This window comes from Acomys russatus, chromosome 12 (assembly GCF_903995435.1).
Source record: "Acomys russatus chromosome 12, mAcoRus1.1, whole genome shotgun sequence".
Classification (NCBI taxonomy): domain Eukaryota; kingdom Metazoa; phylum Chordata; class Mammalia; order Rodentia; family Muridae; genus Acomys; species Acomys russatus.
In genome coordinates this window covers 14,562,088-14,706,266 of record NC_067148.1, presented here as the reverse complement: position 1 = coordinate 14,706,266, position 144,179 = coordinate 14,562,088, and the positions used below count along the sequence as shown (strand labels likewise).

Genomic DNA, 144,179 nt, shown 5'->3' with positions numbered 1-144,179 from the left:
TGCTAGCTTCAGTTTAACCACCTATGGCACACCCAAGTCAGCCCAGCCTCTCTCTCTCTCTCTCTCTCTCTCTCTCTCTCTCTCTCTCTCTCTCTCTCTCTCTCTAGGTTAAATAAAACAGCCACGCCTTGAGAATAAATAGTGCTCTTTCCAGATCCTCTAAGCCAGCCTGCTTCCGTCCAGAAAGCGACCCAGGGAAAATCATCCCTCTTAAGAGACATTCAAAGACACATGGACAATATTTTCGTAACAGAGATTAAAAACGAAGCTATAATACAGGCACAAAGAGAAAAAAATTTCTTGCTGCGTTCCAAAGGAGGTGCTAATCCAAACGCAGCATTTTTAAAAAGACTCGGCTGAAAATGGGTTCTATAAATCTCTGAAACACCTAACTTGCATTTAAGATTGAAAGGGGCTAAGAGGAAGGAGGGAGAAAGAGGGCTTGGGAGAGGGTTTCTTGGGAAGAAATTGTGTGATATCCAAAGAAATGAGGTGTCTCCCTGCACCTCCAGCCTCAGGAAGAGGACTCAAAAGAGTCATTTCGTAAGCTTGGGAGGACAGATGAAGCAGGTGGACTGAGGGCGGACCCCGGGTCCTAACTCGAGTTTAAGAAACCGTTTGTGGCTGGCAGCAGCCGAGAGGGAAGTACAACAGTGGGTCAAGCATACACGCCGTAAACCATACGCAGAAACCCGGGAGGTCTGCCTTCCTGGGCCCTGTTTCCGGGGATTATATATGTCATACCACACGGTGGAACGATGACGCCAGCAGAGAAAGTCTATATGGAGTGGATGGCTACTGACAAGGAGCTGTGAGTGCAGCCTGCAAAGGGCGCCAGCAAAGTGCAGCCTGCCTTCCCAATGCCCCAGGTAAGAAGCTCCCTGACCTCTCGCCTACCCCTCCCCGGGCTCCGGCTCCTTATTGAGGAGAGGAAGGAGTCATCAGCAAGAAGCTGACTACAACATGCAGGCCTGTGGGGGTATGGAAGGGACTCACCTTTAAAATCAAACAAAAGCAAGCGCGCGCGCGCGCGCACACACACACACACACACACACACACACACACACACACACACACACACACTTAAAAGTGGCTTTTTATTCTGGATTGGACATTGTCACTTCTGAATGATGCTCATGGGACTTCAAGTAACTTTGTAACCACAAAAGCTATGGCATAATGGGCCAGTGGGTAAGAGCACCTCCTGCCAAGCCTGGCTTCCTGAGTGCAATACCCAGAAGCTGTGATCGGTGGGAAGAGAGACGCGACCCCTGCCTCCTGTTCTCTGTCCTCCGTATGTACGGCCTGGTAGAAGCACACAACACGCAGAGATAGATAAATAAGTGGGGTTTGGGGTTTTTTGTTGTCGTTGTTGCTGTTGTTGTTGTTGTTGTTTTGTTTTTTAAGATAAGAAAGTCATGAAGCCATCCAAATTATTTTTAGAATCTGGAGAATACTTTGGATACAAAATTGTAAGTCAAAAATTTGAGAGACAAAACTGCTTTTTGGCCATACCCTGTGAGCCTAATTTATCAAATATGCTGTTTATACATTCTTTTTTATAATGGAGAAAATTGGGAATAATCTAAGTATCAACATATAGCAAAACAATTTATAATAAATTGTTTTAAATAAACAATAACTTTATCAGTTTATAGCAAAACAATTAGAAATAAATAATATATTTTGTTTATGGTTTGTTTGTTCATTTGTTTGGTTTTGTTTTTTGTTTTTTTGAGACAGGGTTTCTCTGTGTATCCTGGATGTCCTGGAACTCTCTTTGTAGACCAGGCTGTCCTCGAACTCACAGAGAGTGAGTTCACCTGCCTCTGCCTCCCGAATGCTGGGATTAAAGGTGTACACCACCACATCCAGCTTTGTTTATGTTTTAAAGTTTGCATATAAACATTAAACATCAAATGTAGAATGTCAAATGATACATATAATATGGTTACAATTAACTAGAATGTGTAAGGAACTTTTATTTTCTTGTGTGTCCCCTTGTATGTTTTTCAGCTCTGTCTCCCTTCCGTTTCTTGTCCTCTCCAACCGTGACAGTAGGGGGCTGTTGACAGCATTGTTTAACCACTGGTAGTAAAGCTTTTCTACAGTAGGTATGAGTTCACTCTTCAGTGCTTTGTACACTGCATCCTGTAGACCATTAATTCCAGGGCACGCAGTGTACACTAGTGCATCCAAAACACAGAATGGCCTTATAGAAAAGAAATGTCTTGAAATTTGTTTAATGCAGGACTTAATTATCACATCTTTTAAAAAAAAAAACCCATACACAATGGTTAAAACAAAACAAAGCTGAACAACACTTTGAACAGTCTAAAGTAACTAGAGTTTGGGAAACCCCGTCTGGGAAGTGCTACCCTCAACTGTTATTCACTAAGGCAGTGGAAGGTGGTTGCTAAGGAACTGGGTGGCTTTGGAACGTCATTCCATTCTTTTCAGTGAGTCTTCATGACACAAATCGTTTTTCTGCCCATTAATAGAAAACAGGAGAAGTTGCCTACCACTCACTCTCCAAACAGCCTCGCCCTGCCCCTTTCAGCCAAAGAAATCTAGCATGGAGCAAAACTGGCCTGTGACTGATGAGGAACTCAGAGGATTTAACACTGAAGCCGCAGCTTAGAGAGTTTTCCTGGACTGTGTTACTTTACACCTGGGTGCTCTATCATATGGCAAATGAGGAATCCACTGTGCGGCTAGTAAACGCCACCATGTATCTGGTTGGAAATTGGATTGCCTTAAGTGAAGCCTGTAGCTGTTAGAACCCTAGCACCTCAGGGAGGAAGGCCAGACTGCAAAATATAATAATTAAAATTTTAATTTTAAAAGACAGATAATATTTATCTGGCTCTATAAATTCAAACACAGGTATCTGTATCTCTTGTCTGAAATGCTGGATCTTTAACTCCTTTCCTGATTGGAAGTACCCGAGAATCCTTATCCTTGGCTGGGACTTGTAGCAGCATGCAAAGCCTTCAGAGCCACTAAGGCAGAGGGAGGTGGTACAGTTTACAGTCTCCATGGTAACAAACTGGGTTTTTTCTCCTTGACAATATCTTACAGGTTACACCCACCACCCTGACATCCTCTACAGAGACTTGTCTCTTGTGACCTCAACACAGACATCTACTTTACCCTTCGGCATGCCAGACTCCATTCTTCCTGGTTACAAAGATGCAGAACCTTATATTCCCAGGCAAATTGGTTAACCTTTGTGTGTTGATGGGTACTACTTCACCGTATAGTGTTTAAAGGGTGGTGCCTACCGTTAGTCCCAGCACTCGGGAGGCAGAGAGGGACAGATCTCTGTGAGTTGGACGCATAGTGTCTGGTCTACATAGTGAGTTCTACGCTAGGGATACCTAACAAGACCCTATCTCAAAAAAGGAAAGAAAAACCTTTCTTCCTGTAGAAAAATGATTATTTACTTCATCTATTTTATGTTTCTCAAATACAAGTCTCTTAAAACATTGACTTTAGTCTCCACATTCCACTTTTGAAACTGAACAAGGAAAGCCCCCAGCGATAAGCACTAGTAGACAAGCGCTTACATCTACAGGGAATCGGAGACACTTTAGAGAGCAGCTGGGAGCTATCTCATAAATGTGTGGGAAGTGTTCTCTCTTATAATCTATATTGCACTTAGGCCCGCGTGACTGATAGTGGCAAGAAGTTTGTGGTTAAAACATAGTAAATGAGCAATCCAATACTGTGGCCAGAAGAGGAAAAAGAGATTTTGCTAGAGAAAAATGCACCAAAGACATAAATAATATAGCAAGGAGGTCACTAAGTATGAGCTACTAAGTCTCCAGGAGTTATTAAAATCCTTTGTTATTTATGGACCCATTTTTACAAGCCGTCATTCTTTCTTCCTTCCAAATGCCTTCCGTGTGAATGACAGAAAGCCTATGTTCCTCCAATGCCACTCTGGTTAAGTCAGAGGCTTGGTAATTTTCCTAATGGAAAAAACTCAAATTCAAAAAGAAAGAAAGAAAGAAAAATGTTCATGGACTCCCTGGCAGAGAGCCTGAGACCATAGTCAAGATGCGATACAGCACATTTATTTGATTGCTTTCTTTTTCAACACACACTGGAGCTCTCCAAAATTGGTTTGCCTCCATTCCAAACTCTTGGCACAGCTCTCTCCTAGGTCCTTGGATGGAGTGAAAGCATTTATTGTTGGTGTCTTAGCCAAGAAAACAGACGCATATACTGGTGAAAACATGCTAGTGAGAAACATCAAATGCAAATGAGATAATCTGCATAGCATGTTGAAATTGACCTTAATGTAAAGGTAGAAAACCCTGGAAAGTGCATATGCTCAAGTCTCATTGTTTAGTGACTCAATTTAAAATACACCCTGAGAAGCCAAGAGGAGAGGGTGGCTAAGTGAACACAGTTATCGTAGGACAGGAGGAAGACGACACTCTCAGAAGCCTGGGGTAGGCAGTCTTCATACTTCCTCTTTCTCTCCCATGATAGCCTTCCCCACTGATGACATGGTAATACGGACCTGAAATAAATCGGTGGGATTGCAGCAAGCAGAGCCAGAAAGAAGATACCAAGGCCAATGACACACATTTGCTCTATCAGAGAAAGACTAGGACCGGTACAACCAGCCTCATCTGTAGCTTCCCCATTAGCCTACAGACAGCCCTGTGTACCGTTTCAACAGTGAACACGTGCAACCGGAATGGGCATTATTAATGGATGGCCAATTTAGAGATGGTACAGCTGCCAGCCCAGGGGTGGAACGATCAAGACTGGAATGTTCCATCCCTTTTGGTCTGGAAATAAGTCTTTGTCTGTCACTTATTTTATTTATTCCATTTTTCTTTAGCATGTTTTACAGATTAGCATCTTCCAATTTATATTCACTTTCCACAGAGCTTACAAATCCTACTTTTTTCATGAGCTATTTCCTCACTCATTATCTAAACTTGACATCGTAGGAGTTTTGTATGTGCTTCATAAGCTGCTGGTTCATTTTTTCTGTGCACTAAAAACGTCCCTGATTCTTTGCTTCCTTCCACAGCATAAGGGAATGCATATTGAATTTTTTATTTGTGCCTATCAGCAGAATCCACAAAGATCCTCTCAAGAGGCTGTGAACCCCCACATGCTCTTCGGGCTCTCTCTTTGGGTTTACAAACATTGATTCCTTTCTTGAGAATATAAATAATGATGTAAGGTTATTTTGAGTTAGATGTCTTGAGATCTTGAAGGGTGGTGGTGGTGGTAACTACTGTCGTATAAAATCTCCAGGACATGAGTTATTTCCTTTTCAATTTTGGGTTATTCAGCAGAGCATATAAAAATAAAACTACACAGTGCCCTAGTGTCTTCATAAAATATTCACTTTGAGTAAATCAGCAATAAGGAAAAAAATTGACCTACAAGTATAAGCCACTAGAACAAGGTACTAACTGACACGTACTAACAGAACCTGGCTAAGCTTTGTGTCTGGGTGACGACGTTATTCAAGAAGCCCTTTAAAGGGGAGTCAAGAATGAGCTCTTCCCACCAGCACTTTGTTGTGAGACTAGTCTAGGCATCCACTGCCATTCCTACATGTGTATGGCCCTATGCATAAAGAAAAGCAGGTAAATCTACAGAAAGGAAAAGCTTCGTGGCTACCTTACAAGGGTCTCCCCAAAGCCTAGCTTTCTCCATGGTAACAGAGAGGGCAAGTCCATGCCCAGTATCTGCAGACATGTGGAACTACAGTTAAACCCTAACTCTTAATACCTACCATTTATGTGATCCTTAGAGGCCATTTGGTCTCTCTGAACCAAGGCCTTGTCACTTACAAGTTGATATTAGTAATACCCATCTTGAAGGGCCACAGCTAAAAATTAAAAGAAGTTATTTATAGGAATGACAGTGCACGGTATGCCTAGCTCACGCTGCTCCGAGAGTCAGCGCATCCATCCTTATTTTTGGTCACCCTTGTTGTTACTGTTGATATGATTAGCAAGACCAACATCAGAGTAATCATTATGTTATTTCAGGAGCACCATTTCCCAAATGTCTCTTTACATTTCACTAGCCATAATACCCCAAATATTTTCAATAAAACAGAGCCTTTTATTTTAGTGCTGGCAAAGGATCTTAAAATAAGACTCTCCACCTGGAATGCAACACATTAATTTAAATTCATGCACAGTTAAATGTCTATTCCTTCTCTGGGTGGAAGTTTTGGAAATAGTTGGGTATTATCACTTTCCAAGCAAACAGAACCAAGATAGATTAGATGATAGATAGATGATAGATAGATAGATAGATAGATAGATAGATAGATAGATAGATAGAAAAGAGATTTATTGCAGAAGCCCACAGTATGCTGTCTGTAAGTTGGAGAACCAGGAACATGAATGATGCCATTCAGTCTGGGCCCAAAGGCCTAAGAACAGGAGCTTTGATTCATCCATCTGAGGGCAGAAGAAGATGGAAGACCCAACTCTAGAAGAAGATGAACAGGATCACAGCTGCCTAATTCTTCAATGAATCTTCCAATCAAAGCGCTAATCTCCTCAGCAAACACCTTCACAGAAGCATCTGGACATCCCTCATTTCCACTCCAATTGACACAGAAAAAGAATCATCATTAGTAAAAATAAGAAATAGGAATGTGCTGGCTAGTTTTATGACAACTTGACACAAGCTAGAGTTATCTGAAAGGAGGGCATCTAGATTGAGAAGATGCCTCCATAAGATCCAGCTATAAGGCAGTTTCTTAATTGGTGACTGATGAGGAAGAGCCCAGCAGCACCCTTCCCTGGCCTCTGCACCAGCTCCTGCCTCCAGGTTCCTGTCCTGTTTGAGTTCCTGTGCTGGACCCGCTTTGATGATGAACAATTTTGTGGAAGTGCAAGCCAAACAATCCTTTCCCTACCCGAGTTGTTTTGGCCGTGATGTTTCCTCACAGCAAGAGTCACCCTAACTAAGACGTAGAGTATGCCTGAAAAGGGACATCAGAGAGGGAAGACTGCAAACTGACAAGCAAGTGCAATCTTTGGAACCAGAGGAGGTGTTCTGGTCCCGCCTCCATCACTGTCGTTGTGACCCTTTTTAAGCTCTCTGACTCTCAGCATCCTCATTCATAAAATGGGGGTAGTTATGGAAGCACTCTGATAAGGGCTCAAGCATGCTCACTGTACAAAGCACACCGATTGATGCCCAAAAGGGCACGTGGGAAGTTAGTTTCTCTTCCTGTGCACGTCCAGCGCTGCCTGAACTGATCCTGGTTCTCTCTACTTTGTATTCTCCTTTGTGAGTACCAATGGCTTTTCTACAGAATGTAAGCAGAAAGATGCAGAGATTTTTTTTTAAGATTTAATTTCTGTATGAATTAAAGGAAAAGAAAGGGCAGCCACACATTGAAGCATTTAGTGGAGAGAGTCTCAGCACCACCAGTCTGCTGCACCATTAGGAAGAAGTCTTTAAGCCTGGAAGAAATCTCAGGCCACAAGTCTGTACTTTTATGAATACAGCTGTGGGGTCTTAGAATTTGGCTTCTCTGAGCTTCAATTTTTACCAAAAGTCAGGCTAGTTGGAAAATGGACGGGTGTTTCGCTCCGTGTAGTCAGGGGCCCTCCCCTGAGCCTCTCTGGGTCTGCATCAAGAATCAGGGCTAAACTGAGGCACTGACATTCACCGGGCTCCCAAGATCCATGAGGCCATCCCTGAGTTCTCATGACCAAACTGAGAAAGATGTAGGGGATCGACCAACAGGAGCGACAGGGACTCTTCTGGGGCTTGTTTTCTGGTTCTGTCATTTAAGAACCTATGACAACATACCCTAAGAGAGAGGGGACTGTATATCATGAGCTTGAGGGATTGAGGCATTTCCAGCAAATCATAGTGTGTGTGTGTGTGTGTGTGTGTGTGTGTGTGTGTGTGTGTGTGTGTGTAGTCTGTTTGTCTGTCTGTGCTTCTGTGTAGTGTATATGGTATGTGTTTGGAATGTATATGCAAGCAAGTTTTTGAGCCCATGGCTAGGAGTATGCGGAGGCAGAATAGGGTGCCGAATGGCCTGCTCTACCATTTTCACCTTTACTCCCCTGAAGCAGAATATCTCACTGAACCGGAAGCGAGGCTGCTGGCTAACAATTTTTCCCAATCCTTCTGCATCCACCCATCACAGCACCAGAGTTACTGGCAGCCATGCCCCCTACACTGTGGGGGGTGGGGTGGGGGGCTGGGGGGCCTGGGGGTGGGGGGGAGGCGTTCAAAAATGGCATCTCCTTCTTGCACAGCAAGAATTCGTTCCCACTGAGTAATCTCTTCCCTGACCTCCTCTAGCAACTCCAAAGAAAGGGTCAGATGTGCAGTCTGCGGATGCTAATGGTGAAGGTGAGGAGTGGGAGAAGGACCTAGCAGCAAAGTTCTAAGTTACAAACTAAGGAAAAAAATGTAAATATCTCCCCCCTTTAAAACAAACAAACAAACAAACTAGCACTTAATGTGTGTTTGCTGTGCGCCTGGCAGTGTTTTAAAGGCCCTGCCTCACTTTATCCTCACAAGAACCAGGTAGCCGGTAAGTAGTCGCCGCCACAGGTGAGACTTGAGAAGAACCAGAGGTTAAGTAACTTCCTAGAAGTTGCCCAGACAGCAGGCAGAAAGCCAGGATCCAGAGAGAGAGAGAGAACCTGTTTTACGTGGATCCCTCATTTAATCCTTACAGTGACCCCTGCTTCATGGATAAACTAACTGGATATAGTAACTAATTCTACTTGAGTAAAAGACCGCTTTGTGGCCTGGGGAAGATGGCTCTGTGGTTAAGAGCACTGACTGCTCTTCCAAGGGACCTGGGTTCAATTCCAAGCACCGACATGACAGCTCACAACTGTCTGTAACCCCAACATCTGACACCCTCACACAGACATCCATGCAGGCAAAGCAGCAATGCACATAAAATAAATAAGAATAAATCTTTTTTTTTTTTTTTTTTTTTTTAAAGAAAAGAACCCTCTGCCATTTCATGCCAAAACCAAATGTTTTGAGGTGTTGCTGATGACCAAACATGAGGTCGTTTTCGCAACACCTACTTCAGGGGACCATTCTCTGCGTTGTTTTTAGCTATTGGGGTGTGTTCAAACAGACAAACAGAAAGGACTATTGGAGGCCACGGGTTTCCTGCTCTGTTTTGCTAACTGTTCAGCAAAAAAATCCCATCTGTTTACACCACATCACACTGTGAGTTCAGTTGTGTTGCTTCTGCCCAGATGTGAAAGACATTTAGCTAATGAGGTCTGTGCTCCCAGCAAGCCAGGGACATGCTCGACTGTTCCTTAGGAGGGTCCATCAGCAGCTCTGTGATTCCTGTAACCATCTGAGGCCCATCTGCCATGACAGGTCTATCTGTGGCAAACGGATCCAGTTTTCTTACCACCTAAGGCAATTCTTTTTTTTTTTTTTTTTTTTTTTTTTTTTTTTTTTTTAATGTTTTTGTCTGTCTGTTTGGTTTGGTTTGGTTTTGGTTTTTTCGAGAGAGGCTTTCTCTGTGTAGCCTTGATTGTCCTGGAATCGCTTTGTAGACCAGGCTGCCTCTGCCTCCTGAGTGCTGGGATCAAAGGCATGTGCTCAAAAGGCAAGTCTTAAACTTCCATGCTTTGGGTATTTTTCCCCCTTCTTTTCTCTTTCTGCAACCAAGCACAGGCTGCAGTGGGTTCTCAGAAGGATTCGGTTCCTCCACAGCTTCCTCAGAAGTGATGAGTTAATGGTATTTGGGGCTTGGGGTTTGAGGTAGGGGAAGTTTGGGGAAGGAAGCCATGAGGCAGCCTGGGATCGCTTCTTAAGTCACATACACACTTTACATTGACTCCAAAATGAGAGAAATGACATGGAAGGAGGTGAGGCAGGAGCCTCATGTGAGGCCACCAGAAATGTGTGCAGAAGTCGAGGCAACACCACCGTTCTGAAAAGTGAACAGGGAAGATGTTTAGGGTGGCAAAAGGCTTTCTTGGGAGTTGCCTTCAACAAGATCCAGCACAATGCATCCGGTTGCTTCTCTTTTGGACTCCAAATCCATGTGGACCCGTGCACGGATCCCTCAGTCATTCGCACCCGGTGCCGGCAACCAGCAGGACCCAAACATTGTGAACAGAATTGAACCCCCGACCCCACCCTAACTTTTCCTTCAATAAAAGGAAAACTATCAGCTCAGGACCCCCAAGACCAAGATCTCAGCACAAAGGAGATTTATTTGCCCCAGATGGACAGAGGACAGGGATGAAGGACAAAGACAGGAGATAGAGGAAGAAGAGGGAGAAGAGGAAGGCAACAGGGGAGGGGGGATAAAGGAAGCAAGGAAGAGGGGTAAGAAGTATTTGTCCCAGAGCAGGAAGAACAGGATTGGGCAAGGATTGCTTCTGGACAGAGGACATAGATGTGACCCAAAGACAAATGGCAGTTTATAAAGGTAAAGGGGAGACCCAGTGTTAGGATGAAGTGTTTAATTTTAATTGAGAGTCTTCACTGGGTGAGCCAATGGGGGAGGGTTTGACTGCTGGACTTCAATATTTTGCTGGCTGGACCTCAGTGGTCAGCCTCAGGAGGAGGAATCAGCCAAATAAGGGAACAGACCTTGGGGCTGGCAAGGCAGAAGGAATGGGGGAGAAGGACAAGGCCTGTGTGAGCCTCAAGAGCCTCGCTCGAGGCTGGTTACCTCCCTCCCTTTGCTTAGCATTCTGGGGGGAGGACCAGAGATGAGCAGGATCTGACATGAGGAATCAGTCTGTCATACGTGCAAGGGCAGCAAGGAAGGCAGAGTCTGGAGCTATGTGCTTTCTGAGTCTTTTTTTTTTTTTTTAAGATTTGTTTATTTATTATGTATACAGTGCTCTGCCTGCATGTACACCTGCAGCCAGAGGAAGGCATCAGATCACATTATAGATGGTTGTGAGCCACCATGTGGTTGCTGGGAATTGAACTCAGGACCTCTGGAAGAGCAGTCAGTGCTCTTAACCGCTGAGCCATCTCTCCAGCCCCTTTCTGAGTCTTTTGCATGCACGTTTCCCCCCAGGCCTTTTCCCTTCTCTCTGCTTTGCGCCCACCTTCTCTGTGCTTTACCTCCTGAGAAAGCACTCCCTCCTGTTCTGTATCTCAGTGGCCCGACAAGCGGGTGGGGAAACCAAGGCACATTTAGAGTGCCATGCAAACTATATTAGTCCACTTAGTATTTTGCAGGAATCTGAAAAGGCCGATTGGCATGGAGAAAAGAACATGGGACAGTGTAGTAACAACTCTGGAGTTTTGGTTTCTTACACACACACACACACACACACACACACACACACACACACACACACCACAGAAATATTATAAGAATGTGCTTTCGTTTTAATCCCAGGTGTGGGCATGTGGGCCAGCTTCAGACTGTCCGCACCAGCTGACTTTGGTTTGCCTCGTGCTCAGGCAGAAGCATGCATGGTTTCACCAGCTGCGGGTAGTTTCTGCTATTGTGTGATGTTTGGAATTCTGGGAACTTTTCAGACAGTCTATAAACGCTAGGGCCTCAAGAGGTGGGGTTGGCTGGTTGTTGGCGATTTGTTGGTAGCCGTGCTCAAAGAAGAATCATAAAGGAAAGAAATTAGATTCAGGGATCCCCCTCCATCCCTCCCCCCCCCCCCATTCTTCTTTCTCTCCTATCTATTGATGGAGGGTGAAAAGGGGTGGGGGTGGGGCTAAAGGGCTTGGGGGGCAGGGCAGACAAAGTAGCAAAGACCAGTGATAGGCCAGCTCTCAGCCACACACAATCCCTTGAGCAAGGAGCACAAAATGTATGGCCATGCGGGGCAACCCTGGGGGTAATGATTAAAATAGTCAGATCAATGTAACACACGGCAAATGGGCATAGAGCTTAGACACTCTTGGTCAGAGGAGAAAGATGAGGAAGATCACTCTGTACAGAGAGGGTGACCTCTGGACCAGTGGAGGTAACAGGAAGGATGGGGAGGGCATTACATAGGAGAAAACGAGATGAGCAGAGGTGGAAAGGTAAGAGGAAGTGAAACATCCAGCCCTGTGCTCCTTCAAGCTGCTGCTTTCTCCCTTCTGTCTGTCTGCGCCTTCCTTTAAGCTACTTCCTCCTCCCGCCTCTTAGTTTCATTCACTCATCCCTCAGGTCTTTGTGTACATGAGGAAGGCCGCTCTGGTTCTGTCAGTGTTAAAGCCTTCTCAGCAGTAAGCGTATCCCATCGGTCTCCATAGTTACTAATTTCAGTCGCACCATGAGCTTCAGAGACACAGTGAAAATGGAGACACGCGAGGCTGCACAAACATCAGATTTTGTGAACCTCTGAGGATATTCGGCCTTAGCCTTCAGCCCAGGCAGCTGATTTTTCCATTGCTATCTCTTCGTCTCTCTGTGTTGTTTTAAAAGATGTGGTAGGCATGTAAAAAACATTAAACCAGCACACTAGACCCGTGGATACATGGCTGACGCAATATGTCAGTGAGTCATTTATCTCTTGCCCCTCCAAATAATTTTTTTTTCAAAGCGAAAGTGTGTTTTCAGAACCCAGCTCTAGGCAGCAAACTGACAAGTTAGAAGAGCATCTTGCCAACATATTTTGGGTTGTTTTCCTTTCTCACCTAAACCAAATAAGGCACTGGTTAGAGAGGCAAAGAAAATTGTCTGAAGTCTTCTATAGAGGAGTCTTTTCTAAGCTATACCAAGCATCTAATTTCCCCTTGAAAAGTACCATTGACAGAGTTCATGATGGGGAAGGGATGAGGGACAGGACTCCCCGCCTGCTGTTAGAGAGAGCATATTGGTTTGTTTTGTTTTGAGACAGGATTTTACTCTGTTGCCCAGATTGGTCTGAAGTCATGATCCTCCTGCCTCAGATTCCCCAGTGCTGAGACTCTAAGGATGTGCCACCACACTTGGTTTTTACTTTGTGTGTGTGTGTGTGTGTGTGTGTGTGTGTGTGTGTGTGTGTTTACATTGAATTTATTGTATTCTGCCTTAAGTTCAATCATTGGCCCCAGGTTCATCTTCCGCAGAGCAAAGCATGTCTCCTGTAATTGAACTGTGAGGCCTGTATTCTAGTCCCAGCATCCCCTTTTAACTACCTGCAACACTGAACAAAGTGAAGTTAGCTTCGTTGAGCTTCGGTTCCCTCATTTAAAAGATGGTAACAATGTCTTCCTGGTTTCCCTCCCGGTCAAAATAAATTTAACAGTATGAGTAAATTAAACAGTTTGAAAACTGTTTAGGCCCTCTATCAAATTTTCCTTTATTCCTATGTAAAGCTTCCAAATAGCTGAAGACATCTGGCCAACCCTTTGGTCTTTGCAAATATGGTAGTTCTTGATTTATTTTTTAAAATCTGGGACAACTATCCTAATAGAAAGCTTCCCACTCGTCAATTTTTCTTTTAAGATGAGTGCTCAAGGATGGGCAGTGATGGCACATGCCTTTAATCCCAGCCCTTGGGAGGCAGAGGCAGGCAATCGCTGTGAGTTGGAGGCCAGCCTGGTCTACAAAAGCAAGTCAAGGACAGTCAAAGCTACACAGAAAAACCTTGTCTTGAAAAACCAAAAAGAAGAAGAAGAAGAAGGAGGAGGAGGAGGAGGAGAAGAAGAAGATGATGATGATGATTAGTACTCAAAGTAACGCCCCAGAGATGGTACAACTGGCAGAGGATGAAGGATCTGATTTGTGGTCTTCTCTACTCACCCTAACTCCAAGCTGCTTACAGGTCACTTCTATTTCTGCTGCCTTGGGTTGCACCAGGGCTTTTAATGGCTTTTTTTATATGGTAAGTTATGGTCAAGTATGACTCACTTTTTAAAAAGCAATAGAGTTTTTAAGAACAAGTTTTGGTTGGTGGTAAACTAGCATGGTGGGGACAAAGATTTCCCATATACTCCCTGCCCCTATCACATTTCTAAGACTTGGGTTTGTTTGGGTTTTTTTTCCCCCTTAACATGAATTGCTATCAAAGCTGACCCAGCATTTCCTGAGGTCATCTAATGTTAGAGTGCACTTCCACAAACAATTCTATGCTTTTGCCAAATGAATTCATCTCTGTTGAATTTCATCTTGTTGCTATCAGCTCGATGTCAAGGAAAAAGAGGCTGTCATATTATCCTGCAGCTGCCTTGACCTTGTGTATAGAATGTGCCTTTGGGCAGTGGTATGACTTCTGCGAAGTTTCAAAATGTTCAGTAAACAAAACTACTTGGAGGAGGATCTGTTTTCTAGAGGAGGAAATCTCCCTAACCAAGGTCCATAGCTATCATTCCTGTGGTAAGAAAAGCTTGTTTTAATAAGATTAAAATGATTGATCTATCAAAGTATTTTTAGCATTAATAGATGTTTTTGTTTCTAGAGAGCTACAAACATAATTATGCTTCCAGAGTTTGAAAACATCTTTCTGTATTCTGAGCATTTTACATGCCTTTTTTTTTTAATTATTAAAATACGTGCTCAGTAGCTGGGCGGAGTGGCACACACTTGTAATCCCAGCACTTGGAGAGGCAGAGGTAAGCAGGTATCTGTGAGTTCAAGGCCAGCCTAGTCTACAAAACGAGTGCAGACCAGCCAAGGCTACCCAAAGAAACCCTGTCTCAAAAAAAAAAAAAAAAAAAAAAAGAGGAGAGATAAACCTGTTTTTGTTATGATCCTAAGTGTGGGATGGGGAACGGACTGAGAGAACAAGTAATGTTAATCCACTAGAAAACAAACCACCTTCTGCAGGAGCTTGGTTGTTGTGAGCTGAAAAGATCCGTGAACAGACTCTGAGAGGAGATATATAAATGAGCCCAAAACTGGAGGCGGGGCCTTTGGAGACTTGGGATAGTTTTGGCTGTTCATCGCTCCACTTCGAGACACCCCTAGAGAGAACCGCTTGAGGGAAGGCTTTGGAGCTCGGGCTCCTGCTGAGGTTCCTGGTTCTGGTTACTCCAGGTTCCAGCAAAAGAAATCCTGCTGATAAGGCCAGGAGAATCGTTCCTCGGAACTGATATCCTTACAGTTTTGTTATTGTATTCTTTAACCCTCTTCTCATATTGTTTTGGTTGGTCCGGTTATAAGGGATGTACTCTTGGTTAATAAGTTCATAACAAAATGTATTTGCTAAGAAAATTGAGCCTACACAAAAACAAAGACAAACAAAAAAAAACTTGCTCAGTAAAACACTACCTATAGATTCACATTCTCCATCATGTAAGACCAGAGTGATAAGGCCCCAGCAAAAGAACAGGTAGTTATTATTGATGAGGGGAAAAGCAGAAAGGCTTTCTCTTCTAACTCTTTCCTGAGACGAGGCCAATGAGACATGGTACTCTTATCCACAAGAGCCAAGGATGAAATTCGAAATCCTTTGCATGCAGGTTACAAACCCGTTCTTGAAACTTAAGAGCACAAGTAAGTGAGCGAGACAGGGGGAGCAGAATTTACTGGTTTGTGTGCAATTAGACCACTCAGAGACTGGTGAGGTAGTTTGACATGTGTATTAGCCAGGATTACACACACACACACACACACACACACACACACACACACACACACACACACGGGTGTGCCTTTGATACGTTGACTTACTTCGTGTGGTCCAGACAGTACAACAATAGCTGTCTCATGACAGAAAGGCCTAGAAGTTGTTCCACCCATGAGGCCGTTTGCCTCTGGCTGTTCCAGTCCAGTGCTGGAGTCCTGAAACATCCCTGGAGTCTTTCTTTGCTTTAGAAGAACTCAAAACCAGAGCTGGGGAGATGACCTGTTGGTTAAGAGCCCTGGCTGCTCTTCCAGAAGACCTGGGTTCGATTCCCAGCACCCACAAGGCAGCTGATAACTAACTACCTGTGACTCCAGCCCTAGGAGATTTAACACTGTCTCCTGGCCTCCAAGGGCACTTGGCATGCAGGCGGTGCACAGACATACATGCAGATAAAACACCTATACATGTTTTTAAAAATTATTTTAGGAAGTGCACTCAATCCTTCAAAGAACAAACAGCTTTCTTTTCTTTCAGCTAGGTGTTAGTCTAGCAAGGACCACTGATTTCCCCTCCCCCCCTTAGCTCTGTTTAGATAATAAATCCCTCATACAGATAACATTCTTGGAAATGCTCTCTACAGGATACTTTTACTGTTCACCACATCCACCTGTACTAATTTTATATGCTGTGATGAACTGGATGATGAAAGCCAATGAAGGAAGGGTGAGTTTATGTCAGCTCGCGGTCTGAAGATAGAGCTCATCACATTGAGGACAGCAGGGTGGCAGAAGCATGGGACAGCTGGTCGCGTTATTTCCATAGTCAAGAAGCAAAGAGAGAAATGTCCCCCATAGGCTCAGGTGTTTATGTGCCGGGTGGTGCTGTTTGGGACGTACAACTCCTAGGAGGAGGTGCATCACTGAAAGCACTGAGAGTTTATAGTGTCACCTCACTTCCGGTTTGCCCTCTGCTCCCTGATGAGATCTCTCAGCTTCTGGTTCTTGCTGCCCTGGTTGCCATTGGCTGCCATGATGGGTTCTTATCCCTCCTGCATTGTAAGTCAAGATAAATTTCTCCCTAAGTCATTTTGGGCACCACGTTTTCTCACAGAAGCAGAAAAGTAACTAAAGGAGAAATTAATTCTGGAACTCAGCTCACGTTCTCGCTTTTATTCAGTCCAGGATCCCATGGGATGGTGTGGCCAGCATTTTAAGATGAGTCTTCTCTCTTCAATTCAGCCTTCCTGAAAAGACCACTCTGAGGGGTGGCTCCATCGAGTCTCATGCCTGGGCAGAGAGAAGGTGCCATACTCTCTGCTCACAAACGTCAAAGGACAGAGGTCAACTTCCCACAAGATCACAGACAAATACGTGCATGAATATTCACAGCCACAATCTTTACACCAGTCCTGTGTTAATCAGCCTCCTGCTACTATAACAAAATGCCTAAGATAATTGATTTAGACAAGACACAATTTTTTATTTATTTTTTATTTATTTATTTATTTATTGTTGGTTTTTCGAGACAGGGTTTCTCTGGTAGAGCCCTAGCTGTCGTGGAACTCACTCTGTAGACCAGGCTGGTTTTGAACTCACAGAGATTCGCCTGCTTCTGCCTCCCAGGTGCTGGAATTAAAAGCCATGTGCCACGATGCCCGGTAAGAAACAGTTTTCTTAGCTCATGTGTTTTGAGATCTCTAGTCCATGGTCAGGTGTTTCCAATGCCTGGGAACTCTGAAAGCACTGTCAGGAGAGAGACTAATGGAGCAAAACCTCCTTACCATGCACCAGGAAAACAGCAAAGAGAAAAAGGAAGAGACTGGGACCTCACAATCCCCTTCAAAAACATGTCTCCAGTGACCTCAGCAGAAGGAGCTACAGCTCAGGCCACAGCTCCTAAAGGATCCAACACCTCCCAGAAGTGATCCCCTCAGGACCTTTTGGGACAGCAAGATGGCCCAGCAGATAAAAAACACTTGCTGAGCAAGCCTGATGACCTAGGTTCAATCCCTGGGAGCCGTTGTAAAAAAGCCAGATGCAACAAGCCTGAAAGTCAAAACAACCCTATTCACAACAGCAGATGAATAGGTTAGCAAAATAGGAAGCACAGCCGTACAATGAATAATTTCAGCTATAAAATGGGCTGAGGTACCAATAGATGCTGCACTGGTGAGCTTTGAAAATGCCATTCTAACTATAAGACACCAGACACAAAAAGCCACATACGGAATGATTCCATTCAGCTGAACTATCTAATATAGGCAAATCCATGGAGAGACAGAAATCAGACTGATACTTACTAGGGACCAGGACGAGAGAGAGGGAGTGAGTGCTAGACTGCTAATGACAGTATTTTTTTTAAGAGATAATAAATATATTCTAAAATTAGCACAACCTCATGAATACACTCAAAACCACTGACTGCTTTGAAAGTGAAACTTGGGGTGAAACAATTACTCTGTTAGTAGCAGGTGCAAGCCTTATAAGTACAAGCACCTGAGCTTGATACACACACACACAACATACACACACACACACCACACACATGCACATGCACACACACATGCACACACACACATGCACACGCATATGCACACACACATATGCACACACACACACACACACTGAACACAGTGGCACACACTTGTAATGCCAGTACTGGAGAGGCTGAGAAGGGCTCCGCCTTACTTGCCAGACTGTCTATATGCCTATTTGGAGAGAATAATGGGAGGCCCTGTCTCCAGAAAAACATTATCAGAGACTGGGCAATGACATCTGGTGTCGCCCTTTGGCCTCCAATAATAGCTGTGCATGCACACACACGCGTGCGTGCACACACACACACACACACACACACACACACACACACACACACACACACACGTGAAATCAGTGGAAAATTGTTGTGGGACCACAGGTTATAGAAACAGTCTGGGCGCCTCCTAGCTAGCCCTGGTGTTGGTCTAGCTCTTCTCCGTCAAATGTAGGATGATTACCCTCTGCTGGGCCGTTTCAGAGCCTCCATCTGAATACACAGGAAAGTCCCATCTGGCAACTCTACCCTCGCTTCTATTTCCAGGTCCTTACTAAAAGTAACCATGGCGCTTGTGATGGCCTCACCACCCTCCGTATGGAACAGTCACCTTTCAAAACCTCTAGCAGAGGTATGACTCCCTCTCCACATGGCTACAGAGACTCCCACTGTCTATTCAAAAGCCAAGGACACTACAGTGCTTTGTGATCTCAAAAACACAGGAAACAGAGTCACTAAATAGCATCAGGTAAGTCAACCACACTCTGGTGGGTGGCCCTATACCCAGGAGAATATGAGCACAGCACAGAATGGCTTCTATGGATTATTTTTAAAAGAAAAAAAAAAGTCAGAAGTTGGGAAGGGAGATGGGGTTAGTCTGGGAGGAGTTAGGGGAAGGAGTGGAGGTCAACATGATCAAAATGCACTTTATGAAGTTCTCAAATAATAAAAATATTACAGTAAATGGTAAAAAAAAAAATCTAAACACAATACTGAATGTGTTATACAGAGCCTTGGTAGCTTAATCTCACACTAGAGGTCATTTCTTATTTTACCGTGTGGCATTTATTTCCACCGTTGACAACTACAATCACTGTTATAGTTGGTGGGGGGGGCATGTTTTACTTACTCACAACCTGAGTGCATGCCTACTATTGTACACATATGACTCCTTATTCGCAGAAAGCTTATTTCAGCTCAGGTATCAATCATATTTTGGGCTGGAGTTGAGTTCTTGCCTAGCATGCACGAGACCCTGGCCTCAAATCCAAAAGAATCACATGATGCTGCCTTAGGTCCATCAGCGGTTGCTGCTGATCAAGGAAAGAGACTGGGGGCAGGGGGTGTAGGTTAGTGGTAAAGAATATGCACAGCATACAAGCAAGTCCTGCGTTTGATCCCAACCACATGACAAAGGAGAGAGAGAGAGAGAGGCAGAGACAGAGATTGGCTTTAGATAGTCATCAGAAAAAAACTGACCTACGCATGTGTGGACAGACCACAGACACACACACACACACACACACACACACACGCAACACACAAGTGCACACGCACGCGCGCATACACACACACACACACACACCACCGTGTAAGCCCTAGAATCCAAATTCTTCTAGAGCTTGAGTTGAAAACATATACTGTCATGATACCACTCAGTAGAAGGAAGAAAAGGATTCCCCCTTTCTAAAATGTTTACAGCAAGAGTTAGGTAAATATTAATAAATTCATTGGTTTTTTTTTTTCCCAAAGGCTATTTTACAATTTCAGTTTGTAGAAGTAGTTAGGAATTTTTTTTTTTTAAACCAACAGATAGCAAAGCTGCCATTGGTGTCCAGTTTGTCTCTCCTCTAAAAGAAGATGTTTTCCAACTTCCTCCTGACTTGCAAACCCTGCAGGCCTTCACTCAACTGGAATTTGCCACCTCACTATAACTGGAATGACTAACCCTCACACCCTTCCAAGAATATGTCCAGTTCCTGGGCCTCTCAGTCCAGGCCTGGACTAGACAGACTTCAGCCTTACTGTAGGATTGCTTGGCCTCCACTGGCCTCCATTGGCCTCCACTCCTGCTTCAAAGGAGCACTTGGAGTAGAAGTTGGGGACAGGGATATGGGCAAGAGTGAAAGTACACATGAAGGGGTGTGTGTGTGTGTGTGTGTGTGTGTGTGTGTGTGTGTGTGTTCCAATTCCACATCTTTCAGAGGTTGAGTAGAGAAAGTAAACATGAATATGATGTTTAAAGGAACATCACACACGTTTAGGAAGAAAATCTAAATCTAAACAGAGGTCCCTCCCTTTTCAGATGAAAAGTGACGTGTCCACAGAGGTTAAGGAACTGATAGAGACGCACACAGCTGGTAAGTAGCCAACACTGAGCTGTAAGTGCTGGGCTTGCAGCCCGCCTCCAACACTGGCCCTACTCAGATCCCGTACATCCTTCCTTGGATGTACAGACATTATTTCCATGTCTGTAACCTAACAGTGCTAACAGTTCTGCCCCTCCCTTGGAGCTGCTGTGAACACTGAGATGGCATGTACAAATGTGCATTAAAACCCTTGCAAATGTCAGATGCTATTTAAAGTGAAAATTATTCCAATCAAGAAACAATTGCGTACCATGAAACACGGACGAGAAAACAATTCATAAATGAGAAACACTCTACAAATGACTTGCAGCGCTTATAATTAAGTTTTCAATTACATCTAAGTACCAAATAGAACTGAAGGGGAAATAAGATTGTCTTCCAAAAGAAATCAACGTGTGCCTAATGGAGATTACACAACTACATGGGGCTGAATGAAAACTAGCTTGTGCCACTAAAAGCAGGGCCTTTTTCTGTGCCCTTTTCCCTTCCGCTACTGACTTCCTTTGATGACACCCTCATCAGTGGTGAAGCTTTGAAGTCATCACCATAATGGAGATGCCAGAGTTTTCTTATTCAAGAAGAAAGTGAGTGCCCAGGTCCCATGGAAGTGAGTCCAAGGAGAGAGACATTATTTGGAATGCTATTTAAATTATAGTCAAGTTTTAGAAAATTCTAAGAAGCATTATTAGGAATGGTAGAAGCCAAGGGGCAACCATAGGTTTCTAAAACACTTAGTGTGCATGAAAACACTGAGAGTAAAAAACATGCAGAAAAACAGAAGTGAAAAACAAGAAGCACATCAGGATGACTTCACTAGATGCAGTAAGCAATATGCCTGACTGGACAGGGAAAGCCAGTTATTTGGAAAGATAAATTAAGAAAGAAATTTTCTTTTTTTTAAAAAAAAAATTTTATTGTTTTTAGGTTACAAATAAAGTGCTGGGTTCTGTCCTGGCATTTTTGTACATATTTGTCGTTATACTATGTTCTGATTTGTCCTAGTTCTTTTCCTTCCTAGATAGTCTAACCTTATTTCTTATTACATATATCCATTACCCTCTCCACCTCCTACCTCCCTCGGGATCTCTTCCTTCTCTCTCATGATTTCCTTTCCAGTTTTATCACACATACATGCGTGCACATGGACACACAGGCACACACACACATACATGCATACACATATACCTGTATATAATTCCAAGCCTAGGATCTGCGTAGAAGAAAAAAAAAAAAAACATGTAGTATTTTCATCCAAATCTGATTTATTTTACTTAGCACAATGATTTCCAGCTCTACGCATACTCCTAAAAATAATGTTATTTTATTATATATGGATGCACAAAATTCCATCATGTGTATACGACATTTTCTTTATCTGGTTTTCTGTTGATAGACATCTAGGCTGGTTTCCTGGCCATTGTAAATAGCAAGGCAATAAACATGCTTATACAAGTATCTCTGTGAGATGGTGACTTAGAGGCCTTTTGGTACATGCCAGGCGTGGAGAGCTGGACTTACGAAGAAGTTTTTCTTGACTTGAGCACTCCTCCCACTTCATGTAGCAAACTTTATTTAGTAACTTCCTCCTCAGCACAGCTATTTATCACTGCTGCCTCCTGATACACACACCGGAAATTCCTAAACAGGTCGGCTAAACTAGATCACTCTATTATCAGGACAGGAATGTCTGACTCAGCCCTTCTCGCTTACTTCCTCCTTCTGTCAGCAGGGAAAACTAAATGGTAGTAGAACAAGTCATAATCTAGTTAAGACCAGACACTAAACACCTTCCAGGGAGGGGAGTGGGCAATTAGAAAAGACTGGCAAGGTAGGTAGGGGCCTGGTGTCAGGAGAGTGAAAATAGCATACAGGTAGGTGGCAGAACAGGTGGAAAAGTACAGAGGTATAGAATCCAAGAGTAAGTCCTATATAGAAATCCAGATGGCAAGAAGGTCTGAGGACTGGCAGGCTGGTGGCTGGAAAACTGGTAGACAAGGACAGCTTGGCAACATCAAGGCAAGACTTTTACACCAGAAGAACTAAAGACTTGGCCAGAAATAGAGGCGGAGACTAAGGGTTGGAAAATAGGCAGCGGCCCAGGTACTGCTATAGAAACACAGGTGGGAGTCTGGGTAAGAGGCTTATTGCTGGGATGAGGTGCAGAATTAGAATGGGCTAGCCTGCACTAACACTGCACTGGTGCTGAACAGCCAAACTCTGCCTGGGCTCCCTTACTTTATATCTTCTTAAGTTGAAAGACGTCCCCAAATCTGGAACAAAGCTAAATGGATGCAAAACTTTAATCTTTGCTGATAGGACTATGTGTTACTATAATACCCTGTGATATCTCTGTTATTATATTCACTTACTCATTAATTTAACCAATATATCATGCCTAGCACTTACTGTTTCAGGTGTTGTACGTATCCCTAAATATTCATGCCTACAATGATCCCATGAGGTTGGCACAAAGACAATCACCGTCCTACAAATAAGTACACAAGGTACAGAGCAGCTAAATAACTTGTCAGGTCACACAGCTGGCAAGTGATGAGCCAGAACACGGGGTCTAAACATTCAGACTCCAAGGCCCACACCATGTTGCTACCTTTGTCCTGCAGCATCTGTATTTCTGTTCCCCTCTAAAGTCTAAGATGCCATTCCTGCTGCTTGAGTCATCTCCGAACCCCAGTTCCTACAGCAATGCCCAGCATGTAGAGAGCCTTAATGTAGTAAATGCCTAACATATGAGTGCCTGCCGTAAGGAATGCTCAACTAGCCAGGGCTACAGGGTCTATGACAACAAAGAAATACTGGATTTGGGTAGCATGACCTACTTGACAGACAGAACAACAGAAGGCATTCAATACCCAAAGCAAGGAGCCTATGTGGTGATTTGAATAAGAATGGCCCCCATAGACTCATATATCTAAATGCTGAGGGAGTGACACTATTTGAAAGGATTAAGAGGTGTGGCCTTGTTGGAGTAGGTGTGGCCTTATTGGAGGAAGTGTGTCATTGGGCAAGGGGTTTGAGGTTTTAGAAGCCCAAGCCAGGCCCAGAGGCTCTCTCTCTTCTTGCTGCCTGTGGATTCAGGTGTAGAACTCTCAGCCTGTATACCACCATGCTACTTGCCATTGGGGACAATGGACTAAACCTCTGAAACTGTAAGCCAGCCTCCAGTTTAATGCTTTCCTTTATAAGAGTTGCCCATGGTCATGGTGTCCCTTCACAGCAATAGAACACCAACTAAGACAGCCTGGTAGAGCTGGAAAGGGAGGTTCCGGAGTACGGCTCACAGCAGAAGCTGTGGGTGGGTGACTTTAAAAAAGTAGCTGAAGTCAGAGGAGTCTGAGACACCCGGAAATATTTGTAGAAGGAATGCTCTGCGACTTATACATGCCCATCCCCCACCTCCCACTTGCTCTATGGTATTTTATGCCCTGCCTCTCAGCTGAGAGAATATATAGACTTAGTAGACCATAGTTTGCACATGGTAAATGGCTGTTCCCCAGATCATTGTCAACCATCCTATACGATTGGCACATAAGCATCTCGGGATAAGAGGCAGCTATAATAAGCACAGTTTGTGTTCAAAGCATCCAAAGGACAGAGTGGGAGCAAGCACAGAACTGATCTTCCTGGTAGCATGCAGCCAGAAAGGTCACCTCTGAGAAAAGCTTTCATAAGCATTTGAGCACTTTATGCTCTCTTTGTTGTATTGTGTACCAACATGGAGGAACCTTGGAGCTGAAGTGGACGGATCACACATCACACAAGTAGGAAGCACACTGTCTTGTAAGTCTTTCTCCAGCACTAAGTTTGGTAGGCAGGTGGCACCACTTGTAATTTCAAGAGAAGGAGAAGAAGATGGCTAATACATATTGAACATGTACTTGGCAGTGAATCTTATCCTAAGGGCCTTGTACCCCTTCCCTTATTGATCATCACAACGGCCTCTGTTTTACAGAAGCAGAAAACGTAATGAACTTTGGCAATTTGTCCAAGGTCATTGGCCAAATAATTAGTCGAGGCTGAATTCAAAGTCAAACCAGTTCGTCCCCGAGCCTGAGCTTAGAACTGCAACACTAAAGGGATCATCAGCTCTTGAGTATAGCAAACACTAGAGTGGCTAGAATGCAAAACTAACTTTGGAAGCCACACCAGCTCACTACAGACACTCACTCAAAACCCATGCTCTGTATGCCTGCTCCAGACTGGGTGAAATCACCCACAATATTTGCCTTTTCCTTGTTATAAACAAAAAGGAATCTAAAACTCTCAAAGAGGTTCCACAGAAGCACAATAGTCTCCCGATAGAGCCATCTCTAATCAGAGATGTGTGAAAATAGAATCTAAGTCATAGTCTAACCAAGGTGACCATGAACTCTGCTCCATGCTAGTGTCGGTGCAAACAATATATATTTTTTAAGCTATGACTAATGAGCCTGCTGCTCCTGCACACTTTCTTTAGGCCAAACTTATAACTGAAGAATGCCTCAACAGAACCAGGGTGCCTTTGGCATCCAATTTCTACTTTGGCAAGAGCCCAGCCCAAGAAGGCACTCTCTGGCTCATACGGACCAAGCCCATCCAAAGCAAACAGTTCCCATCACTGTTTACCACAGAACACTTCTTCCTTTAAACAGGGCGAATGTGGAAAATCACTCCGCCAGACGTTGCTTGTTATTTCAGCTTCTGGAGAGGAGCCCCACCCAGCCAAGAGATCTAGTGCTCCTCCAATGAGAAAGGCATGGGTTGGGAAACACACAGAGCATCCTATCAGTGCCTCTGAAGCAGTAATGGTTTCTCTAAAAACACATCGTTGTCTTAACGACTTAACCAATCTCCACCCAATCTTGGTCCAACTTGAAAATTCTTCCCAGTTTCTTGACACTACCCAGAAGGATTGCATAATTTGTCTGTGTTCCTCTGGACTGGCATTAGCAAGACCAGAGAAAGAGCTTAGTAAGTTGCCTCCCCATCGTTAACTCTCACTGCTGCATCATTACAGACTCCTAATTAAAAATAAATACTATCACATTATCATTGAAATGTGTGTAGACAATCAATAGTGCATGCTAAGTTTCAAAAAAAAACCATGGGTAGAGAGATGGCTCAGGTGTTAAGAGCACTAGCTGCTCTTGCAGAGGATCAGGGGTGGGGGGGGGTTCAATTTCCAGCACCCACATGGCAACTCATAACCATCTGTAACTCCAGTTCCAGGGGATCCAACACCCACTACTGGCTTCTGTGGGCATCCATGTGTATACATGGACTGCATTTACACAGGAGAGAGAGACAGACGACAGACAAACAGAGACACACAGAGACAAAGAGACACATAACAGAGACAGAGAGACACACAGACAGACACACAAACAGACAGACTGACAGAGAGGTGAGACAAGACTTCACAGACTCATGTCTGAAATTCAGTGAGTCACAGTAAGTCCTCTGGATGACAAGCCCATGAGTTGGCAGCTGTATGAAACCGGAGAAGGCAGGTGTAAGAGAAAAGGCACACATGATTTGGATGAAGCCCTGTGGATCTTAGCTGTTCTCTACGTCCTCCGTTTCTAGTTCTCGAGTGCCAGGCAGCTCTGGCTGAAGCTTAACAGAGTATTCACTGCTTTACAGTCTGAAATGACTAGGCCAACTAAAATAGCAGTGTCAAGTGTACTGGGAATAGCAGTACTTACTTATGTGGACGCTGTTCTAGAAATGGAAACAGTACAGAGAGAGAGAGAGAACTCATGTCAATTATCCCCGTTCCTACACTACTAGAGGGAGAGGTGGGCCACAGGGTGGAGAAGCTAGCTTAAGAGCACCCTTTCTGTTTAGAATACAGGTGAGGAGCCGCACATGGCGCACAGGGGTTCATCCTGCCGGCTGAGGGTTACGGGCACTCCCGGCTCTGCCTCTCATGCTTACAATGGAGGAGCAGAAGGGTCTCTGACAGCATCAGCTTCTCTTTACCCTGAACTGAAAGGCAGATAGATGTCAGCTCTACTGCCAGACTGCTAGTGTGCTGCCTCTGGAGACCAGCTTTTATACTCCTAATCCCAGGAATCTGTGTGCTCTGCATAAAATGACATCCTCTGCCCTATCAGCCCAGGATGTAAACAGCTCCAACACCAGGCACCAGAGCTATCAGTCTGTTTATCATTTCTGAAAGCATAAAGACAACAAACATTGACATGTATGTGTCCTCCTTTTTTTATAAGAATTGCTTGAAATGTGAAAAATGTATTTAAACTCATTAGGTCTTTTTTTTTTAATGGGAAAGATAAATTTAAAGAGACAGAGTTTTTTTTTTTTTTTTCCTTTTCTGTTTGTTTTTGTTTTGTTTTGCTTTGGTTTTTCAAGACAGTGTTTCTCTGTGTAGCCTTGACTGTCTTGGACTTGCTTTTGTAGGCCAGGCTGGCCTCGAAAATTTAATTAAGAAAAAAAAAAAGAATTTTAGTTTTGAAGGAGGGGAGGTGATAGGATGATTTCAAAACTAATACTAGATTGTTTTAAAAAACAGACTTTAAACATATATGTTTTAAGTATCTAGTACACTAATTGCTATTGCTGGGCAGGTTTTTATTTTGTTCTATTAAAATACTTAATGCCCACCCCAATTCATTTTTGATGCCCTTGAATTAAGCATGTCTACCATATCAGACCACTGCCACAAACTTCACTTTGAGTCCGTCGCGTTTACCTCCTGTTTATTTATAAACCCCACCTCCTGCCAGAGAGGACTTGAAGTTGCCGTTACAGTTGGTCACACAAGTTCTTCAACTCCGAGACTTGGTGAAAACCAGTATTTCTGGTTCCTTACCGCTGGTGGAACCTTACAAGTACTGATTCATAGCAACCGGAGACCTGTGCAGACTGGCGCCAATAACCCTCAGTAGCACTCAGTGGTGACCACGCACTTCACCAAGAGTGGAGTGAGCTCACGTTTTGAATCCTGTACCTTATTTATTTGTTTGTTTGTTTGTTTGTTTATTTATTTTTTAATCAATGCAGGGAAGACAGTCACTCCCACTACCCCTAAGGTAGTACCAGGCAAAAACATACACCAACTTCAGATCAGATGTCTCAAAGGCACCACGTCCTTGGCTCTGATTGTCAGCTGTCAACACAGTCAACGTTATCTGACTTCTGCCAGCTCTCAGACATTGTCTGGGTCATGTCATCGCTGCACTTGCTTCTCACTGAGACAGCTTTCCAGATGTAGGCTTCTCACTCACATGTCTCTCCTGCTTATTAGGAGGCAGGGATTTTCCCGGAAATCCCTGCTAAAGGGCTGCACAGGTGATCAGGGTTTTGATAACCCAGAGACACAATGTTCCTTTGAGTTATGAACCTGTTATTCCCTCACCTAACTGCAAACAATTCTTATGCAAGAGCTTTCAGAGCCCTTCTGGTTCAGCAGAAACTGGGGTTTGTGGTCCAAGGTACAATTTTTCCCTTTCAAGTTTCACTTGAATTAATACCATTTTAAGCATAGCCCTCCAGGCCTGGCTTTTTTTTTTTTTAACTGTATCATTGTTTACTAAAAAACTATGAAAGGTATCGTAATTTGTTCTGTTTTGTTTTGTTTTGTTTGTTTTTCGAAACAGGGTTTCTCTGTGTAGTCTTAGCTGTCCTGGACTCACTTTGTAGACCTCAAACTCACAGCAATCCACCTGCCTCTGCCTCCCGAGTGCTGGGATTAAAGGCATGCTCTACCATGCCTGGCATCGTAATTCGTTCTTAAACATTCTTATGGTTTCTTTGTTTTGCTTTGCTTATTCAAGACAGGGCTTCTCTGTGTCACCTTGCCCGTCCTGGAACTTGCTCTGTTGCCCAGGTTGGCCTTGAACTCAGAGATCTGCCTGCCTCTGCCTGCCCCAAGAGCTTAAAGGATTAAAGGTATGCGCCATCCCCTGCCTGGCTATGGTTTCTAATTAAAAGCTGCCCTGCGCCTTCTCTGACCCTCTTCTAAAAGTCCTATGGGTGTAGAGTGAGAATGAGGATCCGCATGCGAACTTTCCCAGCCCCTTTCTCCAGCCAGCCTCTCTTCCCTCCACCTGTCACTACCCCTGATGAGGAGAGAAGTAGCCCGTGATAGCTCACCCCTCATTACTCTTCAGGAATCTCACTCTGGGACCCCTTTGTCTCTGCACGTCTTCAGCTCTGACTGGGAGCAAGCTTCTCCCTCGGCAGCAGAGTGCTTCCAAGACTTAACATGGAAAGCTTTTCCTCTCAGAGAGTGTTTTTCCTCTTCCTGTATCAGAGAGCCCTTCAGCACAGCAACTCCACCCCTCCACACCCAGCACCTGATCTAACATACACCACCAGTAGCTGCGAGGTGAACAGCTGGGTGAGAAAATGTATGAATGAGTGATTTTTGTTCTTTTCCCTTCTCCTCTTTTAACTCTGATCTCCTGGGTACTCTTTTATTTGCTCTAAATTGTTAATCCACTCAGCGGGACTTTCTCAGAAAGCTTGTCAAGCAGAAAGGAAGAAGACTTTCCACTGTGCAAATCAGGACGCCCTATCCTAAGCCTCAGAGCCTTGGCATTGATTGGTAACCTGGCACGTTTTCACCCCACCTAGGGTAAAGCCTCCAGGCACATCTGCAACGGGCTGTCTATTTTAAAATAATTTAGGAAGACCTATCTTGCCTATTGCAAGTACCAAGCCCATGAGCTGGGGTCCTGGGCTAATAAGTGGAAGAAAGCAAGGCAAGTCCTAACATTCATCTCCCCTGACTCCCAACTGTGGGGCAATATGGCCAGCCACCCCATGCTCCTGTGACGGTGCTGTCCCACCATGTAGCCTGAAAATGTAAGCCAGAAGAAACTTAGGGAACTAAGTGGCCTTCACCAGGTATTTTGTTTTAACAGGACACAAAACTAGCATAGCGTTAACTCCACATGCAACATTACTCTCAGCGAGTGTGGGTTTCCACTGTTCATTCTTTTTTTCAGTGTCAGGACTAGTCACGGGTATCAGGGACTTTGAATTGTGTAGTCTTTATCAGCACACAGGACTTAAGAAAAAGAGGAGAAAGAAAGGAAAACAAAAGAAAATAATTTTTTTTAAAAAAAAGGAATGGTAGTCTCACTGCATATATAAACCACACTTAATGGCAGGCCCCGTGCCTAGCAGTAAATGGCCAACACGAAATGAACTCAATGGTATTTTTTGCAGACTTTTGGTCTCATATTGCTTTGTGTGGGCATTTATTTATTTATTTATTTATTTATTTACTGGCCTTCTGATTTTGTGTTTTTATGGATGTAGGTTTGTTTCTTGTGCTTTTTGTTATTTTCTTATTGTTTGTTTCTGTTTGCACACTTATTTTCTAAAGGGAGAGATAAGGTGTACCGTTGGGTAGGTGAAGAGGTGAGGAAGATATGAGAGGAATTAAAAGAGGAAAACTGATTAAGATACTTTGTATGAAAGTATACTTCATCTTCCTAAAGAAGATGAAACAAGAGAATTGGGGATTCAAATCAAGGCTGGGCTACACCGAGGAATCTTGTCTCATTTTTTTTTTTTTTAAAGAGATGACATAAAGATACAGTTACTTAATGTCTTTATTTTACCAACAAGGAAAGCATTGCTTGAAAAAGAAGATAGCATTTACTGGGAAAAATTTATAACTAAATCACACATTCTTTCTGCTTCTTTATTCCTACCCAAAAGACCTCTGCTCATCCATGCCATCTGAGAGCAAATGGGAGCACGCTAGCAAATGGGTTTTTACAGAAGTAGAAGACAATAAAGGAATAAAAGATGTAGTCACTGAAATCTCTTTATTTCCATAATTATCACCTGCTAATCTTACTAAAGAAATCAAACCGAGGTGTTTGCCATGGTCTCTGCTAGCCTTCTGCCCATTACTTCACTTTCAACCACTCAAGACGCTACTGGCGGAAAAATCCGGGGTCCAAAAAGAAGTGCACAAGTCAGGAGGAGTAATCAGACAGACGAAACACCAACTGGAGTAGTTTCACGTGCTCAGCCCTGGGAACTAGAAGCTTCTGAGCTGTCACTCGAGACCGAGTCTAGACATCAGCCTCTTCTGTACCAGTGATAGCAGCTTCTATTCACGGCATTGACACGTGTGGATAACAAGTGTGAAGACGAGGCTCTCCATTATCTCGAGGGTAGGTTTACGTAATTAGGCGTGAGAGCGCCTCAGACAGCCTTGCCAAGTGGTGATAGAGAGAGTCAGTGCCCCGGCATTAAGGGGCCCAGAGATTGACCTAACGTGAAAATGTCTGATCTTTGTGTTGCTTGTCTTATGCATGTCAGTGAGTTTTAAATAATCAGTTTGGCTTTTACATCTACAAAAGAGCTCCATCACCCACCACCTTCTAGTCACTAAACTGTACTTTATTCTTTCGTCTTCGTCCTCTCAGAGCCTTTAGTTAGAATCCTCGGGAGCTCAACTTCTTTCCGAAACCCCATCTAGAGCACTTCATACCGTGCACTCCAGGCTTCTCCATCATATGTAGACCATTCCCTCAGGGCCTTAACTTCACTTCCTCTACTCTGTCCTGTCCTCTAAAACTGTTGTTCCAAAAAGGTCTCAACGCTCTCCTTTTCTCTCTGCGTCATTAGGTGGGTTCTGTTTGGGGGGGGGGGGGTGTCTGTGTGTGTATATGTGTGTGTGTGTGTGTGTGTGTATGTATGTGTATGTGTGTCTGTGTGCGTGTCTGTGTGTGTCTCTGTGTCTGTGTATGCATGTGTGTGTGTCTGTGTGTGTGTGTGTGTGTGTGTGTGTGTGTGTGTGAATACAGGCATGTCTGTAGAGGTCAGGACAACCTCAGGTGTTAGCCTGTTCCCTGAACTTGGTTTGAAACAGGGTCTCTCTTTTGTTGCGTGCATACTTCAGGCTGCCTGGCTCACCAGCTTCCCGCAGCTCTCCTGTCTCAGCCTCCCATCTCCCTTAGGGACACATGTACAACTACATGCAGCCTTTACGTAGATCCTGACGTTCCTAACTAAGGTCACTGAGGTCATCACTCCTCCAGGAAGCACTCCACACAGAGAGCTGCCTCCCTAGCCCTGCTCTGTAGTTTTTCTTGGTCCCCAACTTCTGCTATGACACCTGCATGTCCAGCCACACCACTAGTCTCAAATTTTCTCCAGACAGGTCTCCATCTACCTCCTGGGTACCATATCCATCATAGCTAATTTGTTTCCCAAATAGCATATTTCCAAACAAACTTCCTATTCCTCCTGACTTTGAAATGTCCACTGATGGGGTCATCATTTTCCCAGCACCCCAAATCCTGAAGATCTGACCCTAATTCTTCCATTCTACTTTTCATGGATAGCTTTCTGTCGGAAGCCACCATCTTGTCTCGTATGTAAACATTGGTATACGGTACCCTCTTATAAGCTAGTCTAATATACATGTGGTGTGTGTTCCTTGCTAGATCTAAGCCCCTTGAGAAAAATAAACCTGTTTTACTCACTGTAGGGCACCTGGAAGACCCAGCATAGCAGCTGGTGCAAAGTAAGGAATATTAGCCAGGCATGGTTGATACGTGCCTGTTATCCCGGCACTCGGACTGCCAAGGTGATGGATAGATGGGTGGTGAGTTTAAAGTCATCTACGTAGTAAAACCCTGTCTCGAAGCACAATGAACAAACAAAAAGGAATAATTAGAAAAGGGAGAATGAGCATTCTCAGATACATTTTATTTATATGTCCCACTGTCCTCTGTCATCCACCGTCAGTGACACTGAGCCAAAACTGTGTTCAATCTTACTGCTCAAAGGAAAACTACCGAAGAGATGTTCTAAGTGACGCCATAGCACGCAGAGTCCCTGCTGCATGTGATTTATTATGTGTGTGGCCAACATTTTCAGTCATCAGTAACCACATGAAAACAAAATCTATATTTGGAAGAGACAGTGAAATGTGTGGGGAATGAAATTCGTGTCTTCCGTCAGAGCTATTCCCTTGGTTTGTTCCCTCGAGTGGTGGAATCCCATCTCCAGTTCCCTGTAATTTGTTAGTCCTGTTATTACTCCCACACGTGGTTATGAGAGCTCTGTCTTGCTAGCAGCTATACTCAGAACACTGCAGCTCTGACTTAGTGAAAACACATACCTCTGAGAATGACTCAGGGTTGCGACAGTGCCCCGGATTCCTGCCCTTGCTCACCGTCTCTGCCAGCTCAGGTTTGGTGCTGCCTGGAGTTAAGCACAGACAACAATTCTTAGGCTCGGGGTTTGCTTGTTTAGTTTCACTTGATAACAAAGTCAGCACCAACTTAAAGGTAGTGTGACCAGCCATCATAGATTCCTAGACAGACGCATGGATTTAATCTAGTGACAGGAGGAAAACAAGTGTGGAGCTTCTCTTAACCTGGAGTGCTCAGACAAAGCTTGCACCAACCTGCACAATGCCACAGACAGCCTTCAGAAAATTTGTACAAATCACGCCATTGGTCTCCTCTTATCATAGGGACTTTAAACAGGCCAATCAGGCATTTTTAAGAGCAGTTCATGCAACTCAACAATTTTTACTAATGTCTGGGTAGTGGGCAGTAAAAAGCTAACACATGTATACCAAGGTAAGCCCTCTATGAAAAGTCTAATTCACTAAGTCAGTCAGAATGCTATAGCTGGTAGTTAATTCTGAGAGAATTAACAATACATTTACAAAGCAAGTCTGATTGCTATTTAATGGTCAGCAACCCAAGCTGCTATGAGGGAAGACATCGGCACTCTGCTTAACACAGAGCTCTCACTGAGATGGCATTTCCACATTTATGTCCCCGGAAGCAAAGCTCGGGTAGTGTCTTCAGTCTTCTGCTCCTTTCTTCTCACTTCCTATAGCCTCAGTCTCTTCGGCTGTTCCTGCTTTATTCCCCTCCTCTGTCACACTCCCAAATGCGGGACAACTGAACAGCCACCTCACTCTGTCCCCTCATGGGACTTCTGCTTCTCCTTATTTCAGTGTGACACGCCAGCTCACTGATCTCCCCTCAGGTCTGAGTTCAAACCTCAATTCCCCATGAGTCTCCTTCAGACCAGATATTCGCTTCAATTGTATTCAGCAAATAATTGTCACTGCTTCCTGCTTTGCATTTGGTTTTTGTTATTTCTGCCTACCTTGATTCCTTCTACCTAACATGTACATTCCCTTTGGGTCAATTTTTTTTTTTGTATACTTACAGCATATGCCAATTTTTTGCATTTAGTAATCCATTAAGACAGCTTGGCATCCAAGTACAGATGTTTCCAACATTATGAATGGAAATGGAAAGTTTTGGTGGCTTGGCTGTGCTCGCAGGTCACTCATCTCTCAGCCTTCCCTCTGGGCTAGTGGTCACTGCTAGGATTAGTGTGGCCTCTCGTGATGGTCCTCCCATTCCATATTCGCTCTGTGATGAGCTTCTCCACCATCAGGTGCAGCTCCTCCCTGTGTTGTAGATTCAGAACACTCTCTTTCCATGGCTGTGTCAGAAGCAAGCGTGAGGCATGTGTTTTAATTGCCACAAAAAAAAAAAAAAAAAAGGCAGTAAGTAGAGGTTTCATTTCTCCTAGATCAATGCCAGCGATCCCGAAGCAGCCAGGCCAGAGTCGACAGTGCCTTTCCACGTCTCCTTCTGTTATCATCACCACTGACATCAAAGGTATCACCGTTGTCTATAACTTATTCCGTTGCCAGAAAACGCCTGGCATCATACTAAACCCCTTGAACAAAACTGTACTTTAATGGTGGAGAGTCCAGTGCCTGAGTTCCTGGAATTTCCTTCTGAGTCAAGTCACGTTAGTGCAAAGCATCACTAAGAAGTTACAAGGCTGAATTTTCACAAATAAATCACAAGTTAAATTTTTTGTATTAATTTATTCTTGTTACATCTCAATGGTTATCCCATCCCTTGTATCCTCCCATTCTTCCCTCCCTCCCATTTTCCCCTTATTCCCCTCCCCTATGACTGTGACTGAGGGGGATTGCCTCCCCCAAGTTAAAATTTTTAAGGCAGACACCTTGGAACAGAATGCAATTCTAATGATGCTGGTGGTGTCTGGGGTTATTATCAAATTCCTCTTTTGATTGGTTTTTAAAGTCAGTTTACATGCCATATGTATAATAACCTCTTAACCAAGTTTTATGTTTATCAGATTTTGTTTTGCTTTGGCCTCGAGTGGAAGCATTCGGTCTGATTGCGCAGGCTCATCTCTAAATGTCCATTGGTAATTTCTAAAAATCACTTCCATCTTCAAACGCTGGAAACTTTCCCTAGCTGAGGATATTTCAGAGAGATGCCAGGAGCCCTGAAGGCTATTCTATGAATATCTTGAACAATAACAGTATTATTTGAGTATACGTATAATCTTATTAGGAAAGAAAGAACACTTAAAAGTGGTTGTGTTTGGATATGCCTACTTTATAGTTGTACTTCATATGTTTCCAGAAAACTACAAAAGCAGACAGAAAAATCATTTAGGGATTCTTTTTCATATATGTAGTATTATCTTTTTTCCAGATTTAGTTGACAAATAAAAACGGTACATAAGTAATGTTGGGTTTTTGTTTGTTTGTTTGTTTTTTCTTGTTGGTTTTTTTTTTTTTTCAAGACAGCATTTTTCTGTGTAGCCTTGGCTGTCCTGGAATCACTTTGTAGACCAGGTTGGCCTCGAACTCACAGAGATCTGCCTACCTCTGCCTCCCTGAGTTCTAGGATTACAGGTGTGTGCCACCATGTCCAGCTAAGTAGTGTACTTTTATTCGTGTGTACATTGAGAAATGATTACCAGAATCAAGCTAGTGAACCTACACATTACTCACATAGCAACCCTTTTTTTTTTTTTTTATGTATATACTGAGAATATATATATGTTCTGGTTTAATTTTCATTGCTATGACAAAATACTCTGACTAAAAGGTTTGTTTTAGCTTACAAAAACAGATAACGCTGAGCAAAGTCAAGGCAGGAACTTACAGTGGCAGCTTGAAGGGCAGCCAGCCTTCTTGCTCTCCCACACAGCATTACCTCTAACCAAGGGACTCACTTTGCAGCCATAGAGGTGCATCAGGAACTCTGGAGAATGGTGCTTTACTTGCTAGCTCACTTAGGGCTGCTTCTACTCAGCTAGCTTTCTTACATACTTCAGGACCACCTGTGTTGGGCTGGGCTCTCCTACATCAATTAACAGTCAAGACAATCCCCCACAGACATACCAACAGCCAATCTGATCTAGGCAATTCCTTAGTTGAGGCTCTCCCCTCAGATGACTCTAGGCTGAGTCAAGTTGACAGTTAAAGCTACAGGTCTGAATATTTAAGCTCTACTGTCTTAGCAAATTTCAAATACCTTGCTATTACTGTCGTAATAATGTCTTTAAGTCTCCGTAGATTATTCGCCTTAAAAATTGAAAGTTTTGACAAAGTGTGTGCACCAGCATTTAGAGAAAATATTTAAGGCTTCAGATGTTTTTATATAATGCAAATACCATTTGGCTTCTTCGCTCCTCAGTTAATGGGTTGATGTGGCATTTAATAAATCTTCTTCGATTAGTGATACATGGCCATCTAACATGCTCAAGGCACTTCATTAGGTCTCCAGCACTGAAGAATGTTAAGGTAATAAGAATTCATTCTTCTACTGAAGATTAACTTCTGAGAGAACCAATAGAATGATCCATAACTTTCTACTGTTTCTTGGGATTAGCTTAATTTTGTCTTCATACTGATAGGTTGCCACCCATTTTTCTAAGTCATTACAAAAGGTTTAGTGAACTGTGTTTCCTATCACTTGTGTGCCTGCTCCACAGGCACCAACACAACCTTGGCTCCATTGGAATGCTGGACAGTATGGCAGCAGGATCCATGGACAGCGCCTTGCCCTCGAGACAGCACAGCTGAGTCACACCAGTTAATCCACGTTACGCTGTCCAACCAGAGGGGAAAGGAGCAAAGCTAATGGTAGAAAAGCAGAGTCCTTGTGCGGTGAGTACAGGGCAGGTGTTCCATGTGACGCTGATACCTGTTGACTTACCCACTCTGCTAATCAGACGGTATGTAAGGAACCTCCCTACAACAATCAAAACAACCTAAGCCGTGAAGATGCCAAAGAAAAGGCCTTCGAGTAAAATACTGCTATGGGAAATGTACTGAATTAGTATAAACATACATCTGTGCACGCCCCCCCCCAAAATCACTTGAGAAAACACCTTCAGTATTATAAATGAATTATGTATAAAGTCCAAACAGTAATGTTTCTATTTACTGAGCACCTAATATGTACGTACTTAAAAGTTCTGTTCTTACTTGACTGACAGAGAAAATGAACCTCAGAGGCACACAGCTAGGAAACGGACAAGGTCTGTGTTGTGTGATTAGAAGGCAAATAAAAGGTTTCTTGGGAGCCTAATTTCCCTGTAAATTCATCTCAGTTCTCATGGCTAATTTAGGTGGCAATGAGGAAAAGGACAGAAAGGAAGAGATGAAGATGAGTAAGAGAGAAAGGGGGAAGAGGAAGAAGGGAAAAGGGAGATTGCAACACAGTATCCATTGTCAAAAATTGTGTTCACAGTTCCAATTAGTCCACCTGCAAAGCCACAACCCCTCTACAACGTATTAGTTCTCAGGTTGTTTTTTTGGAGGACAGAGCATTTTGTCAAAGAAATGGTAGTTGGTGCTAACCACTTTAACCCCATTTATTATAGTACCATCTTCCTGGGGTTTGTATCCCGGAAGACAGTATTTTCTCACAGGTAGGTCCCCAGCATTTCGTACCGCGCCCATGGCAAATTGGGCCCAATCAATATGTGTTGCTGAAAGGTATACAGAACGAAGTGTTTCAGAGGGAATCTGGGTGGGTTTAGGGAAACAGCTGCCGGACATGACTAAGGAGCAACAGAAACTGTCCCCTGCTCAAATGAACCTCCCAGTGACATTCTACCGTTTGAGGACCACTTGTGCTGATGTGTCCCTGATGAAGTAAGCAAAGCAGCTGTTCACACCTTGGTGTCAATGCTTTTATTAGGTATCTGTGACTAGGAGAAAAGAGAAAAGAGGGCTGGGAAGCACAGCTAGATTTCATTCATCATCATAGCCTGATACCCTTGAACCCAGAACTCCTTCCCCGCTGTTTCACTCTCAACCTTTTAATGAGTCTCTTCTTGGACCAACGGTTCTTTATTAAATATGACTCAAAAGCATCTAATACTGCCATCAGCGCTACACTGTGAAGATGCCTCTGTTTACACTACCTAATGGCCAACATCTGCCATTTCTATTCACAGTCACAAACGTGCGTCTCTCTCACCTAAGTTTTCTAATAAGCTATCATTCATTGCTGGGTCTCTTTAACTTTGGCTTTATCTATGGAAAGCAACCATGTCTACAACTGAGTTTCTCCTGTATTGTGTACGCAAATACACAATACATAGACATAGGAGAGTTGTATGTAAATAAAAAACAGCAATAAATAAATCAATAATCTGTGTATTTTTAAGAAGAGGGATTGGTTTGCTCTCCAGCTTCATGGAAAACCTGCTAAACTAAGTCTCATAAATCTTCACGTCCTAGCCCACGACTATAAATATTTCACAGCTTCCTTATAACAATGCGCATCCCATAGAGCTCTTAGGAATGTGAAAAATAATAACATAGGGCCAAGTACATTGTGAAGTATGGAATGCTATGGTTTTTTTTTTTTTTTTAAAGAAATGGACTTGGGCTGGGGAGATGGCTCGGTCTTTAACGTTCCTAAGCACTGAGTTAAGATCCCTAGAATACATGTAAAATCTGGACGCAGTGGTGCACACCTGTAACCCCAGGAGAGGTCTAGGAGCAGAGACTGGGGGATCCCTGCAGCCCATTGGCCAACCAGACTAACCAAAGTGATGAGATTCCGTTTAATGGGAGAGGCTATCTCAAAAGATAATGTAGATGAAGATGAAGGTCACCTGACATCAGCCGCTAGCTTGTACACACAAATGCACACACAGACAGACAGACAGACAGACAGACAGACAGACAGTGGGAAATAGGCAAACATGGATTCCTATCCTGGTTCCATTGTGTCTGAGCTGTGTTACCTTAAGCAATTATAAATTCCAAATTTCAGATTCTTCATTTTAAAGTGGGGACAATAATGCCTTGCAGATGCGTTTTGAGGACAAAGCAAGAAAATGTTTTGGGCTCTCTGCCTGGAACACAGTGGGTATTCACTGAGTGCCCTGATCTCCTGAAACAGGAAGAACTTCCACCACTTTCTATTGCACAGTAATGCACAAGATAGATAGTGACAAGCGGTGAAACAACACAGCAGTAAATCAGTGATAAGACATAAATCGTGGCATTTTCCTGTCTAACAGTGATCTCTCACTGTACTGAAACTGTCAACAGAAAATTACACCAAACACCAAATAAACAGCAAAGGCAGCAGCATGAGGCAAGCATGGCAAGGTGGAAAGCTCCCAGAACACTGAGGGACAATACGGAAGAACCCTGTGTGCACCCAAAAGCATCCATACAAATTGCTCAGACAAACGAGGTATATTCAAAAAGACTCAGAACATTTTACCAGAGAAATATTTTTTTGCTCCCTAAGATCTCGGGGCACTTTGGGTTCACGCCACACAAGCGGTTGCACAGTGTATTGGGGACCACTTCTCACCCACAAACAATAAAAAAAATGCATGATGTCACACATACTGCCTCTCAGCCCCACAGTATCTTATTGCCTAATTAAGGCTGCAGACAGCCTGCGCAGCGATGACAATTGATGTGTGCTGCACGCCTTCCTGAAGAGCAAGGTGAGAGTGAACATTAGCTCCAGCCCACAGGAGAAATGTGGTAATTGCTATCGCTTGCTGCACGGCAAAGCACATCTTCCTGGAATTACAGAAGAGGCACTTAAGAGTGGAGAATCAGACCATGTAAAAAATTGGAGTTCTGCTCATCTTGAGGGAATATCCTATGAGGCCTTCTACTCAACCAGTTCTAGGATATAAAATTAATGACAGTGTAATTTTTTTTATCAGTTCAGTTCAGTTGGGGGTGTTGGAACACTAATCACACTAGTTCAGTTTTGGGGTTTTAAAAAATCTTCTGAAGTGAACCACCTTCACTTACTTTTGAGTGTATGCATACTCATACATGCATGTACACAGACATGCAATGGAACATGCATGTGGAGGTCAGAGGGAGTCGGTTCCCTCTGTCTACCATGTGGAATTGGCAGTAAGAACCTTTAACCTCAGAGTCATCTTGTCGGTCCATCACTTGCGTTAGGTTTACGTTTAGAACTTATGGTTTCTCAGATCTCTGGTCTGTATTTCTTCTTACCAAATTGAAACAGGCTCTTAAAATGTTAAGAATGCTAACCATTCTTGAAATAATGATAAAACGCGAATGACCAAAAAGCACTTCTCACCAAAGCCAGTCTTATAAAGCAGACTGTCTAAAAGCTGGATTTTTTTTTTCGCATATCCCTTCAACTTATTTACCTCAGATGTCAAAAAGTAAAGTTAAAATGCTCATCAGTTGAAGATCAACTCAATGATTTCCAGCATACTAAAGCAATAAAATATTAAACCCCAAAACAGACAACAAAAGTGGACGTGTAGAATAAGGGTTAGAGAGAGAATGAATGTGAGTATAGGAATGTAATGAATGTGAGCTTTTTTTTTTTAAAGAGGAAAAAATAGGAGGGGAGTAGGGTGGAAGAGGTTGGAAGAGGGAGGGAGGGTGGGAATGGGAAGATACAAGCGAGGGGATAACAATTGGGATGTAAGGTGAATAAATTATAATAAATAAAAACAAAAAAATAAAAACTCATGAAAAAAAAAGAGAAAAAATAAAATTCTGAGTTCATGTGTACTGAAAGAAGGGTCTTTTATATATAAAATCCTCCATATATTTGTATTATGTACCTTTTTCTCTTACAATTTTTTTCTAACCTGAAGAAATCTTGTGCAACTTGAGTCTGCAATTCCGCTATACTCAGCAACTAACCATATTTCTTTTCTGCACTGCTCAAAAGAGTGACTCCACTTCAGTGGGAGTCCCCACACGCTTGTGTTCAGCCACAGAACACATTGGTGAAGGACACCCATATGAGGCTTAGCTCATATTTTGTCTAGGGTTTTCCCAAGTCAGAAAACAAACAAAAAAAACAAAAACAAAAATCAAAAAACCCAGCACCTGAGTTTCATAAGAGCTTGGCCTTGGCGGTTACTTGGTTGTTTGGGATTAAGGGCAGGAAATAAAGAGGCTCTCATTTGAAGGAGCCCTGAGTGAATCAGAATGGATCTCAGTCTACATTTTAAAGGACACTTTGCCCTACACTGAAAAGAAAGAAGGGAGTAAACCCAGGATTTAAGGCTCAATAGAGCAGAAGAATTTGGGCTTCTGGGCTATTTCATAACTTGAAAACAAATCAGAGAAAGTTGTGAATGAGTTTGTGGATATGCTTTCAGGAACTAAAGGGCTAAGCAGAAGCCAGGCTAGGTGGGGCTCCCAGATAGTCAGCTTGAACTTTGCTCCCTGGTCAGGAACTAACTACCTTTCACCTGAGACAACTCAAGATATCGTCACCCAACAAGAATGAGAAAGTTTTCTTGAATTTGCCCTTGAAGCTGTCTCCCTGTGCAAAACAAAACAAAAACAGAAACGGAAGACACAACACTGCTCAGAGCGTTTCACTCGGCCTGCACATCCTTTAGGATGAAAAAAAATCCTTCATTCCACCAAGGGATAGGAACAGCCTGGGGGGTGGGGAGGGGTTAGCTCCTTCAAGTCACACAGTCAGTACTGAGTGGAAATTGGTGTCCCCTCTCCGTGCTCTTAGCACTCTGGCCAGGTCTTTCCCCAGGCTCACCAATCTCCTGTTCTAACGTCTCCAAATATTTCCAAAAATTCAAGAATTGCTTATTTCTGAGGTGCTACCAGCTGATAATGGCCCAGTGTCATATTTTATCAAAGGCTCTTGCCTTCATCTACCAATCCTGGGAAAAAATAATCTTAGCACAAAGGGGAAAATCTCAAATGATGAGGGTTACAGCGTGGCCCAGCTGGCCATGCCTGTCATCTCCTTTCTTCTCTCTGCCTTCCTACACCGTTATTCCACCAGCAGTGACGTTACCATTGCATTGGAGGGAAGATGGCACATGTTTCCAGAAGCAACTCCGGACTTCAAGGCTGTACCAGTCATGTCTGATTTTGTAACTCAGTGGAGTTTCCAACTAATGCCAGCACTCCTTTTCTGAGTCGGTTCCATTATTTGGAAAGTAAATAAAAGAAATATTTTCAGTCCCCAAAATATCATTTCAAATGCAAATACTTAGAAAAAAAATCTCATAGAACACCGGCAGAATAGGAACAGGCTTTGAATATTAGCCTTTTCAAGCAGAACAGGAAGAAAAAAAAAATGGATTTTTTTTTTTTCCTAACAGAGGATTAAGAGTTCTTTTATTTACACATGGAGGAAAGTGACTAAATATTGACCTTGAGCTCCATTACAGTTAGGACTACCCACACAAGAGGCCGTTGACTCTAGATAACCCAGGCAAGAGCAAGCCTGAAAATTTTCCCTTGCCATCATTACAGTAAGAAATGATGGCATTATAAATAATATTCAGTCTCCATCATGCTGAACTAGCAAAAAAGACCCAAGATATTTTTTTTTTTTTTCTGCTGTAAAAAGATGATCCCCAAGGTCCTCTTCATTTGCATGCTTGGCTTCTCTCTCGAGCATCTAGGGAAGGGGGAGAAGCAGTCCATCACTTCAGTTAATTGCAATGAATCAGTGGTAATAGGGCTTTTACCTTGGGCAATTCTTTTATGTCTCACCATGTTAATGAAGTTCCTAGACTTAAACCAAAACCCAGATGGTCTCATTTGTAATGTCAGGAGTAGGAGAGAGGTTTTTTCCCCCCTCCTTATGGCAAGCAATTCATCTCAGAAGGCAAGACAGTACAGAACCTTTCAGATCTTTTCACATTGTTTCTTTGCAGACTCTTTTGTATTGAAATTTATTGACTAATGATGGTGGAACCCTACAGGATAGAGTCCCTAATAGGCTCCATGGTGTTTATGAAATAAACAATACTGGCTTTGGTAGTCCTTACCAAAGCAATGTATGAATTCCTTTTCCAAGGGGAAAGAAACAGAATTATTAAATCTGAGGTTCCCATTTGTCACACTCTTTTCTCCTTTTGCTTCATATCACTCTTGACTCTCATATTAATTATTTTTCTGTTGCTATGATAAACACTATGACCAAGGCAATGCATAGAAAAAAGAGTTTATAGGTCCAGAGGGTTAGGGTCCACATTGTCAGGGACAGCAGGTGGCAGACATAGTGGGCTGGGCCTGGGACCTGTGAACTCACAACTCAAACTACAAGCAGGAAACAGAGAGGGTGCACTGTGAAATAAGGTTATGAGTAAGGGCCTTTTCTGCTACCTGCTTTAGCTCCCAAATAATGGCACAGAGGCCTATTAGATTAATTCAACAGGCTTTAAGCTCTATGACTGGGCAGACAGTCATCTAGTCTAAGCCAGTTAGAGCTAGTCTGCCTACCTCCCAGCTATGTGCCCTTATACCTGCCATCTCAGTCTTGCCTTCTGCTTTAACTCCCCTGTCCCCATGGCGAACTCCTCACTGGTGGACCCTTTGTTTTTCCCTCTTTTCTTTCTCTGAGACCACACACACACACTGGGAGTGGAAGTCCCACCTTCCGTCTCCTCCTCCCAGTTATTGGCTAATCAGCTTCTTTATTAACTAATCAGAGATGCAACATTGAGATGGGAGATTCTTCATAGAAATGACAGTGCCCACATCAGGACTGCAGCCAGACCTCCAGGCTCAGAAATCAGCCTGTGGCTACACAGTGCACAAGACCATCCCCCACCATGGCACTGGAAATGCCCAAAGGCTTTTGAAACCTCAGAGCCTGCCTCAGTAATATACTTCAACCAAGGCCATGCCTTCTGGTCCACCCAAGCAGTATCCCAACTGGGGACCAAGTATTCAGATGCCCAAGACATCTCATTCAAACAGGCTTTTTTCTCAAAAGAAGCACTGATGAACTTTAGTTTGCTTAATATACTTTACACATAATTAAATGCAGGTTCTAGTCAGAGGAATTGCTACCACTACCTCAAATCTTAGAAGTCTAAGAAGAGTAATAATTTGGGAAGAAATAGAGAAATTCATATTTCTGTTTTCATTTCATCTAAACCACGCCCACCTCTCCACCCCTTCCACTCCCAAATCTCTTCACATACGCTGCCTCCACCAATAAGCAATTGTCACATCCATTTTACAGATAGGAAGAAGAAGCTCAAGGGTTGTGCATGCTATTCGTGAATTGTGTATGAAGCCAGTACGTTCTGAAACGTGGTTTCTAAGATCAGTCATTACTCAGGGAAATTATATGGTGTGGGGTCAGGGAATGTGAACACACTTTCTGTCTGTGAGTTCCTTAAGGGCTGGTTACTGTACTGTTTGCAGCATGGAACACTGTGTCTGAGACTGCATGCTTTCCACTGATCTCAGTTGGATCAGCAAAATAGAATTCAATAAATATGCATTTGCAACCAAGTAGTGTCTTTTCTTGTTCCCCTAAAATAGTGTTTTTTCCAATTGTAGCATTCAGAAAGTTCCCAGAGACATTAATGGCTACATCACAAGAATGGGTTCTAGTGGTGAGCTTGAGAAATATTATCTACTAAAGACTTTTAAAAAGATTTTACAATGTGTATTAGCTTTATAAAGGTTCTGAGATCCCCTATGATAGAGGATCTTGTTTAATTTCATTTAACCATTTGCCCAAAGAAATCAACCTTCCTTCCTTTTGCAGAATTATAACATTTTTCTATACATCTGTGAAATATGAACTACAGCTTTTTAAAAAAGTCTTTTAAACTGGACTTGATGGTACACATACATAAACCCAACACTTGGGAGCCAAGGAATCATGAAAATCATAAATGCAAAGCCAGCCTGGACTAGGTAGTGAGACCTTTTCTCAAAACAAGACCTTTAAACTAAAAAAAAAAAAAAAAAGAGTGACAGAATATAGCCAGGCAATGGTGGCGCAGATCTTTAACCCCAGCACTCAGGAGGCAGAAGCAGGCAGATCTCTGTGAGTTCAAGGCCAGCCTGGTCTATAGAGCAAGTTCCAGGACAGTCAAGACTACACAGAGAGACCTTGTCTCAAAAAACAAAAACAAAAACAAACAAACAAAAAATGAATGGCAGAATGACATCACAAGAAAGGAAAACAATATTCTAGAAAAGAAGCGATGTTTTGAAAAAGTTAACAGGTAAGAGTAGAGAAAAGCAACTGAGGGCCACTTGACGGATTAACCCCAAAGGCCGGAGAGTCTAGGTTGTAATGACTCAACAGATGTGCTTCTGTGAAAGAGAGGCTCCGAGATTGTTCCAGGTAGACACTGGAGAAGAAACCCAGACAAGAAAGGCACAAAGGTCCAAAAGATTCCACTTCAGAGAAGATGTCAAACAGCAGAGAAAAGTGGTAACGGGAGGAGAGTGAGATTAGGAAGTACCATCTCTACCGGGGGCTGGAACTGAGGGCCACGGAGTCACTCCTAAGAGACTGCTTCACAGAAAAGTCTGTGAGACATTCTGAGCCAGAAGGCTGAAGATGATCCTCCAACGTTATAGAGAAATTTGGAGGCACTGTCCAGGCAACCAACTAGCACTGTCATTTCTATAGTTTTGGGAGCTGCTTGTTCTACATTTCCTGATTATTCAGGTAACGTTTATCCTTCTAGGTCTCTGATGGGATGGAAGACTGGATAAGTTATAGTGTCTCAGTTAAGCTTAAGTTGCTTAGGCACATGACACATGACAAGAGGGTGGTGGTGGGGAATGGAGGTCTCTGAATAAATACAAGGTAATGTGAAAATAGCATATGCAGACAGGCTGACTCAAGGCTGACTTGTCCAGGAACTGCCTTAAAGCGCTTTTAAATCTCCAGACGTGACAGAGACCATCTCCCAAACACAAAAGCCCAGCTGAGCCTGTGAGTGAAGCCCAGCTGGTCCAACTAAAAGAGAAGATTGCAGGAAGTCAGGAGGGGACTAAGGCCTTTTAGCCTTGAAGGGAGGCAGGGACAGATCTTCTGAAGGGGTTTAGGGTATAAGAGGACATAGAATTAGGCAAGCAAGGATTAAGGAGGACATTATTCTGGAAGGGTAAAGTCAAAGGGAGAGAATAGGAATTTGATATGAGAGTGTGATCTAAATTTAAACTGTAGAGCTTGAGGTTCTTCAGCCCACACTGCTAATTTGGGAAATGCAGCCAAGTCAGAGAACGGGCACAGTGGACTTACAGTAAGCATGCTTGTGTGGTCTGCAGTGGGCACTGGTAGCTTATAACCATTCAGTTCTCGTGGGGCTGTGTGGATTTACCACTGCAGAGAGTCCGGGTGGTATTGAAGTCAACACAGCAGAAGATAGCGCTTCTGTTTTACTTGAAGGCCCGTTAGCAGCCCTCTGATAGGCTTTCTGCATGAGGAGTGGTCAGAAAGTATAATCAGCCCACTCACCAAATCTTTTAATAGCTCCCTGGCTCTAGGACAGACGAATCAACATTCTATGATAGAACAGATGAAAGAAACCACCTCACTAAGAAATTAATTTCAGGAGCTGGAGAGGTGGCTCAGCAGTCAAGAAGAGCACTTGCTGCTCTTCCGGAGGACCCCGGGTTCAGTTCTCAGCACCAACACCAGGCAGCTGACAGCTGCCTGTAACTCTAGTTCCTGGGACTCTTGACTCCCTCCTCTGACCTCCAACGGTATGCATGAAGCACACATGCTGCACATTACACCCACAATTGATCAGGAGTTCAAGGTCATCCTCTACTATACAGCGACTTTAAGGCCAGTCTGAGTGGCATGAGAGACCCAGTCTCAACCCAAAAAGGATTATAAATATCTTAAATATTATTCTTTGCATAAAACTATTAATTTGAAAAATATCATTATCCATTTAAGATTTATTAATGTGGAATATGAAATAAACAGTAAAAGGTTTGCTATAGATAAGGAAATCTGCCTCTCAAAATAGTTTTGCAAGCAAGCTTGATATCTTACGATTTTCCTTTTTTAAGTTTTTTGAGTCAGGGTTTCTCTGTGTAGCCTTGGCTGTCCTGGACTCACTTTGTAGACCAGGCTGGCCTCAAACTCACAGTGATCTGCCTGCCTCTACCTCCCAAGTGCTGGGATTAACGGCATGCACCACTACACCCGGCTAGGCTTGATATCTTACACCTGTAATCTTAGCACTTGGGGAAGCTGGCATAGGGAAGCCACTGAAAGTTCGAGGCTAGTCTGGTCTACATAGGAAGTTCCAGAGCTACAGAGTAAGGCTTTGCCTAAGAAAGCATTAAACAGAAGGGGTTTTCCTTCCCCAACCCCACAGAAGTTTTGAACATTCTGTTGCTGTTAAGTCGAGCCTGGTGGCACAGGCATATCATTCCAGTTACTCGGGAGACTAATTCAGCAACGGCAGAGTTACAGGTTCTAGGCCAGCCTGGGCTACAGAATAAGTTCAAAGTCAGCCTAGGTAAATGGGTAAATAGTAAAGAGCTCTGGGGATAGAGCTCAGAGGTAGGACCACCTGTCAAGCTGTGGCCTCAGGTGCAAGTCTCAGTACCACACTTCTCCCTTACATTCTTACAACACTATTTGGCATGTAGGAAGAGTCATAAACATTAAATGTCATGCTATGTTGACACTGAAACTAAAACTTCAAGTAGTTATTTTTAGCCTAGTATAATTGACAAATGTCTGCAATCCCACCCCTCAGGAGGTAGAAGCAGAAGAAAAAAAGGTTCAAGGCTAGCTAGCCCATGTTACATAGTGAACTCCAGGACACCCTAGAGCTACATCATGAGACTGTCTCCAAAAAAAGAGAGAGAGAGAGAGAGAAAAGAAAAGAGGAGAGAAAGGCAGAAGGAGGGAAGGAAGGAAAGGAGGAAGAAAGGAATTGAGAAAACAGAATATTGTATTTCCTTAAGAGCACAATTTTTTGTTGTCTGTCTGCAGTTGTTGCTCTGTGTATATAGTTTTCAATTATGTAAGATGTAAAAATTCTAGAAAACAAGAATAATAGACAGTTAACAATACTTTGGTAGACACTTAAGTTTCTTTTTTTTTTTTTTTTTTTTTTTTTTTTTTTGACACTTAAGTTTCTTAAGAGGGTCATTTTGTTATTTTAGTCTGAGAAGGTAGCAGCTCAAACCTACTACATAACCCAAGCTATCTCTGAATTTGTGGCTGTTACAGGCGCGAGTTACCATGTCTGGCCAGCATTCATTAATATTATGCATCTTTTATGATAAATTTCAAAAATCTGAGTTCACACAGTACTGTTTATTAAGAGTAGATTGGGGCTGGTAAGATGTCTTACTGATTAAGAGCATGCTCTTCCAAAAGTTGTGGGTTCAGTTCCCAGCACCCACATTAGAGCTCACAACTATTTGTAACTCCAGTCTCAAAGGATTCAATACGATACTCTCTTCTGTCCTCTGAGGGACCAGGCACACAAATGATTTGCAGACATACATGGGAAAAAGAAAACAAACCTCATATTCCATTACATGACAGTCTGAGGGCACCGTCTGGCTGCTGTAGCAAATAAACCTTGGTGGTCAAGCAGCTATTACACATTCTGGAATTATATACTCCCCCCAATGGTGTCCATTGTGGCCAGGCAGCTGTCTTCCCCATGGTGCCTTGGGGACCCAGGTTGCACGCATATGTGGCTCTAACCTCCTTAGGGCCAGTTTTCATGTTTCTCCAGCCAGACCGAGGAAGAGGAAAGGTTGGGAGGAAGATTGAAGATATATAAAAACACACCCGCTTTTTAAAAGTCTTGGCCCCAGAAGGGCAAGGTTTACTCCTGCTCACATTCTGCTAGCCAGAATTACCGTATGGCCACATCTAAGGACAGGATAGGCCGGGAGATCTGGGCCCTGTCTCAGTAGCCCTGTCCTGGCAACAGTTCTATCCAGGTGAGGAAGAACGAATTTTGTTAAACTTCTAGGCTGCTACTGCACTTGAATATAATGTCTACAAACATGCTTAACTTTAAGTTCAAGCTGCTGACAAAATAGTCACTGACTTCAGCACTCGATAAATGTATTTTAGTGGCAAAAGTAAATGAAAAAAAATTGTCTCCAGATTCTCTTTTCATTTTCTTTTGTCATAGCTTTAATTTCTATAAAGCAATGTTTCAATCGTGATTTTAAAATGACTCCAGAATCACAAACTTTGTGTTAATATATCCCTGGCACTGGGATTTGTTTGTTTGTCTGTTTGTTTGTTTAATAATCTATTACTTCTGGGAGCAGCCTTGTTTATCCACACAGGTTACCTCTATTCAAATTTTAATTTTTTTTCTGGTTTTTTTTTTTTAGACAGGGTTTCTCTGTGTAGTCTTGACTGTCCTGGACTCACTTTATAGACCAGGCTGGCCTCAAACTCACAGTGATCCACCTGCCTCTGCCTCCCAAGTGCTGGGATTAAAGGTGTGTGCCACCACTGCCCGGCTTAATTTTAATTTTTGATTAGTTTATTGACTATCAGGCTTCCTTACGGCTTTTTCATGTGTCTTACGTTTTGGTTGATGCACTCTGATGCTCCCAGTATTGTCCCCTTTCATTTCTGTTCTACATGCTTCCTTCTGCCTTTCTACTGCCTCAGTCCCCTAGAGTCTCTCTCTCCCTTCTCATAGGCTCTTTCTGATTTTTCTGGGCTCTACATACATTTAATTTCTCATAACTACTCTTATAGGAAGGTTAGAAGGATTTTAAGGAAGCTTGTAGCACACTCTTTAATCCCAGCACTGGGGAGACAGAGACAGGCACATCTCTGTGAGTTGGAGGCCAGCCTGGTCTACACAGTGAGACCTTGTCTCAGACAAACTGCCCTGTTCTGCTCAGTTGAACTTTTTAGGAAGAAAACTTCAGGACTTTAGTTTAGTTTTGTTGGAGAGAATTCACACCTCTGGCTTTACAAAGTAGATGAGCTCTTTTTAAAAAAAAAAAAAAAAAAAAACTTTTTTCCTTTAAATATGTCTATTTTGTTTTATGGGTACGGGTGTTTTTGCCTGCATGTATGTCTGTGTATCATGTATGATGGATGCCCAAAGAAGTCAAAGGTGCCAGTTCCCCCAGAAGTCGGGTTACAGACATTTGTGAGCCATCATGTAGTTGCTGGGAACTGAACCCTCGTCCTCTGCAACAACAACAAATGTTTTTAACCATTCGGCTATCTCTCCAGCATCCAAAGAGCTCTTTCCTGACGGAGCTCTGTGAGAGCGCCCTCTCGGCCCTCCTGTCTCCTAGACGTCTTTCTATTCCCCGGGCACAGGTTCTGTTCTCACATCTCAATCCTCACTGTACCTCTCTTTCCTCCAAGATTCACAGGTACCTATTAGAAAGGTCCTCCACCTGCCAACTCTCCACCCCAAAGCCCAGAATGCTTTCTTTACCTTTGCTTCATGACGTAAAGTGTGCACTCAGGAGTGCCAGTAGCACACCCCGGTCAGCACGCGGTGCTTTAAATCATATGTTCAAATGATGCCTTGTTTTTCACACACCTCGTACCTGTTGCACCATTCCTACTTTTCAGTAGCTGACGTCCTTGCCATCTTCCAGTGAACATTGTTTTTTCTGCTGACGTAATGCTACTTTCACATCACTACCCACTGTGGGCTGAATCACGAGGCTCACGGTTACTAGTTCTCTCCTCACTCCAATTTTTACAATTTAGATCCATCATTTTAATAGACGTTTTAATCAACTTTTTATTGGGGGTATAATCTTTGCTGTTTTCCAAGAGGAACCTCATAAAAACAGCGTTTCCTTTCTTGGTTTACGTAGTGGAAGACATCCTCCTCAGAGCTTTCAAACAGCGGGATGAAATTTTAAGAGATGATTTGCAATAGAAGACAGTTTCTCTGCTTTCAAAACTCTTCATGCCTCAAACTACACCCTGTTTCTGGCTGCAGGGGATTTAAGACAACTGAAAATCATCCTTCTGCAGAATTTCTTCTGTCCAGATACTTTGTTCCTTCACCCCAGGCATCAGCACCACTCACTTCCATCCCCTTAGTTTCCATGGAAATGTTAGCTTCTCTCTCTCTCTCTCTCTCTCTCTCTCTCTCTCTCTCTCTCTCTCTCTCTCTCTCTCCCTCCCTCCCTCCCTCCCTCCCTCTCTCTCCCTCTCTCTCCCCTTTCTTTCTTTCTATCTTCCCTCTACTACAAACAACAGAAATTCTGATGGTTGTTTAAGTCATAAAAGTATTAGTTTTATTCAGTCAACAAGAAATCTGTAGAGAGGCCCTACAGGTGTGGGGCTCATAGACCATGTCTCCAGAGGAACTGACACAAAACTGCCGAAGTAGAGCGTGTTCAAACCCCAGAAATCTCAAACTTGAAATTTAAAATCTCATCCTGAGAACAGAAGGTGTGAGACAAAGCTCTCTCCTGTTTCTGTGTCTTACCAGCATCCTAAGTCTCAGCCAATGAGAAGCATTCATCCTCAAAACCCCTCCTACTGCCCAAGTCCCTATTTCACACGAAATAAAGCAGTGAGCACCATCTACTTCACCAAAGGACTGCTAAAAGACTGGCTGCTTATTCAAAGCTGCAAGACTCGGGAAAAGAAGCTGGGCATGGTAGTGCACACCTGTAATCCCAGCACTCAGGAAGGCAGAGGCAGGCAGATCTCTGTGAGTTCGAGGACAGACTGGTCTACAAAAGCGAGTCCAGGACAGCCAAGGCTACACAGAGAAACCCAGTCTTGAAAACAAAACAAACAAAAAAACTGGGGAAGCAGGGTGTGGTGGCACACGCCTGTAATCCCAGCGCTTAGGAGGCAGAGACAGGTGGCTCTCTGTGAGTTTGAGGCTAGCCTGGTCTACAAAGTGAGTCCAGGACAGCCAGACCTTCCAGTGGAGAAGCACCTTCCAGTGGAGAAGCACGCACGTCAGGCCAACGTGAACGAGCCTTCCGGGAGAGACAGAACCACAGGACTAAAGCAATGACCACAATGTCAAAGAGCCAACCTGCTCCTCTCTTATCCCATTATCCTACCATCTTGCCTGCGTGGTGCCCATATACTGCACATCATATGATGGGCATACCATACATTGATACATGCATTTGAAGCTAGAAGGCAAAAGATCTTTCCCAGTTATGCTTATTTCTGTTGATTAAAAAAAAAAAAAAAAAGCAAAATATTTCCCCAAATCCTATCCCTCTCTCAACAGGCATTCTTTAGTATTTCTTGGGTTAGAATTAGATTGCTATGACCTCCACTAGCCAGGCAGTGAAGCTGGGAAGTCAGTTACCGTAGACCTGGAATCCATATTTTTTTTTTTCAATGAAGATGTACAGGACTGGGATGTGTAGTATTGCATTTGGAAATATAATAGTGTAAGGAATGCTAGTTTCATCCCAGGGTAGTGTTGCCTCCTTTATTCTCCCTTCTACCCACCACCTACCAAGGCTGTTCATGGCTGTTCCATGACTGCATGGCTGTTCCATGACAGCATGGCTATTACGATCAGGAGACTCCCTATGTGAACAGCTTTCCACTGACTTGACTGAACTTACCTTCAAAGCACCTTCTTTGTGCCAGATACAGAGCCTGAAGCACTCAGATCCCAGGTCTTCTAAGGCAAGCTGGAAACTTGGACTCCCATGCTGGCCAGCTTTGGGAGACAATTCAGTGTTCCATCCCTTCACTTAACTTGCTCTTTTGTGCCTTGTATACCCAATGCATGGTAAGGATGGATGCAAATGTCTGCCTGGCTCTTACGCTCCTTGCACACCCAAGGCATGGCAAGAAATGCTACAGTGTGTGTTTAAACTATCATGGCTCTTTAGTTAGGTTAGCTCCTTAAAGTTGTTCTCAAAAGCTGAGCAGTGGTGGCCTTTGATCCCAGCACTAGGGAGGCAGATGCAGGAGGATCTCTATGTTGGAGGCCAGCCTGGTCTACAGAGTGAGTTCCAGGACAGCCAAGGCTAAATAGCTAAAGGGCATCATCTCTGAATAATATCTAAAGGAAGATCGTTCTGTTACACAAATAAAAGAATAAAAGATGTTTAAAGTGCCAAAAATTGTTAAACGAACAAACAAACAAAAACCTTTTTACTTCATAAACAGGAGAGCTCTGGTAGGCAACAGAGTTCTAACAAATACTCTCCATGGATGGCTCTTCAGATGAAGATGCCTAAAGATGCAGGAAGGGCCTCTGTAGCATCTCATTTGTCGTGGTGACATGCTCTGCAGCATGTACACACACGTATGACCCTACACTGCTGTGCCAGTCTAATTATAACCTCTACCTAGTGCTGCTGTCACATGCACAGCCAAAACTGGAGCAGAGGAACAGAGAACACCAAAGTCTCCCAGGATGGGGGAAGAGCCTCTGCTTCCTTTCGTGGACTCACAAGCATCTAGGAAAGGAAAAAAAGCAATTACAGAGCAAAGGCTATTGCAGCAGCTGTACGTGGCCCCTGGTGAAACTCTTGGTAGTGTTTTTGCCTTGCTCCTTGCTGAATTATTTAAGGAATTTTAAAAAGAAAAAAGGAAAAAAAAAACCAGAAAAGATGAATTAAACAAATATATGTGAGTAGATTTGCTACAAACTATCTTATGTCCTTCTTATAGTAAAACTGGTTGTGACTTACTGAATCACGTTTTGGAAGGAAGAGTTGAGTTTTTCCATCAATAGTCACTACTGGAGTTTACGTTTACCGCCCCCCGAAACTCGTGTGTGTGTGTGTGTGTTTGTCTGTCTCTCTCTGTCTCTGTCTGTCTCTCTATCCCTCTGTCTCTCTGTCTCTGTCTCTGTCTCTGTCTCTCTCTCTCTCTCTCTCTCTCTCTGAAACAGAGTCTCACACTGGAGCCCAGGCTATCCTGGAGCTTACTTACTATGTAGCTTAGACTGGCTTCATCCTATCAGCAACCTTCCTGCCTTAGTCCCTCCAGTACTGGTATCTTAGAAATGAGCTACAACTGCTGATATTTTCTAACGCTATCAGCTGACCCAGATGGCAGATTCTCAAAGCTAACATCTTAGAGATTTGTCAGGGAGGCAAAACATATTCCCTGTTAACTCTGCTGAGCTGTGAAGATGGCTGCTGCTTATGTCTTCCTCTTCCTGGTCCACAGTGAGGCTGGAGCCCCTTGGTGCTTCTTTGCCTCGGGGGAGTATGTCACGAGGAGGAAAGCAGAAGTTCCCTGCAAGATACTCCCTTCTGGGTTTGCATTTTCAACCTCCTAAATCCACAGACAATCTATGCTGGGCCTGGTGGAGGGTAAAGGGAACTGGGTTTGTTTCCAGGGGTAGGGTAGGGTGCCTAGGAAGGAAGAGAGGTTGCAGAGCCCTGCCATTCTGCCTACTTTCCTCTCATACTGCCCAGAGGCACCTAAGCAATTCTAGCTCACTAAAGACTCTTGCCCCTAGGGACCTGTAAAAGCAACAAAGTTCTAATGCTGTGACCCATTAATACAGTTCCTCATGTTGTGGTGACCCCCCCCCCCCACACACACACACCATAAACTTATTTTCTGTGCTACTTCATAATGGTAAATTTGCTACTGTTATGATTGTAATGTAAATCTCTGAGTTTTCCAATGGTCTTAGGCAACCCCTGTTAAAGGGCAGTTCAACACCCTCTGGAGCGGTCCAGACCCACAGGTTGAGAACCAATGTTCTAAGAGTAAGGCAGTGAGTGTTCCCCTGGAACCCTTTATGGGCTGATACTGGACAGAGCTTGTGGGCTTGCTTAGCAGGGGGTGGGGACTAGGGAGAAAACCTCAATGGTGACTAAGGTTGGATTTCTCAGCTCCCAAAGAAAGAGGACTCAATCAAAATTAGATTAACTGCAAAAATTCAAACAAAGAGGGCTCCACATGCCGCATCTCCCCCCAAACACACAGGAGAATTTGAGGATTAAGAGACATTGCCAGAACAAATGAGTGCAGGTGTTTGAAAGCACAGGAAGAGAAGACTGCTTTCCTGGATGAGAAAAAAGTTCTTTTCACCAACAACTGAAAATCTTTAAAAAAACATCTGGTTGGGTTTTGAGGGTTTTTTTTTCCCTCCTCTGTGGCAAACCATGCATAACAACATTCGAGAATGTGCCTTTGAAATACATATGAAGGCCTCAGTACACCTCTGTCCACTTAAATATGTAATCCTATATGACTTCTCAGGAAACCCCATTCATGCAAGCAATCATTTCACCCCCCACTCACCTGTTCCCCGGACTCACGGACACCACTCGTTCCCTGTGTATATTTCCTATTACATACTCCTGTACAATGCTTTCACTTGGCTTTAATAATACTCAGTTTCCAACTTCTGCTGTAGGCTGTAAAGCCCAGAAGAGAAAAAAAGCTATGGAAGGATTTATCCCTCCTGCTGCCTTGGTAAACCCATTGTTTGCCCAAGTTCTAGGAGCTAGTGTAATGACAAGAGCAGTGAATGGAAATATTAGCCCCGATCTAGCAATGATCCAGCACCGTTGCCAACACAGCAGCTCTCCTCCAAATTAAAGCCCAAGTGGATGCTGGGAAATTACTGCAGAAAGAGGCAGAAAAGAAAGAGGGGAGACTTGCACAAGCGTTTGCTGTTACTTCCGGAGCACAATTTGATATTCTCCCCGGTCCTGGCTCACAGTGTGTAACCTCTGATACTTGTGTTGGAATTTCTGAGAAGAAAGCATCTGTGTCTATACACAGAATATAACTAAGTGTTGGGGTTGTTTGTTTTGTTTTTTATGTCATTTTTGTTGTTTAGCCGTTTGTTTGTTTGTTTGTTTTTTCTGGTTTTTTGAGACAGGGTTTCTCTGTGCGTAGCCTTGCCTGTCCTGGACTCCCTTTGTAGACCAGGCTGGCCTTGAACTCACAGAGATCCACCTGCCTCTGCCTCCCGAGTGCTAGAATTAAAAGCATGCGCCGCTACCACCCAGTGCTGGTTAGCTTCTGATACCTGCTGCAGGCTGAACATTTACACTTCCACTTGATAGAAAAGAGGCAGGTAGCCTGGCAGTGGTGGCGCACACCTGTGACCCCAGCACTCAAAGAAGCAGAGGCAGGCGGATCTCTGTGAGTTCGAGGCCAGACATTCTACAAAGGGAGTCCAGGACAGGCAAGGCTACACAGAAAAACCCTGTCTTGAAGAAAAAAGAAAAAAAAAAAAAAGAGGCAGAAAGAAACCCTTTTCAAAGACAGAAAAGGGTTGTATTTGAGCATAGTTATGTTTTTTTTTTTTTTCTTCTTCCTTGGAAGAAAGCAGATAAATAAAACAAAGGTTTTAAACTTACCCCTGTATCTATGTGAAGTAATTCTTTCCTTTAGTGGAGGAAACAATTTTTAAAAATCTGTATGTCAGATGTACTATAGTGCCATTAAATCTATTTTCTTCCTTCTTATTACCTTTAGGCAGACTCACCCTTAATCTTGTTTCAAACTTTTTTTTTTTTTTGAGAAGTACCATAGAAATACATTATTCAAAGCTCAGAATTCATTTCAATTTTTGACTCCCTTAGAAGGGAAAAAAAATCCATCTAGACAGAATTTTCATTATGTGGTCAGACACATCCCTTCACTTCCGTCCTGATTTCTACGGAGAAGCCTAGCTTTGGCACAGCCGATCCTCACATCCTAGCTCTGGCACAGCTGACCTTCACAGCCTAGCTTTGGCACAGCCAATCCTCACATCCTATCTCTGGCACAGCCAATCTTCACAGCCTAGCTTTGGCACAGCCCATCTTTACAAATGAGAAGACTCTTCGTTTCTCTTAACCTTTGTCTTCTTGCAACTTAATAATTCTGGCTTTTTTTCTTCATCATTTTTCCCTCCTATTTTTAATTTATTTCTGTGGAGACGATGAGAAAGCATGCCACATAAAGATGACAACTTCGTGTCACCAAACTGTCCTCCAATGCAGTAGGTCACTCACTCTGCTTCCATCTATTGAGGCTGACTTGGGGGAGCTTCACGGAGGTGAACGGCAAGATTGACAGGAAATAGATGAGCAGGGAAGGAAGAGGAGATGGTTTAGGCATGGAGTGAGCAGCCATGAGAGCAGAGCCACAGAAAGAACCCAAGAACTGAGACAGGGTGAGAGGGGCAGGCGAGTGACACCAGGCTTGAGAGGGAAGGACTCAAGGCTCCGAAGCTAGCCAGAAGAGCTAACTTGTGACTGTTACAGACAGCACGGAACTGCTGCAGCCTTAGAAACATCCCTAACTCTGTTCGTCCTTAATCTTCTTCTGCAAAGAACAGACACAGACCTTTGGAGTAGAAAGAGGGATCTATAGGTTCAAACATTCAAACTGGACCAGACAAGAATGTGACTGTTCCTCAGACACACTGAACCAAGGATACCCACAGTGCTAGAAGTGCCCACCCTTTACCTCATCTCTGCTCTGCTGTTTTCTACAATAGCTAGAACCAAAATCACTAGTGTCTGTCTGTTCCCGTTTTCCTAAGTGCGCTATCAAATGAGACTGACTCTTTTCTCCTAAATTTGACAGAGAGACAAAGATGAAGATGGACACAGAAAGGGAGAGGGAGAAGAGAGAGAAGAGCACACCCACGGCAGTATTGTCCATAGTGCATTTGTGTGGGTGACATACTGTCTTCTGTGAGCTAAGGGAAAAGGTGTTATGCCTGGTAGCAAACTAGGTTGGTATCTGGGATGAGAGGAGCCGTTTAAAGAGAAACCAGTTGGCTCCAGATAAAAGGAAGAAGAAATCAAATAATAGACACCCTCTGCCAGGAACATTTATCTCTTTTTGATGGGTGAAAAAAAAAAAAAAAACCAAGCAAGATCATTTTGGTGTTTGTTTGTTTGTTTGTTTGTTATGAGACATGTAGCCCTGGCTGTTTTAGAACTTGCTATGTAGGCCAGGCTGACCTCAAGCTCACATCCAGCCTCCTGCCTCTGCTTTGGAGTGCTGGGATGGATAAAGGGCCTGATTACCCTTCTTATGTACTACGATACTGTAACAGAAGGACATAGGCTGTGTGATTTAAAGGGAAGAGAAATCTATTGGCTCACAATCCTGGAAGCTGGGAAGCCCCATGTCAAGTAATTATTAGCCCTGGTAGGGAACCTTCTTACCGTGTGGACAGCTGGAGGGCGAAGAAAACAAGAGAGTGAGCCCCCATTTGGCAGCACCAGCCCTTTGTACTGTGCCGCTAAACTACGCATGAAGACCCTTCAGGACCCAACACTTCCCACTAGGCCCTCCCTCCCAACCCTACTGCATTAAGGCGTAAGCTTCTATAGCATGAATTCTGCAGCAATTATACTGAATTATTCACCTGGTCTGGTGTAACCACGGGGGTTCTTATAAGAGGAAGGTAGGACCACCACGTTCCTGGCTTTGAAGATGGAGAATGGGGCTATAAGCCAAGGAAGATGAACTAGAGGCTGGGAAAGACAGTGGATTTACCCAGAGAGCCTCCCAAAGGAATCCAGCTCCTTCAATATGTACCTTTAGCTTACTGACACTAATGGTGAACTTCTAATCTTAAGAACTATGTAAGATGCAGCCGGGCAGCGGTGGCACATGCCTTTAATCTCAGCACCTGGGAGTTCTAAGCCAGCCTGGTCTACAAACTGAGTCCAGGACAGCCAGGGCTACGCAGAGAAACCCTGTCTTGAAAGATCAAAAACAAAACAAACAAAGCAACTGTAAAATAATGGAGTTTATGATAGTCTGTTCTAACATGTAGATGTTCATACATAGTTATGGATTAGAGCTCTTAATTTGGGGAGGGGGTTGAGACAGGGTTTCTCTGTGTAGCCTTGGCTGTCCTGGACTCCCTTTGTAGACCAGGCTGGCCTCGAACTCACAGTGATCCGCCTGCCTCTGCCTCCAGAGTGCCGGGATTAAAGGCGTGCACCACCATGCCCGGCAAGTTTTTAATTTTTAAAAACACCAGATTCACACTGTTCATGATGTTGTGCGGTTGCATTTTCAAAGTAAAAAATCATATTTTTGGTTGGCTTTTTTAGGTAAAAAAAAAAAAAAATTGTTCTGAAAGTAGTTCTGGTAGTGGCAAAGGCTGGCTAGGGCATTATGCAAGGTGTTTCAGAGGAAAAAGAGCAGGGCCTGTGAGGGAGCAAGCACAGGCTCCTGTACAATCCACGTACTGAAAGTTTGCAGAGGGCCAGTAGTAGAGGAACCAGCGGAAAAGCAACAATGTGAGGCCTTTGAGGAGCCTGGCTGGTGGAACCCGTGACAGCACTAAGGTGGAGCCATCTTCTGTGGCAGGGCCTTGCCTCAAAGCACATGGCTGAACAAAAGTTCTAAATGTCAGCTGTGCATCTGTTTATTTTTTTGTTTTTCCATGACACGTTTTCAAGTGACTTTTCTCAAGCTGTTTGAGAAATCATATAAATAAGACCACAAGACAACAAAGGCAGAAAATAATTCTTTAGTCCCGTTTGGTGAATCCTACTGAAAGGGGGCGTGCGGGGGGGCGGGGGCCGGAACACAAATTATAAGTAGATAACAGTAGGAAAACCAAAAATAATTGCTTTTGGTAAAATAATAAATAAAAACTTTTCCCCAAAACACGGCTTCTCTATAAATTGCACATATACATGCATATATATGCCATGAAATATGAGAAAGTCAGATATACAATTGAATTTCTACAGAGTTTCTTGTTTACATCTTCTGTGGCATACTACAGATGCATATTTATTCAATGAAAATCCAAGACACACACACACACACACACACACACACACACACACACACAAAAGACAAAAAAGAAAATCCAAGACACAGATAGGCGTGCAGGGTTCATGGAAAAATAATATTAATTTATCATGTTCACTAAAATGCATTAGATTCTATACTGTTAAGGAGTATGGAGCACATTGAGCACATTATGTATTATAATGTCAACAAAAATTTTGTTACATATAATGTGCATGAATATGTATATTTCCAATTTTTTTTTTTTTTTTGAGACAATGGTCCTATGTGTAGCTCTGGCTATCCTGGAACTTGCTCTGTAGACCAGACTGGCCTTGAACTCATAGATCTGCCTGCCTGCCTGCCTACCTCTCGCGTGCTGGGATTAAAGGCGTGCACCACCACCACCCAGCTGTAGGTTTCCAATCTTTATGAACACCATGTGTGTGGCTGTACCTCTTCAGCCCCGATTTACCACTGGGACTATCGTCCCTTCAATTCAAGAAAGACTTACGAGGCATCTACAATGATCTGAATTACGTCCCTTTCAAAATTCATACTCTGGAGCCTCAGCCCCTACCAACTCGGACTGTGAGTATATTTGCAGATCAGAGGAAGTTCAGTCGAATGGGTTCTTACAATGCCCTCCGGTCCAGTATAAAGGTGGCTTTTATAGACGGATCTAGGCCACAGACACATAGAAGATGACCAGTGAAGACACAGGGAGAATGTAACCATCTCAAGCAAGGAGAGAGGCTTCGGGAGAAACTGAGCTGTCCGATCTCAGACTTTTACACTTTAGAACTGTGAGGTAAGAAATCCCTGCTGTTTACATCACCCAGTGTGTGGTATTTTGTTATGATGACCTAGGAAACTAATCCAGCAAGTCATTTATTATCTCTTACGCACCAAGATTTCCAGCTACTAAAGGCTCTGATTTGCTCGAACATCCCACCATGATTTCAAACAGAACTTGTCCAAAGTTGAACTTGTGCCCCTCAGCCTCCCTGCTGGTGAGCAGGCTGTAACAGGAGAGGAAAGGACAGTAACTCTTCCCCCTGGCCTCTCTGTCACCCTGCACAGTGCCCTGAACTTGACAGGCAGTCAGCATCTATCTGTTGACTTGGCAGTGATACTGGTCTTTTGCTTGTTGCCCTGGGAACCCCGGGGGTCATCTTGGACTCCTGTGCTTATCCAGTCTGTCACCTCGGCCTGTCAGTCTTTCCAAATGAAATTCAGTTTCTGCCTTTTTCATTTTTCACCATTAAGTGTCTGGATGAAATACAAGTGACTTCCAGGATATTTTTTTTTTTTTCTCCCTTACTCCCTCTCACCTATTTTCTAAGGTCTTCCCAACGTCTCTTATAAAATCTCTTATCTTCCTTTTATATTATAAATATCGCTGGACTTTTCTCCTGTACTTCTTATGTACAGTTTCCCATGCAAGATGCTGGAGAAAAGTCAGCATGAAGAATTCATGGTCTCTGGCTTTTGAGAAACTGGCGTTCTTTTAAAGAATTGAACAGACGCGCAGAGAATTGCACTCGCACTGCGCAAAGATCTTTGAAAACACCGGTACACAGCAATAGCTTCGTCTAGAGAACGTGGAGATAAAGGAAGGTACATGACTGATCCGTCACAAACAAGAGCAGGGGAGAGGAGAGAGGAGAAACACTCCAGACAGGAGAAATCACATTGCAAGGCTCAGACCTGAGGGAACAGCTATCAAGTTCAAGTCGGGGCTTGATCACTTACTCCATCCACTTCATTACTTCCCAAACCTTCCGCTTGGTCTCAGCGCCTCCATAATCTACGCGCTTTCATCTTGCATTCCTAAACGGCCCACTTCAGCTAATGAAACAAACCTCCCTGTTATCTACTAAAAAATGACCTGCCTACGATATATTTGTTACGTCATCCTCCCCCACGCAAAATGCTTTTCTTCCCGAAGAGTTGACTCCAGGCCTGATGGTACTTCATGGAGGCTCACACTCTGCCCGGCCTTTCCCTTTCCAGGCTTTCTAAAGCTGGGCGTCGCGGTTTGCGCTCAGTATTAGTGAGGCATTACACGAAATCGTTCCCGCTCGCAACTGACATGAATGGTGAATTTCACAAAAGTAGTTCGGTTATCGTGCTGAGAAGCCAGCTTTGAGAATTACTGGTTTCTGATTGGTTGATCCGGACGTCAGACCATATGTAAGGGTAAGGGTTCAGGTTGTTACAATAACTGCTATTGTGTAATAGTTTGCATTCGTTCTAAACAAATACCTGGAAATGTCCAGTTCTGTAGATTTTGTTGATGCAGTGCCTCCCAGGCCTACTTGTAAGTAATTTGAATATTACAAAAGGTATGAAATGCCACATTTATATTACGTAGGGCATACAAATCCCACGTATAAAAGAAGCAGAAATACAGTTGCCAGGAAAGGGCATAGGTTCTGCAATTGTTAGTCTAGTCTGAGCAGGGTGAGGAGTGTCCAGTAAGTAGTACCAGCGGAGTCTCCTTCTGAAATCTTTTTTTTTTTTTTTTTTTTTTTTTTTTTTTTTTGGCTTTTCGAGACAGGGTTTCTCTGTGTAGCCTTGGCTGTCCTGGACTCTCTTTGTAGATCAGGCTGGCCTCGAATTCACAGCAGTCTGCCTGCCTCTGCCTCCCAAGTGCTGGGAATAAAGGCGTGTGCCACCACCACCCGGCTAATCTTAACCTCTTCGCACCGCAGTAAATTTCTGTCTTCTAAACCCTATTGTACCTACAGTTTGTATCAGATTTTTGTACTTATTTTATAGTTATTTTGATAGGTGTTCGTCTCATAAACTAATTTTCTTGAATGAAGGGACCTTCTTTCACATTTAAAATTGACTCTTTTTTCTTTGTGTGTTGTTTTCATGATCTGTCCATAAGTGTTGACTTAGTTCTTTTTCTGAGACAAAGTTTCAGTGTATGCAAACTGGCCTTGAAGAGTTTAATTTTTTTCTTTTAAAATATGATCTTCTAAGATATTTGGATTATATTCACCCCTCACAGATCCACCCCTCCCAACTCTGTCCTCTTTTTTTTTTTTTTTTTTTTCTGAGACAGGGTTTCTCTGTGTAGCCCTGGCTGTCCTGGGCTCACTTTGTAGACCAGGCAGAGTCCCACCTGCTTCTGCCTCCCGAGTGCTGAGATTACAGGCGTGTGGGCCGCCACGCCCAGCTTGTCCTCTCTTTTTTTTTAATCCCACTAATTCCAATTTGTGCTGCCCATATACTCATGGTGCGGGGCCACCCATTGGGGATTGGGTGACCTACCAAGGCCACACCTTTAAAGAAAACGGAATCTCTCTTCCCCAGAAGCCACCCACTGTCAACAGACGCTCAGCAGAGCAGCAGTGCTGACTGGCTTGACCTTGTGCAGGTCTTAGGTAGACCACCACCATTGCTGTGAGGTCATGAGCACCCCAGTCTTGATGCCCTCCCCAACCTGAGCGCTTACGATCTTTCCGCTCCCTTTTCCACAGTGGTCCCTAAGCCTTGGGGTGTGAGGTTAGGGATGGACACTCCACTGATGGTTAGTCTCTGCGCTCTACTCAGTTGCGAGCTTCCGCATTAACTGCTGTCCACTACACAACGATGTTTTTCTGACAAGGACGGAGAGCTGCACTTATCTATGAGCAGACAGATGTGACGTTAGAGGGCAGTTTGATACTATGCCCATTTAGCAAAATAACAGTAGAGGGTTCATGTCTGTGGCCCTGAATTCTTAGGTAGCCCAGGCTAGCCTTCGACTCAGGATTCTTCTGTATCAACTTTCCATGTGCTGGGGTTATTTTGTTCTTAGTCTTCTTATATTTGCTTGTTGTCAAATATGCAGACAAAGGCTGCAGTGAGTCATGTTTTTCACCTGCAGGTTTCCTAGCGTCCTTACCAACAATGAATGACATTACGCCTGAAGCCCATACATGTCTTATATTTCTCTAGAGATTATGGCAGAGCTGGGGACATAGTGGACACTAAAATATCTTTGACAAATGGATTTGCAAATGAATGAAATACTCCTTCATTGACCCATTAGCCTCATATCTGATAGCCCTTCATCTGGATGTAAAAATTATGCTGAGCATCATCTGTTATTAAAGTGTAAATTAAGAAAAAAAAGCAAAAAAAGTTGAGATACATGTTATACACCAAATACAACACGTGCGGAAGGTACTTCTGAAATGAAAGTTGCCCCCAAAGTCCTAAGAAGTCTCTCGGAATGAACAAGTTGCCTCGTTTTTCTAAGAATAGGAAGTACCAAATGTTCATGAATTTAGGATAAAAGCCTCCTGTCCATTAGTTGTTAGGTCTGAGAAGCCAAATCTAGCATTCATTTTCAATGGTGTTAGAAATTTTCTGAAAAATCACTGATTCGGACCCTCATTTAAAGGGAACTATCCAATAACTATTTTACTATAGCTTTCTCCTTTGGATTGGTGGAAGGTTCTAGAATAAGTTTGTATCCCACATATTAATATGCAGTGGAAAGCGAAAGTGACCAGGGTCAGGATAGGGGTTCTAGTCCGGCATCTGGCAGTAATAGATATTTACCTTTAGTTGTTGAGTCGTTTCATGTATCAGGGCAACAGTTTTCTAACTGTAAAATAAAAATCTGAGCAAGGTCAGCATTTCCCAAAATCCATTCTGTGTAATACAGTTTGTAATAACATCTCTAATGGTCTGTGCCGCTGGAGAAAGGCTCTTATAGCTGAGCACACTGGGGAAAAGCTGCATCTAACACCTGCATAAGAGCCTCATGGTGCATATCGCTGCAGCCATGGGAAGGTTTTCTAGTTGAGAAATCAGTCGGGATTTATTTATCGTCTTTTACTCGTTTGGTTAAAGGAACTCAAAGCTCCTTTGGAAATCGTGCCTACTTCATTAGTCAGGGTTCTCTAGAGTAACAGAACTTACAGAATGAATCTCTCTCTCTCTCTCTCTCTCTCTCTCTCTCTCTCTCTCTCTCTCTCTCTCTTCGCATTTATTAGAATGACTTACAGACTGTGGTTCAGCTAATCCAACAGTGGCTGCCTATGAATCCCGTAGTTGTTCAGTCTATGAGGCAGGATGTCTCAGCTGGTCTTCAGTACATGACGGAATCATGAAGAAGTAGGGTCTAATGCTAGTCAAGGACTAGACTTGCAAGCAAAGGAGAGGGTACATAGGCAGAGAGAGAGAGAGAGAACTTCCTTCTTCCATGTTTCTATATAGGCTGCCAGCAGAAGGTATGCTCCAAGTCAAAGGTGGATCTTCCCACCTGCAAGGATTTAGATGTGGCTTCTGGGGCTGGAGAGATAGCTCAGTGGTTAAAGGCATCAGCTGCTCTTCCAGAGGGCCCAGATTCAAACCCCAGCAGACACATAGCAGCCCCCAACTGCCTGCACCTCAAGTTCCAGTGGATCTGACTCCCTTACACAGACATAGGTGTAAGCCAAACACCAAATGTACATAAAATTAAATTATATATACATATATGTATATGTATATCTTCCCACCTCAAATATCTGGATTAGAAATAGGTCTTCCCACTTCAAATGATTTAGTTAAGAAAAAGTCCCTCACAGGTGTGCCCAGTCACTGGCTTTTAGTTAATTCTAGATTTAGTTGACAACCGAGAATAGCCATCACATCTACTAAAGTCCTGTGAAGCCACTATCCTTAAGAACACGCTTTGCAGAGTAATGAACTAAGAATCCTTTGAGGTGCCTAGATTTATGGTAGGGGTGTGTGTGTTTGTACCCGGGCCTTATCCATTTTTCAAGACTAGCTGGCCAGTAAGTTTCAGGGATATTCCTGTCTCTAGTGTCTAAGCACTGGGATTAGAGGCACATACCACTGGGTGCTGGGCATTTGCACTAAGATCATTGCTCAGTAAGCCCTTTGCAGACTGAGGTCCCAGCCTTCTGTGGTAATAGGCTCTTAGGGGTGCAGCGGGACCCTCCTTCTGCACCCTTGTTCTGGGGAGGGGGGGGGGTCAGCAGCATCCAATCGGTCTCCCCAGACAGAAGCTCACTTGCCTTTTACAGAGGCTTCTGCCTCGTTCAGTCCTCCAGCCAATTTTACATGAAACTCCGTAGGTTCCACCCTCTTAAAAATGTATCCCTCTCCCAAGCCCCCTCCCCACTGTACCCCCCTGCCTCTGTGGAGACCTGGGTTATTTTTACCCCTCTTTTTGCCTTCATTCTTCAGCCATTTTTCTCTTGTCTCCAAACATATACTCGGTCGTTACAGAGACTGGATGGAACATTTCAGGGTTTATTCAAACTCCTTGGTTCAGTACGTGAGCTCTTGCTTAGTGGGGCCCTTTCTCCCATTCCCCGCCTATTCGACTGTTCTTGGCATCAGTAAGATCACCTGAAGCATCACCTAAAAAGATTGGATTACCTGCAAGCCAGGCCTCATGACCTGTTAAAGTCCCCACACCTGCACAGGCCTTGTTGCCTTTGTCTTAAATGGCTGTTCCCTCCTTATCTGGTTATCCCCCCCCTCACTGAGCAGGCTTTCCTGATCTGGGAAATAGACTAATTTTCTAACTGTGGCTTCCCTGCCTCCTTTATCCAGCAGTCGGTGGTTTCTGGGGGCACGAGGCATTGCATTGAGTCTTTCTTGTCTTTTCATTCTTACACCTTAGTTGGAGCTCAATAAATTCTAATTAAGTGAATGGATTATTTCATGGCTTAATGACACTGATGAGAACCTGCTTATTTTTCTCACTAGTGGAAAGTGACTGTTTTCTAAGATTAGCCTTAACCAACCGAAGCACTTCAAGAGGAGCTGGCTGAGAGCTATCTAAAGAGCACCCGGGAGCCCAGTTTGTAAGGAGGTTTCTGCAAACCTAAGGCTCTTCCTTGTAATGGTAGTACTCAGCATATGTAGGTTATTTATTAGGTTTGGGCACATAGGTATGTTTAATCTCAGCAAACCTAGTCATAAGGGAAATGAAGACTCAGACACATCTGTATGAATTATTGATTAAAAAATTTCGAAGCATTTGCCATTTATACAAAGGTCTACAGTAGATACTGCTGGGGTATAAAATGAATAAACTATGATATTCATTAACAGAATATAGGGTACTGAAATGGTTACAGGTAACAGATGAAGAATTAATTAAACAAGGAAGAGAGGTCACAGGAACTGGTTATGGCCACCATTTTTAGTTTGTGATATGGTGTTATTTTATACTAGATTCCTGAATTACCTACTAAACCTAAAAGTGTGAAACAGCCAAGTAATTGGACAGTTCTAAAACCAGTTTCAAACAGATTGTGCACCAATTTGGAAAAAAAATTGTACAAAAAGACTGAAACCACTTGGAAATCTCTAAGAATATCGGTAAGTAGAACGCAATTAGTCAAACTAGGGCTTGGCCCTAGAATAGAGAAATGAATGCTCATTATTAGAAAGAACACCAGAATTTCAGAAATACATGAGTGTGTGTGTGTGTGTGTGTGTGTGTGTGTGTGTGTGTGTGTGTGTGAAAACTCAAGATACAGAAATGGTTAAAGAGCAGACGAGAGGTGAAAAAACAATGCTGAACGTTCAACCCAGCCACTTCCAGATCATAGTTCAATTTCTTTAATGCTAACAAAGTATACAGCCAAGCAAAGGTAATCGAATACTATTTTTCCTTTCCTTTGATCAACTTTACATGAAGGTCATAGTAAGGACGTAAATGGAAAGAAATCTAAGTCTGGCCAAGTCAAACCTACATTAAAAACGAGCAGTATCTGAGTGATTTGGATCCAAACAAGCTGGGAATCAAACTCAGTATTTAAGTGTAGTGCGGGGTGTGGTGCGGTGGGGGATATAGCTCAGGGCTAAGGAAAGGTGCCAACACCGAGTGCTGCTGCGAACAAATTCACTAAGGGAGCACAGAAACTAGGGGCATAGATGAACAGGCGTTGACGTGAGAAGGTGAAGGTGAGTCGAATGTCTGGTCCCTGAAAGCTTCCCATACATTGTACAAAACTGTTGAGTTTAGGGCTAAAATGGTTATTTCCTAAGGTAGGGCGCCCAGATTTCCAACAATGGTCTGTGGGTGCCTGAAAAGCCCGGCGCTGGTTTCTGGATACGGAGGGAAAGGCGCACAGCCCCGGGTCTGCTCGGCGGTCCTCAGTCTCCCAAAACCCTAAACCGAGGAGCAATCCGACGGCTTCCCGGTTAGGGCCACGGCGGGCGGGCGGGACCGCGGCGGGATTTTCCTCTCTGCTCATTCATTCTCTGATTCACTGGTTCCTGGAGGCGGCTCACAGGGACGCGCGCAGGAAAGGCGGGGCGCACAGGACAGCCGCGGCTGGGTGCGGCCCGGCGCCTGAGGGGCCGACGGTGGGAGGGCGGCTGGCGAGGCCGCGAGGGGCCGCCGCGCGTGTGCGCGCGCCCGTGGCCAGAACGGCAGGAGCGGCGCGCGCGCCCGCCCGCCCGCGCCGGAAGTGAGCGGTGGCCGCGCGGCCGGGAGCGCGCGGCCGGGGCGCGAGTCGGTCCGCCCTTGGGCCGCACGGCCCTCAGCCCCGCCCTGTGTGCCGGGGCCGGACGCGCGGGCTCTGTGATCCGCGCCGCGGGGCGCTGCGGCCGCCCCGCCCAGTCCTCGCCGACGCCCGCTCCGTGGGTCGGTCAGTCGGTCAGTCAGTCACGGAGCGCGCGCCGCGGGAGCTGCGGGCGCTCTCAGCGTTCGGGAGAGGAGCGCCGCGGCTGGAGCGGCGGCGGCGGCTGGAGGGCGCGAGCAGCTGCTGCCTTGCGCGGGGCCCCCGGAGGGCAGCGGGGCTGCCGAGGTGAGTGCTCCGCCGCCTGGCCCTCGAGGTCGGGGAAAGGAGAGACCCGGGTGCCCCAGAGAGGCTCTGCCGCCTCCATTTTCCCAGTGCCCGGCGTGGCCCTCCGGGCGAGTGCGAGCGGCTGCAGCCCGGGGCGGGGTCGCTGCCGGCCGGGCTCCCCGTGTTGGGCTGCGCCCGGCCTGGCGGCCTGCGGTGGGTAGGGGTCGGCGGGGCCTGGGCTGCACCCCGCGCCCCTCGGGGCTGCACGGTGCAGACAATGAGACCTGGGTTGCCTGGATAGGTGCGGCGGAGCTTCTGCTCCGCACTGGGCGCTAGTGGCCGGGGACAGCGGGTGGAAAGGGACTGGCCGCCGGTAGCCTCAGAAACCGGTGTCTCGCTGCGGGATTGTTCTAGCTTCCATGCCCTGCCCGCCTTCATAGATGAGTTCAATGCAGAGATTTAGAAAGGCGGGGCGCCTTCTGCGTCTTTAATTAAGCCGGCAAAGTAATTGCTCTAGTGCTTTTTAGCCCCATCTCATCTTTCCCAGTACGTTCCCGCCGGAAATCCAAACTGCAATTCAGCGGAGGACGGCAGAAAGCAAGGAGGTTGTCTGATGGTATTGGTTAGGATGCCTTCGTTTTAAGACGCCTGAAAGATAATGCTTTTCCTAGTCAGATATTGTCATAGGATGGTCCCACTGTGGGAACTAGAAACTGCTTGGTCCTTAACGTAGATATAAAGATGTGCCTTAGTGTGAAATAAGAGCTTTGGAAAATGATAGGAGCTGTATGTTTCCTGTGTGTTGCATTTCATACATTTTGTGGGAAGAACAGTTTAGGGTGGATGCTGCACACAGCATTTCTCATGGAGGAGTGGAGAGACGCCCAAGTAGGTAAAGTCCTCCCTAAAGGAACTGTAAAGGTATCGGGCCAGGGGTGAGGCGAAATTCGATTATTAAAGGGTGGTACTGTGTTCGTGAGGATATTGAAGGCAGCAGACAGCCGCGAAACCTTACCCCGGTATAGGGGGAGACACAGAACAAACACCCCCACAACACTGAGTGGTGGGAACAGCGCTTCGGAACAGAGTAAACCAACGTTCCATGCACTGGAATAGGCTAGCAACGTGATAGTGAGTAAGCAAGCCAGTAGCTCTGCAGTGGGTCCCCACCGGTAAACAGTAATAGGCCACCTGTTTACCTTTCCAGCCGGTTGTTAAGGTTGAGTAAGATAATGTATGCAAAATTAGTAGCCCCTTGCCTGTCTGTGAGGTGCTCCAAACGTGATAATTCCCTTCTCTAACTGCTGGGGGCGGGGCGGGTGTCTTGTGAGAGGGTGGGTCGGAAGTGAATATTGGTAGCAGTGCATTGTAGATGCAGAGCATAAGTAAAAGAGGTTAATTCTACATTGAGGTCAGTGGAGGGAAAAAAAAAATCTATGGAAACTGCCAGTATATGAGTGGAGCCTTTTAGAAGGTTGGATAGTATTTCTTTTACGTATGAATTGTACATAATAATGGGTTCATCATGATACTTTCATACATGTGTACATGTATTTCAATTTCAAACAGGATGCATGGGATTTCAACAGTGTAGATAAGAAGAAGACGTTCCACGTGTAGGTGGTAATTATCCTTTTAGAGCTTGATTCAGGAGCTGGGCATGGTGGATAAGCCGGTAGTCTCTGCACTCAGTAGGCTGAGACAGGAAGATTGCAGCGCAGTCCAGGGCAACTTGAGATCCAGAATAAAACCCCATCTGAAAAAACCCAACACACCACACCAAAAACAAACAAACAAACAAACAAACAAAAAAAACCCTAAATTCTCTAGGAAGAACCTTGGAGAGGTAGCAAAACAAGGAAACCCTTCAATAGCTTTTGTTGAGTTTGATTTTCAAATTGTCTGTTATTTGTCTTTTTGTGGGGGTGAACTAATTTCCAGACACCGGTTACAGACAAGCCCTGTTGAAGTAAGTACAAAAATGTCTGCAAAGATTCGTAATTTTTTTTTCTCTGCACCAGACATTTTGTGGTATTTGGATTGCTACTCGCTTCTGTTTGATTTTAATGAGGAGCTGTGTGTAGCTGTTTCTTTGTGGTGAATATTAGCTCTGTTTAGTACTCCACACAGGCGCTTTTGGCTTCAGGTCTCACTAAGGTTATTCAGCTGGTGTCTGGCTGACAGGAGTGGAGTGGCAGGCTTCTTCTGAGGGTGGCTACACAATTTTTAACAGTTTGTTTTCTGGCCAGCTGTTTTTAATGTTATCTTTGAGGATAATTGTGTTGCTTTTTGTTTTGGTTTTACTGAGTCTTGGCAATCTCCAAGTAAGTAAGTAAATAAATGTTAATGGACTAGAAACAAGGATAGCAGATTCTGGGACACAAGTTTGCTTCATTCGTTTTGGTTTGGAAGTTGTTGACTGCCAGCCTTGGTTTTAATCCCAAACTTTTATTTCTTTAGGAAAAATAATATTGATGGAGTAAGATATATAACCTCAGGCTAATTATTTTTAATGCTTAATTCTAGTGGAATTAAGAATTATTAATTCTAATTAATTTAAACTATTAGTGAAAAGTTTGGAGTATATTACTGATTGTCATGTGTTATTTCTTACTGGCCTTAAGAATTTTGAGGAACTAAGTGTGGTAGCAGGGTTATATAGTATACTTGAAAGGAGAGGCAGGAGGATACTGAGTTTGAGGGTGGCCTACATCATGAGACTTTGCCTCAAAGCAAAACAAAAGGAATAATTTAATTTTGGTGAAGAGCTTTTAGGGTTCCTCAGACTTTTGTTTTGTTTTGTTTTTCAGGACAGGATTTCTCTGATAGCCCTGCCTGTCCTGGACTAGCTTTGTAGACCAGGCTGCCCTCAAATTCAGAAATCCACCTGCCTCTGCCTCCTGAGTGCTGGGATTAAAGGGGTGCACCACCACTGCCTGGCTGGTTCTTTAGCCATTTGGAGATACAGCTCAGTGGGAGAGCAGTTACCCAACATGTATAAGGACTTGACTTTGACACCTAGCACCACAAAACCCAAAGTCTAATTTGTAATGTTTGAAGTCAGGAGTGGTCACACACATTAAAATCAGAGCACATGAAAAGCTAAGGCAGGAAGACCAAGCTTAGGCTATGTACTGAGGTCCTGACTCACAAAAATGTTTTAAAATTATAATAACATAAGATTGCTGCAATATAATATGTATTATTTTAATGCTTCATATATTGAATTATTTATTTCTTGCCATGCCTCTATGAAGGAGGTTCTGTTCATTGAGAAACCAAACAGAGATAGTAAGTTACCTTCCCAAAGACTACACAGCTATGTAGTGAACAGAGGTTTAGAACCAGCCAGCCTAACTCTTGTCATCTTATCACCTTCCAGTGCTGCCTTTTTTTTTTCTTTTTAAAGTATGTTAAAGTCTTTAACAACCTTTGCCATTTTAAGCATTTAGCAGTTAACTTTCAGTGGCATTCTGTATATTCATGTTACTGTGTAACTGTTACACTGTCCATTTCTAGTGCTTTTTCACAATCCCAAACTGAAATTCTGCTTTTAAGACAGTAACTTCACATTTACCACTGCAGCTTCTAATAGCAACTTTTTTTTTTTTTTTTTTTTTTTAACCTTGTCTCTATGCCTTTGACTACTCTGTCTATGCCTTTGACTACTCTGTCTATGCCTTTGACTACTCTGGGTGCTTTCTGTAACTGTGGGCATTCATTGTTTTATTGTTGTTGGGCTTTTCTTTTCTCTTTCTTTTTTTTTTTTTTTTTTTTTTTTTTGCCCAGAATCTTAAATTATATCTCAGGCTGGATTATAACTCACTATGTACATTAGGCTGACTTAAGCTAATCACTTTAGCCTCTTTATTTAAAATTTTTTTTAATACATTAAAGACCAGACTATCTCTTCCCTTACTATCGCAGGGTTTACTTGTAAATTTTAAATAAACACTTCATAGGAAACTTAATAGACTGACGACTTTTTCAAACTTTAGTCTTATGTACTATTTATTTATGTGAAACTGTCTCAGCCGTATATTACTATGGCTAGTGCACTCTGTTCAATAAAGTAAGCAAAACCAAACATTTCTATGGGGGTGGTACTCATCCTGTTGAAGTCATTGTTAAAAACAACAATGAACATTTAACAATAAGTTCTGATATCATATCATAGGTGTTTTTATAGTTCATTGCAAATGTTTCTTTTCTTTGTTTTCTAAGGCAGGGTTTCTCTGTGTAGCCCCGGCTGTCCTGGATCTTGCTTTGTAGATCAGACTGCCCTCAAACTCAAGATATCTGCCTGCCTCTGCCACCACTGCCTAACTGCAAGTGTTTCTTGTTTTGTCTTGTGTCTTAGACACTGTCCTATTGCTGTGACCAATGACCTATTGCTGTGACCATGACCAAGCCAACTGTTGTGAAAGAAACATTTAGTTGCCTGCTGGCTTACAGTTTCAGAGGCTTATTGCATTATCATCATGATGGGGAGCATGGTGTCATGAAGGCTGACATGGTGCTGGAGAAGGAGCTGAGAGCTTTTGAAGCCTCAAAGCCCACCCTCCGTTGACACACTTCCTTCAACAAGGCCACACCTCCTCACCCTTCCAAACAATTTCACTCTAGTGACTAAGCATTCCAATATATGAGTCTATGATGGAGCATTCTCATTCAAGCCATCATAGTCCACTCCCTGGCCCCCATAGGCTTATAGCCATACCATAATGCAAAAAGCATTCAGCCCAACTTAAAAAGTCTATCACAGTCTCAACACTGTTTAAAATCCAAAGTTCAGATCTCTTCTGAGACTCATGACAGTCTGCAACCCCCTGTAAAACAAAATGGAAATGAAGATTACATACTTACAACATACAATGACACAGAATAAATATTACCACCCCAAAGGGGAAGAAAGGGAACATAGTGAAGAAATACTGAACCAAAGCAAGACCAGAAACCATCAGGGCAAACTCCAAACTCTGCAGCTGGTCTGCATCTCTTCAGATCTTACCTCCTTGTTGACTGCAGCACTCTCTCTGTAGGGCTGCCTCCACACCTGGCCTGCAGCTCTCCTTAGCAGGTATCTCACGCCTCTTCACAGCTCTTCACAGCTCCATGCAAGGACATACCTGAGGCACGCCCAACCTCAGTGATGTTCCTTAGCCTCTAAAGCGCTAAGCACATGGTGAAACGGCCAAGTTGTGCTGCTTGGTGGGGCTGGTTGGCTCCCTCTTCCGTAACATTTGCATGGTTTTCTGTTGCTGGTGCTTTGATTCGCTGCTTAAACTTTCCTTTAATTTCTTTCTACGAGTTGGAAGCTTAGCTGGGTAAGGTTGTGACCTGAAGTCACGACTCCCTTTTCCCTTTAGCATCAGATTTTTCTTTGAACTTCTATCTCCTGAAGCACTGGACTCAGCTGTATTACACTTCCTGGTGCCTCTTTTCTTCTCAACCTGTGGGTTGTTGTATTTCTTTGTCCAGCTTGTTCCTTTTCATTTTAGATCTGCATAAGAGTGATTACTATTAACCACATGACATGGCCAATATTAGGCTGTCTTGAAATATTTGCCTGTTCCAAATTCTTCAATGTAGCTTTAGGCAGATTTTTAGGACAAATGCATAAAGCAGTCATAAGTCTTTGCCAAAGAATGCTTTCTAGGACACGTGCCACTATTCTTCCCCCGACCCCAGACACCTTGAGCTGGGCCTCCACAGTTCAGACCCCTCATCACCATTTCCCATGCTCCTGCTAGGTTGGCCTATTAAGCCCCACTCAAAGCATCCAACGACTTTTCTAGTTCAAAGCCCCAAAGTCTTCCATATTTCTTCTAACAAACAACGTGCTCAGGCCTGTTACCCAAGTCCCAGTAACAACTTTTGTATTAGTCACTGTTTGGTGCTGTGAAGAGAAATCACGACCAAGGTAACTTTATAAAAGAAAGCATTTAACTGCTTACGGTTTCAGAGACATAGTCTGTTATCATCATGGCAGAGAGCATGGTGGTGGGCAGGCGTGGTGCTAGAGAAATGAGAACAGTCCTCTTTGCACGCTTGGGCCTGCAGTGGGCTTTTGAAACCTTAAAGCCCACCACCAGTGGCACATGTACTCCAACAAGGCCACACCTCCTAATCCTCCCAAACAGTTCCACTCCCTGGTGGTGAACCATTCAAAATGTACGAACCTACAGGGGCCATTCTTTTCAAACCACTGTGCCTTGTAAGTCGTTAAATATTGCTGTTGAGACAATTTTGAAAGTGAAGGTTATCTCTCTCTCTTTTTTTCTTTTTTTTTTTTTTTTTTTTTTTTTTGGTCATGGGATTAGTGTACTTGAGGAGTATCCTGGAACTATAGAGTGAACCATTAAAAGCTGTTGCCAAGTCAGGCCTGGTGGTACACACCTGTAATCCCAGGACTCTCGGAGGATCACAAGCTTGAGGCCAGCATGGGAAACGTAAGCCTCAAAACCATAGCCAAAACAAGTAGCTGCGAGCAAAACCAGGCGTCTTCCTCCTTGCAACTTTTATCTGTGTGAAATCAAAGCAAAAGTTCAGAAAAATAAGTGTGTTACTTAGGTGGTTGAAAGATTATAACTAATGTTCTTAACTTACAACTTCTCTCCTTGAGTTGATAACAAATTTTTCAATAATTATTTGAACATAATTAGCAATCATTTAGCCAGTTGAGTCAGTATCTGGGTTATTTACAAGATTTCATCTGGAAAAGCTTGTGAAATACCAGAAAACTCAGGTTATGTGACCTTTAAAGCTTCGTTCTGTTTTGTTTTTTGTTTTGAGACAGGGTTTTGCTGTGTAGCCCTGGCTATCCCGGACTCGGTGCTCAGCCTGCCTCTTCCTCCCGAGTGCTGGGATTACAGGCATGCGCCACCATGCCCGACTCATTCTGTTTTCTCATTGCTGTTATTTTAATATAAAAATGCCACCCTTTGAGAATGAATGCTTAAAGCATATCGCTAATTAGCTTTTAAAAAATACTTACTTTTACTGTTAATACAGTGCATAGTTTCTCTACTTTAGGCAGAGCTAAGTATAATAAAGAAATTAGAGACAGGCATTGCCTGCAAAATAGAAAACAGCCAGTTACAGGAGGAATCAATACAGAATGTAAGGAAGGAAGCTAAGTCTGCAAAGAGGCTAAGGTGGGAAGAAGAAAGGTGGACAAGTGAGGAGGCAGGGTTTGGGAAAGTAGCTTTTATTGGCCTGAGGTTATTGTTGCCTGGGAGGCTTGCTGCCTCCAGCTGTTAACCTAGGCCTAGTCCTGGAAGCTTCTAGCCTCCATACAATATAATTTAGACCTAGAATACTTTGAGCCTCTGAGACTTCCTGCTGCATAAGCTCACCCTTTCTTGTTCTGTCTGAGCTCCAGCTGGCTGGTTCAACTCAGCTGTTCTGGCTCAAACTCTTCTCCAAGCTGACTGATTCAAACTGGCTTCTCTCACAGCACAACACAACAATACAAAACAAATGTTAAAACGCCTTTAATCCCAGCACTGAGGGAGGCAGAGGCAGGCAGATCACTGTGAGTTCGAGGCCAGCCTCGCCTACAAAGTGAGTCCAGGACAGTCAAGGATACACAGAGACACCCTGTCTCAAAAAACGAACAAACAAAAAACCCCACAAAACGAAACAAACTGGCTTCTCTGAGTTTCCTACTGAATTGCTCTGCTTGACTTCAGACTTACTCTAGCAATCTATTCTAATGTTCTGGTTCCTTTTCCTTCTCTGGTTCCTTCTGTCTTCACTTGTGACTAGCTTGCTCTCTCTTCAACTTCTCTCTGTAAAACTCTCCCAGTAAAAACTGCCTCTGAAGTCCACGAACTAAACTGCCACAAACTCAACTCCATTGCACTGCCTCTCAGCTCACTCAACTGAACTGCCTGAACAGAACCAACTAGAACTCACAGAGTTTTGCATGCTTTTGTCTCCTAAGTGCTGGGTTTAAAAGATGTACCACCAAGCCTGGACCTAAGCTTTTCTTTACCTGAAACTTGCTCTATACCAGGCTGGCCTTGAACTCAGAGATCTGTTTGCTTCTATTTTCTGGGATTAAAGGTGTTTCTGTATTCCAGTTAGATCACATAGACCTAGAAGGTCTTTGGATGTGATCTCTTGCCAGAGCAGCCATGTTCTGAATTAAAATTCCTCTAAACACTAAGGTTTAGTAGATCCTTCTTATTTTTGTTTTTTGTTTTTCGAGACAGGGTCTCTCTGTGTAGCCTTGGCTGTCTTGGACTGCCTTTGTAGACCAGGCTGGCCTCAAACTCAAAGCGATCCGCCTGCCTCTGCCTCCCAAGTGCTGGAATTAAAGGCATGCACCACCATGTCCAGCTTAGTAGATCCTTCTTAATTGATGACCTATCATTGTGTAAGGCCCTGGGTCAAAAATGATGATACCTGGTAAAAATTAGGCATGTACATTTAGTAATAGGCTGAATTTTTATTTTTTGAGGGGCTTGCCTGGGCTACAATCAATAAAAAGCAGTTATCAATACACAATGAATCTTTTAAAAAACAACCTCACTTAAAAAAAACTGGACATAAAAACCTACATATGTAACATACAGTTAACAGGCAGAAGTTATAGGGACATTACCTGTGGTGAAGCAACTCTGACTAGAAATGTAAAACGTGTATTTAGGAAATGTTTGTATCTTCATAAGAATCCTGAAGAAAATGCTCTCTATATCACCATGGCCTTGCAAAAAAAAAAAAAAAAAAAGAAAAAAAAATTCAAGTCTATCAAACAACACTGAATTAAATACTTAATGAGTATACTGTGCTGGGGACGGAATTCAGGCCGTTCACATGCCAGGCAAGTGTTCTACCAGTGAGCTATATCTCTATCCCTTACTAGACACTTAAATATTTTTAAAAATATTCTTTAATTTTGTGTGTATGAGTATTTTGCCTTCATGTTTGTATATGCCCACATCAGATGGGCATCAAATCCCCTAAAACTAGTTACAATGGTTGTGAACTACCATGTGGGTGCTCGGAACTGACCCTGGGGCCTCTGAAAGAATAGTACACTGAGCCATATCTCCATCTGCACCTTCTTGTATTAGTCATTTGGGAGGTAACTATGTAAGACTTCTGCTTAAGTTTAAACTTCCGCTTTCCTTCTTTTCTTTTTTGGCTTGTAACAGTGTTCGTTTGGGGGTTTTGTTTGTTTGTTTGCTTGTTTGTCTTTCTGAGACAGGGTTTTTCTGTGTAGCCCTGGCTGTCCTCAAACTCACTCTGTAGACCAGGCTGGCCTCCTAATTTATAGAGCTCTGCCTGCCTCTGCCTCCCAAGTGCTAAGATTAAAGGCATACACCACCGTCGCCTGGCTGTAACAGTTCTTTGTATACTAAATACAAGTCATCTATCCAAATATATTTTTTCTTAATTTGGTGTTTGCCTGCTTTTATTTATTAATTTTGTGACAGGAGCTTGCCATGTATCCCAAGGTGGCTTCAAATTCATGGCAGTCCTTTTGTCTCAGCCCTCTGAGTGCCAGAATTAACAATGTGTGTCTTAACAATGTGTCACCTCCAGCCTGCTTACCAATAGCTTTAATACCGGAGTTCATCAAGATTGTTATGACTGTAGGTATTTTCTGTGTCCTAATAACTTCCTATATCAAAGTTGAAAAGATAATATTCCTATCTTTTCTCTTGTATAAGCTGTATAACTTTAGTTCTAGCATTTTGGGCTATGATCCATTTTGGATTAATTTTTTATTATGGTATGATGTAGATATTGAAGCTCTCTTCTCTCCTTTATGTCCTTGTCTCAACATTAAAAAAAAAAAAAAAAACAAAACAAAACTTTCTTTACCTACTTTGACTTCCTTGTTTTGATTATATAAGTGTGGATTAATTCATGGACTATATCTGTTACATTGATGTAGCAATTCCCTATCCTTTTATACCCCTTTAATTATTTTAAATATAACCATTTTTTAAAAGGATTTATTTTATTATATATACAGTACTCTGCCTGCATTACACCTGTAGGCCAGAAGAGGACACCAGGTCTCATTATAGATGGTTGTGAGCCACCATGTGGGTGCTAGGAATTGAACTCAGGACCTCTGGAAGAACAGACAGTGCCCTTAACCTCTGAGCCATCTCTCCAGCCCAGTATAACTATTTTGAAGTTAGGTAGAGTAAGCCTTTCAGTTTTCTCATTGTTGTTTTGACCATTCAAAGTCATTTCTTTATCATATGAATTTTAGAATCCCCTTGTTCGATTAATTTATTTCTGTGATGCTGGGAGCAGAACCACTGAGCTCCCTCCCTAGCTCTATCTTGTTAATTTTCTCTTTTTAAGAAAGTAGTTTGCTTTTAATTTTGGTTATAATTACATCAACTCCCTAGCTTAGGTTGGGGAGAACTTACAAAACATTGCATTTTCTAGTACATTTTATTACAATGTTAGGGCATTTCTATTTCTGCTATTTCTTGCACTGAAATCATCCTCTACGCATACATTCTTTTTACAATAAAAGTTAGGGTTTGGTATGAAGATTTTTCCAAGTGATAGCTTTATCTGATGCAGAGAGGAAAGGACTGTTATCTATTCTGATGTCACAGTGCTAGACTTAGAAACTTAAACTGTCTTCAGAAATGTAAGACTAAAGATGTTCCCAGGGCTGGGATTTAGCTCCTAAACACTTAAAATTAGAACTTTAAAGCTGCATAAATTCTTTTGGCTTGTGCAATTTTGAATACTAATTTAAACAAGCCCCCCCCCCCCACACTTGATACAAGCTAGTGTTATCTAGGAAAAGGAACTTAAGTTGAGAAAAAATTTCAGCACATTGCTTGTAGGCAGGGTCTAGTGTGGTGGAGGGATGCCGCCCCTGGGCATGTGACCCCTGGGTATATAAGAAAGCAAACTAAACATACCAGGGCAGACAAACCAGCAAGCAGCATTCCTCCATGGCATCTGCCTCAGTTTCCTGTTTGGATTCAGACTGGGGCCGGAGAACTGCCTCCATAAACCTGCCTTTGTACATTGTACATTGAATTGCCAGAGATAACTTACCAATCAGTTCCTTCCTTGAGTTCTTGGCCTAACTTTTCTCTGTAAGGTGAAATAAACATTTCCCTACCCAAGTTTCTTTTGGTCCTGGTATCTTTCACAGCACTAGAATCCTAGCTAGGACAATTCACGTGGTCTGATGTTTTTTAAGAAATTTTAAATTAGGGGCTGGAGAGATGGTTCAGAGGTTAAGAGCACTGACTACTCTTCCAGAGGTCCTGAGTTCAATTCTCAGCACCCACATGGTGGCTCACAACCATCTATAATGTGATCTGATGCCCTCTTCTGGCCTACAGGTTTATGTGCAGGCAGAGCACTGCATACTAAATAAATAAATTTTTTTTTTAAAGAAAGTTTAAATGACATTAATTTATTTGTGTGTGAGAGAGAGATGGGGAGTGTCAGGACAACTTTTGGGAGTCAGTCTCTCCTTCATACAGTTTGGGTTTGGGCTTGGTGCTAATGCCTTTCTGCACTAGGCCGTTTTGCTGACCCTACGCTTTTCAGAATCAGAAAGGAAATAGTCTTACAAGCTTTTTTAGTTTGATTTTTGGTTGGTTGGTTGTTCTTTCAAGACAGAATTTCTCTGTGTAGTCTTGGCTGTCAGGGGCTTGCTTTGTAGACCAGGCTGTCCTCAAAATCAGAGATCTGTCTGCCTCTGCCTCCCTGAATGCTAGGATTACAGGTGTGCGCCATGACGCCTGACTTAGTCTTACAAGTTTAATTGGAATGTGGTTTTTCCCCCCTTTTCTTTTTCTTTTCTTTTCTTTTCTTTCTTTTTTAAGATGAGTCTTGTCCTGGTTTAGGAGGGTTAGGACAACATCTAATTTTGTTTTGTTTTCTTGAGACAGGGTTTCTCTGTGTAACAGCCTGGTGTCCTGGACTGTAGTGTAGACCTGGCTGGTCTTGAACTCAGAGAGATCCGCCTGCCTCCATAGCCTCCTGAGTGCTGTGATTAAAGGCATGTGCCACCATGCCGGCCCAGCTTAATGTTCTTTTGATGCTCTCTCTACCTTGGATATTTAAAAAGTGGTATCTCTGAATCATCCTATAGATCTGTGGTTCTCAAGCTATGGGTCACATATCAGATATCCAGCACTTCAGATGTTTGCATTGTAATTCATAACAGTAGCAAAATTACATTTAGGAAGTACCAGCAGAATAATTTATGTTTGGGGGTCACCACAACATGAAGGGCTGAGTTAAAGGATCGCAGGCTTAGGAGGCTGAGACCCACTGATACAGATGGTCTCCAATAGCTTTCCAAATGGTGAGAAATCTACTAGAATGTTCTCATTGATTCACATCCTTCCAACTACTGCTTTATCATACTTTGTCAACTGGATAAGTATGGATTTTTCAGAGTTCTATAATATATTTTATTTTGGAAAAGTATATTGTAAGTGCTTATCAAGAAGCAGTTTGTATACCTTCAGTTACCCAACTGAATGACTATCATATTCTTTTTAACACTTCTTGTAAGGCAGTTTTACTGATGGTAAGCCCCTTCAATTATTGTTTGTTTCAGAAATATTTTATTTTTCTCATTTGTTTTTGAGTTTATTTGTACCAGGACTGATAGGACATAGACAGGAAATTTTCTTAAAATTATATTAAAATAAAAACCAGTATGACAACAAGCAGCTTAGGATGTAACAAAAGACTTTGGGGAAATGATTTTTCTAAGTACTGTAAGTGATTTGTAGGAGTACAGAAGCCTACTATTAAGAATTATTCATCTATGTAAAGAAATGGATGTACTGCATTCAATTTCTCTTACTCTAGAAACTGCATAGAGATTACCTTTAGGTTCTTACTTTAGCTAGAAGTTCTGAGAATTAAGTTTCTTGCATTATCTGATTATATCCTCATCCTTAATGAAGGAAGTCTAAATATATCTTGCGATAGGCACAAGGGAAGTACCAAGAAAAATCACTTTTAAAAAAGGCGGGGAGGGGTGTCTCTAGCTCAGGCTCTTGTGAGACCCAGCAATCCTCCCAAGTCTCCCAAGTGTTGGCAATGCTGGTATTTGCCATCATGCCAAGCTTTCCTTCACTTTGGAAGGATAGCTTTTCATGGTACCGAAGTTCTATGTTCACTATTTTTTCTCTCAAAATATTAAATATTTCACTTTAGCCTTGCATGAATGGAATGATTCTAAGATGCTAGGTGGACGTTTTCTCTTGTTTCTTCTATAGGTAAGTTCACAGAGTGTTTAAAAGTGTTTGACTTGGGATTCCAACTCAATACTCTAAAAACTGGAGCCCAACTCTGGACATGGTGATGCATACTTTTAACACCTGAACACCAGCACTTGGAAGTGGAGGCATGTGGGTCACAGTAAGTGTGGTCACCTGGTCTGCTTTGCAAGTAGCTGGCCAGCCAGAACTATAATAGTGAGACTCTGCCTCAAAAAATGTCTCCTCTTAACAAAATGAAATTGTGTCAACAGTAATATATATCTTAGACAACAATGGAATAAAAGACACTGGCTTAGCAGTATGCCCGCTTAGTATTCATTTTCTTAGTCCCAAAATGGGAAAATCTACTGTAATTAGTGGTGTGTGTGTGTGTGTGTGTGTGTGTGTGTGTACTAGATATGAGATCAGCCATACATGTTACATGTTAGACTATTCTAATGTCTTATAATCCATCCAGACAAAATTAAAGTAAAATATTTGTTGAGAGAAGAGATATGGGTGTGATGGGCATGACTAGAAACAGGCTATCACTCTCAATACTGCCCAACTTTTTATTTCTATCCGGGTGACAAGATAAGAACTGACAGTTTGAAATTTTGATTTTCTTTCTACTCAGTGTACTGTCTGGTCAAAGGATTTAATGGTTAACCAGGCACTGCAGGATTTTTTTTTTTTTTTAAGTGAAGTTTAATAGATTTTTCTACGTTTTCCTGTTTTGCTCACATTTCATTGAAAGGTTACTTGCAAAGATTAGTAGCCTGTGAGATCTTTTCAGTCTTTCTTTGTAGATTCTCTTTGAATTTGTTTATGATAATATAACAGAGATGGTGTACTGTTTTCCTTCTTTTCACATTAGAATACTGAAATCCCTGCCTCCGTGTACACGCACACAGTTCAGGGACATGAGAGGCACTGAGAATATAAAGCCATAGACCAGATAGGACAGCATTATCCTAACTAAACCTTTACTTTTATTTGATGGCCTTTAAATATAAACTCGTTATCCATTTTTAATATAGTTGCTAAAAAATGCAGGCATGAATCAAGCACACTCTAGAATATTGTGCTTCCTAGAGTCCAAATTTGTTGTACAGCAAGTCATATTTGATTTTTTTTTCTCATACCCATGACCATTCTATTGAGACAGTGATTCTGAAAACAAAAGTAAAGGTAAGAGGAAAAATATTAAATGCATTAAGTTAATTAGTGGTCTAAGCACCTTGTACAAGTTCCGGGCTCCTGGTGAGACTTATTGGTTCTGTGTGGGTAGGGTTTGGTCTTTGGGGAAGGTGAGAAAGACCAATCTTTAAGCCTCTCCCACCCCTTAATCAATATGCCTGATGGGTGGAGAGCAATGGTGCCTCTCTTCTGAGCTAAGATTAGAGAAGACTGACAATTTGATAGGAAGTTAGAGTGAAGTTACTATTTAAATAATATAACTTCGCAGAAGAACCACTTACCGACTTACCGTGGGTGGAGGGGATTCCTCTGGTATCAATTTATCTGTCTCTAACCTCTTCCTACTTTTTCCCTCTGCAGATTAAGAAATCCAGTGCTAATGATTTAACAAGAGTTCTGACTAGTTAGTGGTAAAATTAGAATAAAACAAGAATTTGAGTTTTTCAGATTCCTTGTTTAGTTCTAGGTGGCTCAAGCTAGAAGATTCTTACAGACTTGGTTCCTTGAGCTAATCTTTTTAGAGGTGTGATGATCTAGGACATACAAACGGAAGATTGACTTACTTGAAATGTCAAGTTTAACAAGAATTTGTCTTAAAATGTTAGGAGAGAGACATACCGAGATACCCATAGGGACATTTTTAAGTAAAAAAAAATAAGTCTTTTAACAGAAAGGAGATATTTTGCATATATTATTTGAATACTCAAAAGACTTAAAAACTTTTACTTTACTTTTAGGATTAGGCTTAACACTGGCTGGATTGGAATTCACTGTATAGACCAGGCTGGCACCACTGGGTAACACTGGCTGGATTGGAATTCACTGTATAGACCAGGCTGGCACCACTGGGTAACACTGGCTGGATTGGAATTCACTGTATAGACCAGGCTGGCCTGAACTCCCACGTGTTTTATGCTACCACACCCACGTTCCTTGTAGTTCAGGCTTGCCTCAAGCTTGTTAAGTAACTGAGGATGACCCTGAACATTGCTAGGTAGGAGTAGAACTTTTGAAAGAACATGTTGAAACAGAGAGAGCAATTTAAAGGAGAGCTATATCATGGCAAATGTGATTGCTTTCTTTCTTTTTCTTTTTCTTTTTCTCGTTTGTTTGTTTGTTTGTTTGTTTGTTTGTTTGAGACAGGGTTTCTCTGTGTAGCCTTGGCTGTCCTGGGCTTGCTTTGTAGACCAGGCTGGCCTTGAACTCACAGCGATCTGCCTGCCTCTGCCTCCCAACGTGCTGGAGTTAAAGGAATGTGCCACCTTTCTCTTAAAAAAAATTAAAAAATAAAAAAAACAAAAAAACAAAAATAAAATCATTGGCCAGGTGGTACATGCCTTTGCCCAGAGACAGGCAGATCTCTGAGTTCAAGGTCAGCCTGGTCTACAGAGTTCCAGGACAGCCAAGGCTGTACAGAGAGATTCTGTCTGGGAGAGAGGAGGTAAAAGAAAGAATTTACATTTATTAATGAGTGTGCGCACTGTTTGCGCTTCACCCCCACCCCCACCCCCAGCTGAGGGAGTTGGTTTTCTCCTTCCACCATGTGAATCCTGAGGATCAAACTGAGTGTTCTGAGTTAAGCATTTTTACCTGCCTTGTAAGGCTCAATACTTTGAATTCGAATTGATTATTTTCTAAAACCAATTTGAGCTCAGGGTTAGTCGTTATTGTCAGCATACCTGCTAAATCGTCTTAAAATATCCTTAGGGAATATTCCGCTGAGATTGTGTCGAGTTTTTCTGGGTTTTCTTAATTATTCTGCTATTGGTGGAGAAATAAAATTTAAAATATGTCGATTCCTTTGAGCATTTATTTACTTATAACCAGATAAATTGATATTTTTAAGGAAATGTGCCTTTAGTGTTGAGTCATCTTAAATTAACATTAATTTTAAGACATCTTTAATTGGGAATATCTGGAGAAAAAAAAGGAAGTTTTAAAATGTGTATCAGTAAAGACTTTGATCCTCTGATTGTTGGTCCAGAATGAAAACTGAGAATTGCGATGTGCTTGCTGTCTTTCCAGAGCTCACAACCTGAGGGGCTGATGAGACAGGCGCACTAATGTTGACGAATAGTAGGAAGCTCCAGAATACACTTGTTATCATAACAAACATTAAAAAAGAGAAGTCATGAAGGGTTTTTTAAATTTTATTTTTATATTTAAGTGGTTGTGTTGTGAGGAGCCTCTGCGGCCAGAGGCTTTGGCTTCTTGGGAGCTTGAGTATCAGGCAGTTTTGGGCCACTTGCTGTGGGTGCTGAGACATGTTCTAAACTACTAAGCCATCTCTCCAACACCCACTTAAAATTTTTTCCTAAAGCCTATGTTTTAGCCTTTTTGACAAGTACTAATGGCATTTGATTTGGAACTAAACTCTGATGTCTTCCTGATGTAGTTGTGACATTAACGTTAACCAGCTCTTACTGAATCGGTTCACACTTAGAGGAGAGCGTGGACCTGAGACACAGCTTCTCTCTTAGTCCAGGCTGACCTCAAACTCACGGCAGTCCTTTAGTCTCAGCCTCCTCCTGAGTGTTCTGATTATAGGCGTAAGCACTGTGCCTAAGTGTTTAGGGGTTGCTTATGGCCGTTTGTTTGTTTGTTTGATGTAAAGTTTTGAAATGAGTCTTTGAATGTCTCTCTGAATTATTTGAGGAGTAATTATTTTTCTCTTCACATTAAATAAAACTACTTTTTAAAATCATCGTCAGAATATGTCTAAAAAGGCAACTGAATAAGCCAGGAAAACACTTTAGGAAAAGTGACGTATAAGCACATATAATTTTAAAACCGTATTTTAAAAAATTACGTAATTATTTTTCAGTATCGTTAGACTAAGTTGTATGTTTAGTTTAGTTAAAACATGTTTAGTAGCCTATGTCTTATTATTTTGAGATTATTCGGGATTTTAAATAAGCTCTATATTAACTTTGTTTCTCAACTAAATTTATAACTTCCTAGGACAAAAACTACTCCCCTTCCTTCCTTTCTTTCTTTCTTTCTTTCTTTCTTTCTTTTTCTTTCATGTCATTTCAAACTTAACAGAAAAGTGCTGACATCAGACATTGCCCACACTTTGTTGACTCAGATCCACCTGTTGTTTACATTTTGCCTAGCTGTCGTTTTCTGTTCTCCATCTTCCCACCTGCATACTGCTCCTGCCATGCCACACATGCACACACTTTCCTTCTTCAGCTTACGAAACATTGCAGACATTATGCTTCTTACACACAATTCTTTAAATTTTTTCCACCGTATATTTCTTGTACTATTTTACATAAGGACATACATGTTCATAGTGTATATTCTACATTGAGCATATTACCTCTGAGATTTCCCTCTCCTTTCCTCTCTTACCTTCTCCTTCCCTTTTAATCCCTATACTCACCTAAACAGTTTAACTTCTGCTTCCATATCTCATATATACGTGATTCTATATACTTATATAAATTAAACTGTAGAGGCACGTATGGGAAAACAAATGACATTTGTCTTTCTGAGAGACTGGCTTAATTTGTTTAATATGAGTATCTCCAGTTACATCCATTTTCCTGCAAATCACATAACTTCATTGTCCTTTATAGATGGAAAGATTCATTGTGTTTATTGGTCACATTTTCTTTATCAATTCCTCTGTTGCTAGGCACCGTAGTTGGTTCCATTGTTAACTATTCTGAATAGTGCTGCAATGATGATGTTGATTGGAAGCCCTTTGAGGAAACACCTAGCAGTGAGATCACTGGTCCCACTTTCAGGCCTACTTGTAATATTGTAGATGCTTCCATGCTGATTTCCGTAGTGGCTGGAATGGTTTGTGTTCTGATGTCTTGTCCCCAGCAGCACGTGTTTGTTGTCTGCTTTTTTAAGGACAGTCGTTCTGACTGGAGTGAGACAGAATCTCAGTGTAGTTTTAATTTGCATTCTCTGATGTCTAGTGAAGTTGAATGTTTTTTCATACATTTATTGGCCATTTATATTTCTTGTTTTATTTTGTTTTGATTTTTGTTTTTGTTCTTGTTTTATTGTTGTTGAAGTGAGGCTGTCCTGGCCTCACTTTGTAGACCAGGCTAGCCTCAAACTCAGAGATCCACCTGCCTCTGCCTCCCAAGTGCTAGGATTAAAGGAACTATATTTTATTTTTGAGAACTACGTTTTCATGTAATTTAGCCCACTTGTTGATTAAATTAATTTCATGTTTAGGTTTTTTTTTTAGTGATCTGTATATTCTAGGTATTAATCCTCTGTCAGATGTATAACTAGCAAAGACTCTCAACCATTTTGTAGCTGTATCTTAAGAGTTTTCTTTGCTGCGCTTAGGCCTCTTGATTTCATGAGTTCCCATTCTCTTTATCATAGAATTCTTTACTCTTCTCTGTGTAAGCACTCTTGTTTTTTTGCTTTGGTTTTTCGAGACAAGGTTTCTCTATGTAGCCTTGGCTGTCCTGGACTCACTTTGCAGACCAGGCTGGCCTTGAACTCACAGTGATCCACCTGCCTCTGCCTCCCGAGTGCTGGGATTAATAGCGTGTGCCACCACGCCCGGCTGTGTAAGCACTCCTATAATTAAGATCAGAAAATATAACTGATTCATTACTGTGCCTTAGTTCACAATAACCAAATTTTGTCCTCCTTAACGTTGTCTTTCATACGTAACTTTTGTCCATTTTGTGGGATTTTGTCCAACATTGCAATTTAGCTCTTGTGTCTCTCTTAAGTTCCCTTAACATAAAATATTTCCTGAGCCTTTACAGTTTTGAAAGTTATACACCAATTAGTTTTTGGTTTTGTTTTGTTTTGTTTTTCCAAGACAGCCCTGGCTGTCCTAGAACTCGCTTTGTAGACCAGGCTGGCCTCGAACTCACAGCAATCCGCCTGCCTCTGCCTCCGAGTGCTGGGATTAAAGGCGTGCGCCACCACCGCCCAGCTACCAATTTGATGGTTTAATTTTTGGCAGGGATAATATAGAATAATGACTTCTGACAGTGTGATGTTGGCCTGCCTCAACATTGCTAATACTGTGATCACTTGGTTACGGCAGTTCTTCCTGTAAATTGTGGAGAAATATTTTGAGAATATGTAGTCTCATTAAATTTTCATTTTCTAGCTCTACTACATATTGATGATTCCCTTCCTTGAGTAAAGGGGAAAAAAACGTATTTTTTATTACTTAAAAAATTCAGTGCTGTAAGCTGGGCGTGGCGGTGCACGCCGGTAATCCAATCACTCCGAGTTTGAGGTCAGCCTGGTCTGCAAAGCAAGTCCAGAACAGCAAAGGCTACACAGAGAAACCCTGTCTAGAAAAACCAAAACCGGAACAAAAGCCTTAAGGCTTGCTTATTATGATAATGATCACAAAATTGTGATTTTTCTGTCATTTCATCTATATTAGCTACTTGGTATTCTATGATAAGGAAGAGTCTGTAAAAGTAACTTTTATTCTCCTGATTCAGTTATTGTCTGGGAGGCTTACTACCTCCTCCTGCTAACCTAGGCCTAGTCCTGGAAGCTTCTAGCCTTCCTATACTCTAACCTAGGCCTAGAATGTTTTCAGCCTCTGAGACTTACTGCCTAATAAGCTCACCATTACTTGTTCGTGCTGGCTGGTTCAACACAGCTGTTCTGCCTCAAACTCTTCTCCCAGCTGATTTATTTAATCTGGCTTCTCTCTCGGCCTCTGAATTGCTTTGTTTGGCCTCAAACTAGCTCCAGCAGTCTTTTCTAATCTTCTGGCTGCTTCTCATTCTCTGGCTCATTCTGTCTTCACCTGACCCATCTCTCTGTTACTGTCCTGGTAAGACTGCCTCCCATCTCTCTCTCTCTGTAAAATTACCTCCTCCCTCTCTGTAAAACTGCCTCCCCTCTCCATAAAACTGCCTCTTAGGTAGCTTCCTTTCCTCTCTCTTCTCTCAAGAGTTGGGCATATCCTGTTCTGTCAAATCTTCTCTGATTCGTCACTTTTTCTGCCACTCAGTTAGACAACACTTTCAAATATGCTTCCTTACAAACTAACTTTACCTTCATTGTTTGGGATTAAAGGCATGTACCACCACACCTGGACCTAAGCTTTTCTTTACCTGATATTTGCTCTACACCAGGCTGGACCACATGATGACCACGCTGCACGTCTGCTATATATGTGTAGAGGGTCTAGGTCCAGTCCATGCAAGCTCTTTGGTGGTACAGTGTCTGTGAGCCCCCATAGGCCCAGGTTAGTTGACTCTGTAGGTCTTTCCCTGGAGTCCTTGACCCCTGCAGCTCCCTCAATCCTTCCTCCCACTCTTCCTGTTGTTTGGCTTTGGATGTCTGTATCTGTTTCCATCAGCTGCTGGATGAAGCCTCTCAGAAGGCAGTTAATGCTAGGCTCCTGTCTGCAGGCATAGCAGATGATATCCTTAATAATAGTGTGTGTGTGTGTGTGTGTGTGTGTGTGTGTGTGTGTGCCTCTCTCTCTCTCTCTCTCTCTCTCTCTCTCTCTCTCTCTCTCTCTCTCTCTCTCTCTCTCTCTCTCTCTCTCTCTCAGTTTCAAGTTGGGCCAGTCATTGGTTTGAATTTCCATAGACCCAAAGAAGCCAAGGAGGCCCCAAGGGAGGATGCGTGAATCTCATGCAGAAGAGGAAATAAAATAGTCACCTGGTAGATGGAGGGAGGGAACTGTGTGGGAGAGAAGGTGGGGAGGGTAACAAGGGCAGGGATCAGCTGTGAGGGGGGTGGGGTGGGAGGGAGAGGACCTGAAGAGAGAACAAAAACTGGTGTGTGTAGGGGGGGGCATCTTTGGGACAGGGGAGGCCCCTGGAAGTCTATGGGGATGACTAGCCAAGAGCTCTAACAGCTGGGAACTAAACTTGCCACCAACTGTTAGCCAAGGGAGACACCAACCTACCCATAAAACCTTTCACCCAAAATTTGTCCTGCCTACAAGGAGTGTAAGGATAAAGATGGAACAGCTGATTTTTTTTTTTTCTAAATTGAAATTTTTTTTTCTACCTCTTAACTAGCTGGGTATTCCACTGCCTGCCTGCTGATGTCATCTATGATGAATGTCATGAAGGTGGCGGCCGTACATAGTCCAGGTCTGTGCAGAACACAGGACTTTAGTAGTTGCAGAAAGTTCTCTGGCTAAAAACTGGCGCACATCTGTCAGGTAGTCTCACCAAAAGTGAATCTTCCGCTGTGCTTAGTGTTTGCCTGCTGCTTTCTGTCTCCATGGCTCCCTGAGCTCCTTGCTGACCAGGGCGGGAGGTACAGCCTCAGCCTGGGCCTGTCAGTCCAAAGTGGTCAGTTTACTGTAATCCGCAAACCTTTCCAATCAGTACTTGGTTGCCTTGGTGCTTTTTTTTTTTTTTTTCCCCCTTCAACTTGTTTGGAGACAGACCCACTGGACTGAACTTGGGGGTCAATGCAGGTGTGGCTGTGACCTCACCTCCTGTGTATCTCAGGTACAGGAGTTTGATCCCACTATGGTCAAACGTCAGAGGCTAGTGTCAAATAAACTGAAGAAATTCACATTGTAGCCTCCTCATCTGAGCCCAAACCTAAAAGCTTTCTGAGATTTTTAAATGGGGTTTTGAATAGAATGCATAATTTTACAAAAAAGAGCTTTTTTAATTAAATGGACAAAATAATACTCCATAATGAGTAAGGCACCCTGAGTGTGTATCCTGAGTTTTTCTCATGACTTCACAAGCGTGTGACTTGTGTACGTTGTGCTTCCTCCCAGATCTTCAGTCCCTTATGTATAATAACCCCTACCCAGTATTTAGAATACTTCCCAGTGGTCTTTCCCTTCCTTGTACAGTCACTCTGTCCTCTGAGTGAAAACCAGTCTGTCCCTTTCCCCTTTCACTACTACTGTGTATTCTTAACATGGTATTCTTAGCTCCTTGAAGCTATGGGAGGAATGGCACGTAAGCTAAGTTCTTCTCCCTCTCCTCTTGTGTGACTCAGTCCCAAGGCATTCTTATTCTTCCTTCCTTCCCTCACCTTGCTCACTCTCACCTACCTAGGGTAAGCTTAACTAGATTCTTAAGCGCTAAGAAGCCCACACTTCTGAATAGTCATGGTTGCCTCCACTCGCAAGGAAGAAATTGAATAATAAACCAGACTCTCCTGAACAGAAGGTTAATAGGAGAGATGGGCATGAGTAATTAGTTTCATGGAAAATTTAGCAGTAGTCATATTGCTTCATACTAAGCTGTACTTAAGGGATAGTTGCTTTGGGTGCAGTTGACCATATATACTAAAGTTTTTTACTGCATAGCATATAACAGTAGTTGAATGATAGTTTTGTTGTTTTTATTGTTGTTTTAAGCCTTAATGGAGATGGCCAGATGATTGAGCAGAGAAGGGTGCTTGCCACTAAGTTGGGCAAACCTGAGCTTGATCCCTTGGAGCCCCATGTTAGAGTGATCCACTTCCCACAAGTTGTCCTCTGACTATGCGTTCCTCATGCCAGTAGATTGAAGGTCCACTAGGAATGGGTTTTACCTGACTTTATGTCAGTCTTCTGCTGGCATATGAGTGCCTGGCATATGAAACCTGCCCCATAAATGCTATTGAATGAATAAATAAAAATGATGTATCTAAAAAATTACACTTTTCTCAAACTTACCTATATACATAATGGCCAGTAAAAGCAATTCTACAATACTCAATTCAAAAAACACTAATATAATAAATAAGTCATACAAATTCATGCAGTTACTTATTATTAAATTTGGGGAAAGTTACTTAATTTTTCTCAGCCCAATTTTCTTCATTTACAATTGAATAAAGCCTTAAATCATGGTGTAACATTAGCTGGGAATGGAGTTCACTTGATATAGCGCTTGCCTAGCATGCGTGAAGTCTTTGGTTCCATTCCCAGCAGCCCGTAAATGCTAATGTGCGCACCTGTAAATCCAGTGCTCAGAAGTGGAGGAAGAGGATCAGAAGTTTTAAGGTCATCCTTGGCTACTTAGGGTTTGACAGATGTGAAACCAGCCTGGACTATATGAGACCCTGTCACCAAGGAAAGTATGTAAGATTAAATAACAAGTCCTGATTTTGTTTTTTAACAATTTATCTTATGTGTACGTACCTGAGCATTTGTTTGTAGATTGTGTATATGCAGTACATGTGGAAGCCAGAAGAGGGCATCAGAGCCCTTGGAACTGCAGTAATGAGCAGCTGAGAGCTGCATATGGAACCTGGGTCTTAACTCTGGAGACATCTGTCCAGCTCAAACGAAGAGTTCTTTATGAAGCACCTCCCTTGTCCTAAAGGACTAGTACTCAGTGTTTATTTTTGGTCCTTTATTATTTGTGTAATAGTATTTATTTTATGGGCTTTGGTCTTAAATTAAGCTCTTAGGGACCTTTTAAAGTGTGTGTGTGTGTGTGTGTGTGTGTACAGAGATTTCAATACTCATTTATTGAATTTAATGACACAACTGTGACCCAAGTGCCAGCCATTCAAAGTATGTAGATGCAAGAAGTAAGGATCCTTTTTAACAGCGAAGAGGAGAAAGGATAACTGTGATTATGGTTAAAAGCACTATGAAGAAGCCATAGAATGGAGTGGTGCACATCCTTACTCTCAGCACTTGGAAAGAGGAGACAGGTGGATCTCTGTGAGTTCAAGGCCAGCCTGGTCTACGTAGAGTTCCAGGACAGCTAGCACTACATAAAGAACTCTGACTCCTCTACCACCAAAGCACTGTGGAGAAAACTAAAGCTGTATAGGGACAGAATGTAACAAGAGTAGAGTGTTACTTAGATGGGATGCTCATTTAGGCAAAGACCTGAACGAAGCAAGGAAGAGCACAAACTATGCACACATCTGCAGGAAAGATCTGGAAGGAGACAGAGAGGCTAAATGTTGAAGCACGTCTGTATGTTTCAGCAAGCAAGACGGTGTGCAGAAAGCAGGAGAAGTAAAGAAGCAGGGATGGTGGGGAGGTCCCCAGAGGCTGAGACTCTGGACAGCGTTGTTTCCCTGCCCGTGACTCAGTATCCCTGCATGTTGGTACATGATTTGAGGGGCAGTATGTTCACTGTTTCACAGCATAGTTGTCTTCATGTAACGGAATGGGGAATTTAAGTGAAAATTTAACATATTCTGTAAAATATCTAGCCTAATGTTTATGGAATTCTGTTGAAGTCTTTGAAACTATGTTTAGAGCAGTACAGAGTCCATCAGCAGAGAGAGTGACACAACAGTTACACTGTCTTGTTAATTGAAAGGGGTATTTTATATTTCATAAATTGTTGTGTGTGAATCTTGTCATAATTTGATAGCTTCCCCTTTTTTGGTTTGTTTGTTTTTTCTGGACAGGATTTCTCTGTGTAGCCTTGGCTGTCCTGACTTTGTAGCTTTGTAGACCAGGCTGACCTCGAACTCAAAGAGATCTGCCTGCTTCTGCCTCCGGGAGCACCAGGATTAAAGGCACGCACCACCGCGCCCGGTTTGTTTTCATTATTAATCATTTCTATTTTTCTTATGCTGTAATCTAATTTTGAAGATTTTATTTCAGAGACATGTCATACATCAGACCTTGTTCTGAATAATTTTTAAGTGTAATTTGTAACTGTTCATTCAACACAAATGTCTGTATTTTAGATGGAGCAACTATCAGATGAAGAAATTGACCATGGTGCCGAAGAAGATAGCGACAAGGAAGATCAGGACCTGGATAAAATGTTTGGAGCCTGGCTTGGGGAACTGGACAAACTTACTCAGGTTAGAGGTCTTACTTGAAAAGCTGGTTGAAGATTTAAAGCTGTCACTACATGTTTAAAGTTTACTGTACAGACAAAAGCTATGGTTGCAGGCTAAATTTTAAAATATTACTAAAAGAAAAATAATTGACAGGTAGATGGATAGAAACTTCACAATGCAAGATACTTTCCTTTATGGTTGTTATTTGTGTATGTTTATGTGGACCTGTGTGTGTGATGTGTGTTCATCTGTGTGGACATGTACATGCAGGCAGAGACCAGAGGATGCCCTCAGGATTCTCCTTGGAAGGCTGCCACCTTTTTATACATAGGATCTTTACTTTCTCTCCCCTTTTTTCCCCCTTACCACGTCCACCCCCTTTAACAACCCAGAGTTGGAGATTTTTTGTTAAAGATAAGTTTAATATAAGCTTAAACATCGGGGCTGAGGAAAAAGTGCTCAGAAGTAGGAAAATGGGTAAGATCTCCCTAAGAGGAAGTTTTTCGTTGGCATAACACTTACTGGTTAGGCTAGCCCCCCAAGGGATCTCGCTCTATTTGCCTCCCCAGGGCTAGGATTGTCCCACCATTTAGATTTGGGTTTGGGAGTTAAATACATTCCCTCATTTTCACAAGTGTTTTACTAGCCGAGCCATCTCCCTAGCCTCTTTTTTTCTGGTTATTCTAAAGTTTAAAAAAACAAAACAAAACTATTCTTTAACAATCTCTGTCTTAGTTAACTGTTCTATTGCCGTGAACAAACCATGACCAAGTCAACTCATAAAAGAAAGCATTTAATTTGGGTCTTGCTTACTGTTTCAGAGGGTAAGTTCACAACTATCATTGTAGGGAGCATGGCAGGAGGCAGGCACAAAGCTGGAGCAGTAGCTGATCCACAGGCAGGAAGCAGAGAGAGAGGGGGGAGAGGGAGGAGGGAGGGAGGGGCTAGTGAGACTAGGCATAGCTGGGCTTATGAAACCTCAGAGCCCACAGCCCACTGACACACCTCCTCCCACAAGGCTATATCTCCTAATCTTTTTATGTGAGAACCTGTAGGAGCCATTCTCATTTTAACCACTATAGTCACAAAAGGAAACATTCTTTTTGTCAAACTTTTTTAATGTCTGTAGGTACCAAACCATTTTTATTTGATTTTTATATTCTGCAGATGGCAGGGGCCGGCATGTGGGGGGAATGCATACATGTATATAGAGTCCAGAGGTTGACATCTGGTGGATTAGTCAGCATTCTCTCAAAGAACAGAACTGGTAGAGTGAACACAGATAAATTAAAGGAGGGCGGTTATTAGAGTGTTTACAGACTGTGGCCCTGCCAGCAACGGCTGCCTCCTGCTGGGAAGGCTAAGAATTCAGTAATTGTTCAGTCTGTGAGGGTGTGTCTCAGCAGTCCCATTGTGGCGCTGGAGTCCTAGAGAGCTGCTGGTGTTTAGTCTCTGCTGGGTCCTAAAGAAGTCGGTTCTAATATCAGCAAAGGAACAACCTAGCCACAGGGTATTTGAACCTGCCAGTGAGAGGGTGGGCAAGCAGGCAAAAAATAAAAGCTTCCTTCTTTCATATCCCTTTAAGTGAGCTGCTGCCAGAAGGTATGGACACGCCCAGCTCAGGTGCTTGGGTTTCATATGATTCCAGAGATAGCCAATTGACAGTCACAATTAGCCATCATTTCTGGTGTCTGCCTCTGTTATTATATTGTGTGGGGGGTGGCTGTCATGCATGTGTGGAGGTCAGAGGAGAACTTGTGGAGTCAGTTCTCTCTCTCTACCATGTGGGTCCCAGGGGCAGCAAGAGCCTTCTAAGGTACCTCTCTGGCCCTCCCCCTTACTTTTGAGACAGTCTCTTGTTGAACCTGAGGCCTACCAGTCATCTAGGCTGGCTGACCAGCAAGCCCCAGGGTCTTCATGTCTCTGCCTCCCCATTGCCGAGATGACAGGCACTCCCCAGGCATACGTGTGAGTCTAAATTCGGGTCCCCATGTGTATAAGCTCTAGTGCTATAAGCACTCAACAGAGCCATTTCCTTAGCTCTTAATTCTTATTTATTTATTTATTTATTTATAACAGAAAGTCATTTTGTCATAAAGATGATGGCTGAGTATCAGGTTTTATGGCAGTGTGATGGTTTATATAAGTGTTCTCTATATAATCAGGTGTAGGTCTGCTGTAGAGGTTATTGGGGTGGAGTGCAGCCTTGCTGGAGGAACTGTGGCATGGGGCACATTTGAGTTTAAAAGCTCACACCTCTTCTGGTGGAACCATGTGCTCTCTCAGCTTCCCGGTCTGCGGACCCACTTGCTGCCATGCTTCTCTGCCTTGATGGCCCCTTATTGCCTCTGTCATGTTTTTCTCACAGCAGCAAAAAAGTAATACAGCTGGGAAGAAAAGAAACAGACAGAAGAAATAGAAATGACAGTATATAAAGAAAATTATCCAAGGGCCAGCTAGTATGTTGTAGTGTCTGTGACAAGTGGTTGTGTACTTGAGGGAGTAGGTAGCAATGGGTCAAGCTGCCCTAGGTGAAGCAGGAACTCACTTGATACTGTGTTCTCACATGTACTTTAAGTTGCCTAACCTTTTACCATAGAAATCTGTCATTAAAGAGAAACATTAAAACCAATGCGTATTATGTCAGGCACTACTACACACACACATGCTATGCTACATACATTCAGAAAGATACTCATACCCATAAAAATAAATCTTTAGAAACAAATGGAGACTGGGAGTGTAGTTTAATTGTTAATATGCCTCCCTAGCAACAAAAGCCAGGTCCCATTCCCAGCACCTTATGGGGTTCATCTTCAGTTATGGACATTTTCTGCTATATACAGTGAGTTTTAGCCCAGCTTGGGCTAAAGTCTATCTATAAAAATAAGATGATCGCTATTTGTATGAATTATCAAATTCTCAAGATACGTAAATAATAAAGATAGCATTCTAATGTAACTTTATCATTCTATAAATAGAATTCCTGAAGTTCTGTTTTTGTTTTTGAAACAGGGTTTCTCTGTGTAATATCCCTGGCTGTCTTGAACTCACTTGTAGACCAGGCTGGCCTTAAACTCACAGAGATCTGCCTGTCTCTGCTTCCTGAGTGCTGGGATGAAACACATGTGCTACCATGCTAAGCACCAAAATTCATTTTTAAAACTTGAACTTATTTAACACAACATCCATACAGAAACCAGTTGTAAAAGACTATTCTACCTTTAAATAGTTAGATTAATTTTCCTCCTTCATTGTAATTGTTCTATTTATATCCCTTTTTTCCTTACTGTGGAAAAACTACAGGTGAAAAGGGTGTCATTGTAAGAAGGTGGGAAAGGCTGGGAGTGTGACATAGTGGGGTATATTTGAGTGTCTGCTATGCATAAGGCCTTGGGTTCAGTCCCCAGCACCACAAAAGTAAGGGTAGAAATGACGTTCAAGGTTGTCCTTTGTCTTTAGACACAAATGAAGCCATGCTAGATTAAAAACACAACCCTTTGAGGAAAGAGACGGCAAACCTGTACGAGGTTCTTCCTCTGCTGGGATTAAAGACGTGCACCACCACGCCAGCTCCTCTCTGTGGCTCTTTACCATGTCCGTATTCATATACTTAAATGATCTCATGATGAAGTTCTGTAGAATGAAGTCATTGACCAAATGTTGTAATTTGAAAAGATATTCACTCTTATCACTTCACCCTGACTGCATTGCCAGCTCAGTAGATGAGGATGAGCTTAGTCCTGGCGGGATTTGCTGTGCGGAGTGGGTTGGTGGAGGGCAGGGGCTACCCTTTTCTGAGAAGCAGGGGAAGGGGGCTGTGAGGAAGAGGGTGAAAGCAAGGGGCCAGGAGGAGAGGAGGAAGGGGCCTATGATCAGGCTGCAAAGTAAATATATAAATTAAAGATAAGTTTTTAATGTAAAAGAAAATGGTATTTACCCTGAACTGTGACAGTTTTGAGTCTCAAGTGTCTTAAAAGTAAGTATGTACTTAAAAATGGAGATAACAAATGAAAACCAAATAATTAGAAGAACCTTTAGTTTTGTTAATGTGTGTGCTGGATAGTTTTATGTCAACTTGACACATCATCTGAGAGGAGGAAACCTCAAGAAAAGCCTCCATAAGATGGACTGTAGACAAGCCTGCGATTGATTGAAGAAGGCCCAGCCTATTGTGGGTGGAGCCATCCCTGGGCTGGTGGTCCTGGGTTTCATAAGAACGCAGGCGGACCAAGCCAGTGAGCAGCACCATCATGGCCTCTTTAGCAGCTCCTGCCTCCAGGTTCCTGCTGTTTGAGTTCTGCTCTGACTTCCTTTTAATGACAGATTGACCCTTTCTTCTCTGACTTGCTTTTTGGTCATGGTGTATCATCACAGCAATAGAAACTCTAAGACAATATGGCAGTTCACTCATCTTTTTGCATAATGGAAACCCACATTAATATAACTTGTTTCTTTCTTTATTTCTTTTAAGAGTTTGGATTCTGACAAGCCCAAAGAACCAGTGAAAAGATCTCCTCTTCGCCAGGAAACAAATATGGCCAACTTTTCTTATCGTTTCTCCATATACAACTTGAATGGTAAGATTTGATTAAAGTCTAAAATAGTATACTAACTTCTGCATTACAGGAATAATAGAAATGCAGTTCTAAATGTACGACAGTATAAAAATTATTATATATGTAGCTTGACTGAGTTCTGGTTTCTTTTTTAAAAAAGTTGTGTGTGTGTGTGTGCGCGCGCGCTTGCTTATGTATGTGTGTGTGTACGTATACACAGGAGTGTAGGTCCCTGCAGAAGCCAGAAGTATCATTTTTTTAAATGGTTTTTTTTGGAGACAGAGTTTCTCTGTGTAGCCTTGGCCGTCCTGGACTCTCTTTGTAGCCCAGGCTCGCTTCAGACTCACAGCGATCCACCTGCCTCTGCCTCCTGAGTGCTGGGATCGGAAGGCGTGCGCCACCACGCCTGGGTGTCGGGTAATCTTGAAGCTGGAGTTGCAGGTAGTTGTGAACCGTCTACTGTGGATGCTAGGAGTCAAACTCGGGTCCTCTGGAAGAGCAGTGCAAACTCTTAGCCACTGAGCCATGCTGAGCTCTGTTTTTCTTGATGTAATTCAAAGTAATCACAGGAAAAAAGGCACCTGGAATGTAACATGGTTTTCTTGTCCTGTGTTTAATACTTAATACTATTCATGCTAAGGAAAAAGCCCACAGCAATCTGATTGCTTTGTTTTCTGACTGGATTAAAGTCCAAAGAAAATTTTTCTGCATGATTTTAAAGTCAGCCTGTTTGACCTTTATTTAATGTACCTAGTCACTTTTTAGTGTTTGGAATAAATGTTTTAAACTTTTTTAGGCTTTTCTCTCTATGCCCTTCTCTATTTTGGTAATACTATATCTACCTGGACATTGATTATATACTAGCTTGCTTAGGGTTTCTATTGGTGTGATAAAACACCATGACTAAAAGCAACTTGGGAGGAAAGGGTTTATTTGGCTTACACTTCCATATCATAGTCCATCCCTAAAGGAAGTCAGGACAGGAACCTGGGGGTGGGAGCTGATGCAGAGGCCATGGAGGGGTGCTGCTTACTGGCTTGCTCCTCATGGCTTGCTCAGCCTGCTTTCTTATAGAACCCAGGACCACCAGCCCAGGGATAGCTCTACCCACAATGGGCTGTTTTATTCCCCATCAATCACTAATTAAGAAAACGCCTGACAGCCAGATCTTGTGGAGGCATTTTCTCAGTTGTGGTTCCCTCCTTTCAGATAATTCTCACTTGTGTCAAGCCAGCACAGTAGTGCAAAGTTACATGGAAATTTGGATAAAACCATGGATAGTGCAAGAGTTTTCAGTATTTTGTTTTTGAACCTACAACCTTATTTTCTTCAGAGATCTTAAAGAATAAGCTATTTTGCTTCTAAAAATTCTCTTAGAATTTAAAACAGAACCTATTAAGTACTTTCTTTGATTGATTTTAGGCCCAATGAAGTGTATTCTTTTGCTTTTTTCCCACTGCCTGTGGATAATTCATAATAGAATGTATAGATTTTTTATTATGTTCTGGAAACTTGTGTCTTCTCTGTAGAAGCTCTGAATCAGGGAGAGGCTGTGGATCTGGATGCCCTGATGGCCGACCTCTGCTCTATAGAGCAGGAGCTCAGCAGCATTGGCTCAGGAAATAGTAAGCGTCATGTCACAGAACCAAAAGTTTCTCAGAAGCCACCTTCTAGCCGTCATACATCGAAACATGGCACCATGAGAGGACTATCAGCTAACCCTTCCCATGCCAATTACTCTCTGGATGATATCACCGCACAGTTAGAACAGGCTTCCTTGAGCATGGATGAGGCCGCTCAGCAGGCTGTGGCAGAAGACTGTAAGCCCCTAGTGCCGAGTCAGCACAGAAGGACTGCCTCAGCAGGCACCGTGAGTGATGCTCAGGTGCGCTCTGTGAGTAACTCCTCCCGCTCAAGCATCGCTTCTGCAGCCTCCAGCATGGATTCTTTGGATATTGACACAGTGACTCGCCCTCAAGAACTGGATTTGACAACACATCAGGGGCAGCCAATTACTGAGGTAAATTGAAGAAGTTTTCCTCTATTATTTTAGCCTTAAAATACAGAGAAATGGCTGTGTTTTGTTTTAATTGTAGCTTTAATTGACTTCACTTTTTTAACATTTAAATTTTACCAAAAGTACTTCTCAGCTAAATGAGACCACAGAAAGAGTGTGCCACACAGAGGGCCTAGAAAAAGTTTTGATTTTTCTTTTTGTCTTTGATTTGTTAGAGTCCCTTGAATTAATGCCAATAATTTCATGTGATTAAAAAAAATGAATTATGATTTCAAGCCTAGTTAGTAAGCTGAGGATTGTTTATAATGTAATTGAGGTGAGACCATAAGGCAGTGTAACTCCTCATTGCTGTCTTCTAAGATTCTGTTTGGAGTTTGCTCCGTCCTGTCATCACAGGCTTAGTGTGGTGTAGTAGGAGGAGAAGCTGGACTTCCAGAACATGTGTCCTTGTCATTTGGTACCACGGGACACAGGTGAGTTATTCAGTCTCTGCAGGCAGACATCGTTTTCTCATAAGAAAACTTCAGTTCCTACTCTTTGGTCTGCCTTTCCTCTCTTCCTCACAGGGTGATTCAGAGACTCAAAAATGATTCGGGTGATGTAAGAGGGCATTTTCCTGAGTGTTTCAGAGTAAGGGTAAGGGATGGACTAATGATAACAGACTTAGCAGAAGAAAGAAGTTTCTCTTGATTTCTTTGCATCAAGAAGATAGCAATTTTGGGGGCTGGAGAGATGGCTCAGCAGTTCAGAGAACTGACTGTTCTTCCAAAGGTCATGAGTTCAATTCCCAGCAGCCACATGGTGGCTCACAGCCATCTATAATGTGATCTGATGCCCTCCTCTGGCCTGCAGGTGTACATGCAGGCAGAGCACTGTATACATAATAATAAATAAATAAATCTTTTTTAAAAAAAGAAGAAGAAGAAGATAGCAATTTTGTTGTTCGGTAGGAACAAGAAAGAAAATGAGTGAAGCAGAACAGAGTCAGCCTTTCCAATGAGCTTGTGTTTACATACTCTAGTACAAAGTGAAGGAATGTATGCATTGTTGGCACTAGTGTGAAACATTGTAAAACATTGTTGAAAGAATCACAGAGAAATGTATACTATGTGGCATTATTAGACTCTCCCCTGCCAACTGGTTGAGTTCTTTAGATCAACTTAGATCAATCAGGAACTCATGCTTAGCCTTATGCAGGTCTGTGGAGCACAAGAGAAGCCTTAGCCACCACTGGGGGTAGAGACAACGAGCTATTGTGGTGGGCGCAGGGACTTGTAAGGAATCGTAGGAGCCTAAAGAATAAGCCCTGGTCTACTAAAGGGACCTTGTCTACGTTCTATAGTCTACAAAGAGTTTGAAAACCAGTTTCTACTTTATGAAGAAACCCATTGTCTGCTCTGTGACCTAAGAGCCCTGTTTAGCTCCTCAGCATTTCATTTCATGCCTGTCAAATTTACCCTCTGAGACTTAGGTAAGCACTGTTTATTAGGGATGTGTTCTTCTCCCTCTTGTCTGGTTTGCTGTGACTTCCTTTCTGGCCTATTATTTTGAGTTACGTCAAAGCGCATGAGAACAGATGTGAACTAATTACTCTGTGTAGCTGTGGCTGTTGACTACCCGTCCTGTCCATCTTGTCTCTCTGTCTATAAAATACCACTCACTAAAGTTCAAACAATGTAAGAGAATATAAAGTGAACAACAGCCCCATCTCTTGGGAGACACATCAGTCAATATCTGGTGATGCCCATGGGCAACGATATCAATATTTGATGGTGGAGTGTTTAATATAATATTTTCAATATGAGGCTTGGTAGGTAAATCAGGAATGGTCCAAAGTTTAATCTGGCTTCCTCTTACCTTGTCCAGAGTGATATTAAAAAATGGTTTAAAAACTTGTTTCAACAGCCCTTTTAAAAAAAATTTTATTTATTCACTGTTCATCCTGACTGCAGCCCACCTCCTCCTAGTCCTCTCCTCACAAACCCCTCCTCCCCATTCTCCCCTCTCTTCTCCTTAGAGAAAGGGGAGGTCTCCCATGGGTACCAACTTCCCCTAGCACATTAAGTTACTGCAGAACTAGGTGCATCATCTCCCACTGCCAGACAAGGCAGCCTAGTTAGGGGAAAGGGAGGCATCAGAGTCAGAGAAGGCCCCCACTCTAACTGTTGGGGGATCCACTTGATGACAAAGCTGTTCATCTGCTACATATGTGTAGGGGGCCTCGGTCCAGCCCATGCATGCGCTTTGGTTGGTGCTTCAGTCTCTGTGAGCCCCCTTGGACCCAGGTTTGACTCTGTAGGTCTTCTTGTGCAGTCCTTGACCCCTGCAGCTCCCTCAGTCATTCCCCCAACTCTCCCATAGGACTCCCCGAGCTCTGTCTAATGTTTGGCTGTGGGTCTCTGCATCTGTTTCCATCAGCTTCTGGGTGAAGCCTCTCAGAGGAGTTATGCTAGGCTCCTATATACTGTGTTCTGATTCAAATGGAATAAAATGTGATGAGCTCATTAGCTCCAAAACCCACATATCAAATAGTCTTAAAATCAAATACAATTTATAAAATTAAAATTAGTTTTTTAATGCATATGATTAAATAGTTATTTTAGGCTAACTAAATATTTCTACCATACACATGTCATATTCTGCCCCTAGAAATACGTACTCTGTAATCTTTTAAAAATATTTTATTTATTTTTATGTGTATGAGTACTCTATCTGCATGTATACCTGCATATCAGAAAGGTGCATCAGATCTTATTGTAGATGATTATGAGCCACTATGTGATTGCTGGGAATTGAACTCAGGACCTCTGGACATGCAGACGGTGCTCGTAACTCCATCTCTCCAGCTCCATACACTTTGTAATCTTTGAGCTAGTTCTTATAACATTTATCTCCAATAGCATTTAGCCCCACAACCCCACATGTAGGTCACACACACGCTCTCTCTTTTTCCCCTGCTGTGTCAATCATATACTGATGTTGTCAATCATATACTGATGTTGGAAGATGGAACTATAGCTTGCAGACACCTCTCTCCACTTCTCTGCTCTTGTTCCTTGGTTCTCCCTGCCTAACATTTATAGTTATTGTTGTTTATTTCCTTTTTTGTGGTCTTAAAAATCCAACCCAGGGCCTTAGATGTGCTAGGCAGGCACTTACACACTCTCCCATTGAGGTAAGCCCTCAGCCTCTCAGAACACTCTGTGCTTTTATTATAGTGACCGTGTACTTGAAGTTTGCTGCAAAACTGTATATTTTTTACTTCCTTTTGAGGAGTAACTTTTTGCTTTAAAACAAAACAAAAGATAAACAAAAACCCTCCATTTTCTCTGCATATCATTATTTCAATTCTAAATTATGACAGTTGATTCAGTCTTGCTTAGCTTGAACAGAATTAATGTTCTATTAATTTCCTTCCTTTTAAAATTCTTTGTCCTCCTTGTCTTTTTTTTTTTTTTGGAGACAGGGTCTCTCTGTGTAGCCTTGGCTGCCCTGGACTCGCTTTGTAGACCAAGCTGGCCTCGAACTCATAGCGATCCGCCTGCCTCTGCCTCCCAAGTGCTGGGATTAAAGGCCTGTGCCACCACGCCCGGCCTCCTCCTTGTCCTTTATTTAGGACTGCTTATGTGTTTTCCCACAGACCACTAACACTCTGCAACGACAACTCTGCCAGTCTCTGGCATGAAGGGCGGATGCCTGGTAGCCAGTATTTCCACCGCCCGTTAGGGAAAAGGGCAGGTTCAGATGTGGGATTGTTTCTCAGTGTTAGCTTCATCTGGTCCTTTACACTTCTCAACTCAAACACAACTGACACTTTAGGCTAGGTGGACTTGGTTGGGAGATGGCACCCTGGACACCTTAGAATGTTTAGCAGCTCCCTTCCAATTGTAGACTTGATCACAAACCCATGAATGACAAAATACTCCCATTTGGGAATTTTGTCGCTAGATAGAAAATTAATAGCAAGCTAGAGCCCTCTTTTCAGGAAAAATAACCATGGGTTTTCCTTTTCCTGACATCTTTTTCTTGGGAACACACTGAATTAAGATTAATTATAGGCCAGCCTGGTCTACAAAACAAGTCCACGACAGCCAAGGCTATGCAAAGGAACCCAGTCTTGGAAAAAAGGAAAAAAAAGAATTATAATGATGTCTAGTGCAGGAAGGTCACCGTGAGTTCTCCAGCCTGGTTGCAGAGTAAGACCCTGTTTCAAACAGGACAGACTGAAAGATTGGTTATAGACCGTCTCTAGAGAGGGCCAGAGATGTAGCCCGATGGCTCATTGCGTATAGCATTTGCAAGGCTTTGCTTTCAGTCTCCAGCACCAAAAGAGAAAATGATTGTCCAGAAAAGTCAGCAGGTATTCCTGTTTGTTTTTAAATTGCCCCAGATTAGTAAGTGCATACAGATCCAGAAGATCATTATAAAAACGGTGATAAGACCCTGACTTCCTCGTATATAATATAAGCTTTGTAAATGAGTAAGAAAGGGCCTCAGACTTATATTCATTACCACAGATATTACTGCTTCCTGTGCAGTGGGACGTTTTCACAAGCCTTGGTCACTTCTGTTCTTACCAGTGTGGTTTCTTTTCCACAACCAGCTGTCATTTAATAGGACCCAGAAAGGTCCCTTGTGAACAGCATAGACTCTGAAGATGAGGTTGCAGAAATGCGTGAACCTCATCTCATCCCCTCCCCCAATTCCTCCCAGATCCTCCTTACCCACCTCTCTCTCTCTCTCTCTCTCTCAAACAAAATAACAGCAAAAACCAAGAGATACACCCATAACAAAAAAAAAAGAAGAAAACCCATGGAAACAAAAATCAAAATAGTTTTATTAGTAATAAAGCAGAAATGCACAAACAAACCAAAATGGATCAGAAAATCTACCAAAAAAAAAAAAAAAAAACCATTGAGTTCTTTTTGTGTTAGCCAACTAGTACTGGGCACGGTGCCCACCTGGAGGTGTGGTTGTATACCCTGTGGGACTCAGTGGAGAAAATGATTTCTCCCTTGCCAAAGGTACCAACTGCAGATAGCTTCTGTGTGCTCAGATGTGCATCGTCTGTTGTGTCGGGACCCTTATTACTCCGTGTGTGTGTGTTTTCCCTAAGCTATTGAGAGGTAGCTGCATTTGCCATGACCCTTTTCTGTTTGACATAGCTACTGCTATTTCTACTTCCTGAGACCTATATTGACTTTATAGAATTGTTAGACCTTATTGATCTAGTAATTGAAATGGTGCTATAAAACATGTTTAATGGATAATACATAGAAAAGTGAAGAGTTTGATAAAGTATATAGTATGAAGGCAAAGCAGCAGTAGTTATCCGTCATGTAAAAAGCGTCTTCAGTACTCCACAGATACTCAGGGCCTAGGCACAGCACTGCATTGAAAACAATAAAGTGTCATCATTGGAGACCGGAGAGAGGACTCAGGAGTGAAGGCACGAGAACCCGAGTTCAGACCCACAGCTCCATGTAGAAACTGGGCATCACAGTGCAGGCCTGCACCCCACTGCTGGGGCGGTGGTTGGTGGATCCCAGGAACTTGGTAGGCAGCCATTCTGGCCAAATCAGCACACTCCAAGTCTAGTAAGAGACCTTGGCTCGGCAAGTACAACGGAGCAGTGTTGAAGAAGACATTGAACATCAACTGTGACCTACATAGGCACACACAAACACAACATCACACCCACAAGGTCATCGATGACTTTGAAGATAAATACAGAATGCTTTACTACTCAAAGACAACTCTTTGAGGGAGAAGGTTACAGAGAACTAAAGAATTAATGAGTGTCTAGGAAATGGAAGAAGTGCCAAGATTGCATTCAGGGAATTTGGCAGTACAGACAAACAAGAGCAAGAGGCAGGTTGGCAGAAGAGTCGACATTTTGCTGTCCCTTTCTTTCCCCAGTGGGTTGACCTGTTCGAATGTCAGACATTCTGAAGGAGGAATAAGTCAGAAATACACTTAGCTTGAGGGAGGGCTGTTTAGTTTAAGACTTGGAAGGATGGGTGGAATAATATGTGAGTTCAGTACAGAATACACTTTGCTGCCCGAGATGAGATTTTCTTTGTAAGAGAAGAGGGAAAGGGGAAAGCCAGAAGCCGGAGGTCCATGGAGACTTAGCACTGCCTTTGAGGGGTAATTAACGTAGTGGAAACAGAGTTAGAGCATGGATGGGGCAAGTATAGGTTCATTAGCATAAATGCTTCTGGACACAACACCACTGCATAGTTTATCTGACAGTTGTATTGTCTACATATGAAATAAAGCTGTTCTTAAATTGTTAAGGATTAGGATTATCCGATTCTTAATTTTCTGGTTGTTGTGTAAAAGAATGAATGATAAAATAATTGCATGTGCTTTTACTACTATTTTGTTTCATTACTGTTTATTTCATTTCAGTGATCCATTTCTCCTCCTGCATGATTAGGAGAGCTATTCTTTTCACTTCCATTACCTATCATTTTTTTCCTCCCTCCGTTTTTACAGCATGCTATTTCTCTGAGCTGCCCCAGTAAGCAGGCCAAGCACCGCTCTGACCTCACAGAAGAGCAGGCTGAGCTGACACCTGTAAGTTCTGTAAACTTGGGGCTATTTAAGACTCGTTAGAATTCACCAGATGATGATGTCTGGTCATATAATAATGTCAGCTTTTTTTGTTGTTTAATAAACGTAATAATTTAAAAAGACTTGTAAGTTAAAAAAAAATCCAACCAGGCATAGTGGCACATACTTGAAATCCCAGCACTTAGAAGTCAGAGGCAGGTGGATTGCTGTGAGTTCAAGGCCAGCCTGGTCTACAGAACAAGTCCAGGACACCCAAGGCTATACAGAGAAACCTGTCTCAAAAAAAAACCAAACCAAACAAACAAACAAAAATATCCTACCCCAGATCTATACAACTCACTGAATTTCCAACAGTCAGAGTAGGCATTTTGGAATGGCAGCTGTAGAGCTGCACAGTAAATTTTGCACTTTCATTTTTTAATATATTTTATGTGCTTACCCACCACCAAAAAAACACAAACAAACAACAAATGACAGGCTGAACTAGAAAAACAATTAGCTTTATATCCTTTCATGATTCATGTCCATTACCTCTATTCCATCTTCCTTACCGCCTAAAATTTAGCCTTTTGTCTTCTTTTCTTCATGTTATTCTGTAACTGTGTGTACATTTGTTTACCTGTATACATATATATTGGCTGGATTCTCCAAATGAGAGTAAACATGCAATTGTTTTCCTCTCTGAGATGATATGACTTCAATTTTATGCATTCTGAGTCCATCCATTTTCCTGCAACTTTTTTTTCTTTTTTTTCTTTTATTTTATTAATTTATCTGATTACAACTCAATTGTTATCCCATCACTTGTATCCTTCCATTCCTCCCTCCCTCCTGCTTTCACCCTATTCCCCTCCCCTATGTCTGTGACTGAGGGGGACCTCCTCCCCCACTATATGGTCATAGGCTATCAAGTCTCATCTTGGTAGCCTGCTTATCCTTCCTCTGAGTGCCACCAGGCCTCCCCACCAAGGGGAGGTGGTCAAATATGGGGCACCAGAGTTCATGTCAGAGTCAGTCCCCGCTCTCCACCTAACTGTGGAGAATGTCCTGACCATTGGCTAGATCAGAGTAAGGGTTTGATGTTTACTACATGTATTGTCCTTGGTTAGTGCAATAGCTTGAGCAGACACCCCTGGGCCCTGATCTACCCATTACGATGTTCTTCTTGTAGGTTTCTAGGACCCTCTGGGTCCTTCTATTTCCCCATCTCCTATATTTGTCTCACCTAGAGTCCTAGTGGGATGTCCTCTCATCTGCTGGGAATTGAACTTAGGACCTTTGGAAGAACAGACAGTGCTCTTAACCTCTGAGCCATCTCTCCTGCAACATTTTTTAATGATAGCAGATACATATGTCACTACCCTGCAGTAGGCGTAACAGATGTTAACAATCTGTAGGAAAAATTGGAAAAGAATTAATACTAAGAGCACAAAGGAATATTCTAAGGCAATTATTACAGACAATGCATATTACTTAATTGTAAAGATACTTATTTCTATAATGGCTGAATTAATTTAAGCCACTCCCACTAACAGTAAATAAGGGTTTCTTTCTCTTGAAATCCTCTCCAACATTTGTTTTCAGATTTGTTGATGACAAACATTTTGGTTAAGGTGAGGTGACATCTCAGAGTACATTTGTTTGTTGGTTTGTTTGTGTTTTTCGGGTCATGGTTTCTCTGTGTAGCCCTGGCTATCCTGGAACTCAAGATCAGGTTGGCCTTGAACTCACAGAGATCTGCCTGCCTCTGCCTCCAGAGTGCTGGGACTAAAGATGTGTGCCACCACCGCCTGCCTTCAGAATAGTTTTGATTTGCATCTCCCTGATGGCTAAAGGCATTCATCACTTTTTAAAGAAAATTATTGACCATTTGTATTTCTTTTTTGCCCATTTGTTGATTGACAGTTTTATTTCCATGGTGTTCAATTTCCGCAATTCTTTGTAGGTTCTGGCTGTACAAGCCCCTTGTCTGAAGTGCAGGTGGTGAAGATTCCCCTGTCATGTGGGCTGTCTGTCAACAACTGCTGATGTGTCCTTTGCTGTAGAGGAACTTTTAACTTTTCATACACTCCCGTCTGTTGATACTGGGGTTAGTTCCTGCACTGTTGGTGTCCTTTAAAAAAGTTCTTACCTGCCCTGTATCTTGAAGGATATCACCTGTTTTCTTCTAGGTTTCAGAGTTTCAGGCTTTCAATTAAGATCTTTGATCCATTTTTGAATGATTTTTTTTTACGATGTAAAAGATATGAACAAAATATCATTGTTCTGTAGGTAGAAATCCAATTTTATTTTTCAAATAAAAATTAAATCAGATTTAAAAGAAATGAGCAAAACCAGATAGTCATCTTTATGATGAGTGCTGTTGAATGTTAACACTCAAGGTAGACCACCTGGTGTGGGGGTTTTTGTATTGGAATCACTGTTTAAGATTCTGACTAAGGGCTTTCCTCAGCTTCTGCAGGTGCTAACAGAGTACCAGGTTTTCAGGGTGGGGCCGTGAGACGCACAGTCTCTTCTGCATGGGGCTTAATTACCGAATGTACGCTCTGGCTAGTGGTTGTTCATAGCAAGCAGCAGGTCTCAGCCCTTTTAATCTTAGCACCTCTTTTTAAAATAACAAATAACTTGTAACACTATCTGTACTACCCCCAACATCTCTACAATGTAAAAGAATATAATGCCTTAATACTTAGGATGAAGAAAAATAAATCCAAATAATTTATAATAAAAGTATTTGGTATCTAAATGTTTGGCTGACACTGTTAAAGGATGCAAGATAGTGAAAAATCTGCCTAGAGTTCTCACTGAAGTGAAAAGTAGTGGGTTTGTTTAAAAAACCAAAGCCAGAAAGAGGAGAATGGGAGTGACTCCCAGAATTAGTGTGTGCGCTGATGCTAACAGCATGTTTGCACGGTGAAGGAAAATGGGCGGTGGCCTTAACAAAGGTGGTGATGGTGTGTGCTAAGACAGTTACAGTCACAGCAGGGACAGTGGAAACTACAGAACTAAACTCGGAGTTCTTACTGCCTAGCAGTGCTGAGTGCCTGGAGTGGAGGCGCTCTCCTTCATCTGGCTCAAGGGACATTTCCAGCTGTAGTTACAGTGATAAGCCAGTTACAGTCTTAGTTAGATGGTGTGGTGAGAAATGGCTTTTGATACTTGATTTTGTTAAACATACATTTCTCAAACTATCCGTACTAATGAAGCTCAATGAAAGGCCTTCATTTCATATTTTTTACTAATCTAGCATTTAGTTCTTAATTTTGTTCAAAGGAATTCCAGATGTCAATGGACCCGACACTGACACTGCCAGCCATGATACTGGCAGCTCTTTCTTCAAGCTAGGGCTCCATTAGTAACGGTTTCTAATTATAAACAGTTCTTCATACGTTTTACGCGAAAGAAACCATGGAGGGTTAGGGGCAACACAGATAAGAGGAACGGTGAATATAAGCAAAGTACCATGTTTATGTGCACAAAAGTTAGTCAAATCCATTATGTTTGATATTATTAAACACAATTTAAAAATATAGAATGTTCTCAATCTATTTCGTAAGAGAAAATGTTCCAAAGTTCATTGAAAATTAATATTATACAAATTACTTTTTTGCATATGTTTATATGTAAAATATACAAGATTTTTCATCATATAATTTTCCATGTAAGGACATAAATGTCTTGTGGGACGGGTTCTGTACTTTTATGTGATGCTGTGCCATGGGCCTCTGGCACTTTCAGCTTTCTTCTCAGTAAACACTATTTATTAACCCTTCCTCTTGTTGTCACTGTGAAGCCCAAAGCACCCTCACCATTTTTCAGAGATGACAAATTAAAGATAGTACTACCCTCTGAGAACCACTGGTCTCAAATATTTGTGTATTTTCTTACTTCCTTTACTCGTCCCACCCTTTTCAGCCTCAGCGTCCAAGACTGTACACTCTCTCAGGATTACTAAGGATTGCTCAGGATTGCTAAACCCCTCCCCGACCCCAAGCCACCTAACACACTTCACTGTAGTTGACAATAAGAAAGATACTGGGGCGTTACAGACCAAGCAGCGCAGGGAGAACAAGGACTAAGTTCTTGTTGTAGACAAGGCAGCAGTGTGTGGCTGCCTTTTTAACTCAGGGCCTGGTGGCTCCAGGCCTGAAGTCAGAGTCTACAATATGGCTAAGTAGAGAGAGGAAGAGCACGAATGGAAAAAAGAGGGGAACACACAGACCTTGACTTTTTGTTTATTTGTTATTTTAGTGTGTCTGTATGGGCATATGGAGTTCAGAGAACACGTTTGGAAACGTGGTTCCTTCCTTCCACCTTTACATGGGTTCTGGGGATCAGTTTCATGTCAGTCTTCCACAGTAAACATCGAACCCCTACTCTGATCTAGCCAATGGGCAGGACATTCTCCACAGTTAGGTGGAGAGCGGGGACTGACTCTGACATGAACTCTGGTGCCCCATATTTGACCACCTCCCCTTGGTGGGGAGGCCTGGTGGCACTCAGAGGAAGGATAAGCAGGCTACCAAGATGAGACTTGATAGCCTATGGCCATATAGTGGGGGAGGAGGTCCCCCTCTGTCATAGACCTAGGGGAGGGGAATAGGGTGAAAGTGGGAGGGAGGAATGGGTGGATACAAATGAGGGGAAAACAACTGAGATATAATCTGAATAAATTAATTAAATTTAAAAAATAAAAATAAAAATCATTATGATACTTAACATATTTCTGGATCTGTTCCTCTTGCCCCTGAGATCCAAACTATGGGTTGTTGTTGTTGTTGTTGTTTGTTTGTTTGTTTGTTTGTTTTGTTGTTTTTTTTTAATGTTTGTTGGTCTTTTGTCTGCAAATATGTCTAGGTACCACATGCATGCCTGGTGCCTGTGGAGACTGAAAAAAGGCATCAATTCCCTAGGACTTGAGTTACATACAGTGTGAGCCACCACATGGATCCTAGAAATAAACCTGGGTCCTCTGGAAGAGCAGCCAGTGCTCTTAACCACTGAGTCATTTCTCTAATCCCCGTGTCTTTAAAAAATGCTACCACACCTGTAAAGAGGTCAAAGGCCAACGACTTTCAGGAATTGATTCCCTCTTCCAAGATGTCGTCTCTCTTATTGTTTCTGCCACATGTTGACTGTGTATTCTAGGCAATTCTCTTATCCATGAAAATCTTGCCACAGGAGATTTGGGGTTACAAATGGGCACCATCACATCTAGCCTTTTGTATGGGTTTCAGGCATTGGACTCAGTGTTGTGTGTTTACAGCAAGCACTTTCACCTGCTGAGCCATCTAGTCTCCTGGATCTGTTTCTTAAGCACCAACCAAAATATTTTCTTAAAAGTAGGTGCTAAAATGTTTATAACTAAATACTACGTTAAGTATATATTGTAAGCTTTTTTTTTAAAGGTGTGGATTGTAGTTTTTATTTATTTATTTATTTATTTATTTATTTATTTATTTATCTATCTTGCTTTTCGAGACAGGGTTTCTGTGTGTAGTCCTGGCTGTCCTGGAACTCGCTCTATAGCCCAGGCTGGCCTCATCACAGAGATCTGTCTACTTCTGCCTCATGAGTGCTGGAATTAAAGGCATGTGCATGTGCCCCCACTTCCCAGTGCAAATTTCATTTTTTTTTTTAAACTTGAAGTGCAAGGATAGCAAAATGGCTCAGTGGCTAAAGGCATCTGTCACCGAGCTCTATGACGTGGGTGTGGCCCCCAAGGCTCACATGGTAGAAGAGAAATGGTTCTTGTAAGCTATCTTCTGATTCCTACACTACAGAGTGTGTGTATCAACACATACATGCCACAGAGGCACCAAGATAGGTGGACATACATGCACACAAAATAAATAAAATTGTAAAAAATAATTTACACTTCAAATGTGGTTACATGAATATTAATATTCTATTTGAAGTTCTTTCTAGAAAAGTAAGTAAGCTTTGTAAGATAAATTGTGATAAGTTTTCAAGAAATTGTCTTCTTGGGCTGGAAAGATGGCTCAGGGGATTTAAAAACAAAAACAAAAACAAAACACCACTTCTTGTGTAGATGTGAGTACTGGAGTTTTGATCCCCAGAACCCAAGTGGCCATGATGGCCTGCCTGTTTTGTTGGTTTGGTTTGGTTTTTCCAAGAAAGGGTTTCTCTGTGTAGCCTTGGTTTTGTAGACCAGCCTGGCCTCGAACTCACAGAAATCCACCTGCCTCTGCCTCCCCTAGTGCTGAGATTACAGGCATACACCACCACACCTGGCTACAGTTAAAGTTAAAGCTGATATTTTCAATTTTTGCTTTTTTAGTCTTTATTATTCTGTTTTCTTTCTGGTCTGGGATGAGCAGTAACCTTAAAGTAACTTTGAGTTTTCAGAAGCTACTGTTTAATGGATGAGATAACCAGTCTTTATCTTTGGGAAGACCATAGCATATAGATAAATGAGGGCCTAGGAATAAGTTTTTCAGTTCTTAATGTCTGATCTTTTTAGTGGTGATCATGAGGAATCCCCTCAACTCACCCCATTAGATTTTTGTTGTTTGGGGGGGAATAGAGAGGAGGGGCCAGTTATAAGTTCATCTTGAACTAAAAGTAGTTTTAGCAATACAAACTCAACACAGTGTAGATCTGTGCTTAAGTTAGTGTCTTTGTAACAGTGTTTCCAATCTTAACTGAATGTATCTACAGGTCCTGTATCTATTCATTGGACTTTATCTCCAAAGAACTTGTCAAAATAATTAGGTATAGTTAGATTTATAAAATTTTGACATAATGGAACACTCTTTGGTACAGTACCTCCCATTCAGCATTCATTGCTTTCAGTGGTGAAATAATTACATGATTTTAAATACTAATTCAGATTTGTTAAGGGACAGGCAAGTTCAAATGATACACATATCAAAATAGCTACAGCCTAAGGATAAATATAATATACAGTTACCTATGTTTGCACTACACCGTGTTATTTAAGTTGTCAAGAGGGGCTTGAGAGGTAGATCCATTGTTAAGACAGTATACTGCTCCTCCAGAGAGCCTGAGTTTGCTTCCTAGCACCCACCCCTGCCTGCAGCTCCAGATCCACAGGCCCACACAAACACTTAATTTAAAATTAAATGGAACTCTTTTTAAGTTACTAATATATAAATGGTAGCTAGGGACTATGTTATATGCATCATTACTAGAAAGAGATATTAATTGAGTAAATTTAAATTACTTCAAGGAGAAAAGATTCAGTGTTCATTTTTCTGTGGAAGTCCTTCACTATATAACACTGTCCTGTAATGAATGAGTTAATAAAATTTTACTGGAAACAAAATATCAGGCAAAATACATATTGTGTTTTTCCTCTTGGTGTGGTTTTCATTGAATCGATGAGAAATGGTTGCCAGTTTTTAAAATGCCTGTGTTCTAAACAGAATGTGCACTTGAACTTCTGTAAATCTCACGGATTTTTAAAGGAAGAACTGTGCTTAGTCATTGGCCTTTGACATGGTCTTATCTATGCTTTGTGCACTGCACTCTTGACTGGCTTGTAAGCCAGACTGGTCCTGTGATCTTCTCAGGTTTCACTCAGTGCCAGAGATCAGCAAGTCTGGGTCACACCCCTTGTCGATTGTTGGTGGTGGTTTGGTTTTTCAAAATATTTTTTCTTGATGAACGTATTCACTCAGTTTACAAAAGTAGGTGTGAAATTAATTATAGAGTCATTCTTGCTCTGTCTGTTTTATTTTAAGACACATAAAGCCTCCACTGATTTCTCTTATTGCCTTTTTTGTTTTTTCTCTCTCTTTTCTGCACAAGCACTCCTATCTGGACAGGGAAACCTCCCTTCTTCTGAGAAACATTGCAGGAAAACCTTCTCATTTGCTGACCAAGGTGATGCCACTGTTTTCCATGTGCATGTAACTATTTACTACCCTGTAGACAGAATATAATCTATGCTTGTGATTGCATTCTCAGTATCCCTTTCTTATTGTAGCGCCATTGTCTTTAATAGAGTGCTTTTTCTCTTGCTGAAAGTAACTGTCTTTTTAATCTAATGACTGTTAATATTCAGAGCCAACAACATGTTCAGTAATTTTCACTTGTTTTTAACTTCTACAGATGCCTAGTATTTCTTCCAAGTATGTTGCACTTTTTCTGGTTTAATTTTCTATTGTATTTCAAAGTTGAAAATCACTGCTTCAATTTAACTTTTGTTATTACTGGTTTTATGCTGTGGGTTTCCTTTGCAAGCTTTACAGTCCCTCCTCACATTATCACTTCTGATTTAATTACATTTATTTACATAGACAGAACTTTGATTTCTATTAACTTAGTCTTGGAAGAAAAGATCACATTTTGAGTTTCTCAGTTTTTCACCCTCAGTTTGATTCAGCTCAGCTGTATTTTACTGGGATAGTATTTTTATAACTTAAAATCTCTTATTGATTCTCATTATTAACTTGGTAATAACAAGGAGCTCAGTGGGTATTTTCCTAAACATTGTCTTAATTGTTACCTTATTTAAACAACACAGTGTTAACTTCAAGAATGCCAGCCTTTCTTATAGTTCCTCAAAAATAAACAGTTTAGAAGCTATGTATGGTGTTATCTGAGGCTTTTTCTTTCATTTATTTATAGCATAAACTTAGGAAAGAAGGCAACTGACTAAAGCCAAATCTCTCTAAGAAGCAGCTCAAAGAAAAGGTCTCCTTGACAAAGTGAGCAGTGAGACCGTTTCTTTCCCCAGATTTCTTTCTGAAGCAAATCCAGAGTCAGAAGCATGAAGGTCAGGGTCGTAAAGACATCTAAGCAGGTTTTGTCCACATACTTTCCAACCTGAGAGACCACCCTCGTTGCTTAACTAGGATTATTCTAGAAGGAAGTGCAAGCTCTTGCCATGTGCTCTGCCTCTGTCTCTTCTGCTCCCTGCATTTCTAGATAGTTGATAGCTGCCAGGATTTTCTGAATACTGTCGGCATCTTACTAACACTTCAGTCCTGCAGGGATCCCTCACCCGTCTTCTCCCTGGGACCCCACAGTGCTTGGGGTACTGCCATTCTCCAGTGACACAGGCTGATCACTGTGCCCACCTGTCAGTATACTTCTCACTTACTGTCTCAAATCTGTGTGAGCCTGTTGCAGTCCTCAGGTTGTTCTGAGTTTCCCATCTGTTCATTCTCAGTGCCTCCACCGTAAGAACAATATCTTAGCACTTATCCCCACACTAGAGTTGTCTCTAACTTTGTCCCTCATCTGTTTCTTAGACTGTTCCCAGATTGGGCTTAACATTTTACCACTGCTCTTGCCTGTTTGTCTATTAATCTGTATTGACCCTTGCACTGTGAAGGGTACTTCTTAGTATACAACACTGTAAAATGGACATATCCATACTCTTAGGGAGCTCACAGGCTATTATGATGATAAAATACTCAGGCATTGTGGTACACAGCTGTAATCCAGCACTTGGGAGATTGGCAAGTGGATCAGGAGTTCAGGGCTATCCCCAGCTATACAATGAATCTGAGGCCAGCCTCAAAATATATACCGCCTATAATCCCAGCACTTGGGAGGCAGAGACAGGCAGATCTGCGTGAGTTCGAGGCCAGCCTGGTCTACACAGTGAGTCCAGGACTGCCAAGGCTACACAGAGAAATCCTGTCTCTCCCCTCCCCCCCCCCCATTTTTCAAGACAGGATGTCTCTGTGTAACAGCTCTGGCTGTCCTGGACCTGCTTTGTAGACCAGGCTGGCCTCAAACTCAGAGATCCGTCTGCCTCTGCCTCCCGAGTGCTGAGATTAAAGGCATGTACCTAATACGCCCAACTTCGAGAAACCCTGTCTTGAAAAACCAAAATAAAATAATATATACATACACATATGCATCTGTATATACAAACATGAAAAAATATCTAATTTCGTTAAGTGCTGTGAAGGAAACGAGCGAGTAGAGAATACTGAAGAGATGGGATGGCAGTCTTGAAAGAGGCAGCAGCTCTCCTTAAGCAACCCAGACCATACAGCTTCTCAGATGAACTCCTAATGTTGTCAGTGCCCTCTCTATCAGAGCACATGGCACTTGTGAACTGTGTGCCCTCCCCTCTTTGGTGCTGGGTTCCCACCCAGAACCTCTCTTATACCCACCATGTGCTCTGCCATTGAGCTGCACCTTTTAGCCCTGAGTATATGCACCTCTGACATAACAACCTGTAGTGCTGTCTGGCTCTCTACTATAAAGCCTAGTATCCCAGTTCCCACTCTCCACGTGCTTAAGAACTGTGCTCGGGGGCTGGAGAGATAACTCCGCGGTTAAGAGCACACTGACTGCTGTTTCAGAGGACCCGGGTTCAATTCCACAGCACCCAAGATCTGTAACTCACACAGATATACATGCAGGTAACACACCAAGGCACATAAGAATTTTTTTTAAAGAACCATACTAGTAGTAACCATCATTTTCTTTGCTTCAGAAAGGATGCTAAAATGCTTTCATATTATGTCTTTAACAAGCAGTTTTATTTATTAGTACCTCAAGAGCTAAGGCTATAAGCGATTAAGGACAATAGAAACTGAGGTTATGGTATAACAAATGCATAGTTAAGCACTTATTAAATATGTGTGTGATTTTAGGAAGACAGTAATTCTTTTGAGTCTTAGTTGGTACAGTGGCTATATTAATCATACAAGCCTTGTATTTTTGTAGAAATTTAAATTAGATGTCATATACAACATAACGTGTACTTCACCAAGTAGTTTTATAATAAGAGTTTAATATAATTTTGTGATTTTTTTTTTTTTTTTTTTTTGTCAGAGAAATAGTCAACTATAATTACTGTGATTCTGGGCTGTATTATACAGTCAAGCATCCAATGAATATTAAATTATCACTTCAAGCTCTCTTTGAGTTTATTACTTTTTTTTTTTTTTTGCAGTCTATAAATTGCAATTTCAGAGAAATTGCAAAGCACTATTTAGTACCTTAGTTTCATTATGTTTGTTCTAAACTTACAGTCTTAGTTTCTCAGTTGAAGTCACTCACTATCCCTCTCCCAGCAACTGTAACAAGTACCAAAGTTCTGATGTTTATACCCCAGAGAACATAGTTACCCAGCATTGGCTTTCATTTAACCATAAGATCTTTACCCAGTTTTTGTCCTTCATGCAAATTTGAGGAGGGTTGGCATTTGATGGCTATTGATAGCCACACAGGAGTTTTTCAGTAGAAAATGGGTTGTCTGCTCTTTTAAGAGAAGTAAGAGAGAAAGTTGTTTTTGTATGAGTGACATATCTCTTCTTATGTTTAGGGTAGTTGTGAGACAAATGAAGAAAGGGCTGGTCAGACTATATGGGCAGAAGAGTGAAGACCTGAGGGGCTAGGCAGAAAATGGCGTTCAAGGCAGCTCTGTCCTTTGCAGTAGTGAACATAAGTTAGCACCACCTTTACAAACCAACTGCTGGACGTCTTCCACAGATCATCCAACACTTCATCACAGATTAGTGATCTGTCTCCTCCGCACAACACACAGGATTTAGGAAGGTTTCCTTGCAGGAGTGTTGGCGCTGGGGGAGGTAGAGGCAGGTGGATCACTATGCTTTTGAGGCTAGCCTGGTCTACAAAGTGAGTTCATGGCAGCAAGGGCTCCACAGGGAAACCCTGTCTCGGGAAACAAACAAACAAACATTTCCTTCTTTCCAGTATTGCTATAGTTAAAAAGTAAGGTCAGCTTTAACTAGAAAATAAGTAGGACTCACTGAGGAAGAGCATGGTACCTACAGGAGATGTAGATCACGCTATTTGATTATTTGTAGTTTTGTTCCGGTGATGCTATTCAGGTCTCATGATAACCAGTTTTGTCTCTTCAGAAAGTTTCTAGAAGGCTTATCCTTGTAATAAACTGCAGAAAAATAAACTAAATTTACCTATTATGAAATTAAATAGCTACCTCTTAAATTTGATATTATCTTTCATAGACCAATTTATAAGGACGAGAAATGTAACCCAATGCAAAGCCCTGAAAACAATTTTAAAAAGGAAATTATTGATCAATCTGTGTATTTTAAAACAAAACAAAACAACAACAACCACAAAAACCAGACTTGACTTTGAATTTGTTGGGAGGGCTTTACCCAGCTGTTTTGATTTAAAATATGACTCCTTATTGATGTGTAAGAAGTGTGATGATTAAATGTATAGTAATTGGCTACCCAGTTCTCCTGTTGTTCAGTGCTTCCAGTGTGTAGAGCAGGAACTAACTGATCTATGAGCTTAATTAAGCTAAACCTGTCATGGAATTTGACAAACAGTAGTATACTGTAAAATGACAGCATGAAAACACTATCATTGTATTTGTAACTAATCAGTATTTAATTGTTTGGTTTTTCTTTAATATATATTCTTACAGCAGTTTTGGGTTCTGACGTGCTGGCCTGTATCATCCACTGTAATATAACAAGCAGCCTCTGGGGTCTGCCTAACAGTGTCCTGCCTCCTCAACCCCTGATGGCCCTTCCCAGAGCATAGCATAGTTAGAACTAATTATATAGCATGTACCTTTTATAGATTAAATTCTTTTATTCATTAATGTGTGTTTACGATCCCTCTATGCCCTTTTGTTACTTGATAGCTCATTTCTCTTTAGTGCTAAATAATATTTAATTGCTAGGATACACCTGAATTTATCTTACTAGGGGAAATCTTTGTTGCTTCCAACTTTGAGTAATTATGAATAAAGCATCTATAAATATTCGTGTACAGGTTTTTTTAGACAAGTTGTAGCTGACTCGAGTGACTGTCTAGAAGCATGGCCATTGGGTCACGTGGCAGTAGTACCTCAAGTGAGAATCAACCAGATCCTCTTTCAAAGAGGCTGAACCATTGTGCATTCTCATTAGCAGCGAGCAACAGTTCTTACTGTACTGCATGCTCAGCAGCATCTGTTGTTGGTGTCTTGGCGCGTGGTAAATGCATAGCATCTCATTGGTTTAACTTGCACTTCCCAAACGATGAAGACCACTGACCATCTCCTTGTATATGCATTTGCTGGAGAGGTGGCTCAGTGGTAAAGTTACTGCTCTTCAGAGGACGCAGGTCTTATTCCCAGCGCCCACATGGTTGCTCGTGGTCATCTGTAACCCCAGTTCCAGGGCATCCAGCGTCCTCTTCTGACCTCTGCAACCGTCACATACATGTGGTGCACATACATATATGCAGGCCAGACACCTGTACACATAAAATAAAGTAATGGCAGTTTTATTTTTAAGTATTTTGCTTTTTAGAAGTTTATGTTTGTATTTCAAATATATAAAGCATCGATTCCAGTTGAGTTTCTCTCAATAGACTTCAATTTTTCAGAGATATAAAGTAAACATGTAAGTGGGTAGATTGGTAAGTTTTCTTTCTCTGCGGCAGTCTTTCATTCCAGTAAAAGGACAAGGCAATGGTGAATGCTTTCTAGTGACTTTTGTGAACTCAGTTACTTGATTGTTTAAAGTATTTCAAATTCCTTTATAGGGCCTTGCTATACTCACCAAAATCATGTTTGGTGATACACTTAACAATGATTTTGTTCCTCAGTTCTAGAAGACTCCATTCCAGAGATAGTTTTAATAACACTAGATTAAGTTTCTTATAACCTATTTTTCAAAAGAAAAAAAATCTTACATTACAATGTAATCTACATATTTTATGATGCCATTTATTTGCATAAAGGAAAGGACTGATTATTTAATCTTTTAGTCAGAAGAACATATCCATAATAGTACCAGAACAAAGTATTAATCCTCTGTTGGGTTTACAGATAGTATTTTCAGGCTTTGGTCATTCTGTTAATTCAGTGGCTCCATTCATTGAAAGGGATCCAGTTTCTGTCACAGAAGCCTCTGCCTTTCCCTGGCCCCACCCCCACCCTGTCTCTAGTCCATGGGACAGTAACTTGAGCCTGTAAAGAGAGACAGCCTAGTAGGGAATGGGAAGAGAAGAAGGCCATCAGAATGTTGGTAAATAGAAAAAAAAAAAAAGTTAACGAATTTAGCATTTTTCCTCTACCCTGTAAGTGTTAGCTTTTTATGAACACTAACACATGGATTGTGGGATTTTAGACACAACCCAGAGAGGATAAAATTGGGCTGATATAATTAGATTTTCCTTTTGTTTTTGTGTTTTTTTAAAAAAAAGAAAGATGTGTTAAAGGATTGTGGAAGATAGCATTATATAGATATTTTAATGTTTTGTACTTAGAAATGGAAAATAATTCTTTATAAACAGAAGTTTACTTACATGAGTTTTTTTAGATAGAAATTGCAGCTACAGTGTTTATTATGGCCTGTTGCTGGAGCTTACCAGTAAGGACTAGTGTTGAGTAATACTGTGTGCTATTAGAAAAATTTATAACTTTTATTGGTACATACTCTCAGGTTTTCTGAAGTAGGATTAATTATAATTGTGTTGTTTGTAAAGTTATATTTAGCATTTTAAAAAATCTTACTGATGGATTAATAAATTTGAAGTTATTGACATTATTATGTTGCATGATTTTCCAAATTAATAAAACTTAAAATATAAGGCAGCCTCTGTTTATATTAGTATATTAAATAGAATTAATATTAGTACCTATACTTTTTTAAGGGTTTTATATTATTGCAAACAAGTAGCTTGGTTTTGATGTATATCTTTTTAGAATGATCTTAAATTTTCAATGTAACAAAATAAAACAGTGTATCAAAACCTACAAAAATGTCTACTTCATTTGTTAACAGGTCCATTTTTAAGTATCCCTTATGTAAGTGTGTGACATTGTTCTTAATGAAACTCAGAACCAGCTGGTGAGGAGGAAGTCTTCTCGGGTGTCCTTACCCTCTGAGCAGCAGTTTATCTGAAACGCTCTGTGTTTGCAGGAGGAACAGGCAGCAAAGCTGAAAGCTGAGAAGATCAGAGTCGCCCTGGAGAAAATTAAAGAGGCTCAAGTGAAAAAGGTGATGTGTGGCTCATGGCTGGTTTGAAATATTTATCTGTTTTGTCCTGTTTTGCTTTATGAAGAATTTTCTTGTGTATATATAATGTTTCTCTAATTTATGGACAGGTGAAAATGTATTGTTCTAATGTCTTCCCGTGTGGGTTTGTGGGTGGGATGTGCCTTTATCTCTTAGAGCGGCTTATCTGATAGCACTCTGATATTATAAAAGTTTTGTGCTGCGTTCAAAATAAACAAAAATCAGCAAGACAGAATCATCTTATCACAAAAATCATATTTTAAAAGGTTTAAACTTACTTAGGTAGGTTTCTGGATATTCAGACTTGACCTCTAGTAATAATAAGGTCATAGTAATCACATATGGCTTAATTTATATTTAAACTCATGAATCAGAATGTTATTTAATATTGGAAAAATGCTTTCCTAGAATACTCTTTTCTAAGTTACTGTTTAACTGCATTTGCCTGGTACAGCTGGTGATCAGGGTCCACATGTCTGATGACAGCTCTAAAACAATGATGGTGGATGAGAGACAAACAGTGAGACAAGTGCTGGACAGCCTGATGGACAAGTCTCACTGTGGCTACAGTTTAGACTGGTCGCTGGTGGAGACCATTTCCGAGCTACAAATGGGTAATGCCACTGCTTTAATTGCTTGTTAGCATCTATATGGTCCTAAATCTTTATGGTGATAGAAACATTTTCAGATACCTATGCTTTTTTTCTATAAAATTATCAGGCACTTTATCTTTTTAAAATCTGGTTTTTTGACATGCTATGTTTCTCCTAGCGTATCTGGAGAGTTCTTTAACAAAAGATGAATTCTAGTTCACTTCATATTTTTAAATGATTAAAGCAAAATTTTTTTTGTTTTTTGAGACAAGGTTTCTCTGTGTAGCCTTGGCTGTCCTGGACTCACTTTATAGACCAGGCTGGCCTTGAATTCACAGAGATCCACCTGCTTCTGCCTCCCAAGTGCTGGGATTAAAGGTTTGTGCCCCCAAGCCCAGCCTAAAGCAATTTTTTAAAATGATAATAAATGCTTTTTCTTTTAAATAAGAGCTACATAGATACATTTACCAAAAGCTATTATTAAAAGATTTTTTGCATTTTAACTTATTTAGTTTATGTGTCTGAGTGTATGCATATGCATTGTGTGCATGGAGAAGCCAGAGGAGGGTGTCAGTCCTCTGGCACTGCGGTTACAGGTGGTTGTGAGCTGCTCGGTGCTGGTGCTGAGAACTAAACCTGGATACTCTGAGAACAGCAAGCATTGCTGGAGCTGTTAGCTTACCAGTGTTTGCACAGAAGTCATAAAGGAAACAAAGCACATCAACAGATTTGAAAATATTTTAGTTTGACATACACCACCTCCACCCCAAACCTATGTTTAAGGGAAAAAAAATGCAGTTGCAGAAGCATGCACCTGTCATCCCAGCCTTGGGGAAATAGAGAACGGGCTCGGCGGGCCTGCTAGCCAGTCAGTGTAGCTGACGTAAGCTGGAGAGCGACTGAGGACAGTGCCATCAACCTCCGGGCTCTGCACACACAAAGACTGTAATTCTAATGTGATAACTCTTACCTTTCATGCAATTCTGACGAATACTAACAAAAAGCTGGGATTTGGTTTTGGGACAGAGAGAATCTTTGAAGACCATGAAAACTTGGTTGAAAATCTTCTTAATTGGACAAGAGACAGCCAGAACAAGCTTATATTTATGGAGCGTATAGAAAAATATGCACTTTTTAAAAACCCCCAGGTAAGACTGACTTTCTGGCAGCCATGTGATTGGCCATTGTAGCTGCAAACCCCTCTGTAGCTGCTGGGGTGGAAAGTAACTGGGGCGCCAGGGGTTAGGCCTCAGAAAGGTACCCAGTCCCACACAGGGGTGAACTTTGATAGAAATATAAATAGTTCCAGGCAGTTACTAGGTTTCTTCTCCGTAAACACAGGGGGTTGTTGAGCCCAGCAGTTCATTAACATTGAAGTTCTCATCCCACCAAGCAGGCCAGGGAATTCTACATGGCTGATTCTTATTTTAGTGTCTGCCTGGGTTAGCACATCCCAACGCCTGTGCCTTCTTGTCCTTCTTCTCCACCTGCCCCTCTCTCCTGCCCCCCTCCCCTGTCCCTCTCCTGTTTGTCTGCTTATTCCCTAGTAGGTCAGGAAAAGCAGGAGCTCTGAGATAAAAAACAGTGATGAGAGAAATGCATAGTGTTAGACAGTCAGTCTTCATCCTTCACACGTGATTATGGTTGTTAACTGAAGACTGTACTCCAAGGGAACAGCAGAATGAGTTTGTCCTTTAATTTTCATTTCATGTTTTCTTTTCCTTAGAATTATCTTCTAGGGAAAAAGGAAACAGCTGAGATGGCAGACAGAAACAAAGAAGTACTGCTAGAGGTATATGTCTCCCTTCCTGCACATTTTAAAATTGAAACGTTAAGCATGTTTTCAAGTCTGCTTTCTGTGTACTTCTTGAGCCTCTAACAAGCCTTACCAACTACTCTTTCTGCCAAGCAATAGTCTAGTGCATTAAAAGCACTAATAGCCTTCAGAGGTTGTCAGATAAGATGAAGAAAAACATGACTGTGCGGGTCATATCAACATTTCCAGAGGGACAGGAAATGGCCCTGTCAGTAGTGCTTGCTGAGCAAACTTGAGGACCTGAGTTCATAGCCCCAGCCACCTACATGAAAGCCAAGCAGGGAGTACGCATTTGCAGTCCCAGCAGATCCCTGGAGTGCACTAACCAGCCTACCTAGCCACTGAGCTCTAGGTCCAGTGAGAGACTACGGTTCAAAAAATAAGGTGGAAGGCAGCTGAGGAAGACACCTGACATCAGCCTTAGCCTCCACATATGTGCACATTACCACACACCACAAACACGCAGAGGAAAAAAGAAACGTGATTTAGTAGTGTTAACGTGCAACTCAGGTGAGTTCATAGGGAAATATTCTTTATTATAGTCATGACAGACATTTTGTGTGCTGTGGGTGTGTGTTGTGTTTGCACATGAGCATGCAAGATTATACATCCGTATCTGCAGACACGGGGCTAGAGGGGAGTGTCAGGTGTCTTCTCACACTACCTGCAGGCTGGCCTTTTCAGCTAGGCTGGCTACCCAGCAGGCACATGCAGCTATACCCAGCCTTTATGTAGTTGCAGGGGTTAAAGTCTGAGGTCCTCATGACTGCACAGCAGGCACTCCTACCCACTAAGCGGGTTCCCCAGCCCCAAGACTCTCGCTTTATTACTAAATACTGCAGGATTGCCACAGTACTTCTAAAGTAAACACATACTCTATTTAGGAATAGAAAGTTCTTCCAGAAAGCTGGTATGCTTTTAATATAAAACCCTTTTGCTTTGCTTACTGTTATGCATTTCACAGAAGTAGATAATTGATTTTCTGAAAATATAAATGATTATTTTTAAGGAGTGTTTCTGTGGAAGTTCTGTAACTGTCCCAGAAATTGAAGGAGTCCTTTGGTTGAAAGATGATGGCAAGAAGTCCTGGAAAAAGCGTTATTTTCTATTGCGAGCATCCGGCATCTACTATGTCCCGAAAGGAAAAGCAAAGGTGTGTCCCTTCCTTTACTGCACTCCCCATGTTATACTAGCTGCCTTTACTCTGTAGTAAAAATGCTATTTTACCTGTGAAAGACACACAGAAGATGATTTCATTCATTAACCTCTTGTAAAGAGAGGAAGCTAAAAACTGTTGACTTCTCTGACCATTAGTTGGGTTCATCTCAATTATCTGCCTTTTTTCTTTTTTCTTTTTTTTTTTTTTTTTTTTTTTTTTTTTTTTCCCTGTTTAGATTTGCCATTGTTAAGACGGGTTTTTTTGTTTGTTTATTTTTTGTTTTTGGTTGGTTGGTTTTTTTGAGATAGGGTTTCTCTGTGTAGCCTTGGCTGTCCTGGACTCTCTTTGTAGACCAGCCTGGCCTTGAACTCACAGTAATCCACCTGCCTCTGCGTCCCGAGCCCTGGGATTAAAGACATGCGCCACCACGCCCGGCTTAAGATGGGATCTTACTCATGTAGTTCAGGCTGGCCTCACCATGTAGCATAGAATGACCTTTAAACCCTTGATCCTCTTGACTCCCCCTCTTCCACTTCCCGAGTGCTGGAGTTGCAGGTGTGCATCACCACACCCAGCAAAACATAGTCTTGATATTTGGGGTGGGGAGAGGTCTTGCCAGAGTCATGTGTAGTTCATTTTGGAAGAATGGCTTTCTGGGATTATGACTTCAGTCTTGTATAATGAGGTATAAGCTGTGGTTTGTGCTTCTTTTGAGTTCAGAGCTATTCTAAGCATTCACAGTCCTATAAACCGAGAGTGTTAAATTGTTGCCTCTAACTGCTGAGGTGACCCCCACTTGAGAATTGTTGTATCTGAGGCTTATATTACAGAGTTTCAGCTACCTGGTAGATTTTTGTTACCAAGATTTAAAACAAATCAGTATTCATTAGGAATGGTAGGATGACAAAGAACGGATTGCCTTTTTGGTTACATTGTATGTAGACTGAAGAAAAGTCTTCTAATCTTCCTTGCTACCTAATCAAGCTTTGACTGTCAACTAAAACCCTTCCCTGGTATGAAACTTGCCTGTTTGCAGCATTATGTTAACCTCTGAGGCCTTTCTCCATAGGCGTCTCGGGATCTAGTGTGCTTTCTCCAGCTGGATCATGTAAATGTGTACTATGGGCAGGACTACCGGAACAAATACAAAGCACCCACAGACTGCTGCCTGGCGTTGAAGGTAACACAGCTCTGGGCATTGGAATGATGACATCTGCATCTCCACCAAGTATATCTATGTCTTTGCGGGTAGCTCAGCAGTTAGCATTTTAGCTCCATCCTTAGCTCCAGGGAGAACAGGGTAAAGGGTAAAGTTTGGCCTGGCAGCTCAGGAAGAAGAGACAGGCTGCAGAGTTTGAAGCCAGACCCTGTCTTGAAAAAAAATGTTTACCGTGAGACACATATTTTTGTTGCTTTCCTGAACTTTATTAGTAGACCCGTCAGAGGGCACCATTCCCAGTTCAAAATTTACCTGCTTTCGTCCAGAATTAAGTTGTTCCTACCCTACCCCCAAATTATAGCCACAATAGTCTGTTATCTATGCTGTTGTTAGGGACATTTCTTTCTCAGTCAGGTTTAAGTTTCTCACACTAACTGTGGCCATGTGATAGAGAAGAGCAGGCACTTTTAGTGATCTAAATTAACGTTTGTAAAGACAGCCTACAAAGATTCAGGAAGACCTGCTGAGAGGATCATTACACTTTTTGGGTCCATCTTAACGATCCTTCGCACTACTGAGGTCTGCATGTGTATATCATATTTTTTCTGTGAGAATTGCCAGCTAGGTTTAGGGAATATCATTTGTTTAGGATTTGGGGTGGGGTTTTGATTTCTTCCATAAGATGGCTGTCCTTTACTCAGTAGACTTTCTTGGCCAACACCAATGCACTTTGGTTTGGTTTTTAAATGTAGGTTAGATTTTTTTTTTCTTGGTTTTTTTTTTTTTGAGACAGACTTTCTGTGCAACACAAGCTGGCTTCAAACGTAGGCTCCTTCTGCCTCTGCCTTCAGACTACTGGGATTACAGGTGTGTGTCACCATGTCCTACAGTAGCCAGTAATTCCTTTGCTTTGGTTTTTGGTTTAGGTTTTTTATTTGTTTGTTTGCTTGCTTGCTTTTTGAGACAGGGTTTCTATGTGTAGCCCTGGCTGTCCTGGACTTGCTTTGTAGACCAGGCTGGCCTCGAACTCACAGTGATCCACCTACTTCTGCCTCCTCAAGTGCTGGGATTACAGGTGTGTGCCACAGTGCCCGGCTAATAGCCAGTAATTCTTAAGAAGTGAATATGAGGTCACTTCAGCCAGTGGTTTGCAAAATAAAGTCCAAGGTCCCTTGGAAAACACAATTATCATGATCTCAACGTTAGGTTTATAATACTGAGATACCACTGCCTTCTACATTCTCATAGAGAGAATGGTATAGTGGAGTGGGGTTTTCTCACAAGCTCCATAGTGGTATTTTTGTTCTCTTGGCTGTTGAGAGGGATTTGGGAAGAGTTGTATTCGTCTTAGTTTTTTCCTCTCATTTTAATTTCTAATAAAGTAAATATTGCAGGGACAGAACAAACTTCAACACTGTCCTCTTATCCCACCACCAAAAAATAAGTCCTGCAGTTTGGGTGGAGAGAGAAGCCTACCGAGCAGTTTTCCACCAGTCAGGTGTGGCCATGGACTTCTGTCCTGGGCGCTGTGCTGTGTATATTCCACACACACCTGGTGAAGTTGTTTACCCACAAGAAGAGCCTCCTTCCTGGAGCTTCTACACCATGATTTCTGGTGTAGACATTCTTTTTCCATTTTCCAGTCTTACAGGCTGAGGACTCTACTGACTTAATCTTGATAGAGGGTTTCTTTGATGTGTAAAGGGAATATTTGAGAACTTCCAGGTATGAAGGTTTACATGGACATCTTGACCTAAAACTTAACATGACGTGTAATTCGTTAAGAAGAAATTAAGTATCTGCTGTCCTGCCATTTCTCTTAAGACTGTCACTCACCAGGGTATGCTAAAGTGTCCGTTCTCTAGGAGACTTAGTTGGACTCTGCCTTTAATTCTGTAGCACCCGCAGATCCAGAAGAAGTCTCAGTATATCAAGTATCTTTGCTGTGATGACGTGAGGACACTGCATCAGTGGGTCAACGGAATCCGAATTGCGAAGGTACACGCCTTTTCGTTTGATGCTGGAATAGTGATGCGTGCGGTTAATAAGATGCTGTGAGCGCTCACTGGTGGGCTGGCTGCTCCGTGCTCATCCTCCTGCAGGTGTCTGGTTTACATGCTAATAGTGTCTTTTTCCCTTGGTGGCTGGGGACCGTGTTAGTTGTTAATGTCTGTGGAATGATACTGCTGGTAATTGCTTGTGTAGCATCAAAGTGGTTTATTTCTACTTTGGATAGTGCATTATATGATTCTTAGGTAACCAAGTGTAGCCTAAGCAAAGTTTTCTGTTGTTGTCTGCAGATCTCTCCAACCCCCAAATAAAAATTTCAAATTAATTTACAGTTCAAGTATGTTTGGAACAGTGTCCCTAAATAGTGCTAAGATTCTAGCCCTAGATCTCTTGAATTTGGAATAATGCTTTTATTTCTATTATAAGAAATCATTAAAATTGGTGGTTAACTTCCTGCTGATTTACAGCTGAGGAAAATGAGTATGACCACACCGTTCTATTTAGAGCGCCGCAGGTACTCATAAAAACTAAACTAGTACACAGGAGTGTTTCCCTCCCTTCCCACCACATGCCAGCTCAGAGTGGGGATGTCACCTTTGTTCCCTTTTGCTTAGTATGGGAAGCAGCTCTACACAAATTACCAAGAAGCCTTGAAGAGGACAGAGTCAGCTTATGACTGGACCTCTTTATCCAGCTCCAGCATTAAATCTGGATCCAGTTCTTCCAGCATCCCAGGTAGGCCAGCATACTACACAGCAACACCATCCCGAAACCACACTTAATTTCCAAGGTATAGTCAGGGGTACTTTTTTTCTCAAGTGCCATATTATGGACTAATGAAATACTTGAAACACACTTCTAATGGAGTGTTATATTTTATACTTATGAAGTTTAATTTAAAATACATACTGTTAAGCTATGATATAAAATCTGCTTGGAGATGTGCTCACAATCTGTCAGGACCCTGCACTCCTGGATAGCTTTCTCAACACTTGAGTGCAGTGGAAACACTTCCAGCTAGTTCAGAATTACAGTAAAGATACCATTTAATTAAGCTGTAATACTTTATAGTATTCACAAGATGTTGATGATCCTCAAAGGGCCTTCCAGATTTCCTCATCTTGTAATAAGTATGCTGTATTCATACCTTTACTCAAGTGCTTCTTTCAAACTCTTCCCTGAATGATAATCCATGTCATTGTTTAACAACTCAAAAACTGTATGATTTGACATTCTCTAAATAATAATAATAATAATTTGGAATTGTGATATATATAAATTAAGCTGTGTGAATGTAATGTGTGTACCCCATGCAAACACATACTTCATGGTTCTGAAATGATGCTCTAATAATAATGAGACTACCCACAGCCCAGTCACCAAAAGAAGGAAGCAAAGATCTTGGACAGATGGATGACTAAGGCTGTGGCAGAGAATACACAAGATGAGTCTTAGGCAGAAATACTCAAAAATAGGATAAGGGTTTATTAGAGGAACACAGATGCGGCTTGAAAGAGCATCAGTGCCCAAAGCTGGAATAATGTTGAACAAAAAGAATTATATGAGGCAGTGTGGTCCACGCCTTTAATCCCAGCTCTCAGGAGGCAGAGGCAGATGCATCTCCAGGCTTGAGGCCAGCCTAGGCTATATTGTGAGTTCCAGGACAGCGAGGGCTACACAAAGAAACTGTTTCAAAAATGACATACACAAAAACCACCAACCAAAATGCACACCCCTCAAAAAAAGAAAAACAAGAAAACATATATATTGTGTAGTATAAAACTATAACCAAATTATAAGACACATCACTATGAATCCATGCGAATATAAACAAGTAAGTAAGCAAGGAAGAAACAACACTTTCCTGCAAGATATTCTTAAAAGATTTAAATACATTTTACTTAAGATAACGATGTCACCTTCTGCCCTTCCCCCACTCCTTCCATGCCACCCCCAACTCTCAAACTGATAGCCTCTAAAAAAGGGTTATCATTGCATGTGTGTGTGTGTGTGTGTGTGTGTGTGTCTACATGAATTCTACCCATGGAGGCCAGAAGAGGGCATTGGACCCTGCACATGCATCAGGCAGCTCACAACTGTGCATGCTGGGGCAGAATCCAAGTTCTCTGCAAGGACAGTACACACTCTTAGCCGACACTGAGAGATCTCTCTAGCCTCACAGAATATTTCTAAAGGATTTCTGTATACTGCCCTTTGTGAAGGGCTACACATAGTGAGTGACTTTAGGAAGGACTGGGGCTGAGAAAGCAGTAACTTCACAGTGGAAAAACTGTTAGCTGAACAGCCGTTAGCCAAGCAGTCAACATCGAGAGCAGTGAGTCACACTGAAACAGTGGGATGAGACTTGACCAGTAGTTCTTTTTGTTGTTTTCAACTTGTTCAGAGTAGATTTTTATCCAAGACAGGATCTAATGGCTTGTGTCAGTCTCTCATGGTGAACTATTAAAAAAATTCAAGAGTCAATTTCTAACAAACCCTAAAATACTAGGTTTTTCCTACTTGAATATGCTCAGTGAGTTTAGAGTGAGATGAATAAATATGATTTGCTTTTCTACATAGTATTTAACCTTCACATTTAAAATGTGCATGTCCATATAATCAAAATAATTGATGAATGTTTTACTACTTTAAACAGAGTCTCAGTCCAATCACTCTAACCAGTCTGACAGTGGGGTTTCCGACACCCTGCCTACAGGACACCTGCGCTCCCAAAGCACAGTGAGCTCCATCTTCTCTGAAGCCTGGAGGCGCGGCACTCAGCTGGAAGAGTCCAGCAAGGTAACACACTGGGCCGCCCACTGGCTTAGCTTCTGCTTCAGTTCCATTGTTCACGTCTCCTCTGGCGTCGCTCAGCCTGGTCAGCCTGCCTTCTTAGCTCCTCAGTCTTCTTAGTTATAATGGGGAAGCTATTTCAGAGTTGTCTGTAGTGACCCGTGACCTAAGATTTCAGTTTTCAGTGGCAGTTACTTATAATCCCTCCTCCCTTCTTTCAACTGTAACCAGTTGGCTGCAACAGCACCATGTAGTGCCAATGCACTTGGGTTCTGGAGACGGAGTTTACATGGCTTCCTTTTCTGTCGCTCAGAGCCATCCCTTGTTTTCGGTCTTTTGAGGCATGAGTCTAAGCATCGGTAAATTTTCTTAAACTTCCTTAAAATTTTGGATTCTGGAATCTTGCGTAATATTCACTAAACTCAAGAGAGAGTTTCATTATTACAGACTATAATGTTAACAAGCTTTTTTCCTTTTATATATATGAGAATTTCAGTCAAATATACTATATTTTGATCACATACCCCCTCACTCTTCCCAGATCCATCTCATCTCTCAATTTCATGTCCTTTTTTTTTTTTTTTTTTTTTTTTTTAATTTAAATAGTCCACAGAGTCCACTTTGGTGCTGATACACACAGAAGTGACTAGCCACTGGAACATAGTCAGGAGCCACACCATTAAAGGCAACTGACTCTCCATCTTCCCGAACCTATCAGCTGTCAACTGCTACCCAGCTGGGGCCGGGGGTTCGTGAACCCCTCCCCACTTCACATGCTGACTTGCTTGCTTTTGTGCCAGGCAACCACAGTTGAGTTCACTAATCGACAGCTCCATCATGCACTTGGGTCCTCTCCAACTTAAAGCGTTTCTTCTCCCTCTTGCACAATAATCCTTGAGGAGAGGAGATATGATGTATAGACGTCCCATTTGTAGCTGAGCACTCCACAGTCACTTGTTCTCTATACTTGGCCTGTTGTGAGTTTCTGCATTAACCATTATCTACTGCACAAAGAAACTTTGCTGCAAGGACAGGCAAGCTAGCTACTCTAGAAGTTTTTGTTGTTGTTGTTGTTGTTGTTGTTGTTTTGTTTTGTTTTAGTTCAGTTGAAAGACATGGTAGTCCTTCACCAAATACCCTCAGAATTCCTGTAGGAAAGTGTGTATCCTGGCTGTAGTCCCCACTAAAGTGAAAAGAGCTATGTTTCATCATTGAGAAACCAGTGGTGCCCTTGGATAGACTATTTTGCCTTTTACACAGTCATAGTTTTGATTTCTTTTTATTTTTTTATTTTTTATTTTTGTCCTTTTGTTCTGAGTCACAAATACAAGCACATTCACAAATGAGAATAAAAAGGAACATTTAACTTTGTCCTTAAAACAAATATTACATAATTTCTATATGTGGCTGATTAACTGGAATGAGGGTAGGAGGTACGGAAATGAGTAATCAATAGTTGGTTCTAAGCCGGGCGTGGTGGCACACGCCTGCAATCCCAGCACTCTGGAGGCAGGGGCAGGCGGGTCTCTGTGAGTTCAGGCTCAGCCTGGTCTACAGAGTGAGTTCCAGGACAGCCAGGGCTACACAGAGAAGTCCTGTCTCAAAAAACAAACAAAAATAATTGGGCTTAGTGAACTAAATTCCTTAAGTGCAGTTAAACTCCCTTATCAGAAACTTTGGGTAATTCTCTCTTCCACTCTAGAATCTACCCTCGCCTCCCCACAGTACCGGGGACTGAACCTAGGACCTTGGCATGCCTGGTGAACAATCGGCCAGAGACCTACATCCCAGTCTTTGCTGTTTTGAGATGGTCCATCACACTTAGTTTTCCTCAATGTGTGATTCTCTTGTCTCAGCCTCCTAAGTAGGTCCATGTCACCAATCCCAGTTCCTTGTGAACCACTTTAGATAAACTAATAAGCATTATACTAGTAGCAATTTTCTGTAATTTTAAGTGACTGAGGAAAAACCTCTGCCTTGGCTGAGGATACAGCCTAGTGGCAGAGCACTTGTCTGGCACACACGAGACCCCACCTTAGATTTCCCACCACTGTCCCCTCCCAAAAAAAAACCCCAAAAAAACAAACCTTTACCTTATAGATTATTAATGTGCATTTTAAATTATAAATCTACCTGTTTGCCACATGTAAATTCAAGGAAAACAAAGACCCAAATGTTCTGTGATTAAGAAGCAAAGTCTGCCGTTGTAGTTTCAGAAAAAGAATTAACCCTACCATGCAATAATGCCAGTTTGTTTGAGTCATGATCGTTCTGTGTTTCTTCTGTTACCTCAGTCTCAGGTGCCACATGAGAAGGGCCGCACAGCTAAGGTCTGCATCCCTGAAGCAGCCAGGACAGGGTCAAGTTAAGGTCAGGGGCTGTTCTCTGAAAACACATTAACCTGGGTGATTCCTATAACCAAACCTTACAAACTAATGCTTTTATTTTAACATAATTTTTAGAAACGTGAACATCCTGTAGGTGTTAGAATTCAGCTCTATGAATAAACACTCTGGTTCACTAACACAAGTATCCTCAATGCCAACTTGGTATCATTTGTAACTGAAAATCCAATGGGTTACCTCATTTCTTCAGTTGGTCGAAGAGCCTAAGAGGTATTGCCAAAGTTATTAAATCAAAAGTCCTTTCTTTCCTTATCTCAGAAGCCCTTGAACCACAAATATATGCATGGCTGGTTCAGGCAGCGAGCGACTAGGTTAGTCACTGCAGCAGTGCCAAAGCACCACTCAGCGGAGCCCAGCTTCCCAGCCGACCCGCGGCTCCTGCTTCCTGATAGATAGGTCTCCTTCAGCCCTACAGAGTCGCCTCTTACTTTCTTCTCGCTTTTCCTATGTGATGTTTTATCTTTTGCTGTAATATCTGCAAACCATTTCCTCATGTATTTTCCAGTAAAGCAAATGTAAAGAATGTTCCCCTTACCTGCACTGCTGGACTTCTGTGCATGCCGGATGCAAGGGTTTCACACAGACACGAATGTGTGTGCTGAGCTCATTCATTCCTATGTGACTGTGCATGCCTGCTGAGCATTCGCATACTCTCACTGTCAGCTTACTAAAATAAAAAAGCCGTCCTTCCTCTACCAGCATCCTGACGCTAAGGTGGCATCTGCTCCGTATGGATGTGCTCGTGGGCTGAAGGTGAACTCTTGGGCCCAGGAGAGCCTAGAGCAGAGTTTGTAAAAGTCATGTCTAAGGTCAGAAATCGCACACCCTGTCACCACCCAAATGGCTTTGCAGCAGGAACTCATTCTTAGACTGTTAGGCAGTGTAGCTGTTAAAAGATCATTGATAAAAGGGTGAACAAGTGTTCTGTGTCCTTCTCACCCAGGAAATCAGATTCTAACCTTCCTGACAATGTCCGTCTTTATCAACTGCTTTTACCAACTGCTGCATCCTCTTCACGCATGTCCTAAATCCCTTGCTCTTTAGTTTGATGGAGTCAAAACTTACCTTTGTAACTGCTTTGTTGTGTTTTCTCTCCCTCCCCTTCCCTTTTTATACTCCTTTTAGGCCAGAATGGAATCTATGAATCGGTCCTACACTTCACTTATGCCCTCTCTGTCCCCTCAAACTAAGATCGTCGCCCCCTATACTGCCTCACAACCCTCGCCCCCTTTGCCTCCTCCTCCACCCCCCCCCCCACCTCCCCCGCCTCCCCCTCCCCCACCCCCTCCTCCTCTCCCCAGCCAGTCTGCACCTTCTGCAGGCTCAGCAGCCACTATGTTTGTCAAGTACAGCACAATCACCAGGCTGCAGAACGCAGCCCAGCATTCAGGGCCCCTGTTTAAGTCTCCACCACCACCAGTGACACAGCCTCTGCCTTCGGCTTCACAGTCCCTCAAGGCTCCAATTGTGGTGCCCCCCAATGGAGTTATTCCTCCACCCCCTCCTCCTCCACCACCCCCAACCCCTGGTTCTGCCATGGCCCAGTTAAAGCCAGTGCCATGTGCCCCATCGCTACCACAGTTTAGCCCCCAACCTCCTCCCCTGAAGATCCATCAGGTTCAGCGTGTTCCTCAGGCAGCCCCTCCCACACCCCCTCCAGCTCCTCCTATCCCTGCAGCTGTCCCTCCTCAAGCACCCCCTAAACCTCTGGGTACCATTCCTCCTTCAGCCAGCACCAAGACTGTGCCACCTATAGTAGCACAAACTGTACCACCTACCCCTGCACCTCCAGTGCCCCCCACAAAGAAACAGCCAGCTTTCCCAGGTTCTCACATTCCACCCTCTCCACCTGTCCAGCTTGCCCCATGTCCCCCACCGACACTACCCAAGCAGCAGAGCTTTGGGGTGAAGCCACCTCCCTCTCCGCTGTCCCCTCTGCCCTCAGTTGTGAAGCAGATAGCCAGTCAATTTCCACCCCCTCCCACTCCTCCTCCTATGGACTCTCAGCCCCTAAAGCCCCTCTCAGCAAGTGTCACCCCACAATCCCCTCCCGCAGTAAAAGCAAAACCCAAATGGCAGCCCAGCTCAATTCCTGTCCCTTCTCCAGATTTCCCTCCTCCCCCACCTGAAAGCAGCCTGGCATTTCCTCCGCCACCTCCCCCAACCCCACCCCCAGCGCCACCCGTGGCTTCACCTGTCCCTGACAAAGGTGGATCTCCAGGCAAAAAGCCAAGTAAGATGTCCAGCCCCGGAGGGAAGAAGCCACCCCCAACCCCGCAGCGCAACTCCAGCATAAAGTCCAGCAGTTGTGCAGAGCACCCTGAGCCCAAGCGACCTTCGGTAGACAGTCTAGTGAGCAAGTTTGCACCACCAGCGGAATCAGGGTCTCCCGGCAAGGAGACCCCACCTCCTGCAGCACCCCCCAAGCCTGGGAAGCTACACCTTTCTGGAGTCAACCTTCCAGGAATCCACCAGCAAGGGAGTGTGTCAACAAAACCCGCTGCTCTGAGTGGGCGTGGAAAGGACTCCATAGTGGAATTCCCATCTCCTCCGTCAGATTCTGACTTTCCGCCCCCTCCACCTGAAATAGAGCTTCCTCCGCCCCCCATCGAGATTCCAGCCGTATTCTCGGGGAACACCTCCCCCAAAGTGGCAGTTGTTAATCCGCAGCCACAGCTATGGTCTAAAGCATCAGTAAAGAAGGCCCCTCCACCCACCCGGCCCAAACGCAATGACAGCACCCGCCTCACTCAAGCCGACATCCCTGAGCAGCCAACAATGAGCACAGTTGTGCCACAAGTGCCCACCTCCCCCAAATCCAGCCTTAGCGTGCAGCCCGGATTCCTAGCTGATCTCAACAGGACACTGCAGCGCAAGTCTATCACACGGCATGGCTCCCTCTCTTCCTCACGCATGTCCAGAGCAGAACCTACAGCCACCATGGACGACATGGCACTACCCCCACCACCACCAGAACTGCTGTCTGACCAGCAAAAGACTGGCTTTGGAGGTAGTCATATTTCAGGCTATGCAACACTGCGAAGAGGACCCCCGCCTGCTCCCCCTAAGAGAGACCAGAACACTAAGCTTTCAAGGGACTGGTAGCTACAAGACTTATTTTCATGCTGTCTATAGTCAGTTCTACAATCAGTCCATCTGATCATCTGTGAATCCAGGTGTTCAGCGCCTCCTGATGTGTTATTCAGGTAGTGTCCAGCTGTGTGTGTATGTGTGTGTGTATGGTTTGTGTGTATATGTGCCGCGTGTGTGTACATGCATTTACACACAGCTATACAGATTGTGTGTATATACATATGTAAACATCTGTGAATGTGTATATACAGAGAGAACGGATTCTATTTATTCCTTTTGCCTCCGAATCAGAGTATGAGGTTCTGTATATTTTGACAGGAAGGAGACAGGAGGGGATATGTTGTCACTTACAATTTGTCTATCGTATGGATTGGACCAAAAACTAGAAGGTGTTTCATGACTGTCCATGTGCCACCTATTTGTGCATGTGTAATAAAAGAGACAGATGGGCAGTTTCTCAGAGAATATCATCAGAATGTCTGGTATACCTGTCTGTAGGCCTTTTTATTTTTCCCAGTTGGCTGAATTTAGAACTGCTTGACTGACACTTAAATACTACATTTAAAGGGGCCCTTTAAATCAGGAAAACCTTCATTATACAGAACATAAACAGTACAGGAAAGGGAACTCCTCAAGACACTGTGCTGTACATACTAAAATAGTGGCTGTTCTAGCTGCCAGTAGTCCTGACCCCAGCCACATGGGAGGCCACTTCACAGGTAAGCTCTAACACAAGGAATATTGAATGCTGTGATCTTGGCTACTTTAAGGACTACCTTGCGAAGCTTCATCAACTTGGCTTCATGATTCTTGCTCACTATAGTACACACTGTAATGTACTACCAGTTACCTTCGATTAGTGTGTGCAGTAGTATAGACATCTGAATCCACGAATAGTCTGAATATGAAACCTACACCTTGTGCCCGACGTGGTACGTCATTATAAACACAAAGTCGCCTTCTGCACTGCCGTCTCCACAGACTGTTCTCTAGGAGAGAAAAGTTAAAAACAGAACTGGCCCTGTGAGGTGTTATTCCTCAGGTTGCAGTGCAAAGAATCCCTTTGGGGTGGGATTATCATGAACAAAACAAGTTTTCCTAATTTCATCCGTAGCTACTGGAGCTGCTAAGATCGTTGCTGTCTACAGCTTGAGTACTTTACAGGTGGCCAGGTGTTCTGATGGAGCAGTGTCACGGTCCAGTTACAGTAAGTGGCATTGGCATATGCATGGACAGTTGGGCAAAACTTGGAAGCACTGCTCTTGTGACACTATGTGCCACAGTGTTCTTTGTGCTTTTGTTATGTTTTCTTGGTGTATGAGAAGTGTGTGCTTATCAACTTACAGTGATAGGTTGGTGGAAGTAAAATGCGATCTTAGAGCTACTTTTAAGAGAATAAAAACTGGCAACCCCACCGATTTCAAATGAACACATCTTGTAAAGAGAGTCTATGCCTCTTCTAAAGATAACCAGTGCCAAATGCAGAAATCTTTTGGTCCTGTTCCTCAAGGAGAAAGTAACTCCAATGAATCTAGGTCAAGACAGTAAACAGTTGGAGAATATAGTCTTCTCACTGTGTGCCATGTTTTGCGAGCACTCTCTCCAAGGAGGAGTTGCATCAGAAAGATGTGTAAGTGGCACCTCACGTCACATCTGCAGCCACTGTTCAGTGCCGTCATGTGGGGTGAATTTTTACAAACCCAACTTAAGGAATTTTCTTTAATCTTTCAAATTGTTCACCAAGTGTTTGTGCTTGCTGTTCTTTTGAAGTGACCTTTACCATGCCTGCACTGTTCTGCTTTTGCTTTTTAAATTAGACCAGGTAGACAATCCTCTAGTCTAGATTGAGCCCTGAATCAACAGCCTTCATTTGGTTTTTTTAGTGTGATTTCATGGGAATCCTTAGGTCATCCTGAGCCATGGGAGAGCAGATACCTTTGAAAACTAGTAAAACTAAAATGAAGGGATGGTAGCTAGCCATTTCTAATGCCAGGCATGTGGCAGCATGCAGCTCTGTATTTCTCCAAAGATAGTAGCTATTGCAGGGGGTGGGGGGACTTTTTTTTTAACTGCTTGGTGTATTTGGAAGTTCTGTTGAGATGTAGGGATTTTTTGGTTTTTTGAGACAGGGTTTCTCTGTGTAGCCTTGGCTGTCCTGGACTCACTTTGTAGACCAGGCTGCCCTCGAACTCAAGAGATCCACCTGCCTCTGAGTGCTGGGAGATCAAAGGCGCGCACCATACCTAGCTGAGATGGAGTTTTCTCTTCCTCTGCAGCGTTCATGGACAAGATGCTGGTGCTGTGCCTTTTATCACTGCCCTCTGCTTGGCAGCTCCAGCTTACATGGCTTCTGAGGCCAGGGAAAGGCTTCCCAGTCACAGACTAGTTAACAAGGTCAAGTACCTTCCCCTCCTGATGGCAGGACAGACAGGCGCTTTTCAGAATTGGTGACTTAGAGTTTCTTAGTGCTTATGGTTTGAAACCAACTCTGAAGGGCAGTAGACTCTACTCAGTTAATAAAATAACCTAGCTCTGGCTCACAGGTGTTAATACCAACACTATTCTGCATTCATCTCACCAGCTTGGCTTTTACTCCCAAAAAAATTAAATACTTTCTCTTTTTAGTCACTATAATTCTCATTTGAAGGGGAGAAAATTAGTTTTGTCAGGCATTCATTTAACTATGTAGCTAGATCTTTTTTCCTTGTCTAAACTTTTAACATGACAAAGCCGGCTGGATCTAAACAATTACCAAAAAGACCTGTTTTCACTAAAAGTAATAAAGATGACAGTGGGTTTGTATTTTTTTAAGACCTCCAAAATCAAGGTGCTCCTACCCACTGATGGCATATCTTGCAAAGGGCTGAGAAGAGTTTTGCGTTCCCTCTCTGTTACTTTGATGTTATACTGCCCAGTTTGTCTAAAAAGTTACACTGGCGAAGTCATTATAGTAATTCTAACAGGGTAACAATTGCCAGATCAACAGGAACCCGGGTTTCAGACTTCTAACAGAACATTTTATTTGCTATTCAAATGAAACATAAATTGGCTTTGTAATTTTATGTTATAAACACAAGGTGGTGTTTAAGCAAGTAAAAAACCCATTCAAACATTTTCATGTACCTTCAGAACTAGCTGTAATCCCAGACTCATTAAACCAATGGCCCTGTAGGGTTGTGTGATGACTTTCGATAAAATAGGTATAACTTTTGTTACATGTGAAGAGGATGGCTTTCTTTTTTTTTTTTTTTTTTTTTAATCCCTTTTTGGAACTTCAATTTTTTTTGTAATTTCCACTTTACATTATCTGTAATATGTAACCTCTTTCGAAGTTTACGCAAAGGGAAATGCAAGAATAAAACTCAATATCCCACCATTTTTTTTAAGATGATCCTTTTAAAATCCAGTGAAAACATGTTACACCTTTAAAACTCTAGCCATCAAAAATTACAAGTACTCACTACCCTTAGGAGATGAAGAACTGTTTAATGAATCAATGTACTTCGTGTGTACAATGTGTAGGGGGTAGGGGCTCTGTTGGGCTTGCTGTGGGGGATAAGCTACTTTAGAAGGCTGCCTGCGGTAACCCCCAGTGCCTTGTACTCTTTAAAGACTCGCATTAAAACAAAACCACCACGCAAACTCTGAGGTGCTAACGAGAGAGAAACAAGGTAAGTACTTTTGAAGTTTGGGCAGAAATGGAGGGGAATAATAACTATTACAAGAGTTTTCATCCACCTATGTGGAACCTGGCTGTTTCCTACCAAAGATGTTTGGAGAAGTGGTATCCACACCAAGCCCTCGAGATCCGGCCAACCGGGAGCATGTTCATGAGCACACGATGTTAAAGCGTCAACTTCTTAGGAAGGAAGACACTAAAGACATGGCTGCAGTGTGTAGGAGATAGTTTAAGAAACTATCCACTCATTAAGTTTATTAAAACTTAATACCAAAAAACTGCCATTTTCCAAAATCCAACCTCCTAGTTTTCCCTGTTTGTAAATAGTCCCTTCTAGAAAATTAGCATTAGCTGGAATGTTCAAATGCTTAGTTTTACTATCAGCCACTAGTAAACTCTTCCAGAGTTGCATAAGGTAAAACATGATTAGCTTGTGCTACGTGTTGTAAAAACTGTTTACTGTTTTCAAAGAGATTTGCACATTAACTGGGGCTGTAAATGGAGCGAAGGCTCTGACTTCTGGCTGTGGAACTTTGTCATAAACAGATATAATGTAGAAATATACTTTTGTAACGCATGAAGATAACAAAGACTGACCTGAAAGAAGATGTTATTCAGAGGATCATGCACAGCTTGATAAACAGAAAGTTGTGGTTTTCTTTCAGCCTTGTTGCTATTATTTTCTTCTGCATAAATGTACTCATTTCATTATGTGCCTTGCTCCCTGATTGTGCAAAGCTATATATATACACACAAATATATATATATATATATATATGAGAGAGATATATTCATTCAGTACTACTGATGTTTTTGTTCTACTGCTGGATTAAGTTATTTTCTTAGTTACACTTGCCACTTGTCATAAACTATTGTAATGGCTTAGGACAGTGGTCATATAGCCAGAGTAAATTTGTTTTTCCAGTTACATATTTTATGTCATCTATGTCAATTATCCCAATCCTTAATAAAAAGAAAATTACACAGATTCCATTTAAACACAAAGATTTTGAGTGTTTGGATGAGCACTATTAAAAGGTTGGTTTTGCAGGGCTGGAGGGATGACAACTGTTAAGCATGCTTGCTGCTCCTCCCGAGGACCAGAGCTCAATTCCCAGCATTCTCGTCGGGCACCTCAGAACCACCCCGAACTCCAGCTCCAAAGGATCCCGCGTCTCTTCAGGCCTCCACATGTGGCGTACATACGCATAAATAAAAGTCAAGTCTTTAAAGAACCTGGTTTTAAAGCTTGTTGTGTCAGGACAGCTCTAAAGTTGGAGTTGTTTGTGTCTTGCTCTTTATACCAACAGACTGAAGGTCTTTAAATATTACTAACTAGGAAGGGGTAAGGGGCAAGGAAAGTCGTGTGCTAACAAGCCTGACAACCTCAGTTCAGTCTGCATGTGTACAAACTCAAAGTAATATTTAAAAGGAAAAAAAACCACATTTATTAAGACTAGTAATAGTTTTTTTTTTTTTGGTAGTTAGAAATATATTTTTATTAGCTGGGCAGTGGTGGCACACACTTGGGAGGCAGGTGGATCTCTGTTTTAGGATAGCCAGGGGCTACACAGAAAAACCTTGAAACCTACCCCTACCTCCCCAAAATTTGTTGGTTTTGTTTTTGCACCTTCATGAGTATATGGGCTAGAACTACAGCTGCAGAGTGCTGTAAATCAATATATGGGTGCTGGGAATCACCCATAATAAAACAGTAACTGCTCTTTCGGGTCATCTCTTTAGCCCCTGATCTTTTTATCTTAAAGTACAACTATGTAGACGAGTGCCAAAAGAATGCCACACACACAATTAAACATACAGTTAAGAATTGAGACTGCCACATCAGGTGGATACATTTAATTACAGGTTACACGTCACCTTACCATTTATCATCAAACTACAAAACTAAAAAAATAATTTGTCATCTGTCAGTAACTGTTGAAACTCTTTGACTCAGGCCTTGGAGAAAGTATACAACATACAGAATGACAACACAGTGAAATGAATCCTCAAAACATGTCAAATGTGTGGTTCTGTACAAACCCTAACAACAAAAGCCTGGGTTCCAATTACCTTCAGAGACAACAATACTCTCGTGTCTAACAGACCCTTTGTAAAGAAAGGTGTTCAAGAAATGGATCTGTTTGTGAATGTGTTGAGTACTCCAGCGTCCCACAGTACGTGTCATGGACGCGACGAAGACACTGAGGAATGTAGACTCATAAGGCGGCAAGAACGGAAGTCGTACTCACCCTGGAGATAAACTGCACATCTGGCAAATCACTGGAAAATGTTGTAGTCTGCTTATGTGGAATCAACGCACACTTTTGTTTGTTTTTAAACAACCTCATTCCAATCATGAGAAAATTTACACTTAACAAAATTTAGTTATATCTGGAAAAAGCACCTCGTAATTAAAATGAGCAGCTATCTTTACAACAAAATATTTCAGAGATCAAACTTGTTAGATATTCAACACTATTTAAACTCCTAAGTAATTAAATAGTACCATCAATGCTTAGGACTACCTCAGAAAGAAGTAGTGAATACATAAATAATTCTACAAGACACTGGAATATACTTTGTGTGATTTTTATTTGGGTCAAGTTCTTAGTACACAGCAATCATTATTCCAAATACAATTTAAAAATTAAGTGAGTGTCCCTCATCTGAGGTGCTTAATGGCGCACACAAGGAAGGTGACTGGCAACAGGTGCCCACTCAAGTTGCCTGAATGGTTTTTACTCAGTACCACCAACTCAGAGCTATAAAGTATAACTGGCCAGATGATAAATTGTTTACATTCTTGTTGTAAACCATTTTGTTAATTAAAAAAAGGTACATGGACATGAAATATGATTAAAAATTGCTTATCCATAGAATTCTGAACTTGCAAAAGAGACTCCAGTTTAATGTGAAAATAATTTTTTTTACAAAAAAATTAACATTTAGCAAGGATCATTTACATGGCTAGGCCCTGCCATTTGTTTGCTGATTTTTTTTTTTTTAATAGAGATTCTCAATAAAACAGAGCGAGAAGTAAACTTAGGTAACAAGCTCAGTGCCTCCATTAGTGACTCTGTAAGGCTCTCGTAAGTAAGGCTGTGTACTGTGTTGTGTTCTGCTCTGCCCCTGCCAATGTAGAACTAAACACAATGCATTCTTGCTGCACACAGCTGTTTATGAGTGAAGTTTTAGAAGGGGTAAATGAGGATTATTTCTACTCAGGTTGCACTTAAACTCCTTTAAGCAATCTGAATACTTGGGTAGTTATTTATCAAAACATGGCGTATTTTTTTCAAGTATAATTCTGAAAACAGGTAGAACTCTAAGGAAAAACAGCACATTTAGTTGTGACAGTTGGTACGGTGGAGAGAGGACTGAGCAATGTTTACCTGAAACAAAGCACCTAACACCATTGTTAAAGTGAGACTGGGAAAAATATTTTTAAAGCTTATTAGTTTAAAAACTGATTGCAAGTAAACAGTGTTAGGGAATGTCACCTTCAGGACTTCCGTCACCTTCAGGACTTCCGGGACAAACTACTCAGAAGTTAACAGCTCCCATTCCTTTCAAAGATTTGGCAGTCAACCTACCATTTCTTCCACCAAAGCCCTTTTCAGGAGTAAAGGCAGCCTTCAGGACACACCATGTTCTCTCCATAAGAAGAAAAGGAGACAAAGGTAAAACAAGCTATACTACAGAAAGGAAACTTTAAAATGAAAACTGAAAGATAAAAGCTATCATTCTGATGTTTCACACGTTATCTTGAATCAACATAAAACTGTTAATGAGTCCAACTACGTGGCAGACATCATTTGTAACGACGCATAAACCAGTCTCTAGCCCGGCAATAAACAGCAGTGGTACTGTTAAGGAAAGGAGGAGGTGAGCATGTCACCCAGTGACCTAACAACAGCAATATCAGCTGGCCTGTACCAACCCCAAGGTGGGGTAGCAAGTACCTTGTAGGAAGACAGAAGCAAGTGGCAAAAAGGAAAATACTGCAGAAGAGATCTTTAAAAATTCATATTTATTCCAAACACAGCAGGCTGAAATCTTGGATCTAGATTTCAAAATATTGGCACTATTTTTGTTTCTAATTTGCCTTGGCTATTAAGGTCAAACATGAGACTGTATTTTCATTCAGATCCATGGCCCTTCAAATATTAATAGAAAAAAAAAAAAAAAAAGACAAATGTCCGGCTTTTCTTTTCTTTTTAAGGGTAAAGAAACTGCACACAGATTCAGACATTTCAGGAGAGACCAGCACCCTCAGAATACCTCAGTAAAGTGGCTGCTTACTGGTCAGCAAAGTTTCAACATTCATTTAAAATTACTAGCATCCACCATATTTT

At 42.4% G+C, this 144,179-nt stretch overlaps 1 protein-coding gene across 2 annotated transcripts; it reads left to right on the top strand.

The window, feature by feature from the left end:
- The first annotated feature begins 67,722 nt into the window (after positions 1 to 67,722).
- Positions 67,723 to 136,829, top strand: Raph1 (Ras association (RalGDS/AF-6) and pleckstrin homology domains 1). 2 transcript variants are annotated; one of them, XM_051153918.1, is made up of 16 exons: positions 67,780 to 67,896; positions 92,898 to 93,017; positions 97,471 to 97,576; positions 99,085 to 99,575; positions 106,074 to 106,154; positions 113,946 to 114,020; positions 121,019 to 121,096; positions 121,569 to 121,728; positions 122,734 to 122,855; positions 123,434 to 123,499; positions 124,533 to 124,676; positions 125,752 to 125,862; positions 127,741 to 127,839; positions 128,466 to 128,586; positions 130,508 to 130,650; positions 132,939 to 133,373. In XM_051153918.1, the coding sequence occupies exons 2-16, from the start codon at positions 92,898 to 92,900 to the stop codon at positions 133,011 to 133,013; spliced, it is 1,992 nt and encodes a 663-aa protein (XP_051009875.1). In that variant the 5' UTR covers positions 67,780 to 67,896; the 3' UTR covers positions 133,014 to 133,373. The 2 variants fall into 2 exon arrangements, with proteins under 2 accessions (XP_051009874.1, XP_051009875.1); XM_051153917.1 differs by lacking the exons at positions 106,074 to 106,154; positions 113,946 to 114,020; positions 132,939 to 133,373 and adding an exon at positions 134,175 to 136,829 and having other exon boundaries at positions 67,723 to 67,896.
- Positions 136,830 to 144,179: the final 7,350 nt, after the last annotated feature.

Excerpts from the sequence above, each read along its gene's own strand:
- Raph1 (XM_051153917.1), top strand. The coding sequence starts at position 92,898 with ATGGAGCAACTATCAGATGAAGAAATTGACCATGGTGCCGAAGAAGAT. Across the intron at positions 124,677-125,751 it reads TCCCGAAAGGAAAAGCAAAG|GCGTCTCGGGATCTAGTGTG; the intron begins GTGTGTCCCTTC and ends CTTTCTCCATAG. Across the intron at positions 127,840-128,465 it reads ACGGAATCCGAATTGCGAAG|TATGGGAAGCAGCTCTACAC; the intron begins GTACACGCCTTT and ends CCTTTTGCTTAG.